The sequence below is a fragment of the Crinia signifera genome, chromosome 1 (assembly GCF_055691185.1).
Source record: "Crinia signifera chromosome 1, ASM5569118v1, whole genome shotgun sequence".
Classification (NCBI taxonomy): domain Eukaryota; kingdom Metazoa; phylum Chordata; class Amphibia; order Anura; family Myobatrachidae; genus Crinia; species Crinia signifera.
Genome location: NC_139217.1, coordinates 422,653,226 through 422,797,404, shown reverse-complemented (window position 1 = coordinate 422,797,404; position 144,179 = coordinate 422,653,226). Strand labels below are relative to the sequence as shown.

The following is a 144,179-nucleotide window of genomic DNA, read 5'->3' as shown; positions in this document are numbered from 1 at the left end:
TCAATTGGCATCCCCCCCAAGTTCACAGGAGGTTTTTTAAGTTTTTCCCCTTCACTTGGGTCGTAGAAAATGTATTTTGTTGTGTGTACAGTATATCATGATGTTAACCTCTAGGTTTCTTCTTTTTCAGCCCCTCTCCCCTCCGAATTGACTCTGGGGAGGGTTTGGTTCATAGGACACTCATTTATATTTTGGGCAGCTAGGCACCCTTTAGCCTCCGGGGCTCCCGTCATAGCAAAAGCTTCAGAAACACGGTGGTTAGGGGTTCGGGGCATGCAGTGGGACGGTTTTTGGGACCTTGTGTCTGCCAAAGCCCGTAGGTGGGGCCGTCCCGACGTGCTGGTTATCCACTTAGGTGGCAATGACTTGGTTAGAAGTACAGGCATCGACCTGACGGTTAAGATCAAGAAAGATTTGTCGCGGCTGTTAGAACTCTGGCCGGGTTTGAGACTGGTTTGGTCTGACGTCATTCCACGTGTTAACTGGCGTGGGTGCCGGAATGTAGCGGCAATCGAAAGGGCCAGGCGGAAGTTGAACCACGCGGTCACCAGGCACATTGTTGCATTGGGTGGCACCGCGGTTAGGCACCCCTCCATAGTAACCGGGTCCCCCGGTTTGTACAGGCCTGACGGGGTCCATCTGTCGGACACCGGTATGGCAGTTTTCCTACAGAATATTTTTGCTAGTTTAGGATAGTTTAGCGTAGGGTAGCTATTTGTTGGATGGCGGGTCCGGGTTCCAAGAGGCGACCCTTTGGGCCGTGGGAGCCCGGGCTGTGGCGAGAAGGCGCTCTCGACCAGCAGTCAGGTGGGGTGTCAGGTGGTCACTGTGCGGTATTGCCCCCCCTTTGCCAAGAAGGCGGGCGAGTCCCCATGCTCCGGCTGGGGGCGTCGGACACTTCCTGGAAGGTCCGCGTCATGCAATAGAAGGGGGCGGTATGTCCGTCACAGCGCAGGCTGTACCCCACGTGAAGGGGTGTTGCTAGATTGGGACGCTACGGTCGTTACCATGGCAACACCCGGAACTGGGGCTGGTCTCAAGTGCTTTCTTTGCCATCCCTTATACAAATAGGGGTCATACCATTTAAATAAATATTCATGACCTTTAACCTTACGCAGTTGGTGTCCGTGTCTTATTTCAGTTAAGGTTTGTCCAGTTATTTCTAGGCTTAAGAGTTAAGTTAAGGTATAGATAAACAACAACAACATAATTCCCTAGGAGCCTTAGATAGAGCGAGGGCCGCATAGGTCAGAGGGAATTTAAGATACTGGGAATTTGTGGTCCATAAGCAGTGTAACATCAACAGCAGTGCATAGCCGTGGGTAATAGCAGAGAGCAGTAGGTGGAACCACCAATCAGGGCACAGGGGGGGCGTCAGCTCAGAGAGGGGTATATCTGGGATTGCAGCCAGGAAGTGAGGCCTCTTTGAGTCTGGATTCCCACCCTCCCTACCCTCTTCTTTTTTCCACGTGCTATCTGGCCTGACGCCATTTCACCAAATTCGGCTAGCATGCCATAGTTTTAGTTTAACCAATCGGCGAGAAGGCGCTCTCGACCAGCAGTCAGGTGGGGTGTCAGGTGGTCACTGTGCGGTATTGCCCCCCCTTTGCCAAGAAGGCGGGCGAGTCCCCATGCTCCGGCTGGGGGCGTCGGACACTTCCTGGAAGGTCCGCGTCATGCAATAGAAGGGGGCGGTATGTCCGTCACAGCGCGGGCTGTACCCCACGTGAAGGGGTGTTGCTAGATTGGGACGCTACGGTCGTTACCATGGCAACACCCGGAACTGGGGCTGGTCTCAAGTGCTTTCTTTGCCATCCCTTATACAAATAGGGGTCATACCATTTAAATAAATATTCATGACCTTTAACCTTACGCAGTTGGTGTCCGTGTCTTATTTCAGTTAAGGTTTGTCCAGTTATTTCTAGGCTTAAGAGTTAAGTTAAGGTATAGATAAACAACAACAACATAATTCCCTAGGAGCCTTATCTGTCCCTTACACTGTCTAGCCCCATCCCTCCCTCCCTCTCTCTGAAACTGTCCCTCTATGAGTGTTTTTCAATCCCGGAATTGAAAAAATGCCCCAGGATCGGCCTCCATACATAGGCGGCATAGTACATCTTCACCACAGTTGCTTATGCAAAACCCTGAAGTGCAATCACATGATCGTGCCACTATAGTCCCTCCTGCTTCGCCTCTTTACCAAGTGGAGGAGTGATTCCCACCAGACACCTCAGCGTATCATCCTAGTGTTGATGTGCTCTGTCTATACTTCCAGCCACTCCACTGGGCATGCATGAGATCTCCCATACCCAACCCAGCAGCCCCCGCAGCCAGGATAGGGCTGTCCCTGCTGTTGTGATGGTGTAAGGATAGATGCCTCTATTAGATTGGTCCGTGTTTAAAGACAGCAGAGCTGATGACGACAGGAGCTACCAAACCCCTTTCCTGTGCCAGTGCCACACTTCTCCTCCTTAATACATGGGGAAAACGGTATCAGCACAAAAAGTGATAAAATGGAGAGTGATAAACAGCCAGCCAATCAGCTCCCAACTCCCATATCACAGGCTGCGGTTGAAATACGACAGGTAAAATGGGTGCATGGCCTCGTGGGAGCGTTGCCTCGTGATCGAGCGGCCCTCCTCGCCCATCCTGAAAGTTGGAAGGTATGCCAAAGTTTTAGCATTCCCTAATAGCAAAACTGTGGCAAGACATGCTGGGACTTGTAGTTTCACAACAGCTGGAGGGCCATAGTTTGGACATGCCTGAATTAAGTGGTCAAAATCAGACTTACTGATAGAAGCTACAGATGAGTGTACTGCACTCTATCCAATATGACTGCGCACGTTCCTCTAGGCCAGGCATTTCCAAAGTGGGGACCTCCAGCTGTTGTGAAACTACACATCCCAGCATGCCTTGCCATAGTTTTACCATTCCCTAATAGCAAAACTGTGGCAAGGCATGATGGGACTTGTAGCTATAGATTGGACATGGCTGCTCTAGGCAGTATAAACCATAACCGTGTCTATAACATTGTTCCAGCACCTGAACCAGCTCTCACCTATAACACCATGACAGGGTATTGTCTAATCGCTGTGCCCAATTATCCCCCCACAAATGACATAACTCTCTTGTTGGATAAAATTGGCCACAGCAGCCATCTTTATTGAAACAATACAAAATTAACAATAATCAAAACATTCCCCACGGAAGGTGGTCCCCGAGGCCCTCAATAAATCAATCCACACCTCTAAGCACTTCCAGGAGTTGTTACCCCCAGCCGATAGCGATTGGCTCGAGGGCACCAATTGTCAACACCCAGTGCTCATTAATTAGCCTCACCCAGGGGAGTCCAGCCCCCTCATGGGGCCCTCCCCGCCGCATAATTAAGCCTCAATGCCACCAACCTCGAGGACCCCCCTCCGCACAGGCCACTGTGACAAAAGACAACCTATCAATAATTCTACCTAAAAATTATAAAATTAGGGAGGGTGGGTGGGAGCTGTTCAGAAAAATCTCCCAGTGACCCCTATTTCCTGCCAGCACTCTGCTTATATACCCTTACTACACCCCGTTAAGCCCCTCCCCTTATGACCCTCTCCTTAGACACCCCTTCTATGACTGTCCAGCTAGTCAGCTCCCTACAAATCCTGTCAGGGGAGCCTACCCCCAGGCTTTGCCTCCAGTCCGGCTCCTACATGACAGTATTTGATATGAGGAGCTGACACTGTAGAGTGTGGAACTGACATCATTCCAGGAATTATTAATAACAAAGATCCTTAAACATATGGATGTCTTACTGTTTGCAGAAGAGAATGAGATTGACCTTCCACTCTCACAGTCAGACATATATTATTGAAATGTGTAAGGACGTGACCCTGCAATAGAAGCAGTCACCTGGAAAGAGCTGAATGCAGCAATTATGTAAGTAAATCTTCCTCTGCCTGACATATGCACAGGGCACATATCTCTCTGTAAGCAGCCAATGCATGACCTCAGCTGACTGCTAGAAGTGAATCCTGATAAGTTATGTGTCTGACTACTAATCAGATTATTTCATCCAAATCTCTCATACGCCAGGATGCTCATTTCATCAGGACACTCGGACGTGCGCTTGGTCCAATTCCAGTTATAATCCGGCTTTCTGCTTTCTTTATAGACTCACTTATGCAGTCCGTGCTCTTTATATACAGTAATACACATGTCTCCAGGATCTGATTGTTTCCAGTGGAGGTCAGACGCCACCAGAGTTTTCTAATATGTAAGGAAATGACTGTCACATTTCCTGTGCATTAAGGTTCCGATTCAGCCCCATTCATTACGGGCTAAATTCACCCCGTCCCTGATGTTCGGGGTTTGTGCATGAGCATGTACGAATATGCACATGCGCAAACTCCGGGAACGAGTGGTCAAGCCGTTCGCTCCATAATGAGAGGGGGCGGCGCGGGCAGGGAGCTAGAGCAGGGGAACGCCCACATTATTTGGGGGTGTGCCCATAAATACGCTAGCCTGCTCGGGGTGCTGAAGTCACATGACGTCAGCACCCGCCTCGAATTTGGCGGATTGCGGCCACTAGAAGAGTCAGTCCAGGCTGGCTTTTCTCAGTGAAGGCAGGAGAAATCTTTCGATGGTGAGTGACCATCAAATGATTTCTCCTCCTTGTGGCCGCATGCGAGGGGACAGCGTGTTAGCGTACACTACCCCTTGCATGTTAGAGAGGCAGAGGCAGAACTCTGGGAGGCAATGGAGTCATCTGCCGCCGGGCTCCTGCTCCCAAGGGGGCTCCTCTCCTCCCCTGTGAGTTTAAATCAGTTAATTGGAAGCCATTGATATCACTTCTGCGGCTGACTCCCCCTCCCAGCAGGACCATAGACATGACAGTTTCTCTATTTTTAAACATAATATACCAGGGGCGTAACTATAGCACCGCAGCCCCCGCCACCGCGGGGGGGGCGCTGTGCATGTGGGGGCGCCGGGGGCTGCGGTGCTATAGTTACCCCCCCCCCCCCCCCAATCCCCCACAGACTTAGTATCTTGCTGGTCCCGGCGGCTCCGTTCTTCTGATGAGGACCACAACAAAATGGCCGCCCCCATATAGCAAACAGTTCTCTGAAACTGTCTGCTGTACGGGGGCGGCCATTTTGTGGTGGTCCTCAGCAGATGAACGGACGGAGCCGCCGGGACCAGCGCGATAGGTAAGACTGCGGGGGAGGGGGTTAGCATAGGCGGCGGGGCGACCGGGCGGCGGGGGGGGGGGGGTGCTCGACGGGGCGGCGGCGGGGGGTGGGTATGGGCGCCCCCCCCCTAACGGCGGGGGGCGCCCAAAACGTAGCTACGCCACTGAATATACATAACATACATACATACATACATATATATTTACTGTATGTAAGGTGCACAGTGTGTGTGTGTGTGGGGGGGGGACACCAATATTTAGCTTGCCTCCGGGCAACTGGGATGAACTTACACCACTGTAGAGAAGGGGGGGGGGGCGGGCTTTCGGTCCAGCAGTGTTTACGTGTTCCCTAGGCTGCGAACATATGCAGCTTAGAGGACAGGTCTGAATCAGGCCCTAAGTCTGACCCAATCTTTATAAAGCACATCTAGCCAGGGCCGGAATAAGCCTTGGTGGGGCCGTATACATAAGGCAGGCAGTTTTGTTGATGGTGGGGGTGTATATGAGATTGTGTTTAGCCATCAACATGACCCATTCCAGCAGGGACACAATGCTCTGTTCCTGGACTTCCCTCCTTATTTATGATTACCATCACCTGTGGTTAAACACCTTTCTTAGCATTTATCCTGTTTAAAACGAATAACAGAATGACTGCATGTAGTGGGTTAAACATCCAAGGCTGTGTGAACCTTAAGGAAGCATGTGACTCGGCATCCAATGAGGATGCAGGGGATGGCAAAGTTAGCTGGGATATTAGTTCCAGGAAGAGGAGGAGTCTTCCTCTTTTCCTAAAGTTTGAGTGGATACCGATTGTTGTTAGGTTAATGTTTGATTACGTAGGTCAGTTGTGGGTGGAGCTTAAATAATTAGCCGTTCTTTCTTGGCCACCATTAATTGATTAATTCAAATCGAATTAATTAGTTTAAAGTGCTCCAATTATAAATACAGCTAACACATTCTGGCAAACCTAAGTCTCCGAGTCTTTTTTTCAGGTTTAGATAAGTAAGTGGTAAACTGCATACATACACAAGGTCACACATCAGTTGCAAGGATGTTTAAGGTGATGGTAATCCTAAATTAAGATGGAAGTCCAAGAATAGAGCATTGTGTCCCTCCTGGAATGGGTCATGTTTGAAGGTATGAAAATGCTCTCTACCCAGACTTCACTTTTATTATGGAATTGGTGTCATCAGTATTAAACTATTTAATTGATAAGAAAGATGACAACACAGGTGAATGCAAACATATTTTAAGACGGAAATCCCAATAGGGAGTATGTTGGCCCTCTTGGAATTGATCATGTTGGGATGTTTGGATTGTGTATATTAAATTGAAACCAATGGTATATATTAGATTGAAACTGGGTTGTGTTTATAATTGAAGGACAACTGTTTCAGAAAAAGTTCTTAAACTACCATAGTTATTAATATACACATAGAAAAACAAAATCTATAATTTATCTGGTCACATACAAGAATTGCAACAGCCTCTGTACTACTTTCACAAATTTCTGGGCTAGGACTTATGAGGACTCTTAATAGGTCTCTCTCTAGACCCTAATTATAGCCCTTTCAGACAGAAAAGTCTGAAAATCCCGGCATTTCACACACAGCATTTCAAATTCCGTGTCATTTTGCTGGGTGCAGCCTGACCCCCTTCACACAGAAGAACAAATTACCGGGTTGAAAATTTCTACCCGGTAATTTGCTGAATAAGACGGGTATTTCTTCTGTGTGAAATGGTCAACATGGGTCATAAATCCCGTGTCCTCGACCCTGGTCAATTCCAGGGTCGGAGACACGGGATTTACGACACGGGTGTGCCCTTTCACACAGAAAAAGGATATTAATAAAAACTCATAATAATACATTTAAATATAGCTGAAATTCCAACATAAAATGACTGAATGGATATTTGCTTTCCTGACACAGACCAATTACATAAATCGAATAATGCAAATAGATTTCAGCAGCCACTGTGGGACGGATCAATACATACTCAGCCAATCAGAAGCACCTGCCAATTGTCAAGTGATATGCCCAGTTGCATATGTCATTCCTGTAGTTTGCATGAACATACATGTACTAGGGTTACCCAACAAGGCATGAAGTCATTAGATCGGCAATGACAGTAATAATGTGGACATTGTTAAAATGCTAACTTGCAATATGTCGACATTCTCAGGGAGTCGATATGTGACATGTCAACATTGTCAGAATGGGCCTTATTTTGGTTCATTCTTTCTGACAAAATCCTTCTTAGATGGGCAAAACCATGTGCACTGGAATGACTGCATGTAGTGGGTTAAACATCCAAGGCTGTGTGAACCTTAAGGAAGCATGTGACTCGGCATCCAATGAGAATGCAGGGGATGGCAAAGTTAGCTGGGATATTAGTTCCAGGAAGAGGAGGAGTCTTCCTCTTTTCCTAAAGTTTGAGTGGATACCGATTGTTGTTAGGTTAATGTTTGATTACGTAGGTCAGTTGTGGGTGGAGCTTAAATAGTTAGCCGTTCTTTCTTGGCCACCATTAATTGATTAATTCAAATCGAATTAATTAGTTTAAAGTGCTCCAATTATAAATACAGCTAACACATTCTGGCAAACCTAAGTCTCCGAGTCTTTTTTTCAGGTTTAGATAAGTAAGTGGTAAACTGCATGCATACACAAGGTCACACATCAGTTGCTAGGATGTTTAAGGTGATGGTAATCCTAAATTAAGATGGAAGTCCAAGAATAGAGCATTGTGTCCCTCCTGGAATGGGTCATGTTTGAAGGTATGAAAATGCTTTCTACCCAGACTTCACTTTTATTATGGAATTGGTGTCATCAGTGTTAAGCTATTTAATTGATAAGGAAGATGACAACACAGGTGAATGCAGACATATTTTAAGACGGAAATCCCAATAGGGAGTATGTTGGCCCTCTTGGAATTGATCATGTTGGGATGTTTGGATTGTGTATATTAAATTTAAACCAATGGTATATATTAGATTGAAACTGGGTTGTGTTTATAATTGAAGGACAACTGTTTCAGAAAAAGTTCTTAAACTACCATAGTTATTAATATACACATAGAAAAACAAAATCTATAATTTATCTGGTCACATACAAGAATTGCAACAGCCTCTGTACTACTTTCACAAATTTCTGGGCTAGGACTTATGAGGACTCTTAATAGGTCTCTCTCTAGACCCTAATTATATCCCTTTCAGACAGAAAAGTCTGAAAATCCCGGCATTTCACACACAGCATTTCAAATTCCGTGTCATTTTGCTGGGTGCAGCCTGACCCCCTTCACACAGAAGAACAAATTACCGGGTTGAAAATTTCTACCCGGTAATTTGCTGAATAAGACGGGTATTTCTTCTGTGTGAAATGGTCAACACGGGTCATAAATCCCGTGTCCTCGACCCTGGTCAAATCCAGGGTCGGAGACACGGGATTTACGACACGGGTGTGCCCTTTCACACAGAAAAAGGATATTAATAAAAACTCATAATAATACATTTAAATATAGCTGAAATTCCAACATAAAATGACTGAATGGATATTTGCTTTCCTGACACAGACCAATTACATAAATTCAACAATGGAAAGAAAGAGTGAGTTTATCAAGTGCGCACCAGCTGCAGGGGTGGTTCTATCCCTAGGGTGTTTCTCTGACACCCAGAAAAACAATAGTGTAAGGAAAGAAGTGGGATCAACCTCCACCAGCGCTAGATAAAATAGAGAAACAACTTCCCTTGTTGTGTGTATAAATTCCTCTTTACAGGATACCGGTAATGCAGTTTTTTCTTCAACTCACATTCAGGTGTACATGTGGAGAGAGTACATAATCCACATAGTGTATACCGGTATTTTAATTACACAACATATGAGTACATCAATACAGACAAAAATGACAGATAAAAGCAAATGTATGCACACAATAAAATCCAAGGAGCAAGTACAGAATGGCAAGATATATGCAGGGAATTACCAGCTATAGTGTGAACCATAAAAATATAGTTCAATCTGCGCATGTATAGTCACCAGATGGCCCGGGTACCAACAGGATCGAGACACCGCAGTGGGTAAGACGTCCTCCACAATCCGTCCAGTCTCCCTCGCTTGGCCGCCGACGCGTTTCAGACCCTATCTGGGTCCTTTTTCAAGGCATAGTTAGTGTGCATTCCCAAAGTCTTTTTATACCATTACTATGGGTCCCACGACGTCACACGCCGCCGCTGTTCCGCCCGGCACTTCCGAGTTTGTCGCGGCAGCCGCGTCATTCACGTGATGACGCGCACGTTCCATGCGTCATCGCGTTATCCAATGATGGTGCTATGGGCGTTTGTAAGCTCCGTCACGTGGCCTCATTTGAGTCACATGATCGGAGAGATATGCCACTGTCCATGTCCATAGGGAAATAGCAGGCGAACCCCACATGAAGTCACCTAATCCATAGATACATACTCGTGATAGGCTGATTTCAGGGCACTTCCGCCCTTACCTCATCCCTATATGTACCATAATGACCTTTAAGGGAAAAGGAGATATGTTATAAATAAGTATATAAATAAGGTTAAAAATATGCATCATATTGCTAAAATCTATAAAAAGGTAGGAAAGTAGAAAAATCAGAGAAACCACTTCAACTCGAAGTCAGAGTTAATACCATGAGGTTTTAAAGTATTAAAATTATAGATCATCTGCATTTCTAATTTAGCTAGTTGCACATCTATATCTCTCCTGCGGCAGTGTCCCTCTACATATTTAATACCTAAAAACATCTTTATATGTGTAGGGGAGCTGCCGTGATGTGTTTTGAAATGCTGTGATAATGAGTGGGTCTCTACCCCCTTTTTTATATTTCTAATATGTTCACTTAGTCTTATTTTTAGGGGGCGAGAGGTTCTTTCTATGTAGAATAGGTTGCATGTACAACCCACCAAGTAAACCACGTTTTTCACATTACATGTGATAAACTCTTTTATATGATGTTCAATTCCATTAATAAGGACTTTCTCTAGCTTTCTCTCTCCCTTGATATTTATACAGGCACTGCAGGTCCCACACCTGTGGAATCCCTTTGTTCTTATTTCTCTCCTCCCTGTATTGGAGGGATGCATGCTTCGGGTTAGATGGTTACCCAGATTCGCAGCCCTCCTGTAAATAAAGGAGGGTTTGGCAGGTAGGTCCATCCCTATAATTGGGTCTTTTCTCAGTAAATTCCAATTTTTTCTAATCGAGGATTCCAATTTCTTGTGTTGACAGCTATAATCAGTTATGAAGGCATATTTTTTCAAATCACCTTGTGCCGGTTGCTTTTTATCCTGTAGAAGGGTATTTTATGGTTCACACTATAGCTGGTAATTCCCTGCATATATCTTGCCATTCTGTACTTGCTCCTTGGATTTTATTGTGTGCATACATTTGCTTTTATCTGTCATTTTTGTCTGTATTGATGTACTCATATGTTGTGTAATTAAAATACCGGTATACACTATGTGGATTATGTACTCTCTCCACATGTACACCTGAATGTGAGTTGAAGAAAAAACTGCATTACCGGTATCCTGTAAAGAGGAATTTATACACACAACAAGGGAAGTTGTTTCTCTATTTTATCTAGCGCTGGTGGAGGTTGATCCCACTTCTTTCCTTACACAATTACATAAATTGAATAATGCAAATAGATTTCAGCAGCCGCTGTGGGATGGATCAATACATACTCAGCCAATCAGAAGCACCTGCCAATTGTCAAGTGATATGCCCAGTTGCATATGTCATTCCTGTGGTTTGCATGAACATACCTGTACTAGGGTTACCCAACAAGGCATGAAGTCATTAGATCGGCAATGACAGTTATAATGTGGACATTCTTAAAATGCTAACTTGCAATATGTCGACATTCTCAGGGAGTCGATATGTGACATGTCAACATTGTCACAATGTGAACATTAGAGTTAAGCTGTGGCGGGAAGGTTAGGTACTAGATGGAGGGTTAGGTGTAGGGATAAGGGTTAGGAGGGAAAAGGGAGGAATACTGCAGCAGAGGGCTTACTCGTAAGCGACAGTCACATGACTACTGGGACCTGGAAGCCATGCTGTAGCTGCTGCAGCCATCGGGAACAAGGTAAGTGACTGCTGGGCCACCAGGAATGGTGTCACGACATTCTAACATGTCAACATTTCATTTCTTTCTACATGCTCAATGTCGATATTATAACTGCCGACATATACCATGGAATATATATTATATATATATGATAACCGGGCAGTCAGGATGCAGGCAGTTAAAATCCCTGACAGCAAATCCCAACAGGAGCTCTGTAAGGGATCTAACCCTCACAACCTCCTACCTTCCTAAGCTAACCTTAACTCCCCCTGTCCCATAGTCTAAACCCCTCTCCCCGCAGTCAAAAGCTGGCCATACACTTGAAGATTTATTGCGCAATCTGGCTGGTTGGAACAAAAATCTGATAATTTATGGGAGCAAATGACAGTTGACCATTTGCTTTGAAATGCTGGAAAACTGACAAAAACAGTCAGTCAGCCCCCCCCCCTCCCCGGCCTATTGCTAAATCCCCCCCATTATTGCCTTAACCTGTCCCCCCATCCTGGGCCAGCCGCTACCGATTCCTGTATACTCACTGATCAGAATGTTGGCTGCTGGTATTCCAGCACCGGCTCCCTGATCCTTTCAAAGGAAGCCATCATTGGGTTATCGGCCCTGGCATCCTGAACCCAGGATGCTGACTGTATGCTCATTCCACACCCGCCCAACACTTGCACACTCCTTATGTCATGTTGTGCTCCTCTATAAACAGAAGGGGGTTATTTACTAACATGGGAGTTTTTTAAGCTGGGGTGTTGCCCATAGCAACAAATCAGAAAATACTATTTAGTTATTTAGCACCTTCTAGAAGATAACAGATAAAATGAATATGCATACAGATGTTTTCACATACACCTGTCATAAAATCTAGCTATACATTCTTTGTAAAGCGGCTGGTGTCATAGCGCCCCCACAGGCCCTTTCCAAAGAATCACCTGCTTTAAAACTTATGTCGACATGTTGACCTGTCGGCATGTTATATATAGGTATTTTGACCCTGTCGGTTAATTGAGTATGTTGGTATAATGGATGTCAGTTTATTGACAGGGTCTGTATTTTGACTGCCGGTCAATGGGTATTGATATAATGACCATCGGCCAAACGTCTGTATCCCCCTCAAAGTCCCATTGTCTTGCTGTTTCTCTTGAATTCAGATTTCATGGAGCTAGCCGTATATGAGATCTAATATTCAGTTATTGAGAGTGATGGGAAAGGCTTTGTCTGGCTGCTGCAGTAGTAATTGAATCACATGTTCATGAACCTTGCCCTGTACACACTATGTGCTCTGTAATTGGCTGCTCACTAATCAACAATAACTGGTTGCTCGTGTGATTTAATGCATTTGTACACCCTAATCAGACTGCAATACAGTCACCTTCTTAGACCAGACAAAGCAATACCTCTAAGAAATGAGTAATCAATCATTTTGAACCACAGCTTTAGTAATAATACCATACTACAGCTTTTATTTTACAGTGATGCTTTGTGTATAGGGTTCTGTTTGCAAATCTGTGTCATAATGTTCAGAAATGTGTTTTTTTTTTCTGACAGAATAGAATAGCATTATTCTAGCACTTCATTATATCATTTCTGCAGCACTCAGCACTATTCTAATTCTGCTACATTTAGAATTATTCAAATTCTTCAACATTTAGGGCTTTTCCAATTTTGCCTCCCTCAGCACTATTCCAATCAGTGGAACCAAGAGAGGGGATACTAATTAGCTAGGCCGAGATCTGATGGAAAGGCCCAGTGGGGCCCCCATTAGATGGCAGCAGCTCTTCTTAACCCAGGACATGCTCCTGCGTGCTGGGCTGCTCTATGGCCAGGGAGGAGCTTGAAGTGCTATTTTTTCTGTATTTTATTCTAGGGTTGAATGACCACACCTCCCACAATTAGGCCACACCCCTCAAAAATACCTTGGCATGGCCAGGCTCTCTACTGCCCTGATTTCAATTTTGCAACATTTAGCAATATTCCAATTCTGCTTCCCTCAGCAAATTCCAATTCTGCATCCCTCAGCACCATTCCAATTCTGCATCCCTCAGCACCATTCCAATTCTACATCTCTCAGCACCATTCCAATTCTGCATCTCTCTGCACTATTCCAATTCTGCATCTCTCTGCACTATTCCAATTCTGCATCTCTCAGCACTATTGCAATTCTGCACCTCTCAGTACTATTCCAATTCTGCATCTCTCAGTACTATTGCAATTCTGCATCCCTCAGCACTATTCCAATTCTGCATCTCTCAGCACTATTGCAATTCTGCACCTCTCAGTACTATTCCAATTCTGCATCTCTCAGTACTATTGCAATTCTACATCCCTCAGCACTATTGCAATTCTGCATCCCTTGACACTATGGGGGAAATTTACTAAAGGAAATTTGTAAAAAAAATAGGTGTATTTGTATCCAGAAATACACGTATTTTTCACATTTACTATCCCGAAAATACAGCAATTCGTAGTCGTATTGATGTGCTATCAATACGAATACGAATTGCCGTGTTTTCGGGATAGTAAATGTCAAAAATAAGTGTATTTCTGGATACAAATACACTTATTTTTTTACAAATTTCCTTTAGTAAATGTCCCCCTATATGGGGGGTTCTTGAACTGGTGTACTTGTTACCTATGTTGGTTATCTTTTCTTAAAAGAAAATAAGAAAACACCCATCCAGCAACAGAATATTTAGGTGACCAAAAACAAAGGCAATTATTGAGTGAGTGAAATTGACAGATTCTAGATCAAACACATTGATTATTCTGAAAAACATAGGAATTCTGTGAGAAACCAGTGCATAAGTAAAATAAATGCATTAAGTCATTCAAAGTTGTATTTTGTAACAATAATTTACTCAGCTTTATTCCATTACTGTGGCCATGGATGGTATTCCAACCAGGACACTATGGGCAAGATGTACTAAGCTTGAAAAGTGATACAATGGCGAGTGATAAAGTGCCAGCCAATCAGGTCCTAGCTGCTATGCTACAGACTGTGCTTGAAAAATGACAGTTAGGGGCTGGTTGGTGGTTTATCACTCTCCATTTTATCACATTTCATGGCCTAGTACATCTCACCCTGAGTGCAGATTATATGTCATCCACAGGTTTGGGTGGTTTTCCCCGGTTCGCTTCAGTTTATGATGCAAAATATTGGTTGGATTATTGTCTTTTGACCATTTGAAATACTCTGCTTCACTTTATAAAGCGAAATCACAATCACACAACAATAAAAATCATCAGTGCCAGAAACGCATTTCATCAGCAGGACTCAGGTCTACTTCTAGGGACATTTTTAGATATATTGTTCATGGAGTTGTCTAATGCAGTGGTTCCCAACCTGGGTCCTCAAGTACCCCCAACAGTTCATGTTTTCCAGGTCGCCTGGCAGGTGCACAGATGTAGTTATTACTCACTGACACAATATAAAAGATTCACAGGTGGAGCTAATTTAATCACTTGTGATTCTGTGAGGGGACCTGAAAAATTTGAACTGTTGGGGGAACTTAAGGACCCAGGTTTGGAACTACTGGTCCAATGTGTACATAGCAGTAATAGTTAAGATTGATTAACACGTTGAGAAAAAGTAGATGTAATTTTGTGACAGCAGCTTATACAGGACCATTGGGGGCATTAACACTATTCTCAACACTAAATCAATAAACAGATGGTTAATTCTATGCATTGTTACACTTGTGCATTTTTTTAACCATTGTATCAATGGGGCTTGAAAAAAAAATACTGTATATTTCTAATCACATTATATTTAAGTATCAGTTCCATGGTTCCCACTTTTGCTATTCCGCAGCGCTTTACAGAGAATATTTTAACATTCACATCTGCCCCTGTGCCAGTGAAGCTTACAATCTATGGCCCTGATTCTAATTCCATTTGGTCCCCCGCACATTTGCACAGGGGACCAATGGTTGTCCCAGCGCATGCGCATAATCAGTTATGCCTATGTTCAGGGCTTCTGTGCGAGCGCCCTCTCTGACCTGCACTGTTGGCGTGGACATTCCCATGCAAACTATGGGCATTCTCATGTAAATGCAGGAGTGACGCAGTGTGCCGGGGCGGGCAGCTGACATCACAAAGACTGAGCCGCCTGCCCAGTCTTTGGTCCAGAGCCCAGCAAATATAAGTCTGTCTCCACTGACATAATTGTGAGTCCTGGAGAAATCATTCTATGTCCTAAACTGTCTTGTACTGTAATTCATTGTTTGTTTGTTTTCTTGCTCATTTATGTATTGTTAGACGCTGTGGAATCCATTTAATTAAAACAATAATAATAATAATAATAATATTTATTGTTTTTGTATTTGACCCCCAGATTGAGATTTATAAAACAAAGGAATGCTATACAGTAGTCATACTGTGGTTATATAAGTAAATGCTGCCCCATAGTGGTTACTTGTGAATTTGCACTTTAGAAAACAGAAAACCTGTCACAGGTGCATTATATTATAATTGTAAAATGCAGATCCAAAGACCTTATTTTAGGACTACACATTTTATATATGTTCTTTAAGCCCCCCATACATTAGGCCAACATGTGCAAAGGACAAGTCGGACCTGACATCCTTGGCAACTCCCCGGGAGGCTCACACACAATTAGGCACTTAGGCCATTTTTTTACATGTGATAAAGAGCTGCAGGTGGAAGGAGCCGGGCGGAGGGAGCCGGGCTGCAGAAGACATTAAAAAAACATACAAATGAATGGGCAGCCACTGATTGGCTGAGAGAGGTCAGCCAATTTCAAATTTGCCTGGCTCCCCCCCTCAGCTCTCCGCCTCCCCCCGGCATCAGATGCAATACATTGTGGGTGCTAAAAAGCACCCTGGATGTGCCGCTTATTGCTGCTGCATTATTCACAGGATGCTTTTTAATTTTATGTTAATTTACTATTGTATTAAAACAGCAATCAATTATGCCCATGTTTACCAGCCATTATGTTTTTTTCAATATTAAAAATGTTTCATTGTTTCCTTTGGCAATAGGGTGACTGTCCAAGGTGCTGAACCTTTTAGAAGTGACAACTTGCTATAATTAGCTAAATATATTTACAGTATTACGCCATCCATTAGGCAAGGTCAGAAATACAATATTTCTGCATTCATTAACCTGAAAGTCCAAGTTTTAATTAGCTCTACAGTAACAGCAGATTAACGCCTTTATATAAATTAGTCTTTTAGGAAAATGAAACATTTTTTTAGGTATCTCTCAATACATTATTAGGGAAAGTCCAACATCCCATTATATGCAGTCATATTGTCCACATTCAGAATGTAGACACTGTAATGTTAAATATTTTTTGAATGTCGACATCTTTGTTTATAATGTTGACATATTCATAATGTTGACATGATATTCATGTTGACATTATGAACATATGGGTATAAGGTAGGATGCGGTTAGATTGATTAGATTGATAGTTAATTCACAACTCAAAATCAATAATTTATTCTTTTGCGCATGATATACTTTTGGTATATATCGTTGTATAAGTTAAGTGACAGTACACTGGTAATAAAATAAAAATTTATTTCAAACCATCTAATTTTTTCAGGCTTTGCCATGTGTGTGTGGTACACTCTCCTGTGCACCCGCATATAATAATTTTTAGATAAAAGGGTTATTACTACGTCTTATTATTTCAGCCTTTGCCTTTTGTCCGTGGTTTAGGGGTACACTCTCCTGTGACACCCACATATAATAATTTTTATATAAAAGGGTTATTACTACGTCTAATTTTTTCAGCCTTTGCCGTGTGTGTATGGTTTAGGGGTACACTCTCCTGTGCCGCATATTATTATAACTCCAGAAAGATTATGGAGAACACATTGAAGGGGCGAAGAAGTAAAATGCGCCCCACCCCCACCCCCCTCAACACATAACATGGCATTGAAGAAATTGCCGAAATAGAGCATGGTTTAATTAAAAAACCCTTGTGCAAATATGTTAGCACAGCTGAAAAAGGGGTTTGCTCATTAGAGAAGCTATAAAACTGGCCTTCCGTTGAGCAAGTTGAGTATCTAGGGCATCACATTTGTGGGTTCGATTATACTCTCAAAATGGCCAGAAAAAAAAGAACTTTGAACATGTGAAACTCGACAGACTAATCTTCTTCTTTGAAATTAAGGCTATTCCATGAGAGAAATTTCCAAGAATCTGAACTTTCCTACAACAGTGTGTGCTACTCCCTTCAGAGAACATCACAAACAGGCTCTAACCAGTGTAGAAAAAGAAGTGGGAGGCCCCGGTGAGCAAGAAAACCAGTACATTAGTGTCTCTAGTTTGAGATATAGATGCCTCACAGGCCTTTAAATGGCATCTTCATTAAATTGTACGTGCGACTCCATGATGCTGGCTGCCTAGGTAGAGTGGCATAGAAAAAGCCATATCTGAGACTGGCCAATAAAAGTTAAAGATTAATATGGGCAAAATAACACAGACATTGGACAGAGGAAGATTGAAAAAAAGTGTTATGGACAGATCAAATCAAAGTTGAAGGTGTTTGGATCCCACAGAAGAACATTTGTGAGATGCAGAACAGGTGAAAAGATGCTGGAAGAGTGCCTGATGCCATCTATCAAGCATGGTGGAGGTAATGTAATGGGCTGCTTTGGTGCTGGTAAAGTGGGTGATTTGAACAAGGCAAAAAGGATTTTGAATAAAGAAGGCTATCACTCCATTTTGCAATGCCAGGGGCGGATTGGCCCTGGAGGGAAACCGGGGCTGGCCCATATGACAACAGAACCGGCTGCTCACACCCTGGCTGGGCCGTGGACCACACGGCCACGGTCTCAGTGGTTAATGGCAACGGGAGGGCTGCTGCACATGTGCGGCCACCATAGGCGTGCGCACATAGGGCGAGATTCTCTATTACAGAAATGCTGTAAAAACCCCGTTATCTGGGTTTTTACCGCATTTCTGTATTCTCTAACCTCCCTCCGCAGTGTCACCACTGCGGAGGGAATCGCCAGCAAAAGCCTATGGGCTTCTTACCGCAGCGGTGTGTGAGGGATCCGTCACGGATCCCTCCCAGCATGCCCCGCGGCCGGCGCGTCAGTCTGCGCATGCGCAGACGGACTCCCGGGTCATAGACCCGGAAGTCCAGCAACGTCGCCGCATCGCAAGGGACAGCTCTTACCGCAAGAGCTGTCCCTTGCGTTAATGACCGCATATTTTAGAGAATATGCGGTCATTAGAAATGTGGTGGCCGGCGAAGAGGGCTGCGGATTTTAGAGAATCCCGCCCATAGAGTGTTAGGGGTGCACAGGCACCCCCTAATGCTGTGCCCGCCCTTATGAACACCTTCCTGCCACTAGCAATACCTTTTACCAAAGACTTTTGCTTTTTAGAACTGTATTCTATTAAAAGAAGCGCCCATCATTCAATTATGTGTGTTTTGCATTGTTACTGTAATTGTACTAGACCATTGTCATATCACTATATACCTGTGTCATCCATATATGTTTTTGAATTTATTTGCATGAACTGTTACAGAGAGTAATAAGAAGATTAAAAACTGACTGAACTAGGCAGGAGGTTATGTTGTGGCTGAGAGACTTTTATATTGTAGTGAGTGCCAATAGCTGATGGTAGACACGCCTGATTGGTGGTGTTAGACACACCCAATGGGTGTTGTTAGACATGCACAATAGGTGGTGCACCCCCTAATAAAATGTGCTGTGCACGCCTATGGTGGCCACACGCAGCTCCTCCTGCGGTGCTTTGCTGTGTCAGACGAGGGTACTTGTGTATTATCTGGGTGCCCGATTTTGTCATCGCACGTTAAAAAATCGCGTTGCATCGCATACAATCATATCGCATGCGATGCGATGCGACGCGATTGGACCTGATTTTTAATTATACAGGCACCCAGATGCCTGATTCCTATGTGAAATGCCCCCCCAGACCCAATTTTTAATTGTATACCTACCCGCCCCTCATTGTTAACGCCACCCCGCATCAAGGCATTGTAGAACACAGTCGTCTTGTTTGAAATATTAAGGTGCTTGTTGCAGAAGTCTATCGACGTTAGTTCCTCACTCCAGCAGAAAATCAAACGGATAATCTTCATGAATGGAAGTCTGCATCCAGGGTAAAACAGTGAGGCCCGTAGACTTTCCTTTTTGCCACAGCTTTTTACATAGCAGTGCCATTTCTGCTCCTTGATGGACAGGCGCATCGGGTGTCCGTTTGGACAGGTGGCTGTCTCTGGAAGAAGGCCATGGTTCTGCATGAACTTTACAGCTTCCTCTTCCGTCTTGGGGAGGCTGAATATACTGCCCGACGAAACCATACTTCAAACTATCGTTGAATATGATGAAATGGACAAAATAAACCAATATCCAAAGCACCTCCAGGTAATTTCAAGGGAAAAATGGGGTGAAATCGTGTCGCATCGCATGCCTTGGGTAGTGGCATACAATTTCAAAATCGGGCGCCCAGATAATACACAAGTACCCAGACGAGTGGCCTCCCATTGTTCTGCTGTAGACAGGAAAGTGTACTTCAAGTGACGGAACTATGCAAGTGACGGAACTATGCTGCGGGGAGCACTGCTTCAGGGACACCTGACAGCTGGAAGGATCTCTCCCTGCCTTCTGGCTATCAGTATGAGGGGCTGTTGTGTACTATGTAGGAGGATGCAGGGGTTCTCTAATGGGGCGGGGCTTAATAGACTCTGAAGGGGGGAGGGGTAGTGGTGGGCTGGGCAGGGTGCCATATCCCCCCCCCCCCCAAGCCAGCACTATGGAGCGGTTTAGGGCTGCAGGGGCACAGACTGCTGCCAAGAGATCTGCAAAGAGAGAGCTCCTGGAGTCCTGGCTGCTCTTATCAAACATTGCACAGCAGCATGCATGCAGAGGCGGAGCTTCGAGAGGGGTCGGAGCCACGAGAGTCACAGCTAATCAATGCAGCCTTAGGACACTGCTGCTCTTAGGGCTGTGATGAGACAACCAGGGCTGGTATGGATGGCAATATCCTGAAGCCGCTCCCTCCCCAGCGCTGCTCACACTGCTGTACTAATCTCAGGCTCCTGGATTAGTACTTTGCAGGCTGTGTGGAGTCAATGCACAGCCCCATTCAGTGTTACTGTACATTAGTTGGCCTCTCCTCTGCGACCAGCTACCATGAATGAGCTGAGCTCCAGTACATGCTGGCTCCTCTACTCCTGCCCCACATGCTCCACCTCACTTCTATACCAGCATTCACCCAACACCTGCCTCTGGCTTTCTCTGCCAACCTGCCCTCCTCTGCTCTTATCTCCTAGCACCAGGGAAGTGGCTTTTGTGGGCAGATACAAATTACAGTACATGAAAAAATTAAATAAAAATGTGTCTATGCCCTTCAGAGCAGTGAGTGTGTGCTTACGTGGGCATGTATGTATAAGTATATATACATACTTACACAAACACTCTGCTAGCTTACAAGTAGATTGATCACCTCCACCCCATCTCACACTCTGCTTTTGCACCCCCCCCCCCAACACTCCATGTTGACCCCCTACTCACATACTTACCCAGTTCATTGGGCAGTTCATATAGTCCTACATGTGTATTTTGGTCTTCTGAATATATATATATATAGAGAGAGAGAGAGAGAGAGAGAGAGGGAGAGGGAGAGAGAGAGAGGTAGATGGAGTCAGGATGCTGGCATTCAGTATACCAATGCCTGAACTTTTTTTTGGGGGGGGGGCTTTTGGTTATGCTGTGAGGAGGGAAAGGTTGAGGTTAGGTTGAGGGGGGAGGGGGCTAGGTTTGACAGGGTTAGGCTCCAGGGAGGGAGGGTGGTGAGTAGTGGCGGGCTGGGCCACTTTATCAATTAGCGCTAGGTCTGGCTCTGCCTGGGGTTACATGATCATTACCAGGGGGTTACTGCTCAGAGTGTACCATCGCTGCTGGAATCCGCACTTTTGGGTATCTCAGGTGTACATAGAGCACGGGCTGCAGGGTGAGGTAGGGTGTCAGTGTGATAGAGCACAGGCCGCAGGGTGAAGGAGTGCGTCAGTGTGATAGAGCTCAGGGTAAGGGAGCACATCATTGTGAGAGAGCGCAGGCCACAGGGTGAGGTAGGGTGTCAGTGTGATAGAGCATGGTGTTGGCTGAGATTCAGCCAATCAGCGTCCGGCCAGTGTTTTCAAATTCAGCAGTGCTTCCCGCACTGCCTCCCGGATAATAGCGATATTCACTTAGTGCTGACCAGCGCCTCAGGGACTCAGAACCCCGCTGCCTGCCCCACGCCGCTTCCCAGCTGCCGCTGCCCGCCACCGAACCAGCTGGCTGGCCCCCGCAGCCCGTCCCCCGCTGCACGTGTCAGAGAGCCCAGGATGGGTGGTCGGACGGCCAGCAGGTCCAACCACCTGCTCGGGTCCGATGCGCACGGGACCTCGCATCGGACCTGAGGGGACATCAATTCGAGCCGATTTGGGATGATGTCACAGCCCAATTGGTGGCAATCGGCCCAAATCGCCTCAGTGTATGGGCACCTTAAGGGAGTGCATCAGTGAGATAGAGCACAGGCCAAAGGGTGAGGTAGAACGTCAGTGTGATAGAGCTCAGGGTAAGAGAGTGCATCAGTGTGATAGAGCTCAGGGTAAGGGAGTGCATCAGTGTGATAGAGGTCACAGGGTGAGGTAGGGCATCAGTGTAATAGAGTGCAGGGTAAGAGTGCATCAGTGTGATAGAGCTCAGGGTAGGGGAGTGCGTCAGTGTGATAGAGTACAGGCCACAGGGTGAGGTAGGACTTCAGTGTAATAGAGCTCAGGGTAAGGAAGTGCATCAGTGTAATAGAGCTCAGGGTAAGGAAGTGCATCGGTGTGATAGAGTGCATGGGGAGGGAGTGCTTCAGTGCGATAGAGTACAGAGCGAGGAAGTGTGATACATTGCATGGTGAAGGGAGTGTATAATATAGGGCAGGGGGAAGGTGAAGGGAGTGTATAATATAGGGCAGGGGGAAGCAGTGTGAGGCCAGTGTGTTTGTTTCTCTTCATATTGAGGCCATTATTTTTTTGCCCTGGTCGAGTCCAATGTGTTTTATTTTACCTATAGGTCAAATATTTTTGTTTGTACTTTCCTGTGTAGTGTCAATGTGTTATATTTATTCCAAATGGGGGCCAATGTGTTTTATTTATCCCTATTTTTGGCCAATATGTTTTTTTTTTCCTGTGGGGGTGAATGTTGTTTTTTTTTCTCCAGTGGGCGAGGGACAATGTTTGTGACAGTGGGCGTCTCATTCCTTATATCCGTACACTTTATAGTGGCAATAGTATAAAGTCACATTTAATACTAGAAAAAGAGTCAAGGAAGGCTGCAACTGTATCCCACCCCTCTTGACAGACCACCCTCAACAGGCTCTGCATCCATTAGGGCTGCTCCGAGAAATTTCCCAGGCTGGCTTTCCATCCAAATTCGCCCCTGTGAAACGCCATGCCATACTCTGTGGACAGCGCTTGATTGGAGCCAATTTCCTCCTCCAACAGGACAATAACCCAAAGTACACCTCCAAATCATGCAAGAAGTATTTAGGGAAGAAGCAGGCAGCTGTGTATTGTATGTAATGGAGTGGCCATCGCAGTCACCAGATCTTAACCCCATTGAGCTGTTGAAGGAGCAGCTTGCCCGTATGGTATGCAAGAAGTGCCCATCAAGCCAATCCAACTTGTGGGAGGTGCTTCAGGAATAGTGGGGTGAAATTTCTTCAGATTACCTCAACAAAGTAACAGCTATGATGTCAAAGGTCTGCAATGCTGTAATTGCTGCAAAAGCAGCATTCTTTGATAAAAGCAATGTTTGAAGGACTAAATTATTATTTTTAAATCAAATCATTATTTCTAACCTTGCCAATGTCTTGACTATATGTTCTATTCATTTTGCAACTCATTCGATAAATAAAAGTCAGTTGTCATGTAAAACACAAAATTTTCTGAGTGACCCCAAACTTGTAAACGGTAGTGTATATGTATTATATTTGTATATAAATATATATGTAAAACACACACAACTTATATGGTGACAGCTGGTGGGTCAGGGTAATAATCACAAAATCAGCATTCACCGGCAGGTCCGATCTAACAGTCCAGCAGCAGCTGCGGTGCACCGGCTGAGCAGTACTACGTGGCAGCGTCCTATGCCCTATTGCAGGTTTCAGCGTGGCTCCTGGGACAGACTGACTGACTCTTCCAACAGTAGCAGGTATGGGGCAGCGCTTCATTGGAAGAGCAGCAGTCATACTTAGATCCCGCTGTGAACCACACAGCTTCTGCTATACATGCAGGTGCCCCCTCGCGGCTTGGAGCGCAAAGACGGGCATCTTGAATTCCTCTGGGAATTACATCCCTGCCTCCTGGTGCAGCAGTAGTAATCTGACCTGCATCATATAATGCAGAATTAGATCAAAGTACCCACCATCATATAGCTTGCAGCACCCATGGTACCACTCAGGCCCCTTCTTGCAGAGACCTGGAAATCTCTGCCTTCCCTGGCCTCCCTCTAACCCACTAAAGGGGGGTGACATGTCTCTAACCAGCCCATCGCCACCTCCCCGAAACCGCATCAGACTGTCAATCAATAGCAGTCTGATGCCATCCTGCATACTATGCCACAGAACCCAGTTATGCTGGAAAATCAGTACTTTGCATCAATGGGTGCAGGTGCAACTGAACCCAAATGACCTCCTGTGTTTGCATGAAGTTCACCTGGATCTGGCGAAAAGACTCCAACGATTTTGCCATCTCTTCTACAATTGGTGTTGGCTATGGTGTGGGTGTGAGCACAGCGCGGCCTGCTGCGGTTCTTGGCTCTCTGTGCCCAATTGACAAAGCCGCCTGAGCGCAGCTAAACGTGTCTTTTTAAGAGGAATTCCACGCTGCTTGAGACCGAGGACTTAAGAAGATACTCTGCCATAGAGCTCTGAAATCCCCTCACCCTTTTGGTCCCCGACAGAGCTCATCAGCTACGGCACATAGTGACATAAGTACTGGACGTTCATTCAGAAGTACCTTCTTCTACCCGGCGGCTTGCTGCAGGAGAGTGCACTGATCTACACAGAAGGACGCTTCCGCCCGCCGCAGTGTTCAGCGGCTCACACTTGGCTCTCTGGCCTGTGTAGCTGCTGTCATCGCATAACACTGCCAGGCGAACGGCGGAGTGTGCACCCACGCACTCTACTTTGTACCTGCCTAAAGCCATCATCAGGATCTGGGATAAGTCCTACAGTCGCTCCATACACCTTCTAAGGTTTCCATCAAGTTACATAGTAGTTACATAGTAGGTAAGGCTGAAAAAAGACTTGCGTCCATCTAGTTCAACCTGGTATAGATATCCAGGTACTCTTTACCTAGAACGGCGCCAGCGATTGAAATCGCGGGCGTCGGGGGTAAAAATCGCGGTCATCGCGGGCATCGTGGGTAAATCGGGATGCCCGCGATGCCCGCGATGACCGCGATTTTTCCATAGGGAACAATGTTAAAAAGGCTGATTGACCGCGATTTTACTGTTAAATGCCTCAATGGACCCGATTTGGCCATAGGAATCAATGTAAAATGGTCCACAGAGCCCAAATAGGCACAATTAACCCTTCAATGTTCCCCCCAATTTTTAACGCCACCCCACGATCCACGCCAACCCGAAGCGTGGCGAGCGCAGCGAGCCCGCGAGGGGCAGCGGTACGCGTCCTCCGACCTTTTCATGCCCTACTATCCACTAGGGCGTGGAGTGAGAATAGAATAGTGTGGCGAGCGCAGCGAGCCACCGAGCCCGAAGCGTGGCGAGCGCAGCGAGCCCCGCGAGGGGACGCGGATACCTTCACAGGTAGACGCGTCCCCTCGCGGGCTTCACAGGTGTCGGCGTCGCCACGGACACCTGTGAAGCCCGCGAGGGGACGCGTATAACTGTGAAGGTATCCGCGTCCCCTCGCGGGGCTCGCTGCGCTCGCCACGCTTCGGGCTCGGTGGCTCGCTGCGCTCGCCACACTATTATATTCTCACTCCACGCCCTAGTGGATAGTAGTGAAAAGGTCAGAGGACGCGTACCGCCGCCCCTCGCGGGCTCGCTGCGCTCGCCACGCTTCGGGTTGGCGTGGATCGTGGGGTGGCGTTAAAAATTTGGGGGGACATTTAAGGGTTAATGGGCTCTGTGGCCCATTTAACATTGATTTCTATGGCCAAATCGGGTCCATTGAGCCATTTAACAGTAAAATCGGGTCCATCGCGCCTTTTAACATTGATTCCTATGGTAAATCGGGAGCATCGCGTCGCGGGCATCGCGGGTACATTTATGGCCGGCCGCGACGCGACCGACACGATTTCCATGTTTAACATGGGTTTCAATGGGAAATTGCGGGCATCGCGTCGGTCGCGTCGCGGCCAGACATAAATGTACCCGCGATGACCGCGACGGGCGCCCTACTAAGTAAAGAGTACCGATATCCATTGCTGATTTGGTAGGTTCTGGTATTTTACAGACAAATTATATTTCTTATTTGTACCCATGGATGTTTTTCTCCAGTAAATGTTTGTCCAACTTTGCCTTGAATGCATTTAATGAGCCAGCCGTTACCACCTCTCTGGTAAGAGAGTTCCAGAGTTTGACTGTTCTGACCGTAAAGAAATTCTTTCTACTAGCTGAATGAAATCTTTTTTCTTCTAACCTATACTCATGCCCTCGCGTCCTAGATTCCTTTCTAGTAGAAAAGAGGGTACGTGACAGTTCCTTATATTGGCCCTTGATATACTTGTACATGTTGAGCATGTCCCCCCTTAAACGTCTCTTTTCTAATGTAAATAGTCCCAAATTGCTTAATCTCTCCCCGTAGCTTAAATTCTCCATTCCCCTAATAAGCTTTGTTGCTCGCCTTTGGACTTTTTCTAATTCTATGATGTCCTTTTTATAGTGTGGGGCCCAGAACTGTACTCCGTACTCTAGGTGAGGTCTCACCAATGCTTTATATAGTGGCATAATTACCCTTGCGTCCCTAGTTTCCATTCCCCTCTTAATACATACCAGAATTTTGTTGGCCTTTTTTGTAGCTACATTACAATGGGCACTACATCCTAGTTTGCTGTCTATTTGGACTCCTAGATCCTTTTCAAGTATGGAATTACCCAGTTCCTCTCCGCTAAGGTTGTAACTTGCACACTGGTTGTGTCTCCCAAGGTGCATAACCTTACATTTATCTACATTGAACCTCATCTTCCATTTTTTTGCCCACTCATCTAGAATTGCAAGATCATTTTGAAGCATGGTGACATCTTCTGATGATTTGATGACTTTGCTAAGTTTTGTATCGTCCGCAAAGATGGATACATTGCTGAGTAACCCTATCCCAATATCGTTAATAAAAATGTTAAACAAAATGGGCCCCAAAACTGAACCCTGGGGCACTCCACTTAGTACCGGTATCATATCTGATACGGCACCATTCACAACCACTCTTTGTTCTCTATTACATAGCCAATTCCCTACCCATCTGCAGATATTTTCACCCAATCCTAGGTTCTCCATTTTATTAATCAATCTCTTGTGTGGGACAGTATCAAATGCTTTAGCGAAATCTAGGAAAATCACATCTACAGCATTTCCATTATCGAGGTTTTTACTAACCTCTTCATAGAACCCTAGTAGATTAGTTTGGCATGAACGATTTTTCACGAACCCATGTTGGTTAGCACTGAGTAGACTGTGATGATCTAAATATTTCTGGATACCATCCCTTAAAAATCCTTCAAATAGTTTACCCACAATTGATGTTAAACTAACGGGTCTGTAATTAGCGGGATCTTCCTTTTTTCCTTTTTTGAATATTGGCACTACCTCTGCTATTCTCCAATCTTTTGGTACTATACCTGACGATAGATATAATGTAGGGGGGTAGCTAGTTCATCCCTTAATTCCATTAATACCCTTGGATGAATCCCATCTGGCCCTGGTGATTTATTTGTTTTGAGTTTGCTTAGCCTCAGTATTATTTCCTTCGGCGTGAAATCCACAATGAGATCTGGCTTATTTGTCCCGTTTGTGGTAAATGCAAGTGCCTTTGCAATTGCAATCTCCGTGGTCAAGGACCCAAAAAAAGGAAACTCACCTGCTATCCTGTTTGGCACATTTGGGAGGACTTACCCGCTTCCCCCACTACAGTGCTGGGAATTCCACCCTTCAATCTAGGACGGTAAATATCTATCCATTCTTTGCGCACCAATTGAGTACATAATCAGGACTTGGTAGCTATATGTTACTTTCAGTACTATTGCATTGATGTTCTTGTTTTAAATTGTTTATTGCATGCATGCAAGTTATTATTTATGCTTTTTTATTGATTAAATTGTATATTTTGTGTACATAAGGCGCCTACTGGTTTCTCCTTTTATTTTCTCTGTAGTCAAGCCTGCTTATGGGATCACTGCACAGTCACTGTCTATGGGGCCACATTTAGCAATTTGTTCTGTATGATTCCAACTAGTAAAACAGCATTTTGCATTTTGGTATCTAAATATCAAAGTACGACAAATAAATGAGACGTCTCTGGGGATTGGTAAATCATTCTGATATATTATTATTATTCCATATCCCTCCACTGCTGATTTGTGTGCAGTGTTCTGCCGCTGTAATGTGCTGTATATTCAGTCTACACGCTGCCCTGTTACGGCTCCAGAGACATTCTAGAAACATATCACGTACTGATAACGTCATCTACAGTATGTTTCCGCAATAAAGCACAGGAGGATATTGAGATGTCTGTGAATCAATTACTTGGCTGTTTCCATTTCATTGCTGGGAGGTTTTGTGTGTCATATTAAATAAATCTGTTTGATGCAGCTCAGACAGCTTTAACCCCTTACTGGCAACGTATTCACAGACATCAGAGGCGAAAGTATGGTGGTACGCTGGGCCACCACTAGGCAGCTTTAGGCATTTGCCTGGGGCACCAGCCACTGGAGGGCGGCACTTGGGTGCTGGTCCCCCCCTGCATCGAGGTGAACGGCGCAACTCAACCCCCCCCCCCCCACCCCGCGCGCGGAGCAACTCGACGGCCGCCGCCATATCACTCTCCACTCCCCCACCCCAGTGGCTCTTCCTGCATCACCCGCCAGCCCCTTCCTCCACGTGGAGCGATGTGGCGTCGCATCACCCCCTGCCTGTGCCACTCCAGTGCCTTGCACTACCCCTGGTAGTACGGTGTACAGTTAATAGATTGGCAGCTGGTACGCCTCTCTCAGCCAACCAGTGGCCTGCTACCATGGTAACGGCTGGTGAGGAGGTGGGGAAGCAGTGATGTTCCCGGCTGTGTCTGTCCTCTGCGCCCAGCCCCAGCATGTTCTCTCTCCACTTCTGCGCCTCTGCTAACTAGTGTGCACCTTCCAACTACCATAGCAACAGCGCCCCCACTACCCCTCTGGGCATTTTTAGTACAGCAGTGTCATGGTCGTATGTCGGTCTTTGCTGCTACCAGTGAAGAGGGCCCAGAGAGGGCCAGGCCCTGGAGAGAAATCACGACAGTCTGAGAGCCTTATTCTAGTTCACTCTTTCTGACAAAATCCTTCTTAGATGGAAAAAAACATGTGCACTGCAGGGGGGCATATGTAACTTGTGCAGAGATAATTAGATTTGGGTGAGTTATTTTGTTTCTGTGCAGGGTAAATACTGGCTGCTTTATTTTTACACTGCAATATAGATCTCACTTTGAAGTAAAACCCCACCCAAATCTATGTCTCTCTGCACAAGTAAGATCTGCCCCACCTGCTGTGCACATGGTTTTGTCCATCTAAGAAGGATTTTGTCAGAAAGAGTGAACTAGAATAAGGCCCTGAGTGACCCCAGCATCAGCTCAATAATGGTAAGAGACCCCAAACATATGTCATCTACATTCTGGTAAGATGATAAATGTATCCACTCCAAAGACACAGACTGTGACAGCACATTGGAATTGCATACATGGAAATGCTGAATTAGAAAAGGATGGCCTCATGTTTGCAGATAGTAATGTCCCCACTCTGCTCCCTGTGCACCCACTCTCCCCTCTGTGGTCTCACGGTCCTCCCTGTGCACCCACTCTCCCCACTGTGTACCCTATTCTCCCCTCTGTGGCTGATACGCCCCTTATTCCATGTGACCACACCCACTTTTCGGAGTGCACACAAAGTACCCTTAAGAATTTTTTCTACTTGCACCACTGACTGGCGTGTAATACAAGGTCCACAAATTCAGGGCACCATTATTTAATGATTGGTAATGATAAGTATAATCTGTAAATGTTTACAATGAGCTCTATTGCTAGTGCTGTCTATAGAGACCAGATATATCTACACCAGGGCTGGGCAATTGCGGCCCTCCAGATGTTGAGGAACTACACATCCCAGCATGCCTTGCATCAGTTTCAGCATGGCCACATAGCAAAACTAATGCAAAGCATCCTGGGATGTGAAGACCCTCAACATCTGGAGGGCCGCAATTGCCCAGCCCTGATCTACACGGTATGGGTGTCGACAGGCCCTGTAATAGGTCAACAGGGTCGGACGGTCGACACAAGCATTAGGTTGTCAATGGGAAGGTCAAGTTTTTCATGTTCGTTTGTCTTGAATGTTGACATTGTTGACATGGACACGTCTAAGTGTACCGTGTCCCCTTGGCGCGTGTGCTTCAGGCACATTACATCTGCCTCATCTGCAGTACAGCATGGTTTTTCCCAGTTGCTTCTTCATGTGATTTATACATATGAATCAGGCCCTTCATCCTGAACTGTATGTCTTACTGTATACCCAAATCACACCGCTTACCTGGCAATTACCTAGCATTTTTGAGTGCCGGGTCATTTTGCCGGGTGCAGTCTGAGCCGGTCCAGGTTATAGCCTGGACCGGACTAGCTGATCACCCCTGGACCTTACCACTTGGACTTTCCAGTGCTCTGGGTTGCCCACTCTTAAACCCTGAGAGATATCAATCCACCCACTACTCCGCATTTGCGGCTCATCATTGCTGTTACCACGTGGGTCCATCTCTAAGCAGGAATCAAGGTTGGTTACCACAAACTGAAATTATTGACCAGTTGGTCTCAAAATTCACCAACCCTGAGGACACCTGCCACCATATGCCATCACCAATATTGGAGCCTCTAGCGACGTGAAACAACTGTGGCCGAAACAGCTTCCAGCCCCACTACATCATTTGGGTCCCTGACCAACTGTGGCCCCACAGTCGCATTTATTTGAGGACCTCTCTGCTACTCAGCTTTCGGGATCGGATCATAATCACCTCCAGTGGTAACTATCAGCCCACTGGGCAAACTTGAATTATCTCAAGACAATAACCCCATTCATTTACCATCCATTGGTCCCATTCCATTCAGCCTCCGGTCCAGTTATCGATTCACCTTTTTATCTGATTGTTGTATATATTCATTTATGTCATGTTGTTTTAATTTATATTAAATATTTGTACGATTATTTCATCAATACCAGCGCCACTTCTTTTTCTTTTTTACTCTGGTAACCTTGGGGCTGACTACCCCTTTAACAAGTAGCAGCTCTTGGCACAGCACCCGTGGTAGCACCTGTCCGTGCACCCTAAGGAGCACATTGCTATCCATTTGAGCCCAATTCACACCACACCAGAAACAAATTACCATGTTAAAGCTTTCCAACCTGGGAATTTGCTGGGAAAAAAACAGGTTTTTCTTTGGTGTAAAACCCGGGTTTTAAATCCCAGTTCGCTGACCCTGGTCAAGAAATATGGATTGGATAGAATGTACAGATGGGGCATGGCTCATCTTTGCAGGGGATGGCGATGGCGACGCCATCCGCCATCCCCGCCAGCCGCCATCTGTATAGCGAGAAGGGGACGCGCGCGCGTCCCGCTTCCAGCTCTTCCCCCGAGTGACTGCCGGCTTGCCGGCGGTCACCCGGGGTCCCCGCCGCCTGCCCGCACCCCCCCCCTAAACCTGTCCATCTCCCTGAAGCGGAGACGGACAGGGTTCCCGTCTCCCCGCCGACGGAGATTGAGACGCGCACGCGCGTCTCAGTCAGATGGCGAGCCGGGCTGCTGGCGGATAGCCAGTGGTGACGTTCTGGCGATTCGCCAGCAAAGAAGAGCCCGGCCCCATCTGTATATTGGAAAAAGACCAGAGAGTAGCAACATTTTTCAATACATGGGAGAGCTATATTACAGCATTGTCTCCCGAGGTAAGATTGAAGCTTCACAACTCCTTTGAACCTACCCAATGGTATACTGTGAGATTAATTGCGGGGGACCCCCCCTATTGATATTGTCTCCTGATCGTGCTGCATGAGGGGTTCACTGCTGCCTGGGTACCGTTTTAGACCTGTTCAGACAGCAAAAAAAAACAGTCTGAAAAGGGTAGGACTTTGCTTTTTTACCATTTCCCAAAAAACTTTTTTTTGGAACCGGTAAAATCACTCTGCACCTTTCAGACCGCACATATTACCATTTTAAAATGGTTAAAAATCAGCAAAATACGTTTTTTTTTAGTGTGGTCTGAAAGGGGCATAATTTGATCCAATTATGCCACAGTCATGTGGATTTTGGTAAATGACAAGTTTATAATAAAAAAAATCTTTATTACACATAACATGTACATGCTGAAGACATATTTACTGAGTTATAATGTACAAAGTATAGATTGTAGGTATAAAATAATGCAATACATTTAACAAAAATATAGATGTGCTTTACCAGTTAGCACACTCAAACAGGGATAAAAATAAAATACATGTAAAAATCACACAGGTGTCATTCTGCTTTCCGGCTGTCCGTGATATCAGATGGAACGTGGTTTCATAGCTCACTCATAAACACTTTAAGAGAAATGTATTACAAGACGTCCTTCGGGGGCAGTCACAGAGCTTCCCAATCCGGGGTCCCTTCCTTACAGCACACTGTTCCCCTGCATCACACTGCAATGGGAACACACACATCAGTTTCTGTGGTAAGAGTATACTGTATCTAACGTAACAAAACATCAGTAATATTTATTGTGTTTTGTGAGAGATTTTCTTGTGATAGTAAAATAGTTACCATATACGCAGGGGCGGATCCCGGGGGGGGGGGGATATACCATGCAAGGTAAATGGCTTCACCAGATAGATATGTGAAATTTCCTATCACATACAGTATATATTTAATAATTCAAAAAAGTGCCACCCCTACACACCCTCACGTATATTTTTCTTTTTCTTTTTGTGCACTATACTGTATGTATATTTGTGTGTATAAATACAGTATGTGTGTGTGTGTATATATGTGTATATATATATATATATATATATATATATGCGTGTGTGTGTGTGTGTGTCTGGTACAGAGCAGTTGCACTCTTCTTGACATAAATGTGAAACAAACACTGAAACGTTGACCTGAAAGAAGGAGATAGGCGCCTGCCTTTTATTTCACAGTGAGTTCTGCTGCACTGCACCTGTATTTATCAGAAGCCCGTGCTAGATGCAGAGGCTCCTATGCTGAGGGCACCACTAAGAGTTTAAAGATAGATAGATAGATAGATAGATAGATAGATAGATAGATAGATAGATAGATAGATAGATAGATAGATAGATTATATCTATCACCCAAAACATTAATCCAACACCCATTATATACATAATGTCCATCACGTTATCCCCCACACACCTCTTATATACTAAATATGCATATCACCCCCACCCCTTTCCTTCCCTTATACAGTATACTGTACAATACCTGCTCTTTTATTGCACAGTGTAAATCTGTACCTGCTGAGCTCTCTTACAGTGCCCCGTGGTAGGAAGCGGAGCCTGGCGGTTGTAGGCACATAGACAATTGAAGCTAGGAGCACCACTAGCATTAACATTCTGTACATAACAGCGGGCTCCCCAATGGCTAACAGGGGTACTTGAGGTAGTGATCACACCTCCTTGTTTGCAGCAAGGAGAAGGGCAGTGCAGGGGGAGGGGTTAGGGTCAGAGGGTTATGCAGGGCCGGATTAACAATGGGCCTGACAGAGCTACAACTCCAGGCCCACTCTCCAAATAGGCCCATTTTGTAGCTGAGGGCCAGGGCTTTCCAACGAGCCCAGCCCCGCATCGCTAGCTCCCCGGGAACCTGAGATACCGCCAGGCAAAGCTGGAGCATAGGATAACATGGGATCCACTAATTCCGACCTCCACCTGGTTCCAACGGCTGCCAGTTCCCCCTCCGGCATCACAGAAGCTCGAGGTTGATCACAGTCGAACCCAAATCGCTGGGCCTTCAATCTGATACCTGGACCATATGGGTTCATTGGTTCTTGAGATATTGCGGGTAAACCATTTTTTTTTTTCATTTCTGAAATGTAATTTCATGGCTGTTCATGTTGTTTGAGGACAGATTTCTCTGGAACCAAACGGACCAGTTTCACGGGATGAAAATCATTTGAAGCCTACATGTAAATGGGTCAGTTGGTTCCGAAGATATAGCTGGTTGCTTAAAGGGGGGCGGGGGTGGTTTTCTCTCCCCCTCACCCCAGAAAATGCAGAAACTAGGCTGGTGTAAAAGGGGCCAGTCCGGGAATGTCCCTGCATGATTCTGGGATCATATTCCCGGGTAAGTCCCTGCATTTTCTGATGTGAAAGGGGTATTATTTCAAATAGCCCTGCTCTGAATACAGCCGGGCAGCCCCCTGCTCTCTGCCTGGTTGTCAATGGTTGTCATTTCTGCCCGGCGGTGGCTGTCCCCCAGTTACCGTGAGCATGTATTCCCCCTTGGCAATGAGCATGTAATTCCACATGGCAACGAGCATGGAACCCCTGGCAATAAACATGGAACCCCTGACAATGAACATGTAGGAGAGCAACACTTATGTAGCATCAATTTTAATAGGCATTATGGTGTTTGGTATAATCCGAATGGAGATTATGGTGTGTGGCTTAACATGTAATGGGCATTATGGTGTAAATTTTTAATGTACACCGTTGCCCCTATTTATGAAGCATATTGTGCATTATTGCTCAATCTGTTTGGTATAGTCCAGGCATGTCCAAACTATGGCCCTCCAGCTGTTGTGAAGCTACAAGTCCCATCATGCATTTACACAGTTTTGCTATTAGAGAGTGCTAAAACTATGTCAAGGCATGCTGGGACGTGTAGATTCACAACAGCTGGAGGGCCACTGTTTGGACATGCCTGGTATAGTGTGTATTATGGCTCAATCCATGTGGCAAAATGTGAATTTTGCCTTAATCTGTGTGGCATAATGTGAATTTTGGCTCAATCGGTGTGAATTTTGGCTCAATCGGTGTGAATTTTGGCTCATTCCATGTGGCATAATGTGTAAGAGGCAAGTACAGTATAAGGAGGTTACTATTGTGTTGCATGATTTGTACAAGGGGTATATGGTATGGTAAATTTAGGTGACCACATAAAAGGTGCTAAAATGTTGTCTACAAAGTTTCGGCTTTCAGTATTTTTTTATGACTGGAGTGCCGCCTCACCCCGCAAGTATGTTAGGACATCGGGGTACTGCAGGTGCACCTTTGGAGTGCACCCGCAAATATATATCTCCCTGCATTTTTCCTATGCCATCCCCCTGCCTTTTCCAGGCATATATAATTAGTTGAAAGTATTTACACAAATAGAGACACACCCATGTGCAGACCACCCAACCAGAACACTGGTTACGCCCCCCACATTATTAGGTGCTGGCCGCATAATAGGCCCTTTATCATTTTCAGCTCCAGGCCCATTTAGACCTTAATCTGGCTCTGGGGTTATGGTATAAAACATCTACAGTGTCTAGGTCTACAATCATATGGTCGACCACTACTAGACAACAGTCACAAGGTCGACATGGTCTAAAGGTCGACATTGAAAAGGTCGACATGGTCCAAAGGTCGACAGGTTGAAAAGGTCGACATCAAAAAGGTAGACATAGAAAAAGTTTGAAATGAGTTTTTAATGTTTTTTTTTTAGGGTTTCTATGTCCACATAAGTGTACCGTGTCCCCTCGCATAGCTCACCGCGCTCGCCATGCTTAGGGCTCTGTGCCTCGCTACACTATTTTATTCTCCCTCCACACCCTAGTGGATGGTAGGGCATGAAATACCACCTGTCGGCACATGTCAGCTGAAAATTTTCAAAAAAAAATGCATGTCTACCTTTTCTATGTCGACCTTTTGACCATGTCGACCTATTGCCTGTCAACCTTTAAACCCTGTCGACCTTTTGACGGTCAACCTTTACACCCTATCGACCTATTGTCTGACGACCTATAAACCCTGTCAACCTTTTGACTGTTGACCAATAGTGGTCGACCTTATGACTGTCGACCTAGAGTCATTCTACGATCAGTCCGGATACCGGGTCAGAGTGCCCCCCCCTTTGAATCCGCCACTGCATATACGGTAAGTGCTATTTTTTGATTCATGTCTTTAGTATAAAATAAGCTCACAATGGAACTTCTGTGTCATATTTATCACAATACCTTGGCCATCAGCTACTGTATAACATATTCAGGTACTGATTACTGTAGGGTACTAGTCTTTTTAAGTTGCAGTGAAATTTATATTTTTAAATGTTCAAATCCGGTAATACTTTGAAACTTCTATACCTGAAATGATCGTAATTTTCACACTTATATTTAGACCTATTTCAAACTTTAGGGGGCTATTTCCTAACATTAAAATCGTGTGCAGTAACCCACAGCAACCAATCCGCAAATAAACTTTTCAATGTACTGCAAATAAGACAATCAAAACATATTTGCACTTGCTTAGAAGTTAAATTGTATTAATGATGCTGTCAATGTTGGTAAGTTTTACATACATACAGATACAGTAGGTAGATATAGTAGATACTGTAGATAGATAGATAGATGACATGGCAATACAATTTAGCAATAAACTACATCGCTGTATACACTATAGCACAGGTTTGTAAACTCAGGGGTAGATTTATTAAGCTCGGTGAAGTGATAAAGTGTCTGGTCTTTATCACCAGCCAATCAGCTCCTACCTGTCGTTTTTCAAACCAAGCCTGTAACTTCACAGTTAGAAGCTGATTGGCCGGTGATAAAGTACCAGCCACATTATCACTAGTCTTCACCGACCTTAATAAATCTGCTCAGTCCTCAGGGGCAATCCCCCAACAGTGCATGTTTTAAAGGTCTCCTCACAGAATCACAAGTTAAATAATTAGCTTCACCTGTAGATCTTTTAAAATGTGTCAGTGAATAATGAGTGCACCTGTGGGGTGGCCTGGAAAACGTGAACATTGTGGGGTCCTGAGGACCTAGTTTGAGAACCCCTGCACTATAGCATAAGCCATGCAATATATAGTTACATGCACAATGCAGTGGCACCAACCAATTAAATTGAACCAATGAATTGAGTTTATATGAGAGTGTATGCTATATGCAGAGGAGTAGGGAGGGCGGAGCACGGGCTCCAAAATATCACAGGGCACCGGAGCCGTGCAACTCAAGCTTTGCCACTGGCTCCCCTGCCCTGCTCGCCTGCTCGCCTGCTCCCCGCTGTGCTATATTCAATTTAATTCTCAGCTGCGGGTAGGGGCACAGCCTTTTGTGCAGGCTGACAGAACTCCAGTGTTCCTGTTAGCCCGCACTGCATCTCTGGTTGCCGGGCAACCAGAGATGCTAGTTTTCCTTCCAGCTTCGGCGGGGATCGTGTCTCTGGTGCCGGTCGCTCGTCAACCAGAGAAGCTCAGGCAGTTCTTCCTCCAGGCAGTTGCCAAGCATAGACGGGGGTGCCGGGGGTGCACAGGCACCTCCTAATGACGCCGCTGCCTCTTCCTTCCTCTTTGAGCCGCTGCCCGGATGCTGCACGCCGCCCCCTTTCCCCCTCTGCCCGGCAGCTCAGCAGCTGCAAATGTGTCCCTCCTCTGTCTAGCAGCAGGAAGTCCTTCTCCCCTCCGCTTGGCAATGGGAGCTCCGTCCCCCCTCTGCCCCGGCACTTCCATCTGCCTGGCAGTGGCAGCTCCCCCTCTGCTCATCATTGGGAGCTAAATTCCCCCTCCGCCAGGTGCCTCCTTCTTTCCCCACCTGACAGCAGCTCTGTCCCCACAGCCCATGGCAGTGGCAGCTAGCTCTACCCTCCATCCGCAGGCTCCAGGCAGATCCATACCATATACACACCACTGTGTGTGTGTGTGTAGCTTTATGGGGGCATTATGTGTGTGGCAATATGGGGTAATGTGTGTGGCTCTAGAGGGGGCATTATGCATGTGGCACTACAGGGGCATTATACAGTATGTGTAACACTATGGGGGGCAGTATGTATGTGGCACTATTGGAGCATTGTGTGTGGCACTAAAGGGTCAGCATTATGTGTGTGGCACTATGGGTGGCACTATGCATTTAACACTATGGGGGCTTTATGCGTGTGCCATTATGGGGGGGGGGGCATTATGTGTGTAGAACTAAGGGGGGCATGGCATTATATGTGGGCAACAAGCATGTATCTACCACTGGCAATGAGCATTTAGTCCCTGTGGCAATGAGCATGCAACCCCCCCCCCCTTCCCGTGTCAAGGAGCATGTAACCCCCTGGCAAGGAGCATGTTAACCCTGGCATCGAACATGTAACTCCTGACAACGAGCATGTAGGTAAGCACACTTTTATAGCATAAATGTAATGGGCATTATGGTGTGTGGCATAATGTGTAATGAGCAATATGGTGTGTGGTATACATGTATACATTACATATTATAAGTGTCATTTAATGTGTAATGGGTATTTTGGTGTGTGGCATAATGTGTAATGGGCATTGTTGTGAGTGAAAAAATGTGTACTAATGTGTAATTGGCATTATGGTGTGAGGTGTAATGGGCATCACAGTGTGAGGCGCAATGTGTAATGGGCATTACGATGTGTGGGTATTAGGGCATGTAGTATGCTATGTAATGGCTCTGTGAGGTGTAATAGGCATTACTGTGTACATTTTGGGCGCATGCCTTTGGCGCGCACTGTCCCTCTTGTCCCTATTTTACAAAACTTTGTCAAGCCCTGGCATAATGTGTAATGGGCATTATGTTGTGTGGCATTATATGGAATGAGCATTACTGTGTGTAGCATTATGTGTGATGGGCATTATGGTGTGTGGCATTATGTGGAATAGGCATTATGTGTGATGAGCATTACTGTGCGTGGCGTTATAAGTAATGGGCATTATTGTGCATGGCATTATGTGTAATGGGCATTACGGTTTGTTATATAGTATGTAATGGGCATCATGTGTGGCCTTATGTGTAATTGGCATTACAACATGTGGCTTTACATGTAATGGGTTTACAAAGTTTGCTAAAATGTGCAATGGGCATTATGGTGTGTTAGGCTGAGCCCCCTTTTTCACTGCGCAAGAGCCTCACCTACTACAAATCGGGGGGGGCGCGAAACATGCCCTTGCTCCGGGCGCCGTGGCACTTAGCTACACCACTGGCTATATGATAATGCTTCTCTACCACTGGCATATGGCTGCTGCAATCCATCCCAGATTGTGCCATCGTCCAATATATATCATACATACTAACAAGTACAATTCATTATTGCATCCTTATTTAAATGATTTGCAATTTCCATACACAGGTTCACAATGTATGTACAAGAGCACAGAATTAGCTGTCCCTTCATACATTGTCTTATTTCATTAATACTGGCTAATTAGTGAATGAACCTATGTACAGTTTAGCGATATAAACAGTAACAATCCATAGTGAATGTCCAATGTGCAAAACACCTGTAATATAGTGCAGGCAGTAACTCGTGCACAACTAGATGTGCCAGGTCCAATAACCCATTTATGAAGCAGCTCCTGAATGTTGATTATGAAAGAATGCAAGATTATAATTTAATTAAATACATTCGTTATCACCCATAACACGTATTTGATATGTTTACAGAATTTATAATGTACAAAATATATCAGGTTAAATGAATGCAATACTTAAAAAAAAAAATAGAAATGTGTTGTGTGTTGTGAATATCTATCTATCTATCTATCTATCTATCTATCTATCTATCTATCTATCTATCTATCTATCTATCTATAATAGATAAAATACACACTACATGCACAGTATATCATTCTGGGGTAGATGTACAGTGTGAAGCAATGACAAGGGAGAAGAAGTGGTAATGTGTCTGGTACTTTATCACCAGTCAATCAGCTCCTGACTGTTAAGTTACAGGCTGCGTTTAAAAAGGGACAGTTAGGAGCTGATTGGCTGATGATAAAGTACCAGGCACTATATCACTTCTCCTCCCTTATCACTGCTTCATACATCTACCCCTTAGTTAGATAAGAGAGTGGCAGTAGTTGATGTAGCAACGGAAGACATGATTATTTTATTCTTATTAGTTACATTGTATTAGCTGCTGCAGCGTATGCTGCCCGGTACATAGAATTAAGGCTGATCACAGATGGAAGGATGTAACTCACCATGGGCACCTGGCCATATTTCTTTTCAAATAAAGGAAGCTTTTTACTTTTAAGTTTTGCTAAGACCTCTTGCAAAGCATCAATCTGAAACACAAAGCAGAAACTTTGTTACTAGCAACAGGTGGTCACCAATGCTCCCCTTAATAATCTGTTAGATCAACATCTAAGATATATATATATATATATATATATATATATATATATATATATATATATATATATATATATATATATATATATATATACAGTAACCTGAACAACATATCCTGCAATTATAAGTATCCTACATGATTAATACAATGCTACAGTATAATAAAACTAGCAGTGTTGCTGGCAGTGACACACGAAGGCAGGGATAATGAAAGGGTTGTGTTTGTACATACCAGCTCCTTCTCATTGACGCTGTTATCTACAGGGGAATAGAAGTCCAAAGATCGGGTCTCCAAGTAATCTGTGTCCTGACAGCTGGCTCTGAGCACCAGCAGGAGGAAGGTGGAGCTCAGCAGGGCGATCAGGTGCCTGGGGGAGCTGTCCATGGTGCTGGTGGGGATAATGCTGCTGATGGTGCTGAAGTTCAGTCTGTTTCCAGGATAGAACAGAAGCTACATTTATATGGGTGGGAGCCCAACCTCTGGTGACATCACCATGCCATAGACCTGCACTGGATGACCTCACCAGCTGAAGCTGGAAGGCTGTGGTTGGTGCTACTTGTGCTTCGTTCTTGCATAGTGTCACTAATCATTTACATCAACGAAGTCACACATTCCTAACACAAGCTCTTTTTAAACCAAACAACTCTTTCTTTGACAATTGCAGATCTTTTAATGGAGTTGCCTGCACATATTTTAAAGAATTTTGGGCAGAAATATAAAGTAACGAATGCACAGGTTCTTGAAGCCGGTCCTCAGGACCCCACACAGTGCATGTTTTGCCGGTCTCCTCACAGAATCAAGTGAAATATTTAGCTCCACCTGTGGATTTTTTTTTAACTGTGTCAGTCAGTTATGAGTGCACCTGTCTGGTGACCTGGAAAACGGGAACTGCGTGGGGTCCCCCAAAAAAGAACAGTCGATGTGAGCGCTGCTGGAATTTTTAAAGGATATTTTGAGGATCTTTCAGAGCAATTTGGCACTCAAAGGGTTAAGGTTGGTTTAGGTTTGCAACTAATCTTTTCTCTTTTAAGTTTTTTAACTTTTGCAATTGTATAACGAGAGATGCCATTTTAGTGGAGTTGCTAGGGATGATAATTCACACTAGGGGAGATGTAATAGGTCCCAAGTTCAGAAAATGTGCGAGTTTGCAGTCATGGTATGCAATAAAAGTGCGAGAACATGCAACCCAGAAATACACCTATTTTTTACAAATTCATATTTTTGGGATTTACTATCCTGAAAATACGGCAATTTGTATTCGTATTGATGGCACATTCATATTTGTATTTACAAATAGGAATGTATACGCCATCAATAGAATACGACTAGGAATCACCATTCAAAAGAATGGTGATTCCTAATTTACTAAGCAACCGTATTGAAAATTAATGGTAAACGGTCTCTAATTGCCGGCCAAATATGCCAGGAAAATACACTTCATTTTCCTGGCGAATTTGGCAGAAGCCTGCACGGATCATTCAGATCCCTGCAGGCTTCACGCACAGCCATAACCAGCCCCAGGCTCACGGAGCATAAAAAATCAGGGAACAATTTGTGTAGGGTTCCCCTTATTTTTTGCAATCAGCACCAGGCCCAAGGGCCGGTCCTGGTTCCCAAAACACGGCAGACAAAACCTGTAGGGGTCCCCCGTATTTTAAGAACCAGCACCAGGCCCAACCAGCCAGCAGGGTAATGCCACAGCCGGGGGGAGACTTTTTATATTAGTCCCCCGGCCAAAGCATTAACCCCCTGACCGGTCAGCATGGGCAAGGGTCCTTCGGTAAGTGGGGACGCCCCCAAAGTAGGGGTCCCCTCCTCCAGAACTTACCTGCCCATGCTGAAGCCTCGGGCTGTCCTCGATGCCCCTGGGCATCGAGCTGATGAAATGTGTAAAAAGAGACAAAACCATTGGGTTTTGCTGTGGAACGCATACTGGGACTTGGAGAACCGCAAGTCCCAGCATGCAGCCCATTAATGGGCTTGCTGGGACTTTTAGTTCCACAGCAAAACCAATAGTTAAATAAAAGCAAACTGACACATAAAAAATAAAACTTTATTTCACACAGAGCCCATTCATCCATACTTACCTTGATAGAAGATCGGTCCCCTTTTCCAGTAGAATTCCAGTAAGGGTACCTGTGGAGGCAAACCATACTTACAAAATCCTTGGCGTGGATCAGGTCTTCTTCGTTCCAAAGTAGGCATCCACACACCAGCCCGGAGACTCAGGATGACTTTGTTTACATCCTGCGGCTCCTCCCCCCAAATAGCGATATTGGCCGCTTAGCAGCCAATCAGGAGCCAATATGAATTTGTATTTTAAAATACGAATTTGTATTTAAATATATGAATTTGGGCAGGAGGACCCCCGTCAATTGTGTCCCCCTGCTATGGCATTACTCCCCCGCTAGTAAGAGCATGGTGCTGGTTGTGGATAATATGGGGGTCTGTGTTTCCACAACCAGGAGGAGCTCAAAAAATTTGTGCTAGCTGATGAAAATACAAGATGTATTTTCACAATTAGGACCGGTCCACAGCATAGTGCTGCTTTTGGGGGGCACTTATTCTGGTTCACTCGCAAATGCAAATTCCTTCTCAAATGGACAAAACCATGTGCACTGGGGATGCGGTCATCTATTAGAATGAACTTAGGTCTACAGTCATTAGGTCGACCCCACTAGGTCGACTGGCAGGAAGGTCGACCTGACTTAAGGTCGACATGGGCCAAGGTCGACATGGGCCAAGGTCGACGTGACTTAAGGTCGAATTTGCATAAAGGTCGACATGAGGAAGGTTGACTGGTCATAAGGTCGACATGGGTTTTTCACTGTTTTTTGAGCCGACATGTGCCGACAGGCGGTATTTCATGCCCTACCATCCACTAGGGCGTGGTGGGAGAATAAAATAGTGTGCCGAGCGCAGCGAGGCACCGTGCCCGAAGCATTGCGAGCGAAGCGAGCGATGCGAGGGTCCGATTCTCATTGCCAACTGTGTCCATGTCGACTGTGTCGACATTGGGATAAAAAACAGTGAAAAACCCATGTCGACCTTATGACCAGTCGACCTTCCTCATGTCGACCTTTATGCAAATTCGACCTTAAGTCATGTCGACCTTGGCCCATGTCGACCTTAAGTCAGGTCGACCTTCCTGCCAGTCGACCTAGTGGGGTCGACCTAATGACTGTAGACCTAAATGCAGTCTGACGAATGATCCCATTCCGTGCACTGCAGGGGGGCAGATGTAACCTGTGCAGAGAGAGTTAGATTTGGGGGAGTTATTTTATTTCTGTGCAGAGAAAATACTGACTGCTTTATTTTTACACTGCAATATAGATCTCACTTTGAAGCAAAACCCCACTCAAATCTAATTCTCTCTACACGTTACATCTGCCCCCCTGCAGTGCACATGGTTTTGTTTGTTTGAGAAGGAATTTGCCTTTGTGAGTAAACCAGAATAAGGGCCAATGAATGTGTTAAAAAAAAATAAATCACTTTTAACATACAGAAGCTTGCGCAAATCTCACTGATTTTTGACGGCTTCTACCAAACTCACATTACATAATGCAAGTTCTCCCACAACAGTATAAAACTTGCACAGACTCACTTTTCAGATACTCTCGCCCCCTTCATAAAACCGAATTCTTAGTAGTGTGGTCAAATTTGAAATGATTGACTGTGTAGTAAGTGGGCAACCAAGCTGAAAGATCATAGGTATGATGAATGGAAGTGTTCGTATCAACTCCTATAGGCGCAATGAAGCCCCGGAAGAGTAAAAAACAAAAATATGTCACCACATCTCAAACAAAACAGTACAGAAAAAAAGGGGGTGGGTAATAGTATAATCCAAAGGGCTGTTGACATGAAACAATATACTTTATAAATGCAAAAATATAGTACATTCCTTGAACTGATCCAAGAAGGTTTAATATTACAGGTTGAGTATCCCGTATCCAAAATGCTCGGGAGCAGGAGAATTTTGGATAGCGGATTATTCCGTATTTCGGAATATTTTAATATTTAAATGATGTATTTTGAAGTATCTTGCATTTATGCTATATAAACACATAAAATACACACAGATATATTTTATTACCACATGAAATGCACACAAATATATTTTATTTGTTCAAAAAACAAGGTTTCAAAACATGAAACAAAATTTGTGTACTATCTCAGATATTGAATTTGAAGGCCAAGCAATCATTTTCTTGTACATATATAGTGCCAGTTACATATCATGTCCTCAGTAGGGCTGTTACAAATGTCCCCAGTGAGTTTTTAGCAAAAAAAACATTTTTTTTGTTCACTTTCTGGAATGTATGGTTTTCGGAATAATTCGGATAACGGATATTCGGATACGGGATACTCAACCTGTAGTCCCCTACACTTTTTTAAGTATCACCTACACACATTGAAACAGCAACGTTTCCAGGAAAACTTCTTGGATTTCTTGATCCGTCCAAAACAAAAAAAATTCTTTATTGAAGCATGATATACAGCAAATCTGCAACAAAACTGCATTCCCATTGTGTAGATCACAATCTGCAGTCATAACAAATTTGTATACAAAAAGAGTAAACAAGTTGCAACATACATTTCGCAGCAGTGTCTTTCATTACAAACAATCAGCAACGTACAGTATTTTTGCATTTATAAATCATATTGTTTCATGTCCGCCATTGGATGATACGGTTACCCACCCCCTTTTTTCTGCACATGCTATAGGTTTGAGGGTTTTAATTAATTTCAACTTGATTTATCGAGTAGCATCAATCAAAGTCGACAATTTACAAACATTATTTACTGTCAGAATCCTCCATTTAATGGATAAGAAATTCACCTGTATCCTCATATGTACTTTTACTAATTAAAAAAAAAACAAAAAAAAAAACAGTGAGAAATAGAGAAATAGGAGAACCGGTACTTCTTTTACCATGTTTTGCTCAAACATGGGTCTGTATTTAAAATGAGTACATATAGATCTGTGTGTCTCAAAAGCGTGTGGTTAACTCCTCCAGTTTATAAACCTCGTACACGTTTTATTTGTTTTAGTAAAAAAACACAGTCCAACTTTACTGCTGCCTGTATGGTGCTAAAATTAATGTAGCAATATCACAAGCACAAGCACTACAATTAGAATTGAAAACTAGATTTTGCTGCAATGAAAATTGAAATTAAATTGGTTGCAAAGTACAGCACTATGTGTAATCAGGACATAAATTGAATTCCCAAAGGATAAAATGTTCCTTTCACAAATTAATATTGCTCTCTGGAGAAGAAACTTGGTCAAGTTTACAGCATTTTAAAAGCAATTATGGAACATATAGCTGAAGAGCGATCGTATCAGGATCAGTGACCCATTAAGGAGGGAATTCAATTGCCCACAGTGTAATCGATCCCTCAGTTTTTATCTAATTAGCCTCAGAGGCAGCCCAGCATCTGCACTTATCAGGGATATTTTTTGGGGGACCCATTGAGGATTCCCTCAAAAGTTCCTGATGTGTGGTCTTTTTGCGATAACAGACAAAAAAGCATAGAGGTCCATGAACTTATAAAGGCCCCATACACTGGCCTGATTTGTCTTAAGCCCTTTGCCCAGAGCCCCCAGACAGATCCCTTTTTACATGCAATAAATCGCATGCAAGTCATTGCATGTAGTTCTCCCAGGATCTGCTGCGGTGGTGGGGGGAGGGCAGCGGGGTCCGGCCAGCACTGCCATCGCCGCTTGGATAGGCCCCACTGCATGCCACTACTATGAGCTGCCCACCCCACCAGTTGTCCGGATCCCGCTAGTCAGCCCCCCCCCCCCCCCCAGGAAGGAGGTCCCAGGTCGGGTGGTCGGATGGCCAGCAGGTCCAACCACCTGCTTGTGTCCGACCGCGCATCAGACCTGAGGGAACATCAAACTGAGCCGATTTCACGGCCCGATTCACAACAATCGCCCGAAACTGTCCCAAATCGGCTAGGTGTATGGGCACCTTTACAGATTTTATGAGGGGTTATCCTATTAGCCCATTCATTTTAATTTTTGGGGGGGCTTATTTATGATTTTAGCTTGATGGGGATTATCAGGTTCTCCAATTAAAGACCGTTTTTCTTGTTTGTAGGCGATAACACATGGTATCCATGGTCCAAAGACTATGCTCTGCATGACTGACACACCCGAAGTATAATCCCCAATAAGTGGCATTGGGGGAATAGTCATCAGCGTAAACAGGATAGTTCTGGGGGAATCCATTAGCAGTGGTAAATTATAGTGGCTAAAAGGATATACCACTAATGTTTTTGCCCCAAAACAGGTAATTTTTGTGCAATTAAAAACAAGCTTTATTGGTTTGCTCTGACAGCAACAAATTGCAATAAAGTCCATTTCACCCAAAATACTACTTTAGAACTCCCCCCATTATTGTGCTGTATTTATAGGTGGAGAAAAATGGGCTTTATATAACCAATAAACTGTCCACCAAATGCTGCTACATAACCTCGCAATGCTGAGGAGTATACAGATTAGCGCTCAATGGTGAAATGACAGATGTCAGGATTGCTGGAAGAAACAAATTCACGGAGAAGGGGAAGGTCTCAATCAGCATTAGCATTATCAGAAGCAATTAGTGATTTGTCACTTAGCACACATTGTATACCAATGCTACCCCGCAGGTCATTTGGAGAAACCATTGATTGTTTTTGTTTCTTCTAACAGTTAGGTGTTAGAGGATAAAGATTTCTTTCTCTGTGACAAAGATGTATTTATTCATGTCAGTGACTTCAGTTGGATGTAAATTAATGTTAACATTGCATTTGTAACAAACCTGCATTCCTAACATGTGATCATTGGTGGCAAGTTAAGAAACTAAGGTGACATGTAATACGAAGCAATTGTTAGACATGTGTGATCCTTTGGGACCAAAAAAGGCGAATTTGCACGTTTTCCGTAAATTGCACATGTAGTAACGTGCGATTTGCCGTAAAAAGAACATATTTTGCCTTGACCAAAAATTTGCACTTCAAAACTCGCACCCAGATGTTTTCTCCTAGAAACCATCAAAATCGCACCCCAAACCTTAACAAAAATCACCCAAAAAGGAATATAGACCACGTCCAGGCTGGCGAGTTTGAGATCTGTGCATGGTTCTGTCCAAAAAAAATTGTGTACATTACCAGTCACGGGCAATGCTTTGTGCACTTGGTCACAGTCATGTTGGAATAGTAAAGGGCCTTCCCTAAATATGGTGGTGTTCAAAATGGCGCTGGTATGCCAAAGCATTAAGATTGCCCTTAACTGGAGGTAAGGGGCCTAGCTCAAACCCTGAGAAACAGCCCCATATCATTATCCCTCCTCCACCAAACCTCAGTTGGCATAATGCAGTCAGCAGGTAACGTTCTAGTAGTATCCGCCAAACCCAGACTCCAACATCTTACTGTCGAACAGAGTAGATTGATTTGTCACTTCACAAAACATATTTCCACTGCACCATAGTCCAGTGTATATGTGAAGAATGCAAAGAGTCGAAGACAGAAATACCTCTGACTGAAGAGCGCTTTAATCTGTTTTGCTTCCTTATAGCAGCTGCTTAGGTGGGGTGGGTCGGTCCCCAAGGAAATCGAGAAAAAAAAGGAAGGATGATAAGCAGCGCTGAATTAATGATGGTGAATCAATTTTGTTAAAAAAGAAGAATACATTTAATGCAATACAAATGAATAAAATAATGATAAAGGATGTACATTTAAAAACAATAAAAAATGGTTAATCCAGATCTCACGTGGTAAGGAATGTCCACACTCAAAATGTGTACGACCTGTACTGTCCTCACTGTCAATGGTCCCTGTGAAGGGCAAGGTCCAAAAGGGAATGGAGACCCTTGTGGGGTGAGAGTGGTGGTTGAGGGAGTGGCTGATGTTTGGAGCCCATCTTCTACCTCACCATCATTTGTATCCAATTTGAGGAAACGATCAAGTTTAGGAGGTCCAGGACAGGAGGATCAAATATTTGGACAGGTACACCGATGAGGTCCACTGAAACAACACGGATCTGGAACAAGAATAGCACCACCAACGCATTTCACTGGGCTGCCGCCAGCTTTATCTGTGAAACGCGTTGGTGGTGCTATTCTTGTTCCAGATCCTATGGAAAAATTGGGTCATCGCATCTGATTGTATGCCTTAAGTTAAGGCATACAATCAAAAAATCGGCAGCCCAGATAATACATAAGTACCGTACATCCTTTATCATTATTTTATTCATTTGTATTGCATTAAATATATTCTTCTTTTTTCACAAAATTGATTCACCATCATTAATTCAGCGTTGCTTATCATCCTTCCTGTTTTTTCCAGTGTATATGTGCTGTACACCACTCCGTCCACTGTTTCGCATTGGACTTGGTGATGTGAGATGTATTCAGCTGCTCGGCTAAGGAAACCCATTTGATAAACCTCCCGCAGCACAGTTTTTGCTCGTACATTCATTACAATGGAACGTCAGAACTCTATATTCAGCTATGGTATCAACAGAATGTTGGTGACTTTTACACACCATGCGCCTTAGCAGTTGTTGACCCCGCTTCACGGCTGAATTGCTGTTGTTCCTAAATGCTTCCACCTTCAAATAATGTCACTTCTAGTTGAACATGAAATATCCAGCAGGGATGAACTTTCACGTACTGTATTATTGCAAAGGGGGCATCCTATAATATATAGACAATTATTTAATTTGATGCTACTGATGGAAGACTGTCTAGTAGGTGACATCTGGAGACTTGGGGAAACCACTAAGGGGATCTACATTTGATTGACTAAGGTGCAGCAGCACTGGTGTCTGGGACTTGGAAACACCAGCTGTTTTATTTGGAGGGTAATCATGTGGTACCTATTTGTAAGTGACCCTTAGGGACCTACCCACTATTCTATGAGTTGTGTGTGTGTGTGTGTGTGTGTGAAATGTAAGTGTAATTAATAAATAAATACATGTTTTGACCTTTATTTGGCAACAATGCATATTTCCTGCTTTGAAAGTGAACAATTTACCTTGCAATGGAAGTGTGCATTGAAATCATATTGCCTTAGAAAAAGGATTGCCTTCAACCACACGAAAAATGGAAAAATATCTCAATTTCTGCTTCATTTAAAAAGTAAGACTATATTACAAGTTAAATTATTTATCCAGTGGATGCTCCATTGCAGGGCACTTTTTCACTGAAAGGTGGCATCCTATCACAGTACCACGCTTGAAGTCACTGAGCTCTTCAGAACGTGTAGAGCTAATGTTGACTCTCTCAGGTATGATATCTTCAGGTGGAGCCACAGACACTCTATTAGTGACACAGTGACCTCTCTTTAGGAGTTGGTAGCAGAGCAGGTGATTTAACTACGCCTCGCTTCTGTTTAAGTGTCTGAGCCCTGTAAACAGGGACTGATATGCTAAAAACATAGAAAAAACAAACACTACCTAAGTGAAGTAATACGTTCCTTACTCCCAAGGAACTAAACAACAAAAAATGAGTTTAGGTGGATGTAGGAGGTGTTATATGGGCTTTGGGCCAAATCGCACTAGTGTATGGGCACCTTAACCCACTGTATTGTCTCCCTGATAGGATGTAAGACAAATATTCTGAAATAATTTAAAATTATTTAATGTTTAATAGGCATACTTAAAGTTACCCTGGTCGGTCGGTAGTCATATGGGGTATACAGTCGATGGGTGGACGTGGTCTAGATGGACAGTAAGGGATCAAACACTCTTGGTCGAAGGCGTCAAGTTAGATGCCTAAAAATAAGTCAACAGGGTCAAAAGGGACAGTGGCGAGTGTTAGATGCAAGTGGGAGATTGATATAGATAAGGTTAAAAGTCACCACGTCAACATGAGTTTTTCAGGTTTTTTTTTTGGTGCAGCCCAACTTGGTTCATACTTTAATATCCAAGTGGGAATAGTAAGACTAGAATAGTGTGCCAGGCGCAGAGAGGCTCTGTGCCCAAAGCATGGCGAGCACAGCTAGTCATGCGACAGGACAATGTGCACATATACAGTGTACACAGGGACCCCTGTGACATTCGACACCAAAAATAAAATCAAAATAACTTATTTAGAAGTAGTGACGGCCGATTTAGTTTCCGTCGGTCTCCCGCTTGCCTCTAACTCCCATCACTGTTGCTTAAAATCCCGACTATCTTTAGGCATCTAACTAGACGCCTTCATCCAAGAGTGGTCGATCTCGTAACGGTCAATCTAGACAGCTTCGATCTCCTACCATCAAATGGGAATCCACTGGTTCTTAGCCGTTTTGGGCTGCCTTCCCGACAGCAAAGTACAAAACGCATGTGAATTTATAGCAAAGGGTCAACATACAGTGTAGCAGTTCTTTGGTAGTGAGAGAAAGTGGCTAGCCAACATGTAAAATGCAGATCTTGTCAGGAAATAGACATTATGGATGGGCTGCAGAAAGAGGGTGTTATGGATAGGCACTATGGAAAGGTCCCTCACTATATCCTTTGCCTCCCATTAACAGTGAAGTTTGTCCTCATTATTTTTGTATATAGTATATATCTTTGAAAGATTTGTTATATTCTATCTGGTGCTGCATAGTTTTGTAACGCATTATAAATAAATGATTAAGCTCCTAACCGTTCTGTTGCCTCTGTAGCAATTTGGATTCTTCTTCTAAGATTTTACCACACTCGCAACACCCCTATAATTTATTCACCGATCACTACTCAGTATTCATAAGACAAACACTGTGGAAAATATGTAATAGCCGTGAGGTGCAGGTCTTTTGCGAATTCAGGTGAAGCTGCCTATATTTTTAAAGCAGCAATCATTTACAAGGCAAAACCGAGGCAAAACCGACCTGGTTGCCACTTTAAAAATACTCCCCGGAATTCCAGAACAGCATGCACCATGCAGGCTATTGCATAGTGCCCGTATCTTCAGGTTTATGTGCACAGCTTATCTCAGCAATTTCTCAAAACAGTCATATTTCTGTTAACCAAAAAGGCAATATTAATAGCAATAATAGTATAGTAAACAATTTTCATAAAAAAAAAACCACAACGGATTAAAAAAAAAAAAAAAGATTTATTTTACAAGATGAATAATTTTTAGAAACATCAAGTTCTTGGTAGCTTGTAGTGAGCAATGATTCCAGAGTGAATTACATCCTAAAAACTCCAAACTGAGTTTTCTGAGTTGGCGCATTGAGAGCCGCACTGAGACTCAGTCCTAGAACCAGTCTTGTGTCAGCTGGATCGATGATCCCGTCATCCCACAACCTGCAGAAATACACAAGGAAAAAGACAAGTTACACCAGCGGTACCGGTACATGGAATGTAGATTGCAGAGACTATTTTTTTTAGCTCAGATTAGAACACTTAATTAACAAATATTATACACACAAGTTAAGTTTGTACGCAAATGGTTTTACACATGAACCATTTTTTTTTTAAATACACAGATGTGTCCACATACATCTAGCCTTCATGCGATAAAAGTCACATCAACGTGTGAGTGCCATATGACTCGATAACACCGGATGTTTTTTTGAGACCATTAAAATGCAAAACACTGTACCGTAGCATTTCCTATGCCGATACAGCTGCGGTCACACATAGAATATAGTCACGCTGCATATCACTTAAAATAGAAGGTGCTGCGTGTGTTCTATTCACTCCATTTTGTGAATAAAACTTAATTTTTTAACAAAATATATATAATATGCATTTTAACAGCTTATTCTCAGTACACTTAAAAAAAAAAACTACTACTTGAAGAATTTCTGAAATATCAATCTCTTTTTGTTAAGCAGTTCCTGTCTTTAGGGAAAATCCTTTAAATATTTAATGACCATCAAACTTATAGATCATGCTCCACATCCACTATAAGATATTCATCACACGGACCTTCCTAGAAAGAAGCCGAAACAGATCTCTGTAATTTAGGTGAATTGATGGTCTGGTGTGAAGAAATGTAGCAGATGGGCAAATACTATTAGGAGAAGAGGTTCCTAATGACTCTCATAAATAAAGGCTGTTCAATGAACGACACATTCTAATTTGATTTATAATTAAAAGACAAAACACACGGCGGACAGATATTGACGCAGCACATAAAAGCCACGGATGCCACTGGCAGTGTGCACCACTATTTAATATTATGTTCTCATTGCTTTCTCTATAGAAATAAACAGCCACACGCAATAGTCCAACACTATTGCTGCTGTAGCCATTGCTTTAGGACACACAGTAAATAGGGAGAAGGGAAATAAATATTTCTCAAGGGTCATTGAAACCAAAATAAAGTATGCGATTTAAATTAATTATCTTCCCCAGGGTGATATTAAAACTAAACATTAAGGTATCATTTACAAGTGAAACAAACATTTCTCCGCTTCATAACCTCAGCTGTAATGGCAGAGCACACATTGCGATAACCTGATCTATTCTCAGAAGCCCTGGAAAATGTATGAAAGGTAACCCAGGGGGAAGCGGTTATAATCCCTGTGGTTCGGATGCCGGCTGAAGGAATCCCGGGACAAGAACTTCGACATGGATGAGGATGCAGATATTAGAATTCCAAAAGCCGCCATCCCAAACGCAGTTATGCCGAGACAGGTAAGGGACACCTTGGACAGCACCAGCCAACGACGACTGCTGAAGGCGGACCCAGACACACGGAGCCGCCAGCCAACAATGGTCCGGCGCACCAATCTGCAAATTACTGGTAAATAAATGCTGGGGATGAGGTTGGATAAGGTATATAAACCCTTTGAGGTGAAACCTACAAAACCTTTTGAAAAAGGTGCAGCTAAGCAGCGAAACGTGTCAAGGCTTACACCCCTGGGACCCATTACCATTGCTTTATCCCACTGTCAGTGTTTGGAACTGCACCAGCCCTGCAACTCATCTGTAAAGTGAGTGACTGGCCTTACACCCTCCCAGGATCCAACCTTTGAACAAGCCTCTTCCACAAGCCAAAATCCTTCTTGCAGATGTCTCCAGAGATAGAGGTTGAGACTGTCCCCCTGTGGCTCATAAGGAACAGAGGGGAGTGCTATCCCCCAGAGGCAAAAATAGGAACAGAGGCACCTGGATGCGGACATTACAACAGGACATAATATTGGACCCAATAGGAATGGACTTATCCACAAGAACCAGCCTGCAGTGAAGTGGAAGTAGAAGTAGAACCAGTGGGTGATTAGAACCTCTACTTAACGTGACATTTGTTCTTTTTTACTGATTATATGTCATTTTTATCCTATTTTTGTCATTCTTTATCAATTGCACTAATTACTATTGAATGTATTAATATTTTAATCCAGTGTATAGCGCTGTTACCCATTTTCTTTTCTTGTATATTTTTCAAACCAAGCCTGTAACTTCACAGTTAGGAGCTGATTGGCCGGTGATAAAAACCATAACTCTACCCCTTACAGAGCTTTATATTGGAATGCTAGGGTTGGTCTTTTGGACACCTGCAGACCCACCGCCAGGATATCGTATGTATCCGAACACAGATGAGGGAGCTCCTGCGAGCTAGAAGTAGCATCTCACCTTGCACTGGAGTAGAACGGATTGCCTTCCTCCTCAAATCGTTTAATTATCGGCTCTTTCAGCGCAGCTTCTTCTTTTTCTGAAAACTTACAAAAACAATAAACAAAATCAATACAAACATTAAAATAAACTTTGCACTTGATCAGTTTTGTTTTCGTAACACAGGTAAAGATCACCTTGTACTGATCCAATTCTGAACCAAATTTAATAGACCTCAATCGGACAGGGCCGACGTAAATTAAAAAGGCAACTTGTTTTAAACTACAGTAACTGCCACCTTGAATCTTGTGACTATGTTCCCGGTAATTTGCGGACTATTACATTGGTCAGTCTGTCTGACCTGCTTCTGCTTGAGAATATAGATTTTAATGGGTCACCTATATGTCAATTAATCTTTTTTTTTTTTCCTTTCTTTTCTTTATCAATGATATTACAAACATACAATGGTAGTAAAAGAACAGTCCTACTAAATGGTGTTTCAGTGATATATGATTCAGTAGGACTATGATAACTAAATTTGGTCCTAACAATGCTCTGTCATTGAGTGCCCACTATCTTTAATCAGGTAGATCAGGCATTGATTACCCCAGGATATAGTCCAGAACAGGACAATAATGGTTACATTAGTGTTTGGGTATTGGTAATGAATGTTCTTTCATAAGTGAAGCAGAATACAAGGGGGCAGCATGTTAGAGGTTTTGGTGTAAATTAAACATGAAATGATGACCATGTAAACATCTATACAAAATTTTTTTTGGTTCTGAACCGTACAAGTATAGAAAAAAAAACAGTGCTACAAAGTCATGGAAGGGGTATTCTGAATGGGTACGGTATCTAGATGCGGTCTATATTGACCATGTTATGGCCGACCACTCTTAGTCATACCCATCTAGTTAGATACCTAAAGATAGACAATCGTGCCTGGATCGACATTAACGGAAGCATTAGATCGACGGGAAATTGGGCCATGGTCGACATGAGTTTTTCATGGTTTTTTGGTGTTAATGTTACAGGGATCCCAGTGGACACTGTATAGGTGCACAGTGTCCCCTCGCATGGCTTGCGTCGGGCATGGTGCCTCACTACACTTGGCACATTATTATATTCTCACTGTATGCCCACTTGGATAGTAAAGTTTGAACCAAGTCTACTTGAAAACATGAAAAACTCATTGCGATCCTGCTCCGATCGATCTAATGCTTGCGTTTAAACTTTCATTACGTTCGATCTAGACGCGGTCAACTATATATAGGCTTCGACAAAGCCTGGTTGACCATAACATTGTCATTCTAGACATCGTACATCCATCGACCGGGTACCATCTTGTTGGATATTTTAGTTTGGAGGAGTGCCATGTGGTATAAACTGGACAGTGTATGATAAAGACTGCGCATAAAACCTATGGCTGGTAACCAATTGCAGATAATAATTTACAGCACAATAAAGACAGGCTTTTTAGTCTTACAGTACTAAATGGGCTATCCAATTATAGCCTGTTTTACAGTATGTGCGGTAAATGACCCGTTCTCGGGCGACAAACATTTGGGATCCAGGACCCATGTGTCATTTGCGGAAAAAGGAGTCTTCTGGGGGATTCTGCTCTTCGTGGCCGAGGCACACAAAGCAGTATCATTGATAAATGCTGGCTTACAGGACTAATTGGATAGCCCCCAAAGGATCAATTAGCAGCTAATAGGATACTGCCCTATATATTTAATCAGCTAAGCATTTTGTTTGTGAGAACAACTACTCCACAATGACAACACCATTTTGATGGTTGAGGTGTCTTAAGGTGCCCACACACTAGAAAAATCGGTACTTGTTTCCTATCTGGGCGCCCGCTAAGTTAATTGCGCACCATGCTATTCTCCGTATCAAAATCGGATCGCATCGCATCGGATAACACAAATGCACATACACGATATTGAACGATGCGATGCGATCCGATTTCGTTCCCGCTTTTATGGTTGGCCCATAGGATGGGCCATCTGTAACACTACTGTATTTATTAACCCTTCAAAGCCCTCCCCTTGTCACATCTGCACAGAAACACAGTATTGACGTCAACCCGAAGCGTGGCGAGCGCAGCGAGCCCCGCGAGGGGCGGCGGTACGCGTCGTCCGACTTTTTCATACCCCCACTATACACGTCGGCGTGGAGTTGAGAATAGAATAGTGTGGCGAGCGCAGCGAGCCACCGAGCCCGAAGCGTGGCGAGCGCAGCGAGCCCCGCGAGGGGACGCGGATACTTCACAGGTATCCGTGTCCCCTCGCGGGCTTCACAGGTATCCGCGTCCGCTCGCCACGCTTCGGGCTCGGTGGCTCGCCACACTATTCTATTCTCAACTCCACGCCGACGTGGATAGTGGGGGTATGAAAAAGTCGGAGGACGCGTACCGCCGCCGCTCGCCACGCTTCGGGTTGACGTCAATACTGGGGTGGCGTTAACAATGGAGGCGCATTTTAAACCATCAGGGGGGGTTTCCTATACAAATCGTGGGTTTGCGGGGTTATTACATTGAAATCAATGTAAAATCAGGTCTCAGGGACCATTTAACATTGATTCCAATGTAAAAATCAGGTTGATCGCGTCACCGCATGCGATGCGATCCGATTTAAAATGAAATCGGATCGGATCGCATCGTATGCCATCGTACATCATCGAGTACCGAATCCGATGCGATCCGATTTCATTACGGTGCCGTACGTAGAAAACCTGGGCGCCCAGATAGGAAACAAGTACCGAAAAATCTATGTTCTTAAGATTTTCTTTAGATTTCCCTTGAACTCTCCATCAGTCCTGGGTAAAAGATTTCATGCAAAGAGCACATTTTGACAAAGATTTGTCTTAAGATTTCAGACACCACCCCCCCCCCCCCCCCTTGGTGGTATGCATTTTCCAGGCTGAGCTGCGTTGCCAGCATGGTTGCCGCAGACATGTAGGTGTGCGCCCATCGACGCTCCCCCACAACAGTTGACCCGGTCGACCTAGACTCATGTCGACCAACATGCTGGTGGCCCAATTGACCGTATCCCATTATTGCAATGCAGTGACAAGCCACTGTACAGTGTTACAGCTTAGTGAGCGGACCCTTCAGTTATCCACAGTAAATGATGTTACAGATAATAAAGTGAGCAACAGAAATGCAAGTAGAACAAAGATACACCTTTATGTGTAAAGTAAAAGCATCGGTAAGATAGAGAAGTATATGAATTGCTAAGTAGAAGAAATACTGTACCAGTTCAGTGTCTTACATGACCACAGGGCAAACAATTACATCTGCAACATGAGCACAAGCAGAGGCTCAGTCTGACATTATTTAGAATCTAATCTTACAATCCAGTAATGAATTGTTGTGGAGGCTAATCTGTCCTGAGATAAAAATCACGTTACTGTTGCAGCCTGACAAACCAGGGCAATGTTAATGCATGTTTTAATAATAATACCCCAATCAAGGTATGACCAATTTGCCAAATGTACAGTAGGACCTTCCGGTAGCGTTAAAAAGAAATATATATTATACAGTAAAATATACAAAATTGGGAAGCACAGCGACGATGGGAATATCAACAGCTACTAGTATTATGTTACTTACTGACTTCCCTTCTCTTGTTTTCTGATCTTTAGCAATTGTGGCTAATACTGTAGCAGCCTGTTCCCCTCCCATCACAGATATACGAGCATTTGGCCACATGTAAAGAAACCTTGGGCTGAAATAGAAGCAACAAAATGGAAAACACATCATTGGACTAAATGTAATCCAAATTCCAGAGGTTCGGGACTTGTCTGCTTAGTTTTTTTTAAAGCAGCAAGTATTTAAAATGGAAGGTTGGCTTAGCCTTGTAAACAATTGCTGCATTAAAAAAAACTGGAAGACTTGCAAAAAAAGTTACTAAAAATGGAAATATATTCATAAAGAAATCTTACTTTACCACATTCAAAATCAATGTGCTCATATTTTTCTATCAAAATACATACCTCCCAACACATTAGCTGCAGATTGAGAGACTCGCAAAAAGGGGGGTGTGGCCTCACTGGGATACCACGCCCTTTTTGGTCACATTGGGGGCATGGTCAGTGCTGCGTGAGCAGCTGGCCATGCCCCTGGCCCCTCTGAATAGACCCCACTGCTCTGCTGCAGAGCAGAGCAGCGGCAGGAAGGGATGACTCCCAACTGCCCCTCCCCATGGGACACGGCCGGATGTGGTGTCGCCTCCAAAAAACAGGATGTGCCCGCAAAAATCTGGACAGTTGGGAGGTATGGTCACATGAAGTCGATTGATCAAATAAAAAAATTTTTAAGCTGTGTCTGCTAACATGTCAAAAATGTACAATAGACTTATTAGACAGATTTACCAAAAACATTACAGATTGATATAATATGAAAAAGGCTCATTTATCAGCACAATACAAGGTGACGCAATTTCATAACTGGACTTTTCCCAGACTGCTTTAGTAGAAGAAAAGAGCTGAATAGCAGTAAAGGTGCCCATACACTAGTAGGATTTATCTTCAGATCTGGCTGGTTGGAACAAAAATATGGTTATGGATGAGTGACAGTTTGCCAGTTTTCCAGCATTTCCAAGCAAATGGTCAACTGTCATTTGCTCTCATCCATAACCATGTGTTTGTTCCAACCAGACAGATCTGCAGATTAATCTGCGTGTGTATGGCCACCTTAAGACATACAATTCTACACTAGTTTTCAGCAGTTTCTCCCCGCCCCCCCTCACAAAAAAAAAAAAACATATGGGAAAAGGGTACTTATGTAATATCTGGGCTTCCGTTTTTCTTATGAGACCGCGTCCACTCGCCACACTATATAAAATCAACTCCATGCGTAGTTGGATAGTAGCGGTATGAAAAAATGGGGTGCATTTAACATGGGAGCCCAGATAATACATAAGTACTGGGAAAAGAATACAAAATAGGCTCTAGATTTAGGGGGGTATGCAATATGAGTCGTGCTCCCGTAGCCATCTCCCGACGGGGGAGATGGCTGCTGGGCCCTATTCAATGCTGTCTTCCCCGACAGCACTGAACAGGGGTTCTCTGCAGAACGAGCCCGACATCACAAGCTGTCGGGCTCGTTCTGCCGAGAAAAGCCGGAAATAGGCAAGATCCCGGCCGGAGCTCGTCTATTTCCGCCCTCAACTGGCGGCCACGCCCCTTTCTCGCCGCTCGGCGGCCGGGACATTGAATCCTGACCGCCGAGCTCCAGGCGAGCAAAGCGAGAACGGGACAGGGGCACGCTCGACAGCCGTTCCCCTGACATTGAATACCCCCCCTTAAAGTTGTACACTGAGGGCTAGATGTACTAAGCTACAAAGAATGATAAAGTGGGGAGTGATAAATCACCAGTCAATCACCTCCTAACTGCCATGCTGCAGGATGTATTTGACAATAAGTCAGGAGCGGATAGGCTGGTTCATTATCACTCTCCATTGTATCACTTTTCAAGCTTAGTACATCTGGCCTCTTTAAGGTAAAATTAAAAGATAGCAGAGAATGTTTTGTGCCAAGGGGTTTTGCAAAAATAATGAGGTGACTAAATATGCTTAGAGGTATAAATAGTAAAGCCCACCGTTTATGTATATATATATATATATATATATATATATATATATATATATATATATATATATATATATATATATATATATATATATATATATATACACCATTCCAGCATTCTACTGCAATCAGGGGATGTGGACATCAGCAAATCATGTGGGTAAATAAATCACCCCATTGGGCTACACAATTGTGATAAAAGGAGCCAGCCGAACCGCCTATCATTCTGAAATAACTAACCTGTAAGCTCTGCCACACATCCCATAGTTCCCGGCCCCATAAGAACCTCCAATAATAACGGTAATTTTTGGAACACTGGCGCATGCAACAGCGGTCACCATTTTAGCACCATCCTTTGCTATTCCCCCTGCTTCATATTCACGGCCAACCATAAAACCTGGAACAGATAGGTTAAGGAGATATTAAATTATGTTACAATTTTACAATTTATAGGAAGTGAACGTCTCATCGTACAGATGGAGCCTTCTTCAACTAGCCTTCTCCGGAGAGCCATGGTGAGCCGAGGCTCACCAAGGCTTATCATCATCTATTGTCTCAGCTGCAATACAATACATAGAACAATACAGTAGGGGATTGGCATAGGATTAAGTCCTACAGCTCTGGCTCACTTAATCGTATAAAGGCCTAGATGAGGATGGCTCTAGCTGTATCTACTCCGGCTGTAATCACATTTATGTCTGCCAATTTGTACATATGCAATACAGAACATTATGAAGCCTGCAAATAAGAACACCACCACCACAACAACAACACATAGGAATTTGCACAATAGTTAAATGCAATAACAAAACTCAGTGGAAACGGTAGTTTCAAATGAAATGGTGGCTCCGTGTGGCTTGTTGAGCAAATTCCATAATCACCACATTCCAGACATGGACAATAGAAATACTGGACTGTGTAGAAATGGCCAATGCAGTGTTTTACAGGGCAGAGGTCAGGAGATTGTGTGTCGGGACCCCAGTTGAGGGCCCAGAATGGGATATTGCCTGTCCTAACTGCTAGAAATGTAATAGCACAAGTCTCTGAGCTGTAATACTGTAATAAGACAAGACTGATATTGTATTGAATAAATGTAAATAATATTTATTTCATTCAAAAAATCGGTTTCTTTAATAAGAAATAATGAAGAGTATATACATCCAAAATGTATCAATATGACATCATATACACATACAGTACATTCAAATATTAATAAAAAAAAGAGGTGGTTCAGATGAAAAATCTCATTGAAAAAAAAAACACAATTAAAAGGACCCCGCTTGCTTGCAGGATATCCGCCGCCAGTCCTTGCAGAGTTAAGACCGGACATATTTGCCATCGCATCTCCGGTGTGCACTCTGTGGGCACCCGTCCCTCAGCCGTACCCGCCATTTGCGGAGGATTACCGGACGGCAGCGGCGCACTCACTCTGATCCAGGATAGGTAACATACAGTATGCAGCTCCCATCTCCAGCTAAGTAAACGTAGCACATCGCTTGCGCTTACAGTGATCTCTTCATTGATTGCAGCCAGAGGTGGTTTCCACGGCAATATTATTCATAAAATGAAAGTGCCAGTATATTGATATGAAATGAAAACTTCCTGTATATTCCGGAAATGACAGAACTTTTTCAATGATTTTTTAAATGAGATTTTTCATCTGATCGCCTTATATTTATTAGAATTTTAATGTATGTGTGTATGACGTTGTATTAATACATTTAGGAATATATACTTATATATACTCTTCATTATTTCTTAATAAAGAAACTGATTTTTTGAATAAAATATTTATTTACATTTATTCAATACAATATCAGCCTTGTCTTGTTACATTATTACAGCTCAGAGACTTTTCAATTATTTTGCATATTGATGGTAGCTCTATGAAATCATCTTATTGCGACATCACAGGTGCAAATTGGATTCTGCAGCTGAACTAATCAAATATTTGAAAGATTATACCTGAAAATGTGATTTATAGCACCTAATATTGAGTGTCGGGAGGTGATTGAGAAATGAAATAGACTGTGGAAAACTGCTTGCACTGGGGGTCATTGCTAAAGACAAAAAAACAAATCAAACTGAGCAGTTTTGAACAAGGGGAAACCAATATCTATATCACAGTGTGTCTGTAGGAAAGCAGTCATGCAGTGTGCCGCGGCAGCCACCTCCCTCCATGAAATCTAACTCTCTGCACATGTTACATCAGCCCTACCTGCAGTGCACATGGTTTTGTCCATTAGCAAACAAAATGTGCTTTGCGAGGGAACCTGAATTACCCACAAGTTTTTTTTTTTTTTTTTATATTTAGCTGTGTCCGAGCTGCTGGCTTTTGGCAGCGCCCCAGCAACAAGCTGGCTTTAAGAAGTCACTGCCTTGGTTTTTATTTGTGATCCCTCCTGACAGCCGTGATCCTGGCCCGTTTGCTTTCTGATCGACAGCAGATGGGCGGGCGGGATTCAACGTTCCGCCTGCTGATCAGCGCAAAGGGGGCGTGGCCATGAAAACGTCTGTGGATTGCCGATCTGTGGCCGGGATTGCAACAATCCACGGCCGTTATCAGCAGAACGGGGCCAGACAGCTTCTAAAAGTCGGGCTCGATCTGCAGTGATCCCTCTTCAATGCGGTCGCTAAAGACAGCATTGAATAAGGCCCCGTTGCTATTTCTCCCGTAGGAAACAGCGGCTGGACATTGCACACCCCCCCTTAAGCACTGGTTACTACTAATGGTTACCTCGATGCTGTCCCTAGCATTGGGTTCACTTAATAACAACAACTAAATAAATTAGGATTAATATCAATATTATGTTTTTTTTTTCTTTTATATACAATTTTACAATACCCAGACAATGGCAATATCCTATTAATACATCTGGAGAGTTTTACAAGATACAACAGGTCTCAGCTTTGTGAAACTATCATCAATGAGCAGCTTCAGTTTAATGGAAACATAACTCATTTAAAGATGGTCTCTTTAACCCACTTGTCCAAAAGTATTACTTGAAGCGCTCTACCTAATTCTGTTTAGTCAGAGTTGACTCAAGTTTAATTCGCTACTTATTTGGATTCTGTAAAGGACAATTATGGTTTTTCATTACAGTTATAATAAAAGTTTGTATAAATTCTTTACGGTATATACGGTCAGTTTTTTTTATATATATTTTTTGGGGGATCACCGTCCAATAAAAATAATGATTGGCTAATCTCTCACTAAATATCCCCATGGTCATTTCACAGTAAGATGATACAGTACAGTGGATTTCGGGGCCTACTGTATGTACTGAGAGATAAAGGGGAAGATGTATAAGCCTGGCGAAGAGATAAAGTGGAGATAAAGCACCAGCCAATCAAATCCCAACTATCATATTTCAAACACAGCTGATTGGCTGGTGCGTTATCGCCTTCTACTTGATCTCTTTCCCAGGCTTAATACATTTGCATCAGAGTACCAACCAAACCACTCTAAAGTGCCATATTAAAGGTTGGGTTTGAAAAAAGTGGTTAATCTCTCTCCAAGGCTTAAAACTACAACTGTGTTATGAGGCCTACACACGGGGAGACATTGCTAAGCGATCGGAGCACTGTAAATAGCTCAGCAAGATCACTCAGAACATAGTGATGTGCCAGCACTGTGTGCTGAGCGATCTGTCAGGGCCAGTGTACTCCGGTGAGAACACTGGCCCTGACCGGTGATCTCACTAGATTTATCCTGCATGCTGGATCTTAATCGTCGGGTGATTGCAACACATGTACAACGGAGTGATGTAGGGGCATTTTCTAGGAAATCTAGTCAGATCGCTTAGAAAATGCCCTGAAACAGACTAAAGACTAATCAATAGGTCATAAATGAACTCAATGAATTAAAAAAAAAAATAGCAATGATTAAACATGCAGCTTTTGTTATATAACATGACAATGCTCACCTGTAATATTCTGCAAGAAGAGGAGGGGAATGTTTCTCTGACAGCACAGCTGAATGAAGTGTGTGCCCTGCAAATGAAATAGACAAAATGGCGGTTCTGTTTCACTAGGAGCCCCCATCCCACACCTGCAACCCTTCAATCTACTGTGATAGAGAATTTTACTTACACAAAACATTTTGTTCAGTCGCTCCCTTTCTGACAACGTGACACAGTAAAGTTATGTAAAAGCAGATTCGAAACCTTTTTTTTTTTGTCCCTTTAAATTTGTCTTGCAAACAATGGGCAGATTTATATAGCCTGGTAAAGTAGCCGGTGATAACAATTATGAGCCGATTGTTGCGTTGAGTTATAAGTTGGGTTTGAAAATGTTAATTAGGTGCTGATTGGCTGCTGCGTTATCACCAGCCACTTTATCACTTCAGCCGGCTTAATAAATCTGCCCCAATATTACTACTCACATTTAAAATGAACTTAAATGGGTGGTGCTCTGTGCGAAGAGGCATACAGGTCTGCTCATGGTACTTGCTGACATCATAGTGGACACAAGGTTTATAATGCCCATGTTGCATATACATACACGTAAATATAAACTTCTATAAATGTTTCTATAAATGGTGAGTTATAATATTATTACAGTTCAAATGGTGGTTCTGTTTCACTAGGAGCCCCCATCCCACACCTGCAACCCTTCAATCTACTGTGATAGAGAATTTTACTTACACAAAACATTTTGTTCAGTCGCTCCCTTTCTGACAACGTGACACAGATAAATCTGCTTTATGTAAAAGCAGATTCAAAACCTTTTTTTTTTTTGTCCCTTTAAATTTGTCTTGCAAACAATGGGCAGATTTATATAGCCTGGTAAAGTAGCCGGTGATAACAATTATGAGCCGATTGTTGCGTTGAGTTATAAGTTGGGTTTGAAAATGTTAATTAGGTGCTGATTGGCTGCTGCGTTATCACCAGCCACTTTATCACTTCAGCCGGCTTAATAAATCTGCCCCAATATTACTACTCACATTTAAAATGAACTTAAATGGGTGGTGCTCTGTGCGAAGAGGCATACAGGTCTGCTCATGGTACTTGCTGACATCATAGTGGACACAAGGTTTATAATGCCCATGTTGCATATACATACACGTAAATATAAACTTCTATAAATGTTTCTATAAATGGTGAGTTATAATATTATTACAGTTCAAATGTCATCACGTCAGTGCTGGTTAGGGAACAACAAAAAAAATAAAAATAAAAATACACCCACCACTACTCATTTTTCTTATTGTAACAAGTAAAGTGTGATGTGTAGCATTATTAATGTTGGAAAGTTTTACTTGAATGATTAAATGGAGGTCAGCTGCTAGTCCCAGCTGCAAGGAATGGTGGGAAAATACTTCACTGTATTAGAAAATAGGCACACTATTAACAGACTTGACCAGTATAATTCTCTAGTGGCAAATTGAATTTCAGTTGAAGGCCACATACATCCTGTATAGGTGTATACATTTCATTGGGTGCATGGCACAGCTGTTTATGGAACAAAGCAGAATAATATGTAGGGTGACAGGGTTCTAAGTCAATAGCACATTTCCTATACTGCTTTGTCATAAACTATTTCTCAAGTGCTTGTTTCATTATAGGACTTCTAGAGCTGAATCCTTAAGAATTCTGAAATGGCAATAAAAAAAAAAAAAAAACTTTTGTTGCAGAATGTTTCAAAGAAATACCTGTAAAGGCCAATCATTTAAATGAAAATACCAATATTATGTTGAACTTTAAAAAAAAGATTTAACGTGAACGCCTCTGCCTGGTTGATAGGAAGAGGGGTTTATGAGGGAGGGACAGGTACAGGGGTGGCTGGAGTTTGGGAAAAGAGGAGGGGGTTGCCTGTTTCCTGGGCGTGTTGAGGCCAAGATCTGTGTCGCGGCTGAAGTTTCCTTTACTTTGCAAGAACCCATTGCAACTGGAAGCCTGAGTAAGGACAGACTTACTTAGGGGTCGTGAAGTTCCTTTAGAATCGCGATGCGATGGCAGTTCTTTGCAATCACCAATGTAGCTGGCACCTCCACCTGCATTTTTGCAATGCTAAGGATAACTATTTAAATGTCCTCACCAGATGGTACCTTGGGTTCCACACCAATTGTATGAAATGTATCCTGACACTAGTGAGCTGTGTTGGAGGCAGTGGGGCCAGGTGGGCATATTATTCCATACAGGTACCTGGTGGACCTATTTGAAGCTTGCTTTTAGAACAGGATTGTGAAGGTTATAGCCAGGATTATTGGATGTCCTATTGTACTTATTCCTCTATGTCTACTTTGTGCTCTGATTAGATGGGTAACACTAACAACGGCTCATGTAACCTACACAGCCCAATGTAACCTTTCAACCTGTCAGACCAGGGCATGAGTTACTCTAGACTTCTCTCTATACCATTAGTCCTCTTCATCTTCCCTACCATTCCCCTTTGTACACTCATCCCACCTCTTCTTCCAATTTTACCCCCTAACCCAGAGGTGTCCAAACTTTTTGCGACGAGGGCCAGATTTGGTGAAGTGTAAATGTGGGGGGGCCGACCATTCAGCCTGACATTCTTTGAATCATTAATCACATCAGAATGGTCCCCCACTCTGCCCCCCTTCACTGTATTTCCCCCAGCCTGCCACCATTCACTGTATGTTCCCCACTCTGCACCCATTCACTCTGTCCACAGCCTGCCAGCTTCTCTTAATGTCCATCAGTGCCTCCATTCATTGTATGTCCCCAAGCCTGACACTCCTTCACTGTATGACCTCCATTCACTGTATGACCCCCCCATTCACTATGTACTCCACTCTGCCCCCATTCACTGTATGTCCCCCAGCCTGCCCCTGCTCCCCCTTCTCTGAATGGCCATCACTGCCTCCGTTCACTGTATGTCCCCCAGCCTGACCCTCCTTCAATGTATGTCCCCCACTCTGCCCCCTCCCTTCTCTGTATGTTTCCCAGCCCCTTGTGTGAGCCAGAGGAACGAGAGGCAAAGCAGGCACTGCAAGGACAGGAGATGCTTGGGCTCCCGCGTCTGCCCTCCTCCGCTCTGCATGTTACGGGAGCAAGCTTCCCCCTTACTGCCCCCCTCCCCAAACACTGCTGTCACTGTGATTGTGGAGTAGGGTGATATACGATTGCAGCAGCAGCAGGAGTAAAACGGCAAACACATCTCACTGTGGCGGCCGGCACCTCCTCACTGCAGCAGACAGCAAGGTAAAGGCGCGCTCACCGGGGTCCCACCTTTAGTGCCCTGTGCTGTGCTTCCCACATCTGATGCTCTGCCCGCTTCCCGCTGGAGGCTGCGGGCCACATGAAATGACAGCACGGGCCGCAATTGACCCCCGGGCCTGACTTTGGACATGCCTGCCCTAACCAAATCAATTTAACTCGTCTCATTACTATGTAGAAACAAAGTTTAAAGACTTTTTTCTCTGTACTTGTTTAAATTAAATATGGGGGTATGCATTACATCACTGTGGCAAACATATGTCCAGAAAGCACTAACAATGTGAAGGAGAATACAAACAGGTTGCAGACTGAACCGTGCTCATAGGCAGTGGGGCGTAAAATCATAAAGTGCACATTTCCCTGCTCGGTACTGTACTTGCCTTTTTAGCAGACTCTGAGAAAAGAACACCGTTGTTTCCAATAATCCCAACTGGATAGCCAAATATTCTGGCAAAACCTTCAACATAAAAGTAAAGGCATTATTTTAATAACCGTGACATTAAAGAGAGAAATATAATGCAATGAGATAATTATAAACTTTGGATGGTTTTGTTTGTTTGCATACAGAACCCTACATCACTGACAATAGTGCACAGTGTGGTCTACAGCTACACAATACTCAACCTATTGGTGAAGTAATAACATACTAAAGGAAAGACTTGTGAAAATAATAGAGGCAAAGTAAAATGAAAAAAAGGTGATGGCTAGCAGCTGTGATCACCAATTTAATCAGACAAGTAATAGGTCATAATGCTCAAATCTATCTATGGGACCATTTGTCCAAAATGTTATTTGCCATATGTAGAGAATGAGCCCTCAATGACTTACTGCTGAGGCAGGACGGAGCGACTGCTCAACTCAGTGATCTGTCACTAGGATCTGCTAGTGATCTACCCTAGGAATCGGCAACTCAACTAGGGCGATCAAATTATATATTCATCATTATTTATTATTTATACAGCAGTGGAGGGGGTAAAAATGCTAGCGCAAGATTAGAATGTGAATGTGCCAATTTTTGATGGGCGGTTAGTAAGAATATAGGGATCCTTTCCATTTACACATAGTTATTCTACATACATAAGTCTAAAAACTGTACTGAGTTATGTAATATAAAGTGCATACTGTATACCTGTTACTAACGTATCTCCATACAGTGCCTTGAACTCATCAAATTTGCTTCCATCCACAACCCTGGCAATGACCTGTAATAGAAATGCTGCATATGTAAAAGTTGCAAATACAGTGCCAATTGGACAAACAGGCGTACATTATAATGGTATTCATTGCGCACATCTGTAAATGTGAAAACAAGGCCCTGCTTACCGTTACTTATAAACCATTTCCTTTATTATTATTATTCTCTTATCAATCCTATAATACTTCCTGTTGATGCGCCTTACATCTGTCCACACCTGGAAATCTAAATTTATGTCTCATTATTCTGAACACCACTGTTTTCTCCTCCACAGAATCAGAAGCATTGATGCAATTACCATGAAGTATAATTCTGCTTAACACACATTTACCATAAAATATAATTTCCCAGGTCCTTCTCTGCATGAAATTAGCATCACTTCCGTACTATTACATATTTATGTGTGACCTTTGTAGCGTTATGGGGCTTACACACGTAGCAACACTACTGAGCGTTCTGAACGATGCTAGATCAATGTGTCAGCGCTGTGTGCTGGGCGATCTGTCAGGGCTGAGAACACTGGCCCTTAGCCCGATGATTAACTAGATTTATCCAGCATGCTGGATATTAATTGCCGGGTAATAGCGACGTGCAGCGCGACACATCTCTATTCCCAGACACACGGAGAGATAATCTAGTGAGATCGCTTACAAAATGCCCCTGAATTGCTACGTGTGTAGGCCATTAGTGTAATCTTCTCAGACAAATATTACAACAGCTACTAATCAGATTGTATATGTATTAAGCTGTAAAATACAGAAAATATTGTGCAGGATCCCTCACCCGTATCATTGTTAAAGCATCAAATTACTTTAGAACTGGAATGCAATTTTTAATTATAAGATAAGTTTAGTTGCACACACCTTTTTCGGGGATATACAAACAAAAAACAACAGTTTAAAAATGAATTCCCCTTTCTCTATCTTTTCTGACTTCACTGGTTAGTAATGGATGAATGAACAAATAACTTTTGGTTGGGGAGGTCATCGTGACTGCTGCAACCTCAGGAGACGAACCACACAGAATCAGAAGACCATTTTCTTTTGTTTATTTAATAACTTTTTAAAAAACAGTAAAAGTTACACACATATTTAAGTCACAAGGTTTCAAATATAAGTCATGGTTATATACCCTGTACTTGTCCTCTATTGTATGCAAATGTAAGTCACCGTTTGGCTTATTTGTTTATGTGCTCTGTAATTGGGTGCTGCAGATCTATTTTGGCACCATATAAATAAAAGGATAATAATGTTACAATACGCTGAATTATTACATATTTACAATTGAGAAAATAGGCAACGCAATCAAAGGAGAGAGATATATGAAGGAGAGGGTTCAATTAAAAAAAGGAGTGAAATGGGACAGCCCTCTTGTACCTCATGGTAGTGCAAATCTATCACCTATACCACTAAGAGGTCGTGGTCTCACCCGTGCAGCTGCCTTTTGCACAGCAGAGCAGCTATCTAGGAATTTATAGGGGAAGAAGGCACACCATGGGCCTAAAAATGGAAAGTGTCAGCGCTGGCTAAACCAAATGAATGGAGCAGACGGTTCTCAAAAAATATAACAATTTATTAATACAATGATACACAATAATATAAAACATAAAAGGGTGGGTTAAAAGGTGTGAATCAATAGGACTAAAGTGTCCAATTTTTCTTTTAAAAAGAGTATCACCGGGATATTTAAAGATATAGGCACTTCACACTTGCTCCTGAAGAAGCCGGATGTACAAATCTTCCGGGGAAACGCATTGAGATATCCATGATCCTGGCCGACTGACCCCATCCTTGACGATTTGGTGACCTGTCCGATCCACCCACAGATTCTACCTCTTATCAATACTGGACTTTTGCATTGGGAAAACAGCTTGATCCCTAATTTCATCCAGCAAAATCAGAGGCAATCAGCAATAGTGGGAACCGTGAGTCCTTGAAACCATAGGACATCCAAGGACACAATCTATCACCAGTCTGGACCCATCAAACTACCAGACCACCCAGGATGGTAACATACCCGTCAGTCATTAAGTGCCTATATCTTTAAATATCCCGGTGATATTCTTTTTAAAAGAAAAATTGGACACTTTAGTCCTATTGATTCACACCTTTTAACCCACCCTTTTATGTTTTATATTATTGTGTATCATTGTATTAATAAATTGTTATATTTTTTGAGAACCGTCTGCTCCATTCATTTGGTTTAGCCAGCGCTGACACTTTCCATTTTTATTCTCTAAATTTCTTGGGGTTTGACCACCCCGTGTCAGCTGCTGATTGGTTGCGCACCACGCACACACACTACCATGGGCCTAATTCAGCATGATTCCCTAATCAAATAATTCCTAATGGTCTGCGAGCAGAAAGGCAATGCCTATACAAAAAGAAAATCCGCATAACAAGCGATTACACCTTGCAAAAGGGTGAATGCATCGCATAGAGCAAACCATTTGCAAAAACTGGACCATTAAACAGGTTCTTCCATCTGCACCAGTCTACAGCTTCCAAAACGCTGGCTTCCTGTCAATCAACCTGCGACTACTTCTATGCGTACGGACACTTTTCCGCTATTTGATCAAGTAAATGCACCTTGCAAAAGCTGTGCATGTCTATCGATAATCGCTTGTTCTGCGAATTATCTGATTAGCGATCCATGCGGAATTAATCCCCATGTTTGGTGGTTGCTCGCACCTGCTCCAGACTAAGTAAAAGAGCCTCATACACACTAGTCCAGTGGTTCTCAAACTCGGTCCTCAGGACCCCACACCGTTCACGTTTTCCAGGTCGACCAACAGGTGTGCTGATTAATGACTGACACATTTTAAAAGATCCACAGGTGGAGCTAATTGTTTCACTTGATTCTGTGAGGAGCCCTTGCAAAACATGCACTGTGTGGGGTCCTGAGGACCAACTTTGAGAAACTGTGCACTAGGCAATGGGGGCCGGTGTCGATATTATGCGTCCACAACGAATATCAGCCGCCGATCTTGTTCAGTGACATCACGGGGCATGCTAAACATGCAGGTCGTTTGTCTATATTGTCAAATTGACCGGCATGTCCGGTTGAGATAGATCATGGTTAACAACATTCTGAAGGCCTTTCTGAACTATAGATTTCACTTTATCTTTTACTGTGTATGCAGCTTTAGTCAGTAATATATAACACATTGGATAGATGCGGGGGAATACATTTTGATGGGGACATCAAAACAGGTGAAGGAGGGGAGAGGTATCTTGCCTAGAGAACATGGTGTTTTAATAAGGCTCTGCAGGGAAGATCCAAATAATGGGGACAAGCAGCAATGGAGGGGCAGATTTTCTTTTTGTACAGGCGGAGGCTTTCTGCTTGCAGTCCATCATGAATTCTCTGATTAGTGAACCATGATGTGCCTTATTCCCCAATACATTGTTAAAGGGGGGATCAAAGTGTTTTGGGTACCGACGGTGTTGACTGAGCAATTAAAATGTTGGTCCATAAGCCGCACAGCCGCATGTGTTGACATTACAGTTATGTTTTCCAGTCACTTTGAAAGGAGCAGATAGAGCAGAGTTGGGTTCTGAGGTTTCATTACTCAGAAACATCATGATAAAAGATTTAACTATTTCTAGAAAGACAGATTTATGTACTTTAACAGCACAAAACATTAGAATGTTGCCATTACTCTGCGTAGTAACGAGCAATTTCCAGAAAGTGTCGGAGTGACTAATTGATTAGTCAGTAAATTACACACTTTCAGAACATCAAATGACCAATGTTTCATTGTGGATATTTCTTTTAACCAAGTAACGGGATCATAAGCACATACATATTCACCAAGCGTCACCTCCCCCAGTCACTGTGAGAAACCCTGATAAACAAGGAGGTAGATGGAAAGGAGATCAGGTCAATGAGAATGGGACTATTTTGGAATCAAATGGACTAAATGTGAGTTTATACCAGAATGTGGAAATATGGTCCAAAACATCCCGGATAATATATCCCACACATACTTGAGCATTGATGTCTTCACTGTTCACAGGGATGACTTTGAAGTCATCTTAACTGTGAAGACACAGCCACTGCTCCCCCCCCCCCCCCCCCCCCCATTGGAAAGACTGTAATTATCAGTGTCAGCGAGTGCTGAGAAATAAAATTAACGGCTCAGTGACATTAATAGAAATAATCACCCCCAGGCCATACATACAATAACCTAATAGAAAAGTGTGACGTATGAATCTACAAAGCTTTGAAACACTGACAACTGTTTCATCTGTTCAAAAGCGATCCACCAGGGGGCAGACAGAGGTGATAACATAATGGGTCTGTGGTGCCCTCCCGGCAGCAGGGACATGTGGAGAAAACCTGGTATGTGGTACAATGTGTGTCTGCAGAGAGTTCATGTGCAAATTAATCCTAAATGACACCAAGGGACGTCAGGATATATTTCCGGTTTAATCATTTTCATATAAGCCTGCCCGTGTTGGAATTGCATCAAGGAGTGACGTTCGTTCACAGTTAAGGGTTTCAATAGTTTTCACAGTCTGTTATACATAATATATAAAATTAATGTATTACCTATGAATATTTTCCTGCATGGCTAATCACGTTCTTAAACACTAGTGAATGGCATTTTTATAATGCAATAATAGGTAAATACAGTAGTACAGTAATAATCTTACACAGTAGGGTGTCAAGTAAGCTACCTGTGGAAGCTTCAGATTCTCACAGAGGAAGGAACAAACATTCAAAAGCTAGATAGTGCACGTAAGAGTACAGGGGAGGTTTCATTACTTCAGATGGGAACACACTTAGCGATTCCCATGGCGGCCAATATAGTTAACTATAATGGTGGTGCTGGGGGAGAATAATCTAGTGCAGTGGTCTCCAACCTTTTTTTGAAGTGTGAGCTACTTGCGGCAAAATAAGCCACCCAAAGAGCTACTAAAATTAAAATTAAATAAAAATCTGCCTAATAACTAAATAATTCCCTTTACACATTATGCCACACACTGTAATCCCCCTGACACATTATACCACACTGTACTGTGTGCGCGTGCTGTAGACACGTGCCAAAAAATGGGTGTAGCCACATGGTGCATCCAATGAAAATGGGGGTGTGATAAACATTTGCCCCCAATAGTGCAGTGCCAGATATACATATGCCAAAATAGTGCCAGATACACATACTGTATGCCACCAATAGTGTCAGATACACATATGTCCCCAATAGTGCCAGATACACATATGTCCCCAATAGTGCCAGGTATGCCCCCACAGTGCCAGGTATGCCCCCACAGTGCCAGGTATGCCCCCACAGTGCCAGGTAAAGTCCAAAAAAACATGCCCTCCTCCACACTGGCCTGTTGGAAGATGCAGAGTGGAGCAGCTTAGGCTTAAAGCAGTGGTTCCCATCCTCAGTCCTCAAGTACCCCCAAGGTTGGGGCCACACATTGCAGTACAGCGTGTCCAATTAATCAGGACCCCACTTAGCCAGAAGGAACCTGCACACAGGCTCCTATGCAGCCATTCACACATATACGTGGCGGGGACACAGCCACCGGGTCCAACTGCAGCATGTTGCGGTTGAACAAGATTGTGGGACGATTGGATTTTAGGGGAAACACATACATGTGACGCACTGTGTACTACTCGAAATCTGGTCATCAGTGGCAAGATCCTGTCCTGTGACGCCACACAGCCTCCTTCCGGCCAAGTGGGTCCTGTTGAATGGGACCTGCTTGACTGCTATGTATGGCCCAAGCCTTACAGTTTAGGTTTTCTAAGTCATCCAGCTGGTGCACTTTGCATCACCAACCAACACTTTTTCAAAATCGACAGGTGACCTGGAAAACCTGAACTGTTGTGGGCACTTAAGACCAGGGTTGGCAACCACTGGCTTAAAGGGATATTTGTTATGTTTACATGCCAACTGCTATAGCACCAGCAAATCCCCATTATCCAGTATCCCTCAGCATCAATATAAGGCGAAACATTGAAAAATTGTCTCTGTTTAACCCCATTCTCCTTGTCCAGGGGTACTAGACAGGGGTGCCCTTTATACCCAGCCCTTTTTGCCTTGGCCATAGAGCTGTTGGCTTGCCTAATGCGTGCACATCCGGATATTGTTGGCCTTACATTAGGTGATCGGGTTGATACAATAGCTTTATCACATGATGTCAGCACCTGCTCCCTATTCGGCGATCTGTGGCAGAAATATATTAAAAAAAAAAGGACTTCTTTCCACCGACTTATTCGGTGACCAGCGAATGATTTGGCCGCATGCAATGGGATGTGTTATTGTACACATCCCCTCATATGCTAGCAAGGGGATGAGAGTAGCGGGTTTTCATCGAGGTGGAGCGGACCTGCTCGCCTCTCCGCCGGCGCCCGCATGATCACCTCTATGCCGGCGTCCGCCAGCGCAGGGGATCTGGCTGTTACCGGCGCTGTGTGAGAGGCGCTCACTAGGCTTGCCATGGACACCGGGGACAGAGCCATGGACACCGGGGACAGAGCCGGGCTGCCGCGGAGTCACTACGCTAACTACACTAGGCAGCCATTGGGCTACACTGACAGCGTAGCTTAGCCTATGCTGAAAACGTAGCGTAGCCGGGCACCGTGAAAATACACAAGTACCAAGTTTGCTAATTAGATACCACGAAAATGGCAATTGGCGAATAATCGTGATGTTTGGCCGTTTAATAGACCAAAGCGGCATCGGGGCTAATAGGATAATGATCTAAGAGGAGAAATTGAAGAAAAATTCATACAATGAAGGAAACGGTAGCAGGAAAAATACTCCAGATGTAAAGGACACATCTATACTTATATTCTCCAGTACACACAAATATTTAACCAGCTTCACTGTATAGATTACATTTTATTCAAAATAAATATATTGTACTGCGATATATTCAATGGAACCAATTGCATTACATGAATTGACAGTTCCTACCTCTCGGACATCAAAATTCTTTTTTAAATTGTCACCAACAACTCCATAAAGTTCATCAGCTGGAAAAAGTGGATCTTCGGGAGTTTCTATTGTTACCTACATTTGTTTCAATGTAAAAAACAGGATTAGAATATAAAAAAAAATTAAAAAACTCACTAGTAATGCAGGTCTGTAATAATGTATCTATATAAGGGGCACAGCAGTTATTACTCAAGAAACATATGCCAGAATAATTCTACCTTTAACCCCAAAAAAAAGAAGATTACACACTAGTATAATTCCACATACATAGGGGAAAGCCCATATTTACCAAGTAGTAGTAGTAGTACGTTTATTTATAAGGCGCCGCAAAGTGTCCGCAGCGCCGTACATAACAAACAAAAAACAAATGACAAGGTAACATACAGGGTGTGTTGAAAAGGGTTGGGATCGTTTGGTCGAATGCATTATGGTCGAATGTCATTACATCGAATCCATTAGGTCGAATTGCTAAAAGGTCGACATGATTCTAGGTCGACATGGGAAAAGGTTGAAATGATTCTAGGTCGAAAGGTCATTAGTTCGACAGGTCATTAGGTCGACAAGGTCATTAGTTCGACAAGGTCATTAGTTCGACATTGTCTAGGTCGACATTCACAAAGTCGACATGGGGTTTTTCACTGTTTTTTTACCTGAATGTCAACACAGTCGACATGGACACAGTTTAAAGTGCACTGCATCCCCTCGCATCGCTCGCAATGCGTCGGGCACGGTGCCTCGCTACGCTCGGCACACTATTTTATTCTCCCACCACGCCCTAGTGGATGGTAGGGCATGAAATACCGCCTGTCAGCACATGTCGGCTCAAAAAACAGTGAAAAACCCCATGTCGACTTTGTGAATGTCGACCTAGACAATGTCGAACTAATGACCTTGTCGACCTAATGACCTTGTCGACCTAGAATCATTTCGACCTTTTCCCATGTCGACCTAGAATCATGTCGACCTTTTAGCAATTCGACCTAATGGATTCGATGTAATGACATTCGACCATAATGCATTCGACCAAATGACCGCATCCCGTTGAAAAATACAGTATAAATAGGGGTATAGCTGGTAGAAATAAAATCAGCATCAGTTGAGAAGTAGGTGTCAAAATTGTCGAGGAGACTGAAGATGAAGCAGAGGAAGAGAAGAACAGGAAAGGAGGACAGGTGAGGCAGGAGGACCCTACTCATAAGAGTTAACATACTAAAAATAGGTGGGTGGACGAACGAAAAACAGGATAAGTAGGAACGGAGGGGAACGGAGGCAGGATAGGAGGATCAAAAAAGGTTAGGAGGAGGGATAGGCTAGTCGAAAAAAGTGGGTTTTGAGGGAGCGTTTGAAGGAGGTAAGGGAATCAGAAAGCCTGATGGGTGGTGGGAGGTTGTTCCAGTGCAGGGGGGCAGCGCAAGATAAGTCTTGGACACGGGAGTGGGAGGAGGTGATTAGGTGAGAGGTCAGTCGGCGGTCAGCGATGGAGCGAAGAGGACGGGAGGGAGTGTGAATAGAGATCAGTGAAGAGAGGTAAGGAGCGGTGGAGGAGGAGAGAGCCTTGTAGGTGGTGGTGAGGAGTTTAAAGAGAACTCGGAAAGGAATGGGGAGCCAGTGAAGAGATAGACAGAGGGGGGAGGCGGCGGTAGAGTGGCGGGAGAGGAAGATGAGCCTAGCAGCAGCGTTAAGAATGGTTTGGAGAGGTGCGAAGCGGGTGAGAGGTAGCCCAGAGAGAAGGATAGAAACATAGAATTTGACGGCAGATAAGAACCACTTGGCCCATCTAGTCTGCCCCTTTTTTTAAACATGTTACCTCAAACCATATTTGATCCTTATTTTTATGTAAGGATATCAATATGCTTATCCCAAGCATGTTTAAATTGTACTACTGTATTTGTGTCTACCACCTCTGTTGGGAGGCTATTCCACTTATCTACTACTCTTTCTGTGAAAAAATTCTTCCTCACATTTCCCCTGAATCTTCCTCCCTCTAGTTTCAGTGCATGTCCTCGTGTTCTGTTGCTCCTCTTCCTGTGAAGAATGTCTCCCACCTGTACCTTGTTAAAGCCCTTGATATATTTGAAAGTTTCTATCATGTCCCCCCTTTCCCTTATCTGCTCTAAAGTATACATATTAAGATCTTTTAGTCTTTCCTGGTACGTTTTGTGATGTAGGCCATGCACCATTTTAGTTGCTCTTCTTTGTACAGTCTCTAATGTATTTATATCCTTCTGGAGATATGGCCTCCAGAACTGAACACAATACTCTAGGTGAGGTCGTACCAATGGCCTATACAGTGGCATTATTACTTCTTTCTTTCTACTGCTGATACCTCTCCCTATGCAACCAAGCATCTGACTTGCCTTCTTCATTGCTTTGTTACATTGCCTACCTGCTTTTAAGTCCCCTGAAATAGTGACACCTAGATCCCTCTCTTCCTCTGTAGTTTCCATTATAGTGCCATTTATACTATATTGAGTCTTTGGATTTCTGAGACCCAAGTGCATGATTTAGCATTTTTTGGCATTAAACTGTAGTTGCCATTCTCTTGACCATTTCTCTAATCTGCCTAGATCCTCAATCATTTGTTTTACCCCTCCTGGTGTGTCTACCCTGTTGCATACCTTTGTGTCATCTGCAAAAAGGCACATTTTACCCTCAATTCCATTTGCAATATCACCAATAAAGATATTAAAAAGCACCGGTCCAAGTACAGATCCCTGGGGTACTCCACTTGTAACCTTTCCCTCCTTTGACTGTACTCCGTTTACTACAACTCTCTGTTTTCTGTCCTGCAACCACGCTCTTATCCATTCAACTATCTTAGAATCCAATCCCAAGCTTTCAAGTTTATTTAACAGTCTGCGATGTGGGACAGTGTCAAAAGCTTTACTAAAGTCTAGATAAGCTACATCTACAGCCCCACCTTGATCTATTACTTTAGTCACCCAGTCAAAAAAGTCAATAAGATTTGTTTGACATGATCTTCCCCCAGTAAACCCATGCTGTTTTGGATCCTGTAAATTGCTGGTTTTGAGATATTCTACAACTCTTTGTTTTAAGAATGTTTCCATCAATTTCCCTACTACTGATGTAAGGCTCACTGGTCGATAGTTGCTTACCTCTTCCTTGCTTCCACTTTTGTGCAGTAGGACTACATTCGCTGTTTTACAGTCCTCTGGGATTACTCCAGTAGCTAGTGACTGGTTGAATAATTCTGTTATTGGTTTTACCAGCTCCCCTTTAAGCTCTTTTAGTATCCTTGGATGTATCCCATCTGGCCCCATTGATTTATCCACTTTCAGTTTTGAGAGTTCTGTGAGGACCTTCTCCTCTGTAAATGTACTTGTCTCTCCTTCAGTTTTCTGACTATACTTGCAACTTAACTGTGGCCCCTTCCCCTCTCTTTCAGCAGTGAATACTGAGCAGAAATAATTATTAATATTATCTGCTATTACATTGTCCCCCTCAAGAAAACTTCCACTCTCTGTCTTCAGTCTAATTATTCCACTTTTTGTTTTTCTCCTTTCACTTATATACCTAAAAAAAGTTTTCCCCCCTTTACCCACTGACTGGGCCATTTTCTCTTCAGCCTGTGCTTTTGCACATCTGATTACCTTCTTAGCCTCCTTCTGTCTAACAAGATACACCTCTTTGTCCTCATTCTTCTGCGTCTGCTTAAATTTCTTAAAGGCCAACTTTTTTGCTTTCACAATACTTGCTACTTCTTTTGCAAACCACAATGGCTTTCTTTTTCTTGTGTTTTTCCTAACTCTTTTGACACAAAGTTCTGTTGCTTTTAGAATTGCACTTTTTAATTTTTCCCACTTATCCTGCACTCCTTCCAAGTTCTTCCACTCTGCCAAAGAATCCCTTACAGAGTTTCCCATCTCTACAAAATCAGCCTTCCTAAAATCTAACACCTTTGTTTTTGTGTGCGATGAGTCAGTCTTTATTTTGAACCATACTGCTTGATGGTCACTGGATCCCAGATTTTCACCCACATTTATGTCAGATATTCTGTCACCATTTGTAAGTATTAAGTCTAATATTGCGTCCTTACGAGTGGTCTCCCTCACCAATTGCTGGAGGGATGCTCCTTGCAAGGAATTCAGCATGTCCCTACTTCTGGTGGAACTTGCAACAGGCAGCTCCCAGTTTACATCAGGTAGATTAAAGTCTCCCATGATTATCACCTCTCCTTTTAATGCCATTTTATTGATGTCCTGCAATAGGCTCTTGTCTAGTTCCTCTTCCTGAACTGGTGGTCTGTAGATCACCCCTATACGAAGAATCGCCTTCTCCCCTGTTTCTATGGTCACCCAAAGGGCCTCCGTTTTTTCTTCAATACTTTGTATTAAGGTAGTCTTTATATATTTTTTCACATATATTGCAACCCCTCCTCCAATTTTTCCAGTTCTGTCCTTCCTAAATAAAGTATATCCTGGTATAGCTATGTCCCAGTCATGACTTTCATTGCACCATGTCTCTGTAATAGCCACAATATCCAGGATCCAGGATGTTGCAGTAGTCCAGGCGGGAGATGACAAGAGAGTGAATGAGAATTTTGGTCGCGTCAGTGGAGAGGAATGGTCTGATGCGTGAGATGTTGCGTAGGTGAAAGCGGCAAGACTGTGAGAGCTCGAATGTGGGGGGTGAAAGAGAGGGAGGAGACAATGATGACACCGAGGCAGCGCGTTTGGTCGGTGGAGGTTATCTCGGTTTCACCAATGCTGATGGAGATAGTGGGAGAAGAGGGGATGTTCGGGGGATGGAAGATTAGAAGTTCAGTTTTAGCCATGTTTAGTTTCAGGAAGCGTTGGGTCACCCAGGCTGAGATGGCCGTGAGGCATTCGGAGACCTTGGACAGGAGTGATGGGGATAGGTCGGGGGAGGAGAGATAGATTAGGGTATCATCAGCATAAAGGTGGTAATGAAAACCATAGGAGCTGATGAGGGTGCCCAGAGAGGTGGTGTAGAGGGAGAAGAGGAGAGGGCCAAGGACTGACCCTTGGGGAACACCGACTGGCTGCGGGGTAGTAGGAGAGGAGGAGCTTGGAGTGGAGACGGAGAAGGAGCGATCGGAGAGGTATGAGGTGAACCAGGAGAAGACCGTGCCAGTGATGCCAAGGAGCGGAGGGTGTTGAGCAGGAGAGGGTGGGTCGACAGTGTCAAAGGCTGCCGACAGATCAAGCTGGATGAGGATAGAGAAGAGGCCTTTGGATTTAGTCGGTAGTAAATCGTTAGTGACTTTGGTCAGGGCAGTTTCAGTGGAATGTAAAGGGCAGAACCCGGATTGGAGGCGGTCTAGAATGGAGTTAGCAGTAAGGTGGCTTAGGAGACGATTATAGGTCAGACGTTCTAGGAGCTTGGAGGCAAAAGGGAGGAGGGAGATGGGCCTGTAGTTGGATGGAGAGTTTGGGTCCAGATTTGTTTTTTTGAGAATTGGGGAGACAAGAGCGTGTTTGAAGGAGGAAGGGAAGATCCCAGAGGATAGGGAAAGATTAAAGAGGTGAGCCAGGTGAGAGCAGACTGACGGACTGAGACGACGGATAATATTGGAGGGGATAGGATCGAGCGGGCAGGTGAAGGGAGAAGCGGATTGAAGGATAGAGTGGACTTCAGCAGCAGTGGTGGGGTAAAATGAGGACAGGGGTTGGAAGGAGGGGAGTGGAGATGTAGGAGGGGAGGAGGGAGAGGGTGAGGTCATGGCAGCAGTGATGGCAGTCCTGAGAGAGGAGATTTTGGTTGAAAAGTAGGTAGCAAAATCAGCGGCTACGATGGAGGATGGAAGAGCTGGAGGAGGGAAGGAGAGCAAGGAATTGAAGGTGGCGAAGAGCCTGCGGGGATTGGATGATTGGGAAAGGATAAGGGACTTAAAGTAGAATTCCTTGGCCAGAGCAAGGGCACAGCTGAAGGAGGAAAGAATGAATGTGAAATGGAGATAATCCGCAAGGGAGCGTGATTTCTTCCAGAAGCACTCAGCAGTGCAAGAGCACTTTTTAAGGAATCGGGTGATAGGCGAGTGCCACGGTTGGGGGTTGAAGCATCGAAGGGGGAATAGAGGAGGGAGGGCAGGCAGAGTCCAATGCCGAAGATAGGGATTCATTATAGAGGGAGGTGGCGAGGTTCGGGCAGGACATGAGGGCGATTGGGGCGAGAAGAGGACACAGCGTGTTTGAGAAGGCAGCAAGATCAAGTGTGTTGACGTTATGCCGTGAGACAATGCGCTTGGGAGGGGGGGTGGGAGAGGTGGAAGCAGTGAGGGAGAAGGAGATGAGGTGATGGTCAGAAAGAGGAAAAGCAGAGATAGTGTAGTCAGTAAGGGAACAAGAGCGAGAGAAGACGAGATCGAGGGAGTGTCCTTGGATGTGGGTGGGAGAGGTAGTCCACTGAGATAGGCCAAGAGAGGAGCAGAGAGAGAGGAGTTTGGAGGTGCCAGGATCAGCGGGGTTATCCAAGGGGATGTTAAAGTCACCAAGAATGACAGATGGCAGGTCAGAGGAGAGGAAGTGTGGAAGCCAGGCGGCGAAGTTGTCAAGAAATTGGGAGATAGGGCCAGGGGGGGCGGTAGATTGCAGCGACACGGAGGTGGTAGGGGTAGTATAGACGGATAGAGTGAGACTCAAAGGAGGAGAAAAGGAGAGAGGGTTCAGGGTGAATGACACTGTAGGTGCATGAGGCTGAGAGGAGAAAACCCACGCCGCCACCTTGGCGACCGTCAGGCCTGGGAGTGTGAGAGAAAGAAAGGCCACCGTGGGAGAGAGCAGCTGGAGAGACAGAATCAGAGGTGGAGAGCCAGGTCTCGGTGATAGCAAGGAGGTGGAATGCTCTAGAGATGAATAGGTCATGGATGGCAGGGAGTTTTTTGCAGATGGATCTGGCATTCCATAGTGCACAGGAAAGAGGGGGGGTGGGTTGTGTATTTATGTGGATAAGTTTTTTGGATTGCAGAAGCGAGGGGGGGTCGTTGGGAGGGTGGGGGTGCGGGGGCGAGTGGTCAGGATAGGTGTGGGATGGGGGGGGGGGGGGGTTAGGAGCGGTTGGAGAAAGTGAAGTTGAGAGATTAACAGCCATGAGGACCAGAGGTGAGAGGGTAGGTTAGTGAAAGCAGACAGAGGGATTTGGGGGGACAGACGGCGTCTGTAGTAGATTTGCGAGGATGTGGTAGAAAACAGAGTGAGAGAGAAGGTAACAGGCAAGAAACTACTGTCAGAGAGGAGACAAGTGGGTAAAATCAGGTTGATTGAGTAATCCAATTAAGTATGAAACAACAAGTGAAAGGATAAAGGGAACAGAGAAGGTCAGAAGTGAGGCAAATGTGAGCAGGCGTGAAGAGGGAAACAGAGTGCAATAAATGTGTGGCAAAGATAAGAGAAAATAATAGTGAATGAGTAAAATGAAATACAATGTTGGAGAAAATATAGATAAAATTAATTAAATGTCAAAATTGAGCAACAGGTTACAATAGAATAGAAAGAAGATGAATATATTACAATAAAATAGAATATGAAGATTTAGACTGTGTCCAACAAGTTTTGTTATGTAACTTTGTACAAAAGTCTAGTTAATAGCTCTAATATTTGTAAAATATAAAACTCACTTATCACCTAAAAACAATCATAGTTACTTTAACAAAACACCGGCCTCTAAAGGTTACAACTAAAGCATGTACAGGACATCTACAACTTACATTTATCTTCTTTTTATAGTTCAAGCTTCTTACGGATTTGCGAGCCAGGTGTAGGGCGTGGTTGTCATCTAGTGCGAAGTGATCGGTGACACCAGACTTTCTGGTTGAAACAAAAATAATGTTCAATTCAAAAACTTCCAATTGTGATCAATTAAAAAACGAAAAAAAAAAACATTTTATTGTAGTTGTAGCAGATGTTTATAGAACATTCTGAACACTTAAAAAAAACAAAAAAAAAAACTGTTATTGAGTTATATTGAAGTAGTTAAAAATCCTTCTTCTCATCAACATCACCTGCCGCACCCGGCACTGACCTAACAGTCATCGCACACAGGGTCTCACCCCTTCCCTTCAGACTGATTTGCCCTCCCCCACAACCAGTAAGTGGCCAGACATGTACCGATGCCTCAGCTCTGAGCTCTGCAGGACTGTCTGGTGGTTCCTGTATCGGTTTCCTGCTGCGACTTGTTGAGTCCAGGGATGGGCTATGGGGGCGCAGTGTGTATATAGTGGCAGTAAATGGTGAGGGTGCAGAGCACATAAGGGTGTAGGTTTCGAACGGAGCTCCGTCGGGCGCTCTCCAGTGACCAATGGCAGCATCATGGAGGTGAAGAGCAGCGCTAGCATTAAATACATCGATAGATACATATTCATAGATAAAAATATAAAATATAATCATGGGTGTGACAACTGTAAGTAGACTAACAGTTGAGGAGTAACATATATATATATATATATATATATATATATATCTCCTATATATTTGGCTACATCTGTCACTCAAAGTGGGTGTCTGTGTCTATAACGCTCTGTTCCTGGACTTTCCTCTTAATGTGTGATTGCCTTCATCTGTGCTGAACACCTTTCTGAGAAATTAACCTGTTTAATACAGGTGATGGCAATCATACATTAAGGGGAAGTCTAGAAACAGAGCATTGTGTCCCTCCTGGAGAGGGTCATGTTGGGAGGTATGTGACAGAGAACCAGCCCAGTGAGCCCACAGACAGTGCCAGACACCCACTGCCTTCCCATGTTGCCCAGCACTGCTACTCCACAGCCACCAGGTGAGCGCCCCCCTCCCGCGATTTGCGGCAAAACCCCCCCCGCGCCCCCCCTCCCACGATTCGCGGCAAAAACACCCGCTCCCCGCGACCCCCCCTACCGCGATTCGCAGCAAAAACACCCCCGCGACCCCCCCTCCCGCGATTCGCTGCAAAAAGAACCCCCCCACGACCCCTCCCGCAATTCGCGGCATAACCACCACCCCGCGACCCCCCCCTCCCGCGAATCGCGGCAAACCCTCCCCCGTGACCCCCCCCACCCGCGATTCGCGGCAAAAAGAACCCCCCCGCGACCCCCCCTTGCACGATTGGCGGCACCCCCCTCCCGCGATTCGCGCCCCCCCCCCCCGCAATTCGCAGCAGCCCCAGGATTAAATGGCACATGCAAAACACTGACATGGCTATGGTCGACAATGAAAAAGGTTGACATGAGTTTTTGAAGATTTATTTTTAATTTTTTAAATTTTTTCATATTCATTGTCATGTGTCGACATGGACACCAATGAAGTGGCACACTTATGTCAACATTTACATGTGTTGACCTTTCTGTGTTGATTTTTTCTTGTGGCGATTCGCGTCACACCCCCCGCAACCCCCCCTCCGGCGATTCGCGGCACCCCGGCACCCCCCTGCGACCCCCCCACTCCCGCAATTCGCGGCAACCCCCCACCGGAACCCCCATGAACCCCGCTCTCCCGCAATTCGCGGCAACCCCCCACCGGAACCCCTGTGAACCCCGCCCTCCCGCGATTCGCGGCACCCAACCCCGCGACCCCCCCCTCCCGCAATTCGCGGCACCCCCCGTGATTCGCGGCAGCTCCAGAATTAAATTGCACATGGAAAACACTGACATGGCTATGGTCGACAATGAAAAAGGTTGACATGAGTTTTTGAAGTTTTTTTTTCATTTTTTGAATATTTTCATATTCATTCTCATGTGTCGACATGGACACCAATGAAGTGCCACACTTATGTCAACATTTACATGTGTTGACCTTTCTGTGTTGATTTTTTCTTGTGGCGATTTGCGTCACACCCCCCCAACCCCCCCCCCCACAACCCCCACTCCCGCGATTCACGGCACACACACACACACCTCCCCCGCGATTCTCGGCACCCCATCCCGTGACCCCCCCTCCCGTGATTCACGGCACACCCCCGCGACCCCCCCTCCCATGATTCGCCGCAACCCCCGCCCCGTAACCCCCCCTTCCGCGATTCGCGCCACCCACCCCCGCGACCCCCCCTCCCACAATTCGCGGCACCCCCCCGCGATTCGCGGCAGCTCCAGAATTAAATGGCACATGGAAAACACTGACATGGCTATGGTCGACAATGAAAAAGGTTGACATGAGTTTTTGAAGTTTTTTTTTTTCATTTTTTGAATGTTTTCATATTCATTCTCATGTGTCGACATGGACACCAATGAAGTGCCACACTTATGTCAACATTTACATGTGTTGACCTTTCTGTGTTGATTTTTTCTTGTGGCGATTCGCGTCACACCCCCCCCACCCTCCCCCCGCAACCCCCACTCCCGCGATTCACGGCACACACACACCCCCCGCGATTCTCGGCACCCCACCCCGTGACCCCCCCTCCCGTGATTCACGGCACACCCCCCGCGACCCCCCCTACCATGATTCGCCGCAACCCCCGCCCCCGTAACCCCCCTCCCGCGATTTGCGGCAACCCACCCTGCGACCCCCCTCCCGCGATTCTCTGCAATCCCTCCCCTCCCGCGATTCGCAGCATCCACCCCCCACAACCCCCCCTCCTGCAATTCGCGGCATCCCCCGCGACCCCCCCTCCTGCAATTCGCGGCACCCTCCGCGACCCCCCCTCCCGCGATTCGCGGACACCTAAGTTGCAATACAGGGCATCTTTCATACAATTCTAACCATATTTCTCATATACAAACGTTCACAAATTAAGGGGGCGCAGCCCCTTACGACGGTGTGAAGAGCGCCCGTAGGGCGCGATGAATCACCTAGTATATATATATATATATATATATATATATATATATATATATATATATATATATATATACTCTGTATGGTATATAAAATCTTTGAAGATAAATATAGGGCCTTACTCAGTCACATGTAATGGAGATGCTCTGGGAGTTCAGTGATGATTTACTACTGGGCTTGTTCAAAAAATAACTAAAAAACCTCCATGGCACATGCGATGCAAAGTGGGACTGATTCAGGTCTGTAACTACAGTACAGCAAAAAAAAAGCAAGTAACTGTGCAACTGGGCAAAACCTTGTGCACTGCAGGTGGTGCACAGAGACAGATAGATTTAGGTGGGGTGCATTTAAACTGAAATCTAAATTCAACTGAAAAAAGTGGACCAGCATCTGTGGGCTACATGTAAAAGAAGCCAATATTTACCATGCATAGAAAATATAGAAATATAATTCCTCCCCATGCACTGCAGTATGGTTTGTTCCAGACAATGTTGTTATTTACTTTTTTTTGCTTTGATTACAAACATAAATCAGGCTACTGTGTATACACAAAGGCGCTGATGTGATTAAGACGCACAGCATCAGAGATGTCTTACAAAAGTGCTGGCCACTGAAGGGAGTCTTGCGGATGTGTCACTGAAGTGTTTGGGTAACACAGGTGCTCAATCATTCATGTTAAGGGCCATAATCAGATGGAAAATCCTGAGCTGCCATAGCACTGTTGCAAATATCAATGGTTGGGACCGATGGTACTGTCTAAAGATGCACCGGGCAGCATTACAGGATCTACAGACACTCAATGTGGGCATAGCATACCTTCCACATTCACACAGGAAGGAAATGTCTTTGTAACAGCATCTGCATATAGTCACAGACGAGCAGCTCACAGAAGACACACCCGTGGCCGCTTGACCTCTGAATCAGGCCCTTATTGTTTTCATACATTTTTCGGTACTCTTTACCTAGAAGGGCGCCAGCGATTGGAATCGCGGGCGTCGGGGGTAAAAATCGCGGTCATCGCGGGTAAATCGCGGGTACATAAAAATCTGCTGCCCGCGATGACCGCGATTTTCCCATAGGGAACAATGTTAAAAAGGCTGATTGACCGCGATTTTCATGTAAAATGCCTCAATGCCCGCGATTTGGCCATAGGAATCAATGTTAAATGGGCTACAGAGCCCAAATAGGCACAATTAACCCTTAAATGTCCCCCCAAATTTTTAACGCCACCCCACGATCCACGCCAACCCGAAGCGTGGCGAGCGCAGCGAGCCCGCGAGGGGCGGCGGTACGCGTCCTCCGACCTTTTCATGCCCTACTATCCACGTCGGCGTGGAGTTGAGAATAGAATAGTGTGGCGAGCGCAGCGAGCCACCGAGCCCGAAGCGTGGCGAGCGCAGCGAGGGGACGCGGATACCTTCACAGGTAAACGCGTCCCTTCGCGGACTTCACAGGTGTCCGCGTGGCCACGGACACCTGTGAAGCCCGCGAGGGGACGCGTTTACCTGTGAAGGTATCCGCGGGGCTCGCCACGCTTCGGGCTCGGTGGCTCGCTGCGCTCGCCACACTATTCTATTCTCAACTCCACACCGACGTGGATAGTAGGGCATGAAAAGGTCGGAGGACGCGTACCGCCGCCCCTCGCGGGCTCGCTGCGCTAGCCACGCTTCGGGTTGACGTTGATCGTGGGGTGGCGTAAACAATTGGGGGGGCCATTTCAGAGTTCAGGGTAACTATTTGGGCTCTAAGGCCCATTTAACATTGTTTCCTATGGCCACATCGGCTCCATTGAGGCATTTAACAGTAAAATCGTGTCCATCGGGCCTTTTAACATTGATTCCTATGGCAAATCGGGAGCATCGCGTCGCGGGCATCGCGGGTACATTTATGGCCGGCCGCGACCGACGCGATTTCCATGTTTAACATGGGTTTCAATGGGAAATCGCGGGCATCGCGTCGGTCGCGTCGCGGCCAGACATAAATGTACCCGCGATCACCACGACGGGCGCCCTTCTAGGTAAAGAGTACCCATTTTTCTGACAAAATAGTTTATGCCACTGAATATTTTTCATGCCATTCGCTTAGCGTTTTGCCTTATTGCTTTTTTCCGATGGATCTATAGTTTTTCTTAATACACTGATTTGCTATGTGCGTTGCATAAATATGTCACAATTCTACACACGTCTACGTTTAAAGATAAGGAGGTGTATAATAAATTAAGGAGTCTGACAAAAGCAAGTAATCTAATTCAGTGCCAATCATTATTGTAAAACATATTCTGATATTTCATTGCAAGTAAGCAGTAATACATTTACTCCCTGCCGAAGCGTGGCGAGCGCAGCGAGGGGACGCGGATACCTTCACAGGTAAACGCGTCCCTTCGCGGACTTCACAGGTGTCCGCGTGGCCACGGACACCTGTGAAGCCCGCGAGGGGACGCGTTTACCTGTGAAGGTATCCGCGGGGCTCGCCACGCTTCGGGCTCGGTGGCTCGCTGCGCTCGCCACACTATTCTATTCTCAACTCCACACCGACGTGGATAGTAGGGCATGAAAAGGTCGGAGGACGCGTACCGCCGCCCCTCGCGGGCTCGCTGCGCTAGCCACGCTTCGGGTTGACGTTGATCGTGGGGTGGCGTAAACAATTGGGGGGGCCATTTCAGAGTTCAGGGTAACTATTTGGGCTCTAAGGCCCATTTAACATTGTTTCCTATGGCCACATCGGCTCCATTGAGGCATTTAACAGTAAAATCGTGTCCATCGGGCCTTTTAACATTGATTCCTATGGCAAATCGGGAGCATCGCGTCGCGGGCACATTTATGGCCGGCCGCGACCGACGCGATTTCCATGTTTAACATGGGTTTCAATGGGAAATCGCGGGCATCGCGTCGGTCGCGTCGCGGCCAGACATAAATGTACCCGCGATCACCACGACGGGCGCCCTTCTAGGTAAAGAGTACCCATTTTTCTGACAAAATAGTTTATGCCACTGAATATTTTTCATGCCATTCGCTTAGCGTTTTGCCTTATTGCTTTTTTCCGATGGATCTATAGTTTTTCTTAATACACTGATTTGCTATGTGCGTTGCATAAATATGTCACAATTCTACACACGTCTACGTTTAAAGATAAGGAGGTGTATAATAAATTAAGGAGTCTGACAAAAGCAAGTAATCTAATTCAGTGCCAATCATTATTGTAAAACATATTCTGATATTTCATTGCAAGTAAGCAGTAATACATTTACTCCCTGCCATGCCAAATACCTGCCTTCATGCCTCCTTGCCTGCACCTCATGTCGCCTGGCTGTCTCCCCCTCCCTCTAGACTGTAAGCTCCTTGGAGCAGGGTCCTCCTCCCTCCTGTTCTCACAGCACCCTTCTTGCATTTCAATTACAGCTCTCTTACTACCCTCTATACCCGCACCGCTTCTCTCTTGTGTTCATTTATCTCTACCACTAACAACTTGCCCCTAGTAACATGCAGACATCTCCTCTGCATCCATACATCTCAGCTGCATTGTAACTGACTTGTGCTGCTAATAATTACCTGTGCTCTGTTTTTGTTCTTCAGTTACTGTTCTGTTTAGTTCTGTTTACCCTGTATTGTTCTTATATATGTTCTATATGTACTGTACGGCGCTGCATACCACTTGTGGTGCCTTCTAAATAAAAATGTAATAATAATAATAATACTACGAATAGTACATTATTATAATACACATATTATAAATGCATAAAATGTGAACAAAGCCTTCGGTTACATGGATACATCAATACTGGCAAACATTGCGATGTTTATTAAATAGAATATTCTAAAGAAATATTTGCAGTGCTTTAAACTCACTACTTTTAACGGTTTGCAATCTTGAAAGCTCAATAGTTGTGAAAAAAGTCTAATTATGGTCCCCATACACTAGTCCGATTTGACCAGATTCCAATGGATGGGGCAGAGAAATCTTCCCAAATCGTATGTGTCTGACATCTGTTTTAATGTAAGCAGGTCCAACCTCAAACCCAGACCCCCCTCCTGGTGGCGGGGAAAGGGGATGCATGTGATACATAGCATGCGGTCCTTTCATATGCAATGTATCAGACATATTTGTTAGCCAATTGGAGAAGAGACTCTAATGGTGAGCAGGGCTTTAATAGGATCCATTTACTAGTGTTAAATACGTATTGTTAGTGTTCATTCTAGCACCCGCCATCTTTGAAAACCCGTGCAGTTCCTCTTCCCTGCCTGTGGTGTCGCTGTCTGCTGTAGTGCTTCTAGCACAGTGCGGTCTGTATATCATACCTGCTCCTGAAGAAGCCAGAGTTTCAGATCCGGGGAAACGCATTGAGCTTTGAATTACCTTCGCAGCTGAGATATCAGACACTGACACCATCTCCAAATTTGTGATCCATCTCAACTGGTCATACGATACCATCTTATAAGTTGTGGCGAACCGTCCAAATTCACCCACAGATGCCTCTCACAGAAAAATCTGGACTTCCACCTTTTGGGATACCTGCATGATCCCTAATTCAGGCTTCAAAGAGGACATGTGCACAAGTGGGGAGCCTGAGCCCTTGAAACCATAGGGCAAATTGGACTGCTGTTCCCAACAATCTGCATAACAACATCCACCAGACCGACCAGGATGGTAATATAAACTCTTGTCAGTTCTCATATATCATATCTCAGCCCCAAATCGATAGTATCCCGGCGATACACCATATAACCCCTTCGGACTTCATGTCTAGGGATTCATTGTGTTTAGTGTGATATTTTATATATATTTTATATGTATTATCTTTATTAAAATTGTTATACTTTTTTGAGAAACTTCTGGTACAATTATTGGTACAGCCAGCGCTGGCACTATTCTCTTGTTTTTAATATTGTTATCCTTGGGTCTGACCACCCTGTGCCAGCTGCTGTTGATTTGCGCACCACACATATATTTTTTTCAGTCTGTATATCAGCATTGATATGCAAACCAGACCTGTGCTAGAAACACCACAGCGGACAGCAACACCCCAGGCAGGGAAGAGGAACTGCATGGGTTTTCAAAGATAGCGGGTGCTAGAATGAACACTATATTGTTTTACATAGTGTGTGGCCCTCACATTATTTGCATAAAAGTCAGCTGACTGAATGCTGACCAAAGAAAAATAGCGTAACAATGAATTTCAATTATGTTTTTAATGCCTTCGTTTCAAACGTGAAGTCATTAAAAACCAGCCCATACTAGACCTCAACTTTAATACAGAAAATTGTTTCTCAGAGGTCGTGCTTCAAAGAGGTCTACACAACGAACAAAACAGATTGCTCAAGGAAACTAATAATTGAATTTCCTGGTGACGACAGCTGAGCTACGAATTCCAGTGTAGAAACAGCAAGACCGCAGCCCCAGTATAAAATGACAGCGGTTCTACAAAAGAATTACTACTGGCATTACTTTGCCACATTGAACCCTCCGAACTAAATATACTGAAAACAGACTTCATAGAACAATTCACAGCAGGATATGATCACTTAGGGCTGAATGTATTATTTGAAATACCTCTGAAGTGTCTATCGAGCGGAAAATTACATTAAGTTGTGGCTTTGACGGCCAAAGAGGTGTTGAATAAAAATTGGAATTTAAAATAGTTTACGAATAAACAAGATGATTTTACTTATCTTTTACAATGTCAACATTTCACAATTTTTTGTCTTTGTATCCCACCCACTGCATTTATTGGATTTCTTTCTCAAAGGCACAGTAACAGAGGGCCTTATTCTAGTTCACTCTGACAAAATCCTTCTTAGATGGACAAAACCATGTGCACTGCAGGTGGGGCAGATGTTACTTGTGCAGAGAGTTAGATTTGGGTGGGGTTTTACTTCAAAGTGAGATCTATATTGCAGTGCAAATATAAAACAGTCAGTATTTACCCTGCACAGAAACAAAATAACTCACCCAAATCTAATTATCTCTGCACATGTTACATCTGCCCCCCCCCCCTGCAGTGCACATGGTTTTGTCCATCTAGGAAGGATTTTGTCAGAAAGAGTGAACCAAAATAACCCCCAGAGTGACAGAAGTTGAGTTTGGGAGGAGAATACAGTTTTTTGCACACGCACAGTCTCACATCTACCGTTGCAATAACTATATACATGGTTTCTCACCAATCACAGCCATTCATCTCCGAGGCTCCTGATACAGCTTGTTACTACACTTATTTATGTAACAAGTCTTTATTAATGTCACCCAATAGCAGTAATTCTCTAATCTCCCAGTTTCACAGTTCTCAATGTAATGAACCTTTCCTTGAGCTGAATATTAAATCACTCTCCTTCCAAACGTGACCCCTCCTCTGCTTACCTGTTCAGTTAAAAGTTTACACAATCTTCTGTATAGGCCATCAATATACACTACAAGATCATATTCTAGGGTGTCCAATCCCGGGATCGGGATCAGCGGGATACCGGGATTTGGCCCCAAAATAGCCAGGGTTTCCAATCCCGGGATTTTGGGATTATGCCGGGCAGCGTCTGAGCACCCACTCCCCGGCTGTGCGGCTCTGCACAGAGTGGCGGTCAGAGGTGTCACGCTGCACAGCCGCACCACTGCTGCCCGACCCCCCCTTCCGGCATAACTCCAGCACTTGGCGGACGCCCGCTTGAGACAGCAACCCCAGCCCTGCCTCCCACTTTAGGAAGCAACTCCGGCCCTGCACCGATGAGCACCATCTGTCTGCCACACCGATGGCGCTCCCGCAGTTTGGGGGGGGGGGAAGAGCAGTTTTTTTTTATTAGGGAGCAGGTAAGTATAGCCTACGGCGCAGGGTGTGTGTGTGCAACATATACCATACCACAAGATACATCATTGAAATATAAAAATATTCTGAAAAATTTAATAATCCGTTATCCAAAATTCATCTGGTCCCAAGCATTGATGAGGGATACTCAACCTGTAGTCTAAAAATGTATTTAATCATATATTTACATGGGGCAATTTTTGGATTACTATTACTTTAACAGTAACCCCCTGTGCATCCTGCTGCTTTATATTTACAATGCCCCCCCCCCCCCCCCCCCCTTGGGGATTAGACCCCGCCACTATATGCAGAGTGCAGTGGAACGTGCACTATATTGTACAGGGTAGTACAGTAGATTTACAAAAGAAAAAGGCACTGGTCAGTTATTTATTTATTTATCTTAAGGTGCCCATACACTGAGCCGAAATCGGCCCAAATCGGCTCGTTTGATGTCCCCTCAGATCCAATGCGCGGTCCCGTGCAGCAGAGGCCAGGCTGCGGGGTCCCGTCAGCTGATTGGGTGGCGGGGGGTGGCTGGGAAGCGGCGTGGGGTGGGCAGCGGGGTCCGGCGAATGGGAACTGAGTGAGTAGCGCTAATTGCCGGCGCGGGAAGTGCTTCTGAATTTGAAAACACTGGGCGGACGCCGATTGGCTGAATCTCAGCCAATCAGCTTCCGCCCAGTGTTTTCAAATTCAGCAGCGATCCCACGCTAATCGCAGAGCAGCGGCTGCTTAATTTGAAAACACTGGCCGGACGCTGATTGGCTGAATCTCAGCCAATCAGCTTCCGGCCAGTGTTTTCAAATTCAGCAGCGATCCCACGCTATTCGCAGAGCAGCGGCTGCTTAATTTGAAAACACTGGCCGGACGCTGATTGGCTGAATCTCAGCCAATTAGCGTCCGGCCAGTGTTTTCAAATTCAGAAGCGCTTCCCGCGCCACAGCACGGTGAATAGCACTATTCACTCCGTTCCCATCCGCTTCACGGACCACGCTGACCCGTGCCGCAGGGACCCAGCTGCCTGCCACATGCCGCAGGGACCCTGTGCAGCCCCACGTACTCCGCTGCTGCTCCCCGCCACCTCCCCAGGGATATACATGCAATGGGGGGGGGGGGGGTATGTCCTAAGGATAAGTCTGACCCAGTATATTGGGGCCTTTACCTGTAAGTTTCTGTTTTTATCTCTTTCCCGTGTTTTTCCTTTTTTTTTAAAGTACATTACGTGTGAACACACATGTTGGCTACATCATTAGGATTGTTTGGCTACAGGGACAGTTGTTTTAGAACCAATTTCTGTATCATTATAAAAAGACTAGTTAATAGCCCACCAAAATGATGGCTTAGTCCCTATCTGCTCCGGGTATGGATAATAGGATAGACAATAGGTTGACCACTGAAGGTCGACATGTATGAAGGTATACATGGGTTAGGTCGACAGGGTCATTAGGTCGACAGTCAAAAAGATCGACATGGGGTTTTTCACTTTTTTTACACGGTCGACATGGACACTAAAAAAGGGCACCGCTGCGCTTGCCATGCTTTGTGCCCACTATTTTATTCACCGACCACGTCCTAGCAGTTGGTAGGGCATGAAATACCGCCTGTCGGCACATGTCGGCTCAATAAAAAAGTTAAAAATCTTCCCCATGTCGATCTTCAGTCACGTCGACCTAATTGCTTGTGTCCCATCTGCTCCTACCTGTCTTTACAGCTTTCTCTCTCCATATCCATGACTGGACCCTGGTGTAATTATAACCCTGGTCCAATAAGCATATGAATCATTAATTGCTATTCTTTGCATTCAGTATTTCAGTTCGTTTTCTATTGAAGTACATGTATTATTTTCTAGATCGATAGTATTTGACTAGTACACTAAGCTCCTGTACTGCAAAACGTCAAAGACTTTAGCTAAATCTAAAAAATGCTATGTCCCCTGACAATACACTGGCAAATGTCTGTCTCACCTTCTCATAAAATACAGATTTGCTTGACACCATTGATCATTAATAAAACCATACTGGATAATCCTGACCATGTTATTTGGTACATTTTAGCTTACATACAACAGTAGTTCTAACTAGTTAAACGGAACCAACATATGACGAGTCACTTCAAGCTGAACACCCAGCTCACCCCTCCCCACTATACTTACCTGTCCCCCCTTCTTCCCTCCTAAAGGATGGCTGACCTATCTCCATGGTCAACAGTGAAAGCCGATGGACGCACTCAACACCTCCCGCCACACATGTTGGAGATTACTTAGATTTAGCGTTTTGCTTAACAGACCCCAAGTGTATGCAAGAATACAAAAAAATAAATAAATGATGTATTTAGAACAAAGGTGCACACAGTGTCCACAATTCCTCATCTGTTGACGAATGACAATAAAATGACAGACAACATCCAACATGAATAATTAATAATCATAAGTAAAATCTTACCTGCAGTGAAGATCAGCTCCTCCTAAATCCTCAGCCGATACTTGTTCCCCAGTAGCTGCTTTTACCTGAAACACACAAAATTTGATACGAAAATTACATTTTGTTCATAACACTTAAGAATCATTGTTCTGGGATCGTCCGTTTTCATCAAGAATACTGTAGGTCGAATTTACGTTTGACCCATTTAATGTCAGCTCTGTTTTTCAGAAAGTCTGTACATCAGGGGTGGCCAAACCGGTCCTCGAGATCTACCAATGGTCCACGTTTTCCAGGTTACCTAGCTGGTGCACAGCTGCAGTCATTACTAACTGTCATATTTTAAAACATGCTGCATTCATTCCTACTATAGATCCACAGCTGTACATCGTCGAAAAGGTCCGCTGATTGTCGAAAATTGCCGCAGATACCTTTATATTACTATATACAATGATATTAAATAAAATACTTTTATATTAATTAAAAATAATATTAAAATAAGGTTTCACAAAATTATAATATAAAGCAGTGTTAATGCAAATGACAAATATGAAACTTAACAGGAAATCTCAAATGTGAGTTGGGTACATTAAAAGGCATCCACTAAGATGCAAATTTTTATGAACTCATTGCAGGAAAATTTTACAGCATCGCAACCTCAAGGAAGGGTTTCAGAACGACAAGATGAAAAAAGTCTGTAACAGCACCATGTAGGATCAGGAACATATCATTCTCCAGTATATTTAGGGGGGTATTCAATCTGGAGGTCACGGTGGTCGAGCTTGCTCGACCGTTGTGACCCTGTCCCGTTTTTGGTCAGCTCGACTGAGAACACGCAGGCGGGATTCAATGTCCTACTTGCAGTGGGATGAGAAGGGGGCGTGGCCGCGAGTTGTGGCCGGGAAGAGGCGAGCTGCAGCCGGCAGCTCGTCACTTCCTGGCCGTTCTCGGCAGAACGAGCCCGACAGCTTGTGGGGAGATGTTCGCTAGTGATTGAAAGGCACAAATTAGACATTTCTAAAGATTAAGGAAAAAAAAGTCTTAGGGGTGTCCAAAAATGTTCAGGTGTGAAGGCGGTGGTTGGGAGGGGGGAGTGTTTGTTTTTTTAAACGGCGATAATTTTTTAAATTTTTTATTTAGGGATATCCAATTAGCTCCCCGTCCTTCTGCCCTGCCAAATTTAATAATTTTTAAGCAAAAACACAAGATAGTGGACCTGCATGTTTTTGCACCTGCGATCAGGTAAAAAAAAAATTAAAGCTTATAGAGTTTTGTTTTATCTGTCTAAAGGTGCCCATACACTGTACAATTATAGTATGCAATTTGAATTAGAGGTACTTATGTAATATCTGGGCTCCCGTTTTTCTTATGAGACCGCGTCTGCTCGCCACGCTTCGGGCACGGTGGCTCGCCACACTATATAAAATCAACTCCATGCGTAGTTGGATAGTAGGGGTATAAAAAATTGGGGTGCATTTAACATGGGAGCCCAGATAATACATAAGTACCGAATTAGATAGCAGAGAATACGTTTTGTAATGCAATGAGATGCAATCTAGTACAAAAAGTATGTGCAGCACAAACTTTTTGAGCTGTGTGATGGGATGTGTGCGGGAGCGCGCATCTCATCGCACCCAACAATTGTACCGTGTATGGCAGTGATGGCTAACCTTGACACTCCAGATGTTGTTGAACTACACAGTACTTGTTTCCTAGCACGGCGCCACCGATTTTAATCTTAAGTCATCGGATATATCAGATCGGGTCGCATCGCATGCAACCAGATCGCATGCAATACGATCAGACCCGATTTTTAATTGTACAGCCACCCTGATGGCTGATTATTATTTTAAATGCCCCCCCCCCATTGTTAACGCCACCCCACTGTTAACGCCAACCCGAAGCGTGGCGAGCCCGCGAGAGGCGGTGGTACACGTCCTCCGACCTTTTCATACCCCCACTATCCACGCCGGCGTGGAGTTGTTTTTATAAAGTGTGGCGAGCGCAGCGAGCCATCGAGCCCAAAGCGTGGCGAGCCCCGCGAGGATGCGACGCAATTTTAACATTGTATAGGAAGCTCTTAAAACCCGAATATCGGGTCAGATCGGGTCCCATCGCATACCTTAACTAATGGTATGCGATGGGACCCGACGGGCGCCATGCTAGGAAACAAGTACCAACTACACATCCCAGCAGGGCCGGTGCTAGGGGGTTCGGCGCCCTCCTGCAAACTATAAATTTGTGCCCACCCAAACTTTACAAAGGGAGGGGTGTGGCCACACAATAATGCTCCCACTCCAAATTACACTACACAGTAGCACAATCTTATTCACCTAACACAGCACCAGTGCCGTAACTAGCCATTTTGGTGCCATGTGTGAAAAAAACAGGGACAGTGCGCGCCGAAGGCGCACGCAAAATTGTAGAAGCGTGGCTTCATGGGGAATTGGTGTGGTCACATAAAAGTACCAATAACACCATAATCCCCATAACACATTATGCTTCACACCTCAAAGCCCATAACACATTATACCACACACAGTAATGCACATTATTCGTAATGCCACACATCATGATGCCCCTTGCACAATATGCAGAACACCATAATGCCCATTACACATTATACCACACACTGTAATTCCCCTTACATAATATGCCATGCACTATAATGCCCATATGACATTGACACACATTATGCTACACATAATGCCCTGAGTACTCCTGCATATGCCTACATTTGTAGCGTTGCTTATTCATAACACCCACACCAGTTGCGAAAAGTAGTTGCTCTGCTTACAAGTAGTGCCCACACCAGTTGCCGACAGTAGTAGCGCTGCGTAACCATATACCCACTCCAGATGCTGACAGTAGTACCTCTGCTTATACATAGCACCCACACCAGTTGCCAAAAGTAGTTGCTCTGCTTATACACATGCCCACACCAGTTGCCTGAAAGTAGTACCTCTGCTTATCCGTAGTGCCACACCAGTTGCCAACAGTAGTAGCACTGTGTAACCATATGCCCACACCAGTTGCCGACATTAGTAGCGCTGCCTGTACACATGCCTACACCAGTTGCCGACATTAGTAGCGCTGCCTCTACACGTGCCCACACCAGTTGCCGACATTAGTAGTGCTGCCTCTACACGTGCCCACACCAGTTGCCGACATTAGTAGTGCTGCCTCTACACGTGCCCACACCAGTTGCCGACATTAGTAGTGCTGCCTACACACGTGCCCACACCAGTTGCCGACATTAGTAGTGCTGCCTACACACGTGCCCACACCAGTTGCCGACAGTAGTACTGCTGCCTACACACGTGCCCACACCAGTTGCCGACAGTAGTACTGCTGCCTACACACGTGCCCACACTAGTTGCCGACATTAGTAGCGCTGCATATAGACGTGCTCACACCAGTTGCTGACATTAGCAGCGCTGCCTATACATGTGCCCACACCAGTTGCCGACATTAGTATCGCTGCCTATACACGTGCCCACATCAGCTGCCGACATTAGTAGCATTGCCTATATACGTTCCCACACCAGTTGCCGACATTAGTAGTGCTGCCTACACATGTGCCCACACCAGTTGCCGACATTAGTAGTGCTGCCTACAAACGTGCCCACACCAGTTGCTGACATTAGTAGCGTTGCATACAAATGTGCCCACACCAGTTGCCGACATTAGCAGCGCTGCCTATATACGTGCCCACACCAGTTGCCGACATTAGTAGCGCTGCCTACACATGTGCCCACACCAGTTGCCAACATTAGTAGCGCTGCATACACACGTGCCCACATCAGTTGCCGACATTAGTACACTCACACTTTACAATGGTGGCACTGGCAGCTGATCCTCTCCTGTTTCCTGGTGTCTTCAGTCAGCCTTGCTCCCTTGTAGCTCCGCCCCTTCTGGTCAGTGTAGCCACGCCCCCTCCATCAGTGTAGCCCCGTCCCCTTTCGGACCCTGACGATGACCAGCTGATAATGAGCCAGGAGGGATCTCTGTGCCTCCGGCGCTGCTGCCTGTGATAAAGTGTGACAGGCGCAGCAGCAGCCGGCAGGCAGGCACGGAGGACAGCAGAGGATGCACAGCATGGACAGCGCCTCTCCTGCACAGCGCCTACCTGGTTTGCATCCTCTGCTGAGTGGGTAGCGCCGGCCCTGCATCCCAGCATGCTCCTGCTATTTGGCCATGCTAAAACTGATGCAGGGCATGCTGGGATGTGTAGTTCAACAACAGCTGGAGTGTCAAGGTTAGCCATCACTGGTGTATGGGCACCTTTAGACTGGCAGAATTAAACGCCTGATAAGTGCCAGCATCAGGACTAATTGGATGGCCCCAGGGGAGTTAATTAGCCCCTGGAAATGAATGCGGCTAATTGGATAACTCCAATAGACTTGATGACATTAGCAACTAGGGCCAAACTTTTATAATTATTAAAATGCCCTTTTCAGTTGTTGGTTTTTTTATTCATTAAACAGGTCATTATGGGTTTTCTTTTGAGTGACCAAATGTAATCCTCTGTGTCATTTAAAATGGGCTGAGATTCAAACAGAGGTTATTGCTGCATCTCCCACAAAGCCCACCTGGTGACAGAAACATTAGAATTAGGGGTTCACAGTGACAGGTTCCCCAATACAGTCAGCTCCTACGCAGTAACATCACAGAGAAAGAAAGAAAGACGTCTGTTACGGTCACCTAGCCCCAGCACGAACTCTATCAAAGTGATTGGTGCCTTAATTTCCTTCTACACTTCACCATCTGCCACAAAATTCCACACAACGAGCTATGTCATACAGAGAGCAGATAAACAGAAAACTCAGAAATATAGTAATGACGGAAATTGAAGAATACACTCAAATAAATGTATTGATTTGTCCCACAGCAAAAGAATGAAGTGCAGTATCTAAATGTAGCCTACAGATAACATGTACTAGATGGCTAGGTCTCCTCTGAGACACCATTTGAATCACTGACGTTTGAAGACTATAAACATAAATCAATCAATAAAATAAATAATTGCATTTTACAAATGTCTTTAACGGTTGAATGAAGCATTACACAACTATGAAATTACCGGATATTAATCACACGGAAGAGATCTGCAAGTGCAGTGAGAATCTCTTTAGAAACAAAATCCAAAGTGGCTGTCATCTGTAGTCTGCCATATATGCTACATGGAGTATTTTTTATTTTTTAAAATGAATTGTCATGTATCAAGTGCCACCAAGTTACGCATTAGACATAGAGAGTATTTTGCCAAACACACACGCATACTGTACAGAGGCAGAACTCTGTGAGGCAATGCAGTCATCTGCCGCTGGGCTCCTGCTCTCAAGGGGGCACCGCTCCACCACTGCCAGTTTAAATCCATTAATTGAAAGCCATCAAAATCGCTTCTGTGGCTGAGTTCTGAAATATGTGTTCTCCCTCTCTCTCTATGTGAAAGCCGCTCAGTTTTCTCGTCTGAAAGCCGCCCAGTGTGTATGGGGCAGCGATGAGTGGTGAATGCTGCTGCGCACTCCCGAATCAACGCTGCCAGCCACCGCTCATCTGCTGGTATTACCAGCAGATAAGCGACAGAGAGGACGGCTATCCCTAGCGTCCTGCTATGGAAAACCGTCCAGCCCCAGGGAAAATGGCTGGGCAGGGGGGAAAACATTCAGTGTGTATGCACTGAGCGTTTTTCAGCCCAGCTATTTTCCCCATCATCGTGCACAATACAAACTGGACAATAACACTCAGTGTGTATGGACCTTATGTCTCTCATTCTCTATGTGTGGCCAGATAGATGGATGCCTCTCAGCTCAGCAGTTCTTGCTGTTGACAAGGTCCACAGTGGTAAATGCAGAAGCCGTGGCGTGAATGACTGCCTAACACAGCAGCCAATTAGCTTTCCAGTACATCTATGGAATGTGGTAGGAAGCATACACAAACAGGGCCTAGGTCTCAGTCAAAACCCAAGCATTGTAAAGCAGCAATACTTCCCAATAAATCACCATGCTGATGTACTTCAGCAACTTTAAAATAGGACTGGCTGGTGGACAATGTCCTATCTCCAAAGAAAACTTGGGCCAAGGTCGACAGGGTTGTAGGTCGACATGGGTCTAGGTCGACATGGGTCTAGGTCGACATGGGTCTAGGTCGACATGTGTTTTTCACTGTTTTTGAGCCGAATGTCGACACAGTCGACATGGACACCGTTGTAGGTGAACCACAGCGCCACGCAACGCTCGCTATGCTTCGGGCGCGGTGCCTCGCTGTGCTCGGCACACTATTTTATTCTCCCACCACGCCCTAGTGGATGGTAGGGCATGAAATACCGCCTGTCGGCACAGGTTGGCTCAAAAACAGTGAAAAACTCATGTCGACCTAATGACTGTCGACCTAAACCCATGTCGACCTTGGCCCATGTCGACCTATAACCCTGTCGACCTTGGCCCATGTCGACCCAACGTGGCCGACCTAATGACTGTCGTCTAATAGATGACAGTTTCCCCTGCAAACTACTGTATTTTATATTTGAAGTTTCCCAGCTGTTTTTTGTTGAACTTTTAAATGAGTAAGAAAACACACACGCAGAAACATTTATCACCAGCGTCACTGAGTGGGCAGGCTACCAAGCAACAGGTCTCCTCTGAACGCTATCCCTGTTCTGAGCTGGCCAGTGATTGGAGCAAAACAGCGATTCCCGAAGGTGCCGTTACTGCTCTTTATCGATACTCTTCTTTCCACACATTTAATTGAACTCAATGTAGAAATCAATGTACTGGTGGCTGACATTTCCCTAGGGCCCGGGCCTATGCAAATACACAGGGCAGAGTGCACCGCAGAATGACGCTTAATTAACACTTGAAAACCAATTGAAGACCAAAGAGAAATGAATCATGCATATTTATCATTGCACAGACAGGTATAGATCTGTTTAGAACTTCCTTCACAAAATAGTGGCTGGGCTTTTCAAACAGAAAAGCTCAAGCAGAGTGTTGATAGTCTGCAGGATAAAATGGAAAACATTAAAATCAACAATGGTATATTGGTTCATGGCTGGATTTCATATGTATGAGATTGTGGGACACCAGCCAAGGAAGAATGCCACACTAAAGCAGCAGTAAATCACCACAGTAACCACCTGCCATTGAATGTAATGTTAACAAATTGTGCAAAGTCCAGGCTTAAATATTTGTGTGCAAATTTGTAAAACCACTTTCCCCACAGACAACTTGTCAGAGAATTAACTAGCGGCAGAGTAATCTCTTCCTGTAATAGATATTACCATTGGCAGAGTAATCTCTTCCAGTATAGATATTACAATTGGCAGAGTAATCTCTTCCTGTAATAGATATAACTGGTAGCAGAGTAATCTCTTCCTGTAATAGATATTACCATTGGCAGAGTAATCTCTTCCTGTAATAGATATAACTAGCGGCAGAGTAATCTCTTCCAGTATAGATATTACAATTGGCAGAGTAATCTCTTCCTGTAATAGATATAACTAGTGGCAGAGTAATCTCTTCCTGTAATAGATATTACCATTGGCAGAGTAATCTCTTCCTGTAATAGATATAACTAGCGGCAGAGTAATCTCTTCCTGTAATAGATATAACTAGCGGCAGAGTAATCTCTTCCTGTAATAGATATAACCAGCGGCAGAGTAATCTCTTCCTGTAATAGATATAACCAGTGGCAGAGTAATCTCTTCCTGTAATAGATATAACCAGTGGCAGAGTAATCTCTTCCTGTAATAGATATTACCATTGGCAGAGTAATCTCTTCCTGTAATAGATATTACCATTGGCAGAGTAATCTCTTCCTGTAATAGATATAACCAGTGGCAGAGTAATCTCTTCCTGTAATAGATATAACCAGTGGCAGAGTAATCTCTTCCTGTAATAGATATAACCAGCGGCAGAGTAATCTCTTCCTGTAATAGATATAACCAGCGGCAGAGTAATCTCTTCCTGTAATAGATATAACCAGTGGCAGAGTAATCTCTTCCTGTAATAGATATAACCAGTGGCAGAGTAATCTCTTCCTGTAATAGATATTACCATTGGCAGAGTAATCTCTTCCTGTAATAGATATTACCATTGGCAGAGTAATCTCTTCCTGTAATAGATATAACCAGTGGCAGAGTAATCTCTTCCTGTAATAGATATTACCATTGGCAGAGTAATCTCTTCCTGTAATAGATATTACCATTGGCAGAGTAATCTCTTCCTGTAATAGACATAACCAGTGGCAGAGTAATCTCTTCCTGTATGGATATAACCAGTGGCAGAGTAATCTCTTCCTCTATAGATATAACCAGTGGCAGAGTAATCTCTTCCTGTAATAGATATAACTAGTGGCAGAGTAATCTCTTCCTGTAATAGATATAACCAGTGGCAGAGTAATCTCTTCCTGTAATTGATATAACCAGTGGCAGAGTAATCTCTTCCTGTAAAATATATTACCAGTGGCAGAGTAATCTCTTCCTGTAATATATACTGTGTATATCCAGTGGAAGAGTAATCTCTTCCTGTAATATATATATCCAGTGGCAGAGTAATCTCTTCCTGTAATAGATATAACCAGTGGCAGCATAGGCAGATTTAAGGGGGGGCGAATGGGGTGATAGCCCCTCCTAGACTGCCGCCAGTCCTTTCACTCACAAGTGGACGGTTGGCGGAGGTGGCTGTGAAATGCGGCCGGGGGCAGGACAGGAGCACACACCGGCGGCTGTGTGCTGACTTCCTCATAGTGGTGACAGAGTTCACCACTATCACCACTAGAAGTAAGTCCGCACACAGCTGCCGATATGTTGGTGGCCGCTCTGACCGCACTGTTTGTCTGCTGGGGGTCATCTGACTGCTCCTCTCATCTGTAAAAGGTCCTCTGCTGTACAGGGGTTAATTCAGTATTGTGATCACACAATTATGTATATAATTATGTTGTTGGACAATTTGATAGAAGGGGGTGGGATAGGGAAGGGGAGGAGGTGGGACTGTGAAGGGAAGGAGTCGGGACTGTGAAGGGGAGGAGCCGGGACTGTGAAGGGGAGGAGCTGGGACTGTGAAGGGGAGGAGCCGGGACTGTGAAGGGGAGGAGCCGGGACTGTGAAGGGGAGGAGCTGGGACTGTGAAGGGGAGGAGCCGGGACTGTGAAGGGGAGGAGCCGGGACTGTGAAGGGGAGGAGCCGGGACTGTGAAGGGGAGGAGAGGAGTCAGGACTGTGAAGAGGAGTCAGGACTATGAAGGGGAGGAGTCAGGACTATGAAGGGGAGGAGTCAGGACTATGACGGAGGAGTCAGGACTATGAAGGGGAGGAGTCAGGACTGTGAAGGGGATGGTCAAGATTAAGCAGTAACAACAAACCCCCCCCAGAAGAAAAGTCTAGATCCACCCCTGAGTGGCATATTAATCTCTTCCTGTAATAGATATAACTAGTGGCAGAGTAATCTCATCCTGTAATAGATATAACCAGCGGCAGAGTAATCTCTTCCTGTAATAGATATAACTAGTGGCAGAGTAATCTCTTCCTGTAATAGATATAACTAGTGGCAGAGTAATCTCTTCCTGTAATAGATATAACTAGCGGCAGAGTAATCTCTTCCTGTAATAGATATAACCAGCGGCAGAGTAATCTCTTCCTGTAATAGATATAACCAGCGGCAGAGTAATCTCTTCCTGTAATAGATATAACTAGTGGCAGAGTAATCTCTTCCTGTAATAGCTATAACTAGCGGCAGAGTAATCTCTTCCTGTAATAGATATAACTAGCGGCAGAGTAATCTCTTCCTGTAATAGCTATAACTAGCGGCAGAGTAATCTCTTCCTGTAATAGATATAACTAGTGGCAGAGTAATCTCTTCCTGTAATAGCTATAACTAGTGGCAGAGTAATCTCTTCCTGTAATAGCTATAACTAGTGGCAGAGTAATCTCTTCCTGTAATAGCTATAACTAGTGGCAGAGTAATCTCTTCCTGTAATAGATATAACTAGTGGCAGCATGGGTGGATTTAAGGGGGGCGAATGGGGCGATCGCCCCTCCTAGACTGCCGCCAGTCCTTCCACTGTGGATGGTTGGCGGAGGTGGCTGTGAAATGCATCTGGGGGCGGGACAGGAGCACACACACCGGCGGCTGTGTGCCGACTTCCTCATAGTGATGACAGTAGTCCACCACTATGACGAAGTCAGCAAACATCCGCACACAGCTGCCGCTATGTTGGCAGCCGCTCTGACCGCACTGTTTGTCTGCTAGGGGTCATCTGACACTACTCCTCCCAGTCTGGCTGTTGCAGAAGGAGATGGGATGTGCAAGGCTAGCATTACAGTGCACTGCATATCATCTACATTGAGCCTGAGTACAGCAGGAGGGGGTGAGATACAGAGGAAAGTTATAGTCTGCCTCATATACAGCAAGACTCCTGTCTATAAAAGGTCCTCCGCTGTAAAGGGGTTAATTCTGCATTGTGATCACACAATTATGTATATAATTATGTTGTTGAACAATTTGATAGAAGGGGGCGGGACAGGGAAGGGGTCAGGACGATGAAGGGGAGGAGTCGGGACTGTGAATGGGAGGGTCAAGATTAAGCAGTAAACCCCCCCCCCCCCCAGAGGAAAAGTCTGGATCCGCCCCTGAGTGGCAGAGTAATCTCTTCCTGTAAGAGACATAACCAGTGGCAGAGTAATCTCTTCCTGTAACAGACATAGCCAGTGGCAGAGTAATCTCTTCCTGTAAGAGACATAACCAGTGGCTGAGTAATCTCTTCCTGTAAGAGACATAACCAGTGGCAGAGTAATCTCTTCCTGTATTAGACATAACCAGTGGCAGAGTAATCTCTTCCTGTAAGAGACATAACCAGTGGCAGTGTAATCTCTTCCTGTAACGGACATAACCAGTGGCAGAGTAATCTCTTACTGTAATAGATATAACCAGTGGCAGAGTAATCTCTTCCTGTAACAGACATAACCAGTGGCAGAGTAATCTCTTCCTGTAACAGACATATCCAGTGGCAATGTAATCTCTTCCTGTAACAGACATAACCAGTGGCAGAGTAATCTCTTCCTGTAGCAGACATAATCAGTGGCAGAGTAATCTATTTTCCTATAACCATTACGATTCAGGCTTCTGCTATGAAAATTTAAGAACATATCGTCTTGTCCTCGGAATCTTATGTAGAGAGAACTCATCCAGGATGTACCCCAACTGTCCTGTGCCCCCTAGTGGACACTAAAGGGAAAAAAAAAACACTTAAAACATACAAAGAATCATTGGCAGACCGGATGTGCCATAATCAAGAATCCCCATAAAATTCCCATTTGGGGTTTTAAATTTAAAATGTACTTACTAATGGAGGTCCTCCTAAGAATATGGTTCCTTGTTTTTGAACAATGATGCTTTCATCAGCCATGGCTGGTACATATGCTCCACCGGCTGTACAAGATCCCATCACCACAGCAATCTGAAAACAATTATGTATGAAACAAGACTTTAGCAAACTATTATGTTGAAATATAAATAATGCAAAATAATAAACCACAGGCATAGATAAGCTGTCCTGATCCAGGGGTCCTTTGTTACTGCATACTGTTTCTCTGTCCACAGCCACTACAGTCATCATTAGCATGGCATGGGTATGTGCACTTGAGCCATCACACACAAGTTTCCATCTGTTCTGTGAGACTGCAGTTCCACCAAACCAGTTGTGAGCTGTCTTATTACACCATACCCCCCCCCCCCCCCCCCCACACACACACACACACACACACACACACAGATCATCGCTCATCTCTGTAAATAACAGCATTGTGTACAACTCCATGCTTGCAATACATTGGACAGTGCACACACATACAGCAACAGGGTTGGGGACACGGTGTAAACAAAAATTGTGGGATCATATTTTTTATTTTTTAGAAAAAGCACTGCAACAGTCAATAACCCAGGATGCCTGCTTGTCTCATGGTTACCAAAAGCCAGAATAGAAAGAAGGCAAATTACCTGAGAGATACCTTGTGACGACATCTTTGCCTGGTTGTAAAATATTCGACCGAAATGATCCCGATCTGGAAATACTTCGGCCTGACGAGGAAGGTTTGCTCCACCTGAATCCACTACAAAATGCAAAATCATGCAGTCCACAGTTATTCTACTGACATGCCAGGTAAGGGGCAGAGACAAGGCACAGATATCGGATCCCATCATTGTGTAGTCGATTCAAATCTGTATCAATATTGTTTCCCTAATTACAATGCAAAACTGGATACAAACCCAGCTCTTTGCACACATAAAAACCAGTAAATAACATTTATTATTGTTTAGCCAAGTACTGCCAGGTACACCCGGGCTCGACAATAGGAACAGCTGCTACACCGAAGGAGGAGGACAGAGATGCCAGAGCACGCCGACGCTGCAGAAGGGTTAGGTGTAACTCATATTGTTTTAAGAGACTAGCTGCTAATTTCAGAGCATGGTTAGAACATTTTTTGGTTTAAATTACTTTTGGTCAACAGTCAAAAGGTCGACACATGGAAAAAAGTTTACGTCTGTTTTTCCTGTATCTATGTCGACACGGACACTGTATAATGTACCATGTCCGCTGGCAATGCTACAGGCACGGTGCCTTGCTGCACTCAGCACACTATGAACAATTCGGTTTAAATTATTATTTTTTTAACTCATGGCAGCCTTTACACCATGTCCACCTAGACCAGTGGTAGCCAACTCCAGTCCTCGAGAGCTACCAACAGTTCTCATTTTCCAGACAACCTAGCTGCTGCAAAGGTGCACTCATTACTGACTGACCCATCTTAAAAGATCCACAGGTGGAGCAAATTACTTCACTTGTGATTCTGTGAGATCTGGAAAACATGCACTGTTGGTAGCTCTCGAGGACTGGAGTTGGCTACCCCAGACCTAGACACTGTTGACCTAATGAACACATACCAAAGTGGAAAACCCTGGAGGAAACCCACAGTTACATAGAGAACATATAAACGTCACATAAGCAGGGCCTTGATTGGGACCTGAAAGACGAATAACTTTTAAAGGCTTATTTATTTTTCTACTCAAGGGAACCCGTTTTGCATCAGTTAATTACCCCATACACACTAGACCACTTTTAAAAGAGATTGCTCATTTTGGACTTTGTAAGAGTTTGTTTTCTCTTAAATTGGGTACAGTATTCACATTGCTTCACTTTTTCCACATTCAAAATTGCGCTCAGGTGCATCCTGTTCCCACTGATTATGCTTGAGATGTTCCTACAGTTTAATTGGAGTCCACATGTTGTGTATTCAGTTGATTGGACATGATTTGGAAAGGCACATACCTGTCTCTATAAGATCCCACACCTGACAGTGCATGTCAGAGCACAATCCAAGCATGAAGTCAAAGGAATTGTCTGTAGACATCCGAGACAGAATTGTCTTGAGGCACAAACCAGGGGAAGGGTACAGAAAAATATCTGCTGCTTTGAAGGCTCCAATGAGCACAGTGGCCTCCATCATCCATAAATGGAAGAAGTTCGGAACCACCAGGACTCTTCCTAGAGCTGTCTGGCCGTCTAAACTGAGCGATTGGGGAGAAGGGCCCTAGTCAGGGAGGTGACCAAGAACCCGATGGTCACTGTCAGAGCTACAGCATTCCTCTGTGGAGACACCAGAACCTTCCAGAAGCAAAACCATCTCTGCAGCAATCCGCCAGTCAGGCCTATATGGTAGAGTGGCCAGACATAATCCACGCCTTAGTAAAAAGCACATAGCAGCCCACCTGGGGTTTGCCAAAATGCACAAGAAAGACTCTCAGACCATGAGAAACAAAATAATCTGTTGTGATGAGAAAAAGGATTGACCTCTTTGGCGTAAATGTCAAGTGTCATCACCAGGCCAATACCATACCTACAGTGAAACATGGTGGCGGCTGCATCATGCTGTGGCAATGTTTTTCAGTGGCAGGAACTAGGAGACTAGTCAGGGTAGAAGGAAAGATGAATTCAGCAATGTACAGAGACATCTTGGATGAAAACCTGCTCCGGAGTGCTCTTGACCTCAGACTGGGGTGACAGCTCATCTTGCAGTAGGATAACAACCCTAAGAACACAGCCAAGATATGAAAGGAGCGGCTTCAGGACAACTCTGTGAATGTCCTTGAGTGGCCCAGCCAGAGCCCAGACTTGAATCCGACTGAACATCTCTAGAGAGATCTGAAAAATATCTGTACACTGACGCTTTTCATCCAACCTGATGGAGCTTGAGAGGTGCTGCAAAGAGGAATGTGTGAAACTGCCCAAAGATAGGTGTGCCAAGCTTGTGGCATCATATACAAAAAAGACCCGAGGCTGTAATTGCTGCCAAACGTGCATCAACAAAGTATAGGCTGTGAATACTTATGTACATGTGATTTCTTAGTTTTTTATTTTTAATACATTTTCAAACATCTCCCCAATTTTTTTGTTCACGTTTTCATTATGGGGTATTGTGTGTAGAATGTTGAGGAAAAAAATGTACTTCATCCATTTTGGAATAACACTGTAACATAACAAAATCTGGAAAAAGTGAAGCGTTGTGAATACTTTCTGGATGCACTGTATGTACAGACGGATCTGGCAGTGTGTTCTCCACACACACTACCCAATCAGTCATGATTGACATCAAAACATCATCACATCACAGGCAGCACACTGCAGCAACTATACGGGTGGTCAACAGCATTGAATAGGTCCCGCCGGTAAAATATCAGCATAGATTGAATACCCTCCTTAGAGTGCATTGATGTCGTCAATAAATGAATGTCGGCAATATTTTTATTACATAAGGGTGATGACACAAAGCTTTAGTAATATGGAATAAAAAATAAATAAAAAAAAAGGATCTCGGAACTCTGGTTATATTCAGTCATTTCAGCTATGAATTAATCTACCTTAAATAATGAACATGGTTGTGTCCCACCTTACCCAGGTAAACGCATGGCAGGTGGTTCTGCATTGCAATTTCCTGCGCTCTCAGATGCTTCTTTACGGTGATCGGGTAGTAGGTGCCGCCTTTCACAGTTGCATCATTGGCTACAATCAGGCATTCGATCCTGTGAGGAAGGGAAGCCATACAATCAGGTGTCTATCTAAGAATCAGTGGGAGTTGAGCTGTGTACACACGGTGAGATTTGACATTAGATTTTGACTATATAGTCAAAATCACATGCAGATCGCACAGGTTTTTTACCTTGCGATCCCGGGACAGCACAGATTGAAACCCAGATAGACAGGGCAGCAATGACTATATAGTGCAAGTCTAATGCAGATTGTATGAATTTTATGTAAATAGTACAGAGTTAGCAAATATTACATAGCAATTGAATCTGAAGTCGAATAGCAAGGGAATCTCACCCTGTGTACACACCATTAGAGAAGAGATCAAAGACAAAGTTATCGCTGACATTTAGGGGTCCGGGACAGTACCAACAATATCCAATGTACTGAGCTCTGACATAATAGGTTATCACTGATTTGCTGCAAGAACAAACGTAAACCTTTTATAAACCATGATGAATGCATGATAATCTTACATCTACATTTCTGGATCTTCATTATTGGGTTACTGGTATACAGTATCATGAGGAGAATACATGCTACTTTTTAGGGTCATAACTGTGCCCTGACCCCAGAGTGTAGATCGAGACCCCAGCATTGGTGTGGAAAGCATCAGCAGAACACCATCCGCCACCCCCAGCTTCACAGTACCTGTTATACATAACACCTTTCATCCACCAAAGGTTATAGGAATTCTTATGGGGCCTACACACGTGGAGATTTGTGCCAGCGATTTAGCATGGGAGATTCAGCATGAGCGTTTCCCCTTGAGCTACACAGAATCTAGATTGCTCAAAGTGCCAGCTTGTTGCACCAGCATTTAGGCATGTGAGATTTACAGTAAGTAAGGTAACGCTGGTCGCTATAGCTCACTACACATATTACCATTACAGGGAAATGTTTACTCAGGGCCACACAAATACTGTAAAAATGACAGTGATTTTATCTTATGAATGCATTGCTGGTTATTAACTACAAACTTTTACACCATTAGTTTATCTCAATCACCAACCTGAGAATCCTCTTACCCAGATATACGACCAATTCCTGTTATTACACCGCCAGCGGGAACGTCTTCATTACCATACAACTGGTAACCAGCAAACTGAGAGAATTCTAGGAAAGGAGATCTGAAAAACAATATCGAATGTCATTGCATTGTAAACGAAAGCAAGTATCCAATAGGTCGTAGTCTAAGTCTTATACACCGTCGGCTAATTAACACAGACAGGGCGGTACAATTATCCTCGATGTTGGCGCTTACATGTGATTGTGTTTTGCCAAGATTTTTTCCAGAGAACGCCGGATAAATACACAGGTCATTGACCTTTCATGGATTTTAGTTTTTTTCCCCCCAAGATATTTCAAATTTTCAGGCCTTTGTACCAGCCCACTCACCCTGTCAGTGGACTTTGCTGACCATATCCCTTGTCTGCTGTCCATGTACTGCATGTCTAACTGGGAAATGGCCTAATGTCAAAGTGTTGCTGACCTATTTTAAAATAACTGCATCAGTGTGCATACTCAGCAATTGTCCTTGTAATTGTGGCTCACCGTGTGAAATAGCACAAAAGTACACAGTTGCCTGTGACACTGACGGAGAACACCCAGGGCATGCTGGGATTGTGTCTGTCTCACAGGTGCACCAGCTCTATGGTGCAACAAGATGCTTGTGGTGTCTCAGTTTCTGTGGAAATAGCTCAGGATATTTAGCACTGAAGCAAGGCTTTCTTATTAGCAGCTGCTTTTTATTACATAGTGCTAACGTGTAGTCACTTCTTATTTTTTGTGGTGACAGAGCTTACTGGGCTCAGGGACAGAATATACTGTTGTCATTTAATTCATAAGCCACAGTATATGTGAGCTATAGAAAGATTTTATCAAATTGCCATCTGCTGGGAATTCTAACATACTCTGGCAAAGACAGATTTTTGTTGTGATGTGGGGTGTTTCGTTTAAGAACCAGCACATGGAAGGATAACTACATCACCCAGCATTAAATACTATTTTATCCAACAAGCAATACTGATGTGCAGTGTCTGATTTACCGGCTCTCTTCACTCCACAAATGCATAACGCCTCTTCTGCAATTGGTTACTCCCTCCCACTCTTGCTGCCAAGATTTTGGCTGTTGAGCTCCTTATCTCTACAATTCTGTAATGCTGGGTATACACCTCAATTCCCCTGATTTAAACGCGTTGTACGACCGACTGGATGTAAAAAGTGCAGCATTGTACCTGACCCAATGCATGGCCCCGCCGGTTGTTTGTTGGATTGGAGATTTTACCTGCTGCACTTAATATTTGTCATCTACATTGAATTGGGTACTGATCGTGTGTAGATCGTGTACTCCAATCCATCGTGCAGCCATCGTACGAGGAAATCGTTTCACGATCGTCGCAGGATCATGGTTGTTCTGGTGTGTGCCCTACATAACCCTCCCCATCAGACTCTCCAGACCAACTCCTTAATTAAGCCCAGCCGTCTCTCATCCTAACTTTCTGTTACTGCTCACTGCTACCCCTTATGTGTCACTCATATCAGAAGGGGTAGCACTGTGAGCAGTAACCGCCCCCCATTAAAATGTAAGCTCTTGTAAGCAGGGCCCGCTCACCTCATGTGCTCTTTCCTCTCTTTGAGTATATATATTTTCCATTCCTTACAAGGCCCAAACCCTAGGTCTCTACCACCATAATAATTATTTCAGTGTCCTGTACACTGATGCAACTCTCTTTACCATGTACTTGGTCTAAAGCGCCTTTTACTGTAAGTCATTGTTTTCCTGTTTTTTCTCTTTTATGTATTCTGCTAGGCGCTGCGGAACCCTTGTGGTGCCTATAATAATGATAATAATATTGTGTTCATCATCAAGAAGTGTCTGAAAGAATTAAAAGTTTTTCCGTGAACCTTGGGAATACAATTACTGCAAAATAATTCCACATATTATTTCCAATAAGATGTCACAGGGAGAAATAATTAACTTTAATAAGAACTTTTACTGAATGAAAAGAAAAAAAAGTTTCATACCCAGGATCTATAAGTCTGTCAATTCGCTCTCTCGGTAAAAGTTTTCCTCTTGAGGTGTGGAGTGTTCGGGCTTTTTCTCCTCCTCCTACAATGGCAATACATGTATAAGTGTACTCAGCGGAAAGCAAATCTAGGTACAGTGATGTTACATTTGAGCTGCGACGTCTGATTGGTGATGTATGGAGTAACTACACAAATTGCAGAACTTTGTGCCATAAGCGCACAACTAAAGAGATTAGCCTGCAAGTTATACAAACTTTTTCCAGTGCCAGAGTTTACTGGCAAAGGTATTCAGAGACAAATGCAGGACTTGCATGGGAGGTTCTATATTTCTATATGGGGAGGAGCTAAATTATAGGATTAAAAGAATGGCATCACATTGGCCCTGTACTCCACCACAGACCTGGTGGGATGGAACACAGAATGAATACATTGATAGAGAACTATTTCAACTCTAAGTAGTCCAGGAATATCAATGGTTTACGATAGTAAGCAATGTTTCCCACTTAATGTATGACTTACCAGTAATAATGCGATTTGTGTGCACCTTGTCAATAACTTACTGTACATCCAAGTATTTACAATGCACATTTCTCAACATGCCATCCACTGCGCCGCACAGTAATTCCACACACTGCCCCCACAGTAATTCCACACACTGCATCCCCAAACTATTATATAGACAAAACTTCACTTGTCCACTGCCATAATTAATAGATTTCCTCAGCAGAGCGTACTACTCTATTGTATTGGAACCAAGACCCAGGACCACCAGAAGCAGGATATCCAACCTACTGTGCATACATGCATATTCTCCTCACCAGCATCCATAGTCAAGGACATTCCCCTGAGTGTCTCCTGTATAGGATACTAAAGCTAAAGGTCAAAGTATCATTATGTATATTCTACATATCATTGCCACTACTGTGCACTTGGGTGTACTATATCATCCAGCACTAACCCCATATGATCCTGGTTGCACTCAGAGATACTGCATAGCATACCGGCTGCATCCGGAGATACTGCTTAGCGTACCGGCTGCACCCGGAGATACTGCTTAGCGTACCGGCTGCACCCGGAGATACTGCTTAGCGTACAGGCTGCACCCGGAGATACTGCTTAGCGTACCGGCTGCACCTGGAGATACTGCTTAGCGTACCGGCTGCACCTGGAGATACTGCTTAGCGTACCGGCTGCACCCGGAGATACTGCTTAGCGTACCGGCTGCACCCGGAGATACTGCTTAGCGTACCGGCTGCACCCGGTGATACTGCTTAGCGTACCGGCTGCACCTAGAGCTACTGCTTAGTGTACCGGCTGGATCCGGAGATACTGCTTAGTGTACCGGCTGGATCCGGAGATACTGCTTAGCGTACCGGCTGCACCCGGAGATACTGCTTAGCGTACCGGCTGCACCCGGAGATACTGCTTAGCGTACCGGCTGCACCCGGAGATACTGCTTAGCGTACCGGCTGCACCCGGAGATACTGCTTAGCGTACCGGCTGCACCCGGAGATACTGCTTAGCGTACCGGCTGCACCCGGAGATACTGCTTAGCGTACCGGCTGCACCCGGAGATACTGCTTAGCGTACCGGCTGCACCCGGAGATACTGCTTAGCGTACCGGCTGCACCCGGAGATACTGCTTAGCGTACCGGCTGCACCCGGAGATACTGCTTAGCGTACCGGCTGCACCCGGAGATACTGCTTAGCTTACAGGCTGCACCTGGAGATACTGCTTAGCGTACAGGCTGCACCTGGAGATACTGCTTAGCGTACCGGCTGCACCTGGAGATACTGCTTAGCGTACCGGCTGCACCTAGAGCTACTGCTTAGTGTACCGGCTGGATCCGGAGATACTGCTTAGCGTACCGGCTGCATCCGGAGATACTGCTTAGCGTACCGGCTGTACCCGGAGATACTGCTTAGCGTACCGGCTGCACCCGGAGATACTGCTTAGCGTACCGGCTGCACCCGGAGATACTGCTTAGCGTACCGGCTGCACCCGGAGATACTGCTTAGCGTACAGGCTGCACCCGGAGATACTGCTTAGCGTACCGGCTGCACCTGGAGATACTGCTTAGCGTACCGGCTGCACCTGGAGATACTGCTTAGCGTACCGGCTGCACCTGGAGATACTGCTTAGCGTACCGGCTGCACCTAGAGCTACTGCTTAGTGTACCGGCTGGATCCGGAGATACTGCTTAGCGTACCGGCTGCACCTGGAGATACTTCTTAGCGTACCGGCTGCACCTGGAGATACTTCTTAGCGTACCGGCTGCACCTGGAGATATTGCTTAGCGTACCAGCTGGATCCAGAGATACTGCATAGTGTACCGACTCCACCTGGAGATACCGCATAGTGTACCGGCTGCATCCGGAGATACTGCTTAGTGTACTGGCTGCACATTGTTTAACCCAGGACTGGGCAACACCGGCCCTCCAGATGTTAATGAACTACACATCCCAGGATGCTTTGCATTAGTTTTGCTATGTGGCCATGCTGAAACTGATGCAAGGCATGCTGGTATGTGTAGTTCATCAACATCTGAAGGGCCGGTGTTGCCCAGCCCTGGTTTAACCTGTGGTATTCTGCACATGATCTCTATCAGTTAATAAACTAACCCATGGTTATAGGAGTGGACTAGCCTCAATAGCACATTGCTAATACTGGTCTTCTCTCAAAATCAGTCTCTTCTCTCTCTCCCTGAAACTCACCCCTTTATACACATTTCTGTCTCAATTATCCTTGACCCTCTTAACACTCATGAGATTTTTACATATCTCTCTACATTGACAATAACATCCACAAACTGTCGCCATAAAAAACATTCACAAACCACCTGCAGCTACACCTATCTCTCTCTACTGCTTCTATTAGTTGGTGGCATTTCAATTAATCCAGGCCCCAGCTTCTTGCCCCGCTCGCAGACACCTAAATCTCAGGAACATAGTAATCCAGCTAACCTCATAAACATCAAATGCCTCCCTTCACCCCCCAAATCACTAAAATGTGCATTATGGAATGCACGCTCTGTTAGCAACAAATTAACATCCATCCACGCCTTCTTCATTTCAAACAACTTCAACCTGCTGGCTATAACAGAAACATGGCTCTCACAATCAGACACAGCCTCCCCTCCACGGTGGTCTCCACTTCACACTCACCTCCAGGCCTGGTGATAGCAGAGGAGGTGGGGTTGGAATATTACTATCCCAATCCTTCACATACACAGTTCCATACAGGTTCCATCACTCACATTCACATCATTTGAAGTACATTCCATCAGAATTTACACTCCTTTCTCGCTGCATGTTGCAGCTATCTAGCGCCCACCTGGGCAACCAACACGATTTCTGGAAGATTTTTCTGCCTGGCTCCCTCACTTCCTTTCCTCTGACATCTCAACCATCATCATGGGCGATTTCCACATTGCTATTAATAGCACAAAATCTGCTGCTCATGCCTCCAAACTTCTCTCTCTAACCTTCTCGCTCGGCCTCTCTCAATGGACTCATAGGGAGGGCCACTGCCTTGATCTTGTATTCACTAAACTGTGCTCAGTGTCTGAATTCACCAATATTACTTTCCCTCTCTCAGATCACAACCTTATCACCTGCATGCTGTCCTCTAGTACTTCAAACTCAAAAACACTGAAATCACTTAATCCATCTCAAGCCCACCTCAAGCTCTCAAAACAGCCCTGGATGAAGTGGCTCCAGTTACCCACCACACTCACCGTAAGCCTAGACGCCAACTGTGGCACTCTAAATTAACAAGACACCTAAAAAATCTCTCATGCAATGTTGAGCGTAAATCTCACAGTCCAATGGATTTCTCACAGTCCAATGGATTTCTTTACATATAAGACTATCTACCAGTCCTATAATTATGCCCTGGAAACTGCCAAACAAACATATTTCCAAACTCTAATTTCTGCTAAAGCTTCTAACACAAAATGTATTTTTAATACATTTAAATCCATTCTCAAACCTCCCTCACCCAAGCCACCAGCCACTATCCATGCACAAGATCTTGCTTCCTACTTCAGGGATAAGATTGACAAGATCAGAGATGAATTGGTATGCTCTAACTCAGTTGGTGATCTGCTCCATTCCATGCCTGAGCCCTTTTTAGTTCATTTGATCCCACGAATGAAGATGAAGTATCTGCACTTTTCTCTTCCTCCCACTCTACTACCTCTCCTCTTGACCCTATACCCTCACAAATAAGTAAATCTCTGTCTCCTGTGCTCATCCCAAGCTTAACTAAAATCTGTAACCTCTCTTTCTCTACTGGTGTCTTTCCTTCATTGTTCAAACACGCAGTTATTACTCCGATTCTGAAAAACAGAATTCTGACCCAAGCTCTCTCAACTTCCATGCGCCTCCAAACTACTTGAAAGACTTGCCTACACTCGCCTCATACACTTTCTTAACTCGCACAACTTACTGGACCCGCTTCAGTCAGGCTTTCGTGCCCAACACTCCACAGAGACAGCACGGATTAAAGTTGTGAATGATCTGGTCACTGCTAAGTTTAAAGGCCACTATTCACTACTAATTCTTCTAGATATCTCGCTGCTTTTGACACTGTTGACCACACACTTCTCATACAAACACTACAATCCCCAGGTCTTAAAGACACAGCCCTCTCTTGGTTCTCATCCTACCTATCTAACTGCTCCTTTAGTGTTTGTTTCTCTGATTCTACCTCCTCTTCGCTACCTCTTTCAGTTGGAGTACCTCAGGGTGCAGTTTTAGGTCCTCTGCTTTTCTCAATCTATACCTCATCTCTTGGCAAACTAATCAGCTCTTTTGGATTTCAGTATCATCTGTAAGCAGATGATACTCAGCTCTACCTGTCCTCCCCGGACCTGTCCCCATCTGTATTGGGCCGTGTCTCTGCCTTTCTGCTGTTTTATCCTGGATATCATCTCGCCACCTCAAACTTAATATTTCAAAAACAGAATTAAATTTCCGCCATTAAATAGTAGTTACCACCCATTGACTATTCAAAGCCTCCTCCTGTGAAACGGAGTCGAGCGCACGGAGCTCCGTTTGCTGCACGTACTCCCGGCGGGCAAAATCTTGCAAGATCACCCGACCCGGAAGTAACGCCAGCCAGCGTTGTAGCCTCCGTGGACCAAGAGCTGCCGGAGCCGGACTGAGCTCCCAGCCCAGGAAGCAAGACACCGGCAACGAGGGACCGATACCCAGGAAGTGCGGGTGGTGCACCACCAGAGGTAAGGGACGCCGCCCTCGGGTGCCACCCAGCACTGACCCTCACCACCCACCTACGGATCTCCATCTGCCCCCGCCACTCTTGCCCCTTTGGACAATAGACTTATTTCCACTCCAACAAATCCACCTCGAGGAGCTGGAGCATAAGAGACCATATTTCAACACTGCTACCCATGGTCCTGACCTTTCCAATTGACCTACAGACTTTTCCCTCACTCAGAGACACAGACTGACTACCATCCTGACAACTACCATCCTAACCTGACGGAGTTAGTTAGCCTCAGAGAGCGAACTGTGATAGGTAACTGGAAACGGATTATCTGACCCGCAGCAGCAGCACGCTGCCTAGGTGTTATCCTTGACTGAACTTTCCTTTGTACCCCACATTCAATCTGTCTCAAAGTCATGCCACATGCACCTAAAAACACATTCAAATTTCGCCCTTACCTTACACAAGACACTGCAAAAACTATAATCCTTGCTCTCATCATCTCACGCATTGATTATTGCAATAGTCTCCTTATTGGCCTTCCCCAATACAGACCATCATGAATGCAGCTGCAAGGCTAATCTTCTTAGCAAGACATTCAACGTCTGCAAAGCTACTCTGTCACTCACTTCATTGGTTCCCTGTATTCTACCGTACTCAATACAAAATTATTTTACTTACACACAAAGCCATAAACCAAACTACAACAAAAAATATATATCTTCTCTTATCTCAAAATATCTTCCAACCCGACCTCTACGCTCCTCCCAAGATCTGCATCTCTCATCCACACTCATTACTCGCTCCCATTCCCGATTGCAAGATTTTCTTCGGGCTGCACCCACTCTGTGGAATGCCCTCCCAAGCACAATAAGACTCTCCCCCAGTCTCCAAACCTATAAACGTTCCCTGAAAAAACTCATCTCTTCAGGCAAGCTTATCAAATTCCAGAACCAGTCACGGAACCTAGCATTCTGGTGGAATCGATGCAATAAAGAATACAGTATCTATCCTTATGTATCAATGCCTATTTCCCTATAGATTGTAAGCAGGGCCCTCCTACAGTTTGACTTTCTGTAAATACCCTGTTTGTTGTATCACTGTCTCCTTTTGTAAAGCGCAACGGAATATGCTACGCTATATAAGAAACTGTTAACAAATAAATAAATAATACCTACCAGTATTGTCATCATAGGATCGGTCAAAAAACACCACAAGCTCCAGTTACTGTACACATGGGTTCACTATGGGGATACTTACCAAGACGTATATTTTCAGCTTTTTCCTTTAGTTCTGTTACTAGGGCTTTCATCCGGTCATAGCTTTCCTATATAATAATAAACAAGTGCAAATTTGGTTATTTTACTAATACTGTTTATAAACCTAATGTACTATTGTTTATTTATTGGAAATGAATTAATGGATGAAAAAATATAACAAAGCTGTTACACCACTATATCCAGTACAATTACCTCCTTAGATGGTGGCAGTATATAGTGTATATAAGAACAACAGGGTATTTCCGAAAAATGAGTGCTAAGGAAATCATGATGCCAACAGGCAAACATTTGATTGGTTGGCATTGGCAACAGCAATTCTTTCATAGCAGTAACAACATATCTTGCAAACAATCATGAATGCAATTTATATTTAACCAATGATTTAAGTTCTATGTCTACCTATGGCATACCCATACCATATTGCCAAGATTATAAAGGGATTTCCATGTCACTATGCTGTCGGTAGGTAAGTGCAGACTATAAACAATAGTTATCATAATCTTTTTAAAATATTTTAAATCTGTGAGTCCGGTGGTATTATTTATTTACAGTTTCTTATATAGCGCAGCAGATTCCGTTGCATTTACAAATGTTGACAACACTGAAAGCACAAACTGGGTAAAACAGACATACATGGAAGGAGGAGGGTGTAATGTAGTGTTCATTCTAGCACCCCGCTGCCTGGGGTGTCGCTGTCTGCTGTAGTGCTTCTAGCACAGTGTGGTCTGTATATCAGCACCGATATGCAAACCAGACTTGTGCTAGAAACACCACAGCAGACAGCGACACCCCAGGAAGGAACAGGAACTGCATGGGTTTTCAAAGATAGCGGGTGCTAGAATGAACACTAGTAATGTACATATAAAATATTGGAAATAATGTTATTGCCATAACTAATGGTGGCCATACACTACAGCGACTTCTCCCTTCAGACGTCACCAGCGATCCCCCTTGATTCCCCCGCGACCTTTCTGGGTGGCAGGATCGCATGTGGTCCTTTTGCATGAGATATATTGCATGTGATACCAGACAAGCCTGCCCAGCTCAGAACCAATTATAGAGATTGCTTGTGCAGCAGTGCGACTTGCAGGCTACAGTGTGATGCACACAGGACCACACATTGTATCGGACCTGCTGCAATTCACGTCTCTTTTCCTCCAATTAAACCCCACCCGCTGAGCTGTCAATCACCGGCAGCTCTCAGTAGATCGCTGTACACACACAGCAGGATGCGCCGATATATCTTTAGATATATTGGGCATCGGCTGTGTTGCACAGCCGATGCGATATATCTGCGAACTACTGTACACCTTTCACAGATATATCACTCATACGAACGCCCGATACATCGGCCAGTGTGTACGCAACTTTAGCCCTCAGAGTTAAAGCTTTAGCAATTTTCAGCCTTTTAGGGTTCAATACTATCAAATACGAAGGATGTAAGGCAGGGGTGGGGAACCTTTTTTGTGCCAACGGCCATTTGTATGGGGAAAAAATCCGGTACTTGTTTCCTAGCACGGCACCACCGATTGTAATTGTATGCCATTGGGTCGGAAAAATCTGTCAAATCGCATGCGATGCGACCGATTTTTACATTGGACCCAATGTTAAATGGTCCCCGAGACCCGATTTTACATTGGAACCAATGTTAAATGTCCCCCAGACCCCATTTTTATTGTTTACCCACCCTGATGGGTAATTACTATGTCAAATGCCCCCTATTGCTAACGCCACAATCAACATCAACCCAAAGCGTGGCGAGCGCAGCAAGCCCGCGAGGGGCGGCGGTACGCGTCCTCCGACCTTTTCATACCCCCACTATCCACGTCGGCGTGGAGTTGATTTTATATAGTGTGGCGAGCGCAGGGAGTCATCGAGCCCGAAGCGTGGCGAGCACAGCGAGCCCCGCGAGGGGACGCGGAATATATGTGAAGTAATCTGCGTCCGCTTGCCACGCTGTGCTCGCCACACTATATAAAATCAACTCCACGCCAGGGGGGGGTATAAAAAGGTCGGAGGACACGTTACGCTGCGCTCGCCACGCTTCGGGTTGGCGTTGATCATGGCGTTAACAATGGGGGGTCATTTCACATACAAATTACCCATCAGGGTGGGTATACAATCAAAAATTGGGTATGGTAGGCCATTTAACATTGGTTCCTATGTAAAATCGGGTCCATCGCATTGGTGGCATCGCATTCCATTATAAGGGCATGCGATGCGACCGATTTTATACGGCCATTCAACATTAAATACAATGTGAAATCGGGTCCATCGCATCGGTCGCATGCCATTATAATGGCAGGCGATGCGACCGATTTTAAAATTGTAAGGAAAGCTCTTAAAAAGCCCGAAATCGGGTCGGTCGGGTCCCATCGCATACCTTAAGTTAAGGTATGCAATGGGACCCGACGGGTGCGTGCTAGGAAACAAGTACCAAAAATCCTTCAGGAACCATATGTTAATGTGTTATCTTACAAATTGTCCTGCTGCAGCTATCCCACGCTCCGGCGGCTGCCGCAGAATAGGACTGGCAGTCTCCGGCTGCTGTTGATTAAGAAGAATCTCACGAGAACTACCAACCTCTAGCGAGAATTCCCCTGTACTTGACTCCCTGCAAAGCCGCCGGGCAGGTGGGAGGGTCACTCAGACCGGCTACGGGGGCCGCATACGGCCCCCGGGCCTGAGGTTCCCCACCCCTGATGTGAGGTGACGTTGCCACAGCATTTTAATGCTGGAAACAGCACTTGAACTCTCATTCATGAATTTGCAGCAAAATGACTCTCTACCTTATGGGGCAGCAAGCACTTTTGTGGGACTTCCAGCTGCTGTAAAGTGTAGCCAGCTAATAGGATCGACCCCATAGATTACTGCTGCTTTAAACCTACAGACAGAATTCTACCCAGGTCTGCAACTTTCTATATTAAACAATTTTTTTAATCAAGTTTGAGTTCTACATTTCTCTTAACCAAACGTGTATCCTGACCTTCAGGGAACATTAGCCACAGCCAGCAGGATATGCTCAGCCTACAGAACAGGGACTTGTACTGTAAACAATATAGCCGCGGGTACTGTACAATATACAAGGAGCCTTATCCAGCAAACACCTGGAAAATTGCTGGATCTAAGCAGCTGCTATTCATTTTATTTAGTTTCTTATATATCGCAGTGCGCTTTACAATTGTAGATAGTGATAGAACTGGGTAACAACAGACAGACTTGGAGGGCCCTGCTGCAAGCTTATACTCTATTGTACTGTAACCCAGAATTGCATATACACAAACACCGAGTATACAAACCGAGTATACAAACAAGAGAGACATACATGTGCATGTGATCAGAGGCATACATGTGCATGTAACCATTTAAAGCTCCTCAATGTGTGCACAGCAGTCACCGGTCCAGGTGCAGGCCGGTGTATATGGCACAGAGGATGGGGAGGACAGAGGCAGTGTTACCGCTGTGTGACCCTGACTGTCAGGCCTAATGTACCTGGTAAGCCGGGGAGCCAGTGTCGGGCCTGGATCCGATTGTGGCCACTTTGTCTCCGTGGTAGAGTCGCCGGAGAGACCCCCTGGAGAAGCCTCTCAGGAGAGCCCACCGGGGCACCATTGTGTGCAGCATGACCGAATGCACACAGCCCAGCACGGTACCCTGTAGCCGGGTGGGAGCCTGAGAGGACGCGCTGAGCACTGGCTGGGGGAGGACACACCTCCCGCCTGTCACATACACACTGTCACTGCGCCTGCGCACACACCCTGCCCCTGCACCAATCACAGCCTCTGTCGCTGCCCCGGATCCCCCGCCCCATCATCTGCACGCTTCAAGACGCAGTACTATAGGGCTAACCATCCTTGTCATCGACATCACAACCATCGATGGCTATGGTACAAATAGTCATCGATGGTAGCATAATAAATTACCATGGATGGTTTTACCTAACCTATCTACTATGGTCATCCAATTTTTTTTTAACTGACGGTCCCGTGGGCCAATCAGAACCTGGGGGCGGGGCTTCATGGATGTCGGGCAGAGTTATCCTGTGTGAAAAATAAATAAAAACTATTTGGTTATCCTGGTGGCATCAGCTCATATGGTCATTGATTGTTGACATATTAGGTCGACACCAGAAAAAGGTCAACATAGCTAAGGTTGAAATAGTCGGAAGGTGAACACAAACATTCAATCAACAATAGGAAGGTTGACAGGAGTTTTTGACTTTTTTTGGCCTTAATGTCAACATAGTCAACATAGACACCATCTAAGTGTATTGCGTCTCCCCATGCTTTGGACACTATTATATTCTCCCACCTGCTGTAGTGGATGGTAGGGTATGAAATACCACCTGTCGGCACAAGTCGGCTATAAAAGAAACAAGAAAACTCATGTCAACCTTTTGACTCTCGACCTTCCCATTGTCGACCTAATGCTTGTGTTGACTTTCCAACCCTATCGACCTTAGCCATGATGACCTAATTCAGGTGTCGACCAAAGCCCTGTCGATCTTCAGTGGTCGACCTAATGTATGTCGACCGTCATAGGGTCGACCTAGTAACCATATCCCGTGTCATCAATGGAGGGGAACCATCTGATTCTCCCCCATTGATGGCAAAACTATTCTAGATCGGCCTTAAACCTGATGGCCAATGACCATCCCTATGTACTGTAGCATGCACTGTAATATGCAATGCATGCAACTGTACAATATCAAACAAACACATTTACATTAGGGGCACACTGTTCTCATGCAGTATTAATTATACAGAGCAGTACAAATCAGGGGCGGAACTACCGCCGGTGCAGTGCACCGGGGCCCAAGGGGTTAAAGGGGCCCGGTGCCACCATCTGCCCGGCATGAAGTAAGAAAGTACTTTCTTCTTTCATTTTATATGTGCGGCGCTGCCGTAGGGGTGTACGCAGCCGGGCGGCAGGTGCATGTCAGACACCCATGGATGCAGAGGCAGCAGCACTCTGTACCTCTGCATCCAATGCGGTCCGGTGACAATCATTCTGGACTGGTCTCTGTTAGTAGCTCTAGCAACAGGCAGCCAATCGCAAGGCTGCCTGTTGCTGCTCTCACACAGGGCCTTATTCTAGTTCACTCTTTCTGACAAAACCTTTCTTAGATGGACAAAACCATGTGCACTGCAGGGGAGCAGATTTAAAATGAGCAGAGAGAATTAGATTTGGGTGAGTTATTTTGTTTCTGTGCAGGGCAAATACTGGCTGCTTTATTTTTACACTGCAATATAGATCTCATTTTGAAGTAAAACCCCACCCAAATCTAATTCTCTCTGCACAAGTAACATCTGTCCCACCTGCAGTGCACATGGTTTTGTCCCTCTAAGAAGGAATTTGTCAGAAAGAGTGAACTAGAATAAGGCCCACAGTCTCGGAGTCAGGCTCAGACAGGAAGTGGATTCCAGGCTGACCTGAGTAACCACAGAACAAGACTCGAGGAGGAGCGACAGGGGAATCAAATATGGCAGTGCTGCTAAAGTTAAGTTACTTTAAAGGGAGTTGGGGGCCGCGGCTGATACTTCTCACATTATAAGGAGGAGGGGAAGGGGCGCATAAAACTTCTTAAATAAAATAACAAAAATGGGGGCTGGAGGCACAGCAACATTTTAAAATATAAGGGGGGGGGGGGGGCACAAAAAAAAATATATAAACACTAAAAAAGCCTAAAAATATAATGGGGACACAAACCCTAATCATCCCAGCCTCTAACTCTAACCATACACCCCCCTCCCCTGCAGCCTAAAATTAATTATACACTACCCAGTAGCCTAACCCTAACTATACATCCCTTAATAGTCTAACCCTATATATACACCCCCCCCCACAGCCCAAACATTCACCACCCACCTGCAGCCTAACCCCACCCATCCCCCTCCCCACAGCCTAAACCTAACCATACACTCCCCTCCACAGCCTAACTATACACCCCCGTGCAGCCTATAATATGAACCACACAGGCACACACCCCGCAGTCTATAACCCTTACCATATACACACACCCGCAGTCTATAACCATTAACAACCCCCCCACCACCACCAGGGCAGCCGAGAGTGGGGAGGACCGGGTACTGATTACCCGGACCCAGGCTTGCTGGAGGGACCCGGCAGGGGCCCTGGTCTGATCCCTCCATTCCCCCTCCGTCCCTCCCGAGCAGCATATACTTCTACAGTATGTGCTGTGCTGACAGCAGTCTCAGCATTAGCGTCTCACTGACAGCGTGAGAGCTAGTGCTGAGCCTGCTGTCATCACAGCACATGCTGTAGGTTTGGTTCTGCTGCTGAGTTTAGAGTTTTCTTTCACCCCCTCTAAACATTTTGGGGGTGTGGCCTAAGTGCGGGAGGCGGCCACACCTCCCACACTTAGGCCATATCCCCAAATTTTTACCGGGGCCTGGCATTCCTGTCGGCTGCCCTGCCCCCCACATACACACACCTACAACCTATATCCATAACCATATACACACATCCCCTAGCCTGTAAACCTAACCACACCCACGCAGCCTATAACCCTAACCAGACACACACCCTGTAGCCTATAACCCTAACCATACACACACACACACACACCAAGCAGCCTGTAACCCAAACCACGGTACTTGTTAGTTTCACGGCAGCAGCACAAGGACGCTGAAGCTATGACTATTGGCAGCTTGCCAGATTGCCTTAAGCTACGCTATTAGCGTAGCGCCTGTTTGAATTCTGGCAGCTTGCCAGCTTCTTAGTTGTTTCGTTTCAGGGCGGCAGCGCTTGCCGCCTTCTGTAATGTACGTTATCAGCGTGCTACGCTGACTCCTCCAAGGCAGCCCAGCGCTGCTACTCCTAAGCTCCTGTGAAGCCTAGCGAGCGCCACTTACACAGCGCTTGTGCCCACATGATATCCTCTCTCCTGTGGAGAGGGGATCATGAGGGTGCCGGCGGAGAGGCGCTCCATCTTTGTGATACGTAGGAGCGTCTCAGACGCTCCAGCAGCAATGCAATGATACACTGTCATCTGTGCGCTGACAGGTCATTGTGGTGCCACAATGACCTGTCAGCGTAGTGACTCGGCGGCAGCTCAGTGCTGACAGTGCGTCTGAATTTTCCGTCTACTGCTTAGACGCTATAGCGTCCAAGTAGTAGATGGAAAATTCAGTCGGGTACATAGTGGTGCAATGTGCAAAACACTATTAAACCTGTTCACAATGACAGTAGTCGACGTAACAGCTGTCGACCTTGTTTATTTCACAATCCACGCCATCCCGAATCGTGGCGAGTCCCGCGATGGGACGCGGTACGCGTACTCCCGACCTTTTCATACCCTCACTATCCACGTCGGCGTACAGTTGACTTTATATAGTGTGGCGAGCGCAGCAAGCCCCGTGAGCGGACGCAGATAACTTCACATGTATTCTGCATCCCCTCACCACGATTCGGGCTCGGTGTGCTTGCGACACTATATAAAATCAACTCCACGCTGACGTGGATAGTGGGGGTATGAAAAGGTCGAGAGGACGCGTACCACATCCGCTCGCCATGCTTCGGGATGGCGTGGATGGTGGGGGTGTTTCAGGAACACATTCACACCTGCAAAATCATACACCTGAGACACTAATGACGATATGTGTTAACTGTTTTTTTTAGTAAAAGATGAATGAGGAAAAAATTGATTACATGATAATACAATTAATTAGAAGAACAATAAAAAGACAGAAAAAACAAGATAATCTAGGAAAAAGTCATTATTGAAGAACAACAGTGCCGTCATCAGCACTTGCAGAGGAAGCAGCTGTGGACGTGGACGCTGACGACTTTGTCGGCCTGGGGGAGCAGGGTCAGCGCCTGCAGAATGCGCTTAAAGGAGTCCGCCGCGCCAAGACTCTTCCTCTAGATAAATTCCTGGAGGTATGAGCCCAGGTGATGACGCACAGTCCCCCTTTGGCGCTTATTCCGCCACTTACAGGATCCCCACAGCCTTTCTATGTTCTGCGTATGCACGCCGTTCTCTGGATACACGAAGTGGAATCGATGATTGACCCTGGCGTGATGAAAGACAGCCTGCTCTAGCTGGTCGGTCTGGTATGCCCTCCAGCAGTCGCTGTATATCGTGGTCCCTGGGAGCATGTGTCTCTCGATGGCAGCCATGAGCCTGCTGGCATCCCGCCTCTTAACTGCCATCAAGAAACACTCTCCGGTCTGTCTGGAGATGCCCCCAAAGACCCACTGCTGGGGCATTAGGCATCCGACATTGGCCTTTCGACGGGCAAAAAGGCTCTCATCGACCTCCACTATGCTGCCTGGCCCACCAATCTTCTGCTGAGGCTGCGACAGGAGGTCAACAGCACATGCCTGTTGTACTGGACAGTGGTGGCCTGGGACACGGAGAGGTGGCGTTTGGAGAACCGCACACTGGTCAGCTCTTCAGCCCAGCAAAATACAAAATGCAGGAGGGTCACAAAGGTCAAGTGGCATCCTGCAAACCACGGAGCAGCCCTCAAACTGACCTTTCTGCCACAGGCCCTGATATGGCAGCGCCACATCTGCTCCCTAACAGAGAGCCTCATCGGGTGCCCATTGGGGCAGGTCTGGGCCCTACAGAAAAGACACTGCCTCCTCCTTACTCTGAGGCAGAGTGAATATAGTCAGCTGCATCTCCCAAAAATGCTACCCCGCTGGGGTGCAAGGCTACTAGAGGCCTGGAGGAATACTAAGTCAAATTATCTCAAATGCTACATGCATGTGATCCTAATGTAAACCCGACTACATAGTCAGATCCCACACTGGATTGTATTGTGCGTACACACCACAACCAGCTCTATATGTTCCAACTTCCAATGACCAGGAATACCGAAGGTTATCCTGTGGAGAAAATTACACTTCAGAGTCCACCGTTGGTGACGTTTGCCATAGTGCCCTGTCAGAACATGAAATAACCCCTGGTATTGTGGGGACTGAATCCTTATAGCCGTGCGCCTTGTCTACTTAAAAGACGGGAGCGTTGCTGATTGAGCTATTGCTCTATTAGGGTAAAACAGGCCTGGACTATGTTCCAACAGGGTTTAAAAGTTAGCAGAGGTGTCTTACACGAAGTGTCTGGACCAGAACTGTAATGGCTGCACACACTGTGATTTCTAATTGACTTGCTATGGAAAACTTTGCTAACTCATACAAGTCATGCTATCTGCATTAGACATTGCTGCCCTTGCCTTCGATTAATGGAGTGACCTCTGTGTCACTCTGATAGCAGGGTATAAGACTTCCTGCTGTCCTCTGTATGACCTAGCTGGCAGCAAACTGTCCCCCCATAAACTGTAATCTGAGAACACAGTATATTTCTGGAAGAAAGCAAGAAGGGGTTTTTATTTTGTCAGCCAGCAGATACACATTGCACAATTAGAGGCTTATTGCAGAAATCTAACGATCTCTATGTCACAGAGGAAAAATACATCAGGGAAGGCAACAGGGACATGCCTCAGATGACAGTGTAAACGGAGTTATACACTTTCCACCTGCCAATATATACACCACACACACAGGGAGAGTAGGTATAGGTAACCAGAGATAGAATCAGAATCAACTTTATTGGCCATGTATGCTTGCGCACACTAGGAATTTTTTGTGGATTTACAGTGCAGCATCAAGCAGGGATGAAGGGGGGGGGGGGAGGCATTACATACATTACATTAAGACATTACATGTGGGGAACACATGCCCACCGAGTTGCACAGCGCCTAGGCAGCCATCAGCGGCGTCACTGCTACAGCCAGGTAGGTAACATTAAGCAGAGACAGTACAATTATCACACAGGGAACACATACCCACCAAGCTGAACAGTGCCTAGGCAGCCATCAGCGGCGCCACTGGTCGCTGAAACAGCCAGGTAGGTAACAATACAAGCAGAGACAGTACAGTTATCACACGGGGAACATATTTGGCTGAGCTGCACAGCTCCTAGGCAGCCATCAGCGGCGCCATCTTGATTATGCTGCTCAAATGCATCAGTAATAATAATATTTGTATTTATGAACCACTTTTCTTCCTAAGCTGACACACCCTGCCAGCTTGTTGCTGGCAGGGTGTGCAACCAGTGAAGGTACAGCATACAGGCTTTGCATACAGTGGGGGTAGAGGTATATGATGAAGATCATGGTGAAGAAACAGTAAAACAAAGAGTAATACATAGCTTTCCTCAGCTCAGAGGCGGAGACAGATAGTAATTTGGGAAAAGCAAAATAGAATGTGGCAGTGTTTCGGTTTATGTCCAAACTCCAGTTCTAACTCATTGCTTGCTTTAGATGACTTGCTTCAGATGATGATGCCAGACAAGCCTTGGCCAGGCTTCTCCAAATTTCCCATTTTAAAGGAAAGTTAGGTCAGCTGGTACAGGGGGAGGGGTTGGTGTTTGCACACATTGCTCAGCTTATCTGATTAAAGGTGGGGGATGTTGTAGGCTCCCAGTAGCAAAACACATTTCCATTGCAGACTGTTCTTTTAAATGAGAAGCATCAGGTTTTGAAAAATGGCATTCATGTACCTGTACAGAGGAGATGGTTTGAAAACTTCATTCCAGTTCTAACTCATTGCTTGCTTTAGATGACTTGCTTCAGATGATGATGCCAGACAAGCCTTGGCCAGGCTTCTCCAAATTTCCCATTTTAAAGGAAAGTTAGGTCAGCTGGTACAGGGGGAGGGGTTGGTGTTTGCACACATTGCTCAGCTTATCTGATTAAAGGTGGGGTATGTTGTCACTGGATAAGAGAGACAGTATAAGGAGATGAGCTGCCACAGGCCAATCAACAACACCATGGTATATAACACAGGAGTGCTATGAGCCCAATACTGTCCCACTATGCTCTAAACCCCACTGTCTGATCACAGAACCTGGGGGAGCTACTGCATTCAATATGCAGTTAACCAGGACAAGCTTGAGCACAGCCCTGGCATTAGTAGTCAGGAGCCTCCAGCAGCGTGCAATGGCGGCAAGTATGTTAAAATCACCGCCAGAACCGTGTGATAGCTGGGAAAGTACCATGGTCTCTGGGAGCAAACCCTGCGGTAAGCTCCCCTCCTGACCAGCTCTGTCCTTACAATGGCGTCCCTTTTTGAAAGGGTAGCCGCGCCATCAGGCTATACTCATATGCCCAGGCTGGCCGGTGGTACTTGGGCCAGCCTTGCAATGTGTGCAGGACACCAATATAGGAGTCCCTGTGTCACTATCGCTGTCCTCTAAGATTGTACAAGAGGCAGCTACACTGGTACAGCTAACACCTATACTTCTGACATGCAGTGATGGTGTTAACACAGGTATGAGACATAGCACAATGCGAATAATAATAAAAGTGGCACTGAGCTCCGCAAAGCACAAAGGCCGGCAGGAGCATAAAGTACTGTACCCTGTGCTCCAGTAGGAGAGGTACAGGTGGGATTTGCCCATATGGCCCAGCAGTGAAGAGATGGAACTCCAGAACGGCAAGAAGCTCTCTGTGTCCTTCTTACACTTGCAGCAGGCAGGCAGGAAGAGATCAGGGCTGGAAACCCCGTGGGTACATCCTAGCTCCTGTCTCCGGGGGAGGGGCTGTGTGAGGAGAGGCTCCCTTCCCCCTACTAGCAAATGGCCACCGGGATTTCATGACTCATGCAGCGTCGGTAAAATGGCGGGGATCCGGCTCTTGCCGGGCGGCCCCGCATACCGACGCCGCTGCCCACACTCAAAGTCTCCCTGGTGGTCCAGCGGGACAGACTGCACAACACTACGAGAGGCGGCGGTTCTGCCGCTTGCTAGTGCAGCCCGGCGATCCCCCCCGCCGGGCTGCTGAGCCGCTATACCTGCGCGCGCAATCGGCGGGGAGCGCGTTACCTGAAAGCGGTTGTCACCGCTGAAGTCCCGGTCCCCGTCGCGGCTGCTCTCCTCAGTCCCTGGAGCCAGCCGACACCAACATTGTGGAAGCCACGTGGGAGGTGTGCGGCTGCCGGGTGATGGAGCGCAGTGCCGGGGTCTAACAGACCCCTAGCGCTGCTGCTCTGTCACTGACCAATAGTCAGTGTAAAAATAAGAATAAAAAAAAATAATTAAAAAACGAAGTTTAAGCTGCTTTGACAGCAGCCCTTTCAAAATGCGTGTTGGCTCCTGCCAGCACAATCAAAACTGAAAGTAAGCTAGCCTAGGAGGCGGGGTAGAGGAGGGAGGAGCCAGGGCTGTCTTTGGGCAGTCTAGAAGTTTTAAACCTTTCTGGTGCTGGAATTGGTCGTGACCTCACTCCTTACCCAATGTTATCCCTGGGGCCCCTGACGTCTGCCGCAGAAGAAAAACTATTAAAGCAGTTCTAACTTATTTGCATAAATGGGTGCGCTTTAATTTGTTTACCCAATCAGCTGCAGGCTGCATCCATCATCAGTGTGTGACTTAGGCCAGGTAGTAGCACCTGCATATTAGCTACTGTTTTAGCATTTTAGTGTCAATTTTTGATTACAGCCCCACACCGGTACTTTGGCTCCCTTTAATTGTGTTTTCTAGCCACCAGTCATACAGAATTGTGTTCCTGTTTTAACTCAGAAAAAAAAGCGGTACTTATGTAGTATCTGGGCTGCCGATTTTTTGATTGTATGCCTTAAGTTAAGGCATACAATCAGATGCGATGCGATGCGATGACCCGATTTTTCCATAGGATTCAATGTTAAAATGGACTGAGTCCATTTTAACATGGAATTCAATGGGAAAAAGGGGTCCTTTTCATACCCCTACTATCCAAGTGGGCATGGAGTTGGATATAAACCTGTGGCGAGCGTAGCGAGCCACCGAGCCCGAAGCGTGGCGAGCGAAGCGAGCCCCGCGAGGGGACGGTATTCTGTGTCCCCTCGCGGGGCTCGCTACGCTTCGGGCTCGGTGGCTCGCTACGCTCGCCACAGGTTTATATCCAACTCCATGCCCACTTGGATAGTAGGGGTATGAAAAGGACCCCTTTTTCCCATTGAATTCCATGTTAAAATGGACTCAGTCCATTTTAACATTGAATCCTATGGAAAAATCGGGTCCATCGCATCGCATCGCATCGCATGCGATTTGGTCGGGTGCGATGCGATGCGATGGACCCGATTTCAAAATCGGCAGCCCAGTTACTACACAAGTACCAAAAAAGCTATTGCGCACAACAAGAAAAAGGTGCACGTTGTGTTAAAAAAAAAATTAAACAATATCCAGACTAATATTGGTTGAGCAAATAACTACTGAAAGATTGGACTGGTGTATGGTGAAAGGGGTGTTTAAACCTGCAGCAAACAAGATTTGCTTTCATTTTGTAAACACGACTACCTCCCCCCAACATTTAAAATGTGCTATTTTGCTACAGGCTGACCCACTTTTTATGTACAATAAAATGAGTTAATAAATGCTTAACACTTTCAGTGCCAAGTGAATGTGTCAAAATAGGTGTGAAAATTGCCAAACATTTTTATTCATGACAATGACCTGTAATGTATACCTCACAGATGGTGCCGCTCTCATCTGAGCGGCTTCCTGTGCCGCCCTCCAGCCGGCGAAAGGGACGTGGGTACTCTGGAGGAACCCTGTGTGCCTCATTCTTGGCAATGGATAAGTGAGCGTGAGACACTCACGCGTCCACATCCGCCAGCTCACCCTCCGCCAACAGCAGTCAAATACTGCTACCTGGCACACTGGTGGCAACAGGGAGAGTGGCCCCTCTGTATATAGGAAATGTAATCTTTTTTTTTTTTAACACAATATTTTTATTTGAATTTATATAACAAATGTGAGCGACGTTGGCATTTTTAGTGGATATTGTGAACATCTCACAGAGATGTTGCCACTCAAAGGGTTAATGAGGATCCAGCTATTCTAAAACAGTAGGTAGACATGGAAGGGATCCATAACTGAAGATGAAATCAAGAGTATTAAGTGTGGACGATGTGCAAAACAAAAATTCAGACAACAAAACTTATATAAAATACTTTAATTTATTTAAACACTGTACATTTTATACATACTTACAGTCCTCCCCCCCCCCCCCCCCCCCCCAAAAAAAAACATTTTGCAGGTGCAGAAATCATAAAAGTGGCAAACTCCATTATTTAGTCATACATGGAACCTCATAAAATGTTTTCTGGATAGATCACTTCCAAAAATAGTATACACTCGCAGAAACATCTCTAGAAATAAGTCTCTTTCCTTAAGTATTTATGGTTGAAAAAAAGCAAATACAATATGTATGATGCAATTTAAATTAAAAACAAATAAAACTCCACTTTATCGCAAATGTAGGACGCTTCTATGGACGTACTATCACCAGTTGATCATGGAAGGAATCCCTGTGTACATCACACTTCCTCGCTACAAAACAAAACACTACTGTATGGGGAACATTTGGCACCGGAAACAGCTGAAGATATAATAGCAGTGTACAGTAAATAGTTACCCAGTCACATATCTCAAATTATAGAAAGAAGTACAAGAATTATGTATAGGTTATAAATTTTTAGCAAATATAAGTCTGTATTCTAGTAGTTGTTGCTCTGTAAGCCATTTGACATTTAAAGTGTACCAAGTAAGTCATTGTCTCTGGAATTCCCCTTAAAACCTGTACACCAGGCATTCCCAACCTCGGTCCTCAAGGAACACTAAAGTCTGTCTTGAGGACTGAGGTTGGGAATACCTGCTCTACACTCTGGAAGTCTGCTGCAGATAGGAAAAGACACTTTACTAAGAACCACAGGATTATTTATGAATGTTAGTGAATGGGAAAGCATCTTTGCAGCTCCAATGATGCAGACATATGTTATTTAGGTTATTGTGTGAATTGCCAATCAGCTATGTCATTGGGTTGGAGCCTAAAACTTAAAGGAGTTCCTAACATTCAGCGTAAAGCCTGGTGTGCTGTACACTGAGCATTAGCATGCTTTACATTTCAACTCCAACCCAATGAGAACCAAGTCTTATAAAAGCAGCTTCGTAAATATAGCGCAAGGTTGTTAGTGCGGTGCATCTAGAGCTTTTCCTATGATGACCAGGTTGGTCATGGTTCCACATCTAATAGAGCCAAATTATATAGTCAGAGCTAACGGATATCAACTAATAGCATGGATCCGCGGCTTTACAAGGGGGCTTATAAAGGTGTGCTATGCTAGAAGATGTTACTAGGGTGTGCACCATCCCCGCAGCCAATGATCAAGGGGGTGATCGGAGAGTCCTTGTCCCATGTGCTCCCCCATTACTCTTTAAAGCTCCAGCTGGCAACTCCTGAAGTTGTGTGTCCAGTGTTTAAGATACTGGGGCCTGGGACTAGTCCTTCTTGCTTACTCCCCTATACAGCAAACACTTGTAAGTGGAGCATTAACTAGATTTACTGGCCCAGCATGGCGTTACAGAACTACACATTGCAAAATGGTGAGATAAAAGTTACTTTGTTATTAGTTAGTGGAAACCTTACAGACTGAAAATTATTTTGTTCCTCCCAGAACATTACAGTCAGTAAGCTTAATTGTAAAGAAAGAAGATATAAATGGAAACATGAATGCTAAAATCTGCAAGAACATTGAATTGTGGAATACATAGAACAAATACTGGTACTTGTGGAGTATCACGGCTCCCACGATGGCCATTGCACGGGAAAAAATTGCATGCGATTTTTAACAGAAAAGCATCCAAATGCATTGAAATTAGTATGAAACATGTTCAATGGCCCCCAAATGTCATTTTTGAGGCTGCACCACCCCCACTATCAACGTGAACCCGAAGCGTGGCGAGCGCTGCGAGCCCGCGAGGGGCGGCGGTACGCGTCCTACGACCTTTTCATACCCCCACTATCCACGTCGGCGTGGAGTTGAGAATAGAAAGTGTGGCGAGCGCAGCGAGCCCGAAGCATGGCGAGCACAGCGAGGGGACACGGATACCTTCACAGGTATCCGCGTCCCCTCGCGGGCTTCACAGGTGTCCGCGTCCGCTCGCCACGCTTCGGGCTCGCCACACTTTCTACGGCGATGTGGATAGTGGGGGTATGAAAAGGTCGTAGGACGCGTACCGCTGCACTCGCCACGCTTCGGGTTCGCGTTGATAGTGGGGGTGGTACAGCCTCAAAAATGACATTTGGGGGCCATTGAACATGTTTCATACTAATTTCAATGCATTTGGATGCTTTTCTGTTAAAAAACGCATGCGATCAAATCGCATGCGATTTTGTAAAAAAAAACAACGGTAAAAACCGGCAAAAATCGCATCCCATCGCATGCCACAATATATGGCATGCGATGGGAGCCGTGATAATCCACAAGTACCCAAATACTTATTTTCAAAGGGAACCTAAGTTTACATTTTATGTGTTAGAACGGTATCCTAAGAGGGGATGCACCATTCACCCTCAAGGGCAGCTGCAAACGGAACAAGGAAATGTTTTGGTGTCTTTTGTCTTTGAAATATTAGAAAACTATCTCTGAACAGTAAAGAAAGTACAGCAATGCCATAAAGGTGTTAAAGGAAAAATATTGTTGTAGAAATAGAGTGAGTAGTAGTCATGGTACTGTGCACAGAAAAAGTTTACAATCATTACACTAGCGGAGCCATTTTGCAAAGGTGTCTCCTTGTCATACAAAGAATTCTTCCTGCTTCCTACAATATCCCAGCGACCAAATAGAAAAATGCAACTAAAAGGAAGATTGGTTATGTTCCATATTGGATTTTAATTACAAGTTTGAAAGTTGTAGTGTTTTCCTGCAAAAAAAAAATCGCTGACCATTGTAGAATTTTTCCATAGTATGCAAATGAATCATGGTTGACCACAGATGAAAGAAAAGATCAATATCTACAGTATGTTTGAAGGTTATAAAGGGAGTTCAAAAAGTCACTCCGTAGGGACTGATAGCTAAGCAAGTCACCCACAGACAACGGGCCTGATTCTGGTTCACTCGCAAAAACTAATTCTATCTGTAATGGACAAAACCATGTGCACTGCAGAAGGGTGGGTTTTAAACCTCAAACTGATATCTACTGTACATTGCAGTGTAAAAATAAAAACGGTCAGTATTTTCCCTGCGCAGAAAGAAAATGACACCCAAATCTAACTCTCTCTGCACATGTTACATATTCCCCCCTGCAGTGCACATGCTTTTGTCCATTAGAGAGAGAATTTGCTTTTGCGAGTGAACCAGAATCCGGCCCAATGTGTTTTGAAGCAATGACAACATAATTGTTTATAAACACTTTATTTACATGAAATGAGATAATTTGTAATCTATAGTAAGTGTTGTCCTGCTCCAGCCCCCCGCAGCTGCAGCCAGGAACAGTGCTCACTGCGGAGGGACTTTTGAACTCCCTGTCTAATTTACTCAAGCAGCCTAGTAGTTTTTAAATGACACATAAAGGCCTGTTTATTTAAGACACTCTGATGAGACTGTGCTGCAGATGGACATCAAGGGTATACACTGCTTCAACAAATCATTTTGTGCATCTAGATAGATTATAATCTGAAACAAATGGCCTGAGATTGTTTTCTTCAAAAAATAATAGCAGTTTATGTACCTCTAAGACAAGTTATGTTTTAATGTTTTAATTTTTAAGTGCAGATAAGTAACTTTAAAACTTACTAGTAATTGTTCTATGAAGGCTGCCATTTTTTCTAAGTATCAGGATATCAAAAACAAAAAAAATGACCAAAATACTATCTGACTTTACTGGAATCTAACATCCATCTATGCTTGTACAAGCATATGACTTCCTAAGAACAGTACTAGCATCCTGTAATGCATTGCACAGCAACGTATAGCACCCGACAGCTCAGAAAGAGCCAATAAATAAAAGATAAATAAATAAATATAGCTATGTCCCATCCTGCGACTGTAGACAACGGATATAAAATGAGGCTTTGGTATTTCCCCAAGGGCCTCACTGAGCGTGCTTGTTCCTTGCTGTAGAAGGCACATTGTGCTGATGTTCTGTATAGAAGAGCTGTGCCAATGCAAAAGGTTCCCTTTACAAAAAGGTATGGTCTGTCAAATATATCCAGACTCCCATTATTCATCAATTTCCATGAAAATATCGCTAAAAAAATACTCAGACACTGGAGCGACCTCCTCTTCCGTAGCAAGGTCATTGGCTGGTTCTTGGGGCTCTGTGGTTTGATTGTCAGAAACCTGAAGAAAAACAACAAATCAGCTTAGATCGACTCATGGGCCTGATTCAGTATTGCTTGCAGCAGCTTAGCATATGAGATACATAGAAATGCAAAAAAACACCTTCTACCTGCATTATGCAACCACTGAAAACTGCGATGCGATTGCAGTTCTAGAGGAACATCACGACCTCTCCTCTGTGACTGCAGCCTGAGTACGTCTAATCTTGCACAGGCTGCCCATCAAGTAGGGCTTGCGAGCCCATGGAATCTGCGCATCTTGGTGTAATCCTTGGCCTGGCTACTCCCGGCAAATGGGGGTGATATACCCATTTTTAGCCATGCCAGCCCATCCCTGCCCCTCCTCCTAAAATGCCCCTGCCTGTCAATAAGGCAGGAGCGTTTACAAATTTACAATGTGATTGGGGGATGGGTCCTGTGCGTGCGTAGCTTCCAACCAACAGGAAACTGTGACTGGTTGAATAAGCGGTCAGTAAGTATCAAGCCCACATGTGCAGTCATAAAATGCATTGCCAACATGCTGTCCCTTGAAATCTTTTTCACCATTTACACTTGGAAATTATCAATGATCTTGTCCGGTGCATCATTTTCGCATTAGGAAGGCAAATCATCTTCTCTCCTCCCTGGTCTTCTGTTTTGGATCACAGTGGACCTGAACCTCTGCATCTAGACTGCACTGGATGCTTCAATTGACAACGATCACCTTCATTTCTGACCTCTACCCTATACCAACAAGCTACTGAGGAATTCTCCTCGTGCAAAAAATCTCTTTGCCATTCAGTAACACAGCTGATCGGTAGACCGGAAACAAATCAACTTACTTGACATTCAAGGGTGACTCTCTCTTCAATATTGGCAGTGGGTGTGACAGCAGAAGTGACAGTACATTCGGAAGGCACAGATTTGCTTGTGGCATCTTCTTGGCTTTGAACGGGGCTGTTTTTCTGGGGTCGGCAAACTGATGTGGGGAGCTTTTTACGGTTTGCCAAATTTTTCTTCTTGGAGGTTTCTTGATTGGCTTTCTTGGACCGCTTGTCTTTGCAGACCAGAGGTAAAAATCCCAAAGCTTTTCTTCCAGGCCTGAGAAAACAATAAATGTTAACCCTCAGACTAGGAAAATGATTCTTAAAATGAATATAGCACTAGCATGTTCTGTTGTGCTTTACGATTGGGAGCAAATCAAGACCGGGTAAATATAAAGACAAAGAGGTACGAGGGTTCTGCTTGCAGGTCAGCAGCCTACAGTATATGGAAATAGGAATTTGACACATAAGGAGAAGGGCTATGTATTGCATATTGGTTTAGCCAAATTGCCGGGGTTTGCTGGTATGATCCACTGGCACAGCAATGTTGGCATGTGGTCAGAGGTGCGTTTGTGCAGACCGAAAATAGGAAATGTGGTGCAAGGACTGGAATTTGGGGGGGGGGGGGGGGGGGGAACACACTGGAATAAGTATCAGACTTGTAGAAAACCTCAGGATTTGGAGCCATCAAAGTCGGTTTAAGTAAGAGAAAGAAAAACACATGCAGGAAGAAAGCCCTGCTTCTAAGTGCTTGCATTCTAAAGGGAGGGCAGACAAACAGGGGTGACACAGATAAGGTAGACCGTAAACTGGGAACAAAGGAGAGATTTGCCTGGGTATGGTGGGTCCTGAGAGGCAGTTTTGAGTGGAGGTGGAAAGTCTGAGGGAGAAAGGTAGAGAATAGCACATAGAGAGACTTGGAGGTAAAATTGGGAGGAAGTAATCAGATGGCGGGAGAGGCGGCGTGCATTAGCAGAGCAGAGAGAAGACGGTGGGAGTAGAAAGGCAGATAAGTAAGATATACAGTAAGTTAGTAAGAGCTTTGTAAGAGCGCGAGAAGCTTGAATTAGATTCTAAAATGAAAAGGAAGCCAGTGAAGGGCTTGTAGAAGAGGGGAGGTGGATGTAGTGTGTTTGGTGAGGAAGATGAGCCAGGCTGCAGCATGAAGGTTAGATTGGAGTGGAGAGAGACATTTGTCAGAAACATCACAGAGGAGGAAATTACAGTAGTACAGTCTGGAGGTGACCAGAAAGTGAACAAGGGACTTGGGATGTATGAGCAATATTTTATTTTTAAGAAAAAAAAATCATGAAAGACTTTCTCATGCCGAACTTTTCACTGTGTCGACCTAATGAATGTCAACCTTTTCATGTGTCGACCATTTGTGGTCAATCTAGTGAATGTCGACTTAATGACCGGATACCAAAAGGAGCAGAGTAGTGGCCCTTAAATTGGCGATCATTCCAGATTTTTGAGAGGGCATTTTAAGTGTAATGGAGAGAACAGAAGCCGGAGTGTAATGGGTCAGTAGGGAGTGGAATGGGTCAGTAGGGAGTGGAATGGGTCAGTAGGGAGTGGGAGAGATGTACTGGGATTTCATAAGCTGCCTTAAAATGTGAACATTTAAGAAATGCTTAAAGATTTGCAGACTATTGTGTATGCATTCCGGAGTGGGTTCAGCCAGCATGTAGACCATTAATGAGAGCGGTTATTGAATTTGAAATATATTGGCTCATACTTTGTGAATGATCAGTATCAGGACTCATTTATATTGACCATTCATTTTACTTACCAATTGGTAAAAATTTTACTGACAGACTTTATTTTCCAGCCCTGTTCTCTCTACCCTACTTTTCGCCTTCTCATTTGATTATACAGATGTGTCCACTTATATCTATCTAGCCATGCGATACAAGTAACATTATACAGAACGTGTGAGCTCCGTGTAACTCCGTACTTCTCTTTTGCTACTTTTTTTGGAACTTATATGCAAAGTGATTAGGACGCGCAAGCAGCTTCAGCTGATTTAAATGATGCAACATGTTTATATTCAGTGTGTGGCTGCCGCGGTACTTGCAGTACATAAGAAATGGAACATTATAGTGTTTCTCAAGAAACCAGTGTAACTTTGCATTTGGTTTTGCAAAGGAGACCAGATGTACGGGTGTGGTATAGGGTTCCAACAGTCGGGATCCCGACAGTCATTAGCCCTAGGTCGGGATCCCGACAGTCATTAGCCCTAGGTCGGGATCCCGACAGTCATTAGCCCTAGGTCGGGATCCCGACTGCCCGGACTCAGACAGCATAGTGAGCGCAACAAAGCCCCTTGCGGGCTCGCTGCACTCGCCACGCTGCGGGCATGGTGGCTCGCTACTCTCGCCACCTATTCTATTCTCCCCCTATGGGGGTCGCGGACCCCCACGAGGGAAAATAACGGGTGGCTGTCGGGCACCTGTCTGTTAGCGTTTTGACAGTTGTGATCCCGACGTCTGGTAAATGACTGTCGGGACTGCGTCCGGCACCCAGATGTACATGGACATATCTGTATAAAGAGGTCTTCTGCAATACTACATACTGTACTAGTAAAGGAGTGGGAAGAAATGCATCTGGTATCATCAAGAATAGGAATCAGACTTTTTCCATTCCTACAAAAAGAGCATGTTCTCTGTTAAAATAATGTTACGGAATGGACTTATTTTTTGGGATATGCAGAAACAACTGCATGCATTTCATTTTGGAACCATTTGACTTTACATGGGAACGGATAGAGGCAGTTCCAGCAATAGACAGTGTAGGCAAATGCCCAGGTACATCTGTCATAGTTAGAGTCAGACTCTGGGCTATTTCAACCATCCGGGTTTCATGATGGCAAAACACTAGACGGCAAAAAGTTGTGCCGGGATTTTAATACAGGGTCCTTTCACACAGACCGCCACGTAGCAGACTGATGTATCTACAGAAAGGGCCGGCTGCCAGGCCATCCAAACATGTCAGTGTTTATAGAGAGAGATGGGGCCTTTCACGCACACCGGGTTATGGTGTACTGCTGCATCTATCTCTGCCCCCAACTTGACATCACATCGAAACCTCGTTCCCCAAAATGAATTTGACTAGCATGGCAGAAATGAATGTAGATATATTTTTATAAGAACACCATTAAATCCCGGTGCATGTGAAAGGCAGCAAAAAAAATTAACAAAGCTTGTTCAGCCTGTTGCCTACCAGTATGTGAAATTAGCCTGTGTCCTACACTAGGCCACACACAGTCAGTGTTCCACAGCCCTGTAGGTGAGGGACTAACACCATCCTTATAAATTCCACTAGGTAAACAATATTTTCTTACCACTTATTTATATCCAGGAGCACACACTTTACAGATTTGCCCATTCACATCATTCCCTGCACATACATTCGTGCTATGGTTGATTTTATTGAAAGTCAATTAACCAACCAGTATATATTTGGATTGTGGGAGGAAACTGGAGTTCCTGGAGAAAACCCATGCAAAGCACGGGCAAAATATACAAACTCCGCACAGTTAGGGCCATGGTAGGAATCTAACCCATAACCCCAGCGCTGTGAGATACAAAGATGCTCACCTTTTTAATGGCTTTTTGGATGCTGCTGCTAATTTAGCACACGCTGAAGGCAAGTTTGTGTTTAATAATTCATTGCTGCCGGTTGCAGGCTTGCCTATGTGCACATCATCACTTTGTTTTGTACAGCAGGGCAGCTGTTCTCCAACAGGAAAGTCCTCATTCTGAGTGAACTCCATTGTATCATGTACAGGTACAGGGTCAGCAGGTGATGCTTCCTGTGTACTTCTCTGGTCACAATCCGTTTCTATAGCTGGTAAAACAAAACACAGAATAGGTCTGACCTACCGCAGGTAAACTTACAGTAGCTCAAAAAAACCGAAACATGTTTGGTGTTAGTAGCATCACTCTGAGGGTGCAAGCCGCAACCAGGTGACACCCTCAGAGGGAGTGACACTTAAATAAATGCCCCCACAGTGACAGGAGTTAAGAGATGCAATGTGACATTCTCCTGCTCCACTTAGCTGCTGACACAGGGGGGGGGGAGTCCATTATGACTGGCCGGCAGTTGGGAATACAGCAGTCACAAACCAGACAGAAGTATCCTGCCTGTCTGAATGCAAAGAGGCCACTTGTGGGCAAGATAGTATAGACCCTGTGTGCCGAGATTCCAGTTGGTGGGTAAGGTCTGCCGGGACCCCAACTGTCGGCATATTAATGACATACCCACAGAGGATCTGTCAATGCAGTCAGACCAGCCTCTGGGGTAGTCCAGCATCTCTGGGGGATAATGAGCATGCCCCCAGAGTGAGGTAATCAGGTAATTCTCATGAAACAATGCCACCCAATTGGTTTGAGAGAATTTGGGATGTCAAGTGATGCCTCTGTCTAATTTACAGTACAAACACGGGGAGAGAGATAAAGTCTGCACACTGCTCTGTCTGTTTGGCCTTTTCAATTCAGGCTCTATGTCCGCACTTTAACATATATATTATTGTGTGCAGGGGTGCAGTCCAATGCTGTTAAAAATAAACATATTTGAAAAGAAGAAAGAAAGAAAGAAAGAAAGGCCTGACTGGACGCACACCTCAACACAAAATGTTTGGTCTTAAGTGAATTAATATTTAACGTTTATTTGTTTCAATAAAAGATGATTAGTCCCTTTTGTTTCCTTCAATTATTGGGATGACAAGGGCCTTGCAGTGAGTAAGGTTAATTATATGCACTTTCTAACACAATATAAATATCTAATAAGATATACTAAATGACAGTGTTAAGGTTGTAATATTCACCTGCAGCTTTCATCTGATAATCTTCACCTTGCTAAAGAAAGAAAAAAAAAGTAAATAAAACCATATAGCTATAAATGTACATAATACATAATAATAACAACAACACAACTTAATAATCAGCGTTACTTTATTACCTGAATTTTTTTGTGAAGAGCAACATTCTTCTCTGTGGTGATGCCGTCTGCGCCACCTGACCCGCTGGCATTTATCTTCCTAGCAGACTGGCTACATATTAATTCTGCATCTTCCTCAACAACCATACGAGGCTCATAGGATACAGATTCAAAGGACACCGGGTACCCACAGCTGTGTAATGGTGAAAATAAACTGGGTTGATATTTTTTTTGAGTGACAAAGTCATATACTAGTACACTACTGCATTTCTGCCAAAGTTTCAAAAATATTGAAGTTCAAAGAAGGTTTAAGAATCCAAACTGTTTTTGAACTAAACCATTTTGAATCATGGGCATAGGCCCTTGGAATCCTGGGGCCCTTGGGCAACTGCTTACTGCACCCAATGGAAGACATGGCTCTGGATCAGTACCATGGATTCCAATAGACCTCCATACTGGTTCCCACCAAAATAAAAAAAATGGGTGGGCAAAATTCCTGTCATGTATCTGTTTATCTATTGCTTTGTTTGTTGGTTTCTTTGTAGATGAACCCCATATAGATGTGGCTCTAGCAGGAATCCTTAATCTGTAGCATCATGCTCTGCCCTGCGGCCAGTGGCTCTGGCTTGAGAGATCCTTACCGGCAATGAAAGCTGCATCTCTGCTGGCTCTGTGGCGCTATTAAGCACATAAAAACCATAAACCGTTCCTGAGGCACTGGTAGATATGGGGTGATGTATACAGGAGGTATACATGGGGATGAGCCTCTGCTTGATTTAGTGCCCGGATTCCTCTAGTGCAGTGGTTCCCAACCCTGGTGCTGAAGTACCCCAACAGTGCACGTTTTCCAGGTCACCCAGCAGGTGCACTCATTATTCAGACACATTTGAAAAGATCCACAGGTGGAGCTAATTATGTCACCTGTGATTCTGTGTGGAGACCTGGAAAACGTGCAGTGTTGGGGGTACTTGAGGACCAGGGTTGGGAACCACTGCTCTAGTGCCACATCAACTCAAATGTTTCTTCTGTCTTAATAGAAGAAAGACATTTGGTACTTATGTAGTATCTGGGCGTCCGATTTAGAAATCGGATCGGATCGCATCGCATGCGACCAAATCGTATGCGATGCGATGGTCAAGATTTTTCCATAGGATTCAATGTTAAAATGGTCTGAGTCCATTTTAACATAGAATTCAATGGGAAAAAGGGGTCCTTTTCCTTTCCCCACTATCCAAGTGGGCATGGAGTTGGATATAAACCTGTGGCGAGCGTAGCGAGCCACCGAGCCCGAAGCGTGGCGAGCGTAGCGAGCCCCGCGAGGGGACACAGAATACTTTTTAAGAAATATGCGTCCGCTCGCCACGCTTCGGGCTTGGTGGCTCGCTGCGCTCGCCACACTATATAAAATCAACTCTATGCCCACTTGGATAGTGGGGAAATGAACAGGACCTTCTTAACAT

General features: G+C 44.7%; 3 protein-coding genes across 5 annotated transcripts in view; all 3 read right to left on the bottom strand.

The window, feature by feature from the left end:
• Positions 1 to 31,870: 31,870 nt before the first annotated feature.
• On the bottom strand, positions 31,871 to 40,302 carry CARTPT (CART prepropeptide). The gene is made up of 3 exons (XM_083158455.1): positions 40,080 to 40,302; positions 39,697 to 39,780; positions 31,871 to 32,189 (listed from the first exon to the last, which is right to left on the bottom strand). The coding sequence occupies exons 1-3, from the start codon at positions 40,230 to 40,232 to the stop codon at positions 32,082 to 32,084; spliced, it is 345 nt and encodes a 114-aa protein (XP_083014581.1). The 5' UTR covers positions 40,233 to 40,302; the 3' UTR covers positions 31,871 to 32,081.
• Positions 40,303 to 50,897: 10,595 nt separating this feature from the next.
• MCCC2 (methylcrotonyl-CoA carboxylase subunit 2) lies at positions 50,898 to 122,578 on the bottom strand. The gene is made up of 17 exons (XM_083151885.1): positions 122,337 to 122,578; positions 118,825 to 118,891; positions 112,332 to 112,416; positions 110,333 to 110,434; positions 109,173 to 109,300; positions 106,220 to 106,332; positions 105,567 to 105,680; positions 94,249 to 94,313; positions 81,984 to 82,083; positions 74,276 to 74,371; positions 67,276 to 67,348; positions 66,527 to 66,603; positions 62,889 to 62,955; positions 59,203 to 59,359; positions 56,984 to 57,098; positions 53,389 to 53,474; positions 50,898 to 51,111 (listed from the first exon to the last, which is right to left on the bottom strand). Exons 1-17 carry the CDS (start codon positions 122,466 to 122,468, stop codon positions 50,994 to 50,996), a joined length of 1,695 nt encoding a protein of 564 aa, XP_083008011.1. The 5' UTR covers positions 122,469 to 122,578; the 3' UTR covers positions 50,898 to 50,993.
• A 14,235-nt stretch (positions 122,579 to 136,813) lies between these two features.
• BDP1 (BDP1 general transcription factor IIIB subunit) overlaps positions 136,814 to 144,179 on the bottom strand; it is a 99,449-nt gene continuing 92,083 nt past the window's right edge. For all 3 annotated transcript variants that reach the window (XM_083151882.1, XM_083151884.1, XM_083151883.1), the window contains exons 38-42: positions 142,741 to 142,912; positions 142,607 to 142,637; positions 141,378 to 141,627; positions 137,797 to 138,055; positions 136,814 to 136,976 (exon numbers count right to left, since the gene is read on the bottom strand). In XM_083151882.1, coding sequence (XP_083008008.1) covers positions 136,857 to 136,976; positions 137,797 to 138,055; positions 141,378 to 141,627; positions 142,607 to 142,637; positions 142,741 to 142,912 — 832 coding nt within the window. In that variant the 3' untranslated portion in view covers positions 136,814 to 136,856. The remainder of the gene's footprint in view (positions 136,977 to 137,796; positions 138,056 to 141,377; positions 141,628 to 142,606; positions 142,638 to 142,740; positions 142,913 to 144,179) is intronic.

Coding starts and splice junctions, on each gene's coding strand:
- CARTPT (XM_083158455.1), bottom strand. CDS start 40,232: ATGGACAGCTCCCCCAGGCACCTGATCGCCCTGCTGAGCTCCACCTTC. Junction 39,781..40,079: donor GCGTCAATGAGAAGGAGCTG/GTATGTACAAAC, acceptor TTTGTGTTTCAG/ATTGATGCTTTGCAAGAGGT. Junction 32,190..39,696: donor AATATGGCCAGGTGCCCATG/GTGAGTTACATC, acceptor TTCCCATTGCAG/TGTGATGCAGGGGAACAGTG.
- MCCC2 (XM_083151885.1), bottom strand. CDS start 122,468: ATGCTGCACACAATGGTGCCCCGGTGGGCTCTCCTGAGAGGCTTCTCC. Junction 74,372..81,983: donor ACTATAAAAAGAAGATAAAT/GTAAGTTGTAGA, acceptor AAACAAATGTAG/GTAACAATAGAAACTCCCGA. Junction 51,112..53,388: donor CCGTTCTACTCCAGTGCAAG/GTGAGATGCTAC, acceptor GTATTTCTGCAG/GTTGTGGGATGACGGGATCA.